We start from the raw sequence: 143,393 nt of genomic DNA, 5'->3' as shown, positions 1-143,393 counted from the left end.
GTCATCCAGGCTGTTGGCTGTCACCACATCTTGTGGCAGAGAATTACATGGGTTAATTATGCACTGTGTGAAAAAGTACTTCTTTTTGTCAGTCCTAAATTTCTTGGCAATCAATTCCATGGGATGACCCCTGGTTCTAGTGTTATGCAAGAGGGAGAAGAAAATTATAACATGATTTTATAGACCTCTACCAAGTTTCCCCTCAGTTGTCTTTTTTCTAAACTAAAAAGCCCCAGGTGTCTTGCCTCAGAAGGAAGGTGCTCTAAGCCTAGGAAGGTCTAGGAAGGCGATCATCTTGGTTGCCCTCTTCTGCCTAGAAATGCAGGTTGGGCCCAAGAAAATGGCACCTCTTCTGAAATCTGTTGCTATTCAGCGACTGCTGCATATCACTTCACAGTAAGGCTGGCCCTGCCATAAGCAATGGTCACTGTGCATTCGAGATGAACTGTAACGACTGCTGTCTTAATGCAATGCCAGCAGCTGGCACAGAGTGCTGCACCAGTGGCAATACATGTTTCTTCCACTGGCAGTGGAAACAGCCACTCGCTCTAGACATGGCAGAGGTGGTGTTTGTTGTGTAGAACAGGATTGGGTGGGAAAGGGTCAGGGCTCACCGAGATGCCATCTTATAGCCATTTCAACCGTCATGAGCAAGCTACATTTGGCACAATTCAACATTCCTAGTTGAGAGAAGGAATGTTTTGCTATAGGATTGCAACTGGCAGGGCATCCTAGCAGGACCCGAGTCTAATCAGCATGGAGCTATTTGGTGTACCGTTATAACCACGTGCCTCCCTGGGACCAGGGTTTGAGGGTGTAATTTGTGTAATTGGCAGGCGTGCCATTTATTGTCTTCTATTTGGTATTTAATGATCAACTCTATAAAATAAATGATCAGCTCTGTAAAATATACAATTTGTCTGAAAGATTAAAAAAAAAATAAGGTCATGAATTACAAATTGCAGAGTCATGAATTAAAGAACAACCTAGGATTCCAGGCCTCTGTGGTGATAAGAATTCAGATTTTAACAGGGACCAAGACTGGGAACCTTGTGAGGCAAGAGGAGATGGGAAGACTAAGAAAATTCTCACACCCACATGTAGGGTTGCTAACACCTCTCCAGTAGAGAAATTTTGTCTTTGTTAATCTGCATGTCTTAATACTAAACTTGATATTAGGCAAACTGTGGTTTAAAGAAATGGAAATAAAATTAATGACTTATTGCACTGATGGGAAATACAAAAATCTGACCCAGAAAACCTAGACCTTGCAGGGCCATTTCAGCACACTGAGGATGTCACTGAACGTACCTGCACAGACCTGAGATCCAGTTCACAGCTCAATCCACCTTCCAAAGTTTGCAAGTATTGCCATAAGTTGGCGGAAGAGTCCGACACCCCAATTTTCACAGCCTAACTGATGTGGCCAGACTTGGGTTGAGCAGATCCAGGTTAATTCTCCATCTGTGATGAGCATAAGAGCTTAGGAACCTAGGAAGCTGCCATATACTGGAGGACCTATACCATAGGTCCATCTAGCTCAGTATCGTCTACCCAGACTTGCAACAGCTTCTCCGAGGTTGCAGGCAGGAGTCTCTCTCAGCCCTATCTTGGAGGTGCCAGGGAGGGAACTTGGAACCTTCTGCATGCAAGTAAGCAGGTGCTCTTCCCAGAGTGGTCCCATCCCCTAAGGGGAATATCTTACAGTGCTCACATGTGGTCTTCCCTTCAAATGCAACCAGGGTGGACAAGCTAAGCTAAGGGGAGAAGTCAAGCAGATCATGCAAATGCTTCACATGTTTGCAAAGATCAAAGTAGGCAGTGGGGAGAGTGGTGGTTGTGTGGGAGCTGGCAGCTTGGTAAGACAGCTTTTTGTCCATCCTTGATAAAATGCTGGGATCAAAATATGGGTTGGCTGCGCCCATCCTACCCAGCTTCCGGCTCCGACACAATCACTCTCTCCCCTCCTTCGACCTTGATCTTTGCAAACACAGAACCACTGATTGGGAGAGGGCATGGCTTCCCTACCCTGGCTAAGTGCTCCTCCGACTCTGTTTGGGGTCACAAGAATAGGCCTATAATGTGGCCATTTGTGGATCTGGGCATGCAGCAAAGTAGTGATCAGTGGGGAAGAAAACAATGTAATACCTGTTCTAATAAGGTACCTCTTCCTGAAGGTACTATTTCTCCCACTTCTGGTTTGGTGTTAAGAAGTTACAATTACCTCACCCATTGCACATCTACGTATATAAAAGCAAGTTCTTTCTGTCTCACTTTTGTGGGACCAAATACAGTGTGGTGAAGACAGGGGCGTAGCAAGGTTGGAGTAGGCCCAGAGACAAGATTTTAAAATGGGCCCCTCGCTGATATATACACACAAACACACTTCACAATATATAGTGCACTCACACTCACATCCCCATTATGAATACGGTGAATATCTAGTTCACATTGAATCTAGTTTTTTTACTCTCTGCTCCTGCCGATCTCCAAGAGACTCAACATAATTCATAGGGGGTGCAACATGGGTGGGTGGGGAGTCATGTGATATGCCTCTGGGGGGCCCCTCAAGGCAGTGGGGCCCCAAGACGACTGCCTCCCCTTGCCTAATGGTAGTTACGCCCCTGGGTGAAGACAAAACATGCCCTCCGCCTCTTGTGACAGGCGCCTCTGAAACTCTCAGCTTTCTGAGGCAGCCCCTTGTGGTGAGGCAACAGGCTGTAGGTTGGAATATCTTTCTGGGCAATCAGGGGTCACAGTTGCTGACTGGCCTGCTCACCCAGGATGGCCACTGGGGCCCCCTGAGCAGGAAGGCTTTTAAAACCCTTCCTGTCTGGGCTAGGAACTGCCAGGGCAACAGCTGTCTCCTGGCTCTGACCTCTGGCTCTCATTGGTCCTCTGGTCCTTGACCACTGACTACAGTTCAGCCCTGACCCACCCCTGGCACTGGGTAGCCAACTCCTCATTGGCAGAGTTCCCACCGGGGAGTGCAAGGTCATGCAATCATGTCCTTTGTAATGTACAAAGCCCTCGCTCCGCTCTCCTCCTTCCCATCATGACAACAGGCATTTGATGAGTGTATAGGTATCAGAAAGCCAGTTCCCAACATGCTGTCCCCCTCCCCTGTGACAAAGAACCCAGGATGGGGCTGTGCAGTCAGAAGCAGGCTTGATTGTTAATGGCTGGGGTTCATCCGGGGCAGGGGAGGAGGTTTAACCCCCATCTCCAATGGTGTGCTTGAGGGCACTGTTTATTTTCTCCTGCATAAGTGAAAGGGCTGTCTAGAGTCCCATTCAGTCTCCTGTAGGGACAAATAAAGCACTGTACTAGAAGCAAAACCTGCCCACCATCCCCAACACTGGGTCACTTGGCCACCACCAACAGGAACATCACAAAAGGGAGCAATGTGTCTTTTTCTGCAAGAGGTGCACTGGAGCCCCCAGGAGGCCTTGCTATATACAAGCGCTCTCTCGCTCTCTCCACACACGCACGCACACAACATCCAGTCTAATGATGGGCATTTTGCTAGTGTCTTTATAAAGGTTATAACCACCCCGAGTTCCCCTTCCACAACAGTGAAGAGAATTTTGATCCAGTCCCCAGTGAGGCTGAGGATTGTTAACATGCACAAAGAGATGATACCAGAGGGCACAGTAGAGGGATATTGGGAGTAGAAATTATTGACATATGAAGCTGTTTCAAGCTGAGTCCGCCAGCTAGCCCAGTACTGTCTATTTAAAAGCCCCATTTAAATGTTATGCTCAGTGCACATACAATCTGTGTACAGTGTATGCACATACAGATCTGTATGCTTGCACATGGATTCAAACATTATGTTAAATGCACGTACAGTAGTACCCTTGTATCTGGAGGCTGCATTTGAGGGAGCCTCTACCCACGTGCACTTTTAAAATGAACACGTACAGCCATTGTACAGTTATTCACACAAAAACATGTACAGGTGTACAGACACCTGTATGCATGTACAATGTAATATACACAGACCATGCACATTGCTCAGAATAGAGTTCATCTTGCAATACCAGTTCAGGGTCTTTCCCAGCTCTGCTATCTTAGACTCTTACTGGAAATGCCAGGGGCTGAAACGGTGTCCTTCCATCTGCGTGAACAGCATGTGCTTGACTGCTGAGCTTGGTTATGATCCCTTTCTTAGACCAATCCTCTATAATAAAAGGCTTGGTGTCTGTCCATGGACGGACACCAAGCGTGTGTCCGTGCCTCCGATGGTTGTTCTGGGCATGCGCTTCGCGCATGCCCAGAACAGGGCAGGGAGACACAACCACCGGCACCCGGCGGCCATGTTGGGCGGCCAAGCGGCCGGCCAGAAGAAGCCGGGAAGGGGCGGCAGAGAAAATTGGCCGAGGCGGCGGCAGAGCCACCGCCACGGCCAGAAGAGACAGAGACTGGGCCGGCGGGGGGCCGGCGGTGGCGGGCGGCCCTGGCCCGGCCGGGGAGACCGGCGGCGGCACGGAGGCCGAAAGCGAAGGGCCCGCGCTGGCCACAGACTCCAAAGACGGCGGCACCCGGCCCAGGGGCCCTTGCCGCGGCATGGAGGCAGGCGGGCATGGAGGCAGGCGGGGGCGGAAGGGATGAAGACAGGCCGCGGCATGGAGGCAGGCGGGGGCGGGAGGGAGAATGGTGGCGGCGGGCCCGGAGCCCAGAACCTCGGCCATGAGCTGCGGCGGAGAGAGAAACTGGACAGGGGAAAAAAAACGAGAAGGGGCAAGGGAGAGGAAAGAGGCAAGGGGGGGGGGAAGGGGGGGAAGGGAAGGGAAGGCTAGCGCCCGTTATTATAATGGGCTAAAAAATACTAGTAATTAAATAATCTAGTGAATCCAATATAAAAAGCAATCACAGGTTTCTCCTTTCCACTACTTTTTCCTCAACAGTGGCTGGAATCTGAATCAGATTGGAATCCGAATCTGAACTAGGGGGGTGGGTGCATTTGTTTCATGGTAAGTGGTCAATTGCTGAATTGGTACCCTGCAATCTTGTCTACATTTACCTTAGAATAAGTGCCTATGGGACCTGAATGGGCCACACAGCACACAGCCACTTGGCCCCTGTTTGTTTCCATGACAAAGAGCGGGGCACAGGGAAGTGCGAGTGGCAGGATTTCTCCCCGTCCCCCTAAAAAAAACCCTTAAGCTGTTCTTAAAGTTCCAAAGGAATGTCAGTGCTCCTCCCTGGTGGCTTGCTTCTGGCAGCCATCATAGGTTCCCCCCGCAAAAAAAAAAAAATGGCTGGATGTTGTGTCGGGGCTCTTCTAGATGCTGCCATGTTTCTACTTCAACACAAATTGCTACCAAAAAATAAAATGGGAACTCCACAATACAAAGAAGGGTATTGTGTAATATTCTTAGCACCACCTGCTGGCAACCTGTGGAAAAAAACAGCTTTTTTTCAAACTCCTTTTATGCTAACTTGAAAAAAGATCATTGTTACAGATTGCCAGCAGCTTGTGCCAAGCATACAGATTGCCACAGATTGCTGGCAGATGGTTCCAAAATTATTACACATCTTTCTTTGTAGTGTGGATATCCCATTTTATTTTTCATAGCAATTTATGCTGAAGTTAGAATATATCAGCATTGGAATATATCAGCCCTGACAACCTCCAGGCATTGTCCGAGGCACTGTGCAGGAAAAATCTGGCTGCTGCAATATCTGAGCATTATAGGGAGGGAAAAGTGGCACCACCTGGAGGAAGCCACCAGAAGGAGCTCTGACACTCCTTTGAACTTTACAAAAAGATGTAAAAACCAAGAAGAAAAGCCTGCTGCTCTGGCCTGCTCTAAAGGTCTTGCCTCTGGCCTTGCCCCTTTTATTACACACACACACACACACACGGAAATGAAAAAAATATGGCAATTTGTGCTGAATGAGCTGAATTTTCCTTGCTACAAATGAACAGCAACACGAGGTTTTCCCAAAATGAATGGAGACATGAAAAGCACATCCCTAATCAAAACTCCTGATAAGCAGATTTTGTGGGACTTGCCAGACACTTTCGTTTTCCTAGCGATAAGATCATGCTCATCTTTCCTTGTACTGTACATGAAATGATCAGGGCCAATCTGTCCACTAGGCAAATCCAAGCAGCTGCCTAGGATGCCAATTCTTGGGAGGTGCATGCTGGGGGGCCACCGCTCCCTGCCTACTTGCTGTACATAGCTGCCCTCTGCATTGTGGCTGGGGCAGTGGTGGCAGATAATACCTTTAAAACCCCCGTGAGCAAATCGCTGCCTCCTGTCCTGCACTGCTGCTGCTGCCGCCCAGCTCCGCGTGGAGTCCGCCCCTGCCATACACTCCACCCCATCACATGCCTGGAGGTTTTCCACTCAGGGCTTTTAGCTCACATCTCCTCCAGAATGGCAGGGGTGCGTTCACATATCGGCCAAATTTACCTCCAAGTCCCAGCGAGCTATCAGGGAGCACTTCACACACGATTCAGGTTTTTCATTGTGCGTTAGAGTGTAGTCCAATTGATATCCGGGGTAAAAATAAATAAATAAATAAATCCACCTTTTGCTTCGTTTTGGGGTGCAACTTCGAACTCGCAGTAAAGCCTCTCAGTAAGCCCGCTGCTGTCTGGGAAAACTCCTGGCCAATGTGCATGTGCGATGGCCATCTGAGGGGTGGTCAGCCCAGTAAATCTTTTGCCAGGCTGACCTCCCAAATGACCGCCACACATGTACATGAGCGGTGGGGGCATGGAGGGCATGGGCTCCCTGTGGCACCAGGCAGCCCCCCAGGGCAAGATCCTTATTACCCATTTCATTCATTCATTCATTCATTTATTGTTAGCTTTCTATACCGCCTTTCGCTAAAAACAACCCCAAGGCGGTTTACAAAAGTTAAAACACATAATAAAAATGAATGAAAAAATATTTAGCTAAAAATATAAAGACAATCCAATATTAAAATATATAATATACAAAAACTACACCTGGATAAAAACACAGAGAAGCAGCAATAAAACAATCACGTAAAGGCCTGGATAAAAAGCCAAGATCTAACCAGCTTTCTAAAAACAGTAATGGAGTCCGAGGAGCGAATGGCCACAGGGAGAGCATAAAGGTATATAACCTGCTTTCCTCTCCACCCCAGCATCCAAGCGTGACTTTGGCGCCCCACCCTCATAATTCACTTAAAATCACATTCTGCACATTTTGTACATCATCTCAGCTGAATTTGGGGGCAGAGCCCCCAAGTCACACTTTGCCGAGGGCGCCCCCAAGCTTAGGGCTGGCCCTGGAAACAATACCCTCACCTCCTTACCATGGAAGACAGCAGTCCTGTCCTTGAGGACAGGGGCTGGATTTGCACCAGGGGGAGCAACCTTTCTTTTTAAAACAAATGCTAGGAGCCATTTTTATATTTTACTAAGGTATCCAGCTTAAAGTGGAGAGGAGAAATGCACCGCCTCAGACAAAAAGGGGGGTTAACACAATTTTTAAAAGGCAGGCCACTCAAACTACAGCAGGCAGACAGGGGAGGATGGTGCCCGATACTTGGCAGTGGAGTCCTCCTCCTGAGCACCCCTCAAGGATGCCTGTGACATCCACGCATGTGCCATCCCCACAGAAGCAATGCCTGCAACAGCTGTTCTTGATGGGGCCAGATTCCCTGCCACTGGCAGTCCAACCGCTGGAAGCGGGAGGTGCCTGAGCAGGCAAGGGGCTCGCTTGCTAGGGAGAGGGGAATCTGGGCAGAGAAATGATGGCTACCTACTAGTCCACCAGGGGAATAAAAAGATAGTGTTCGGAAAGGCCCGGGAGCCAACTCTCATTGCCAAATCAGGCAGTTAAGAAGGTGGGGTGAGACTAGGCTCAAGCGAAGAAAGCAGCCATGCGAGTGCTTTGCTTTTTGCTCAGCTCTCTTTTGCTATGCCACTGGGAAGCTGGGTTGGACCATGATACATTTGGGCTGAATTGTGAACTGGGTGTACAGTGTTTGCAGTAAAGCAATCACATGATTACTTCACTGCATGCCGGACTCTCCACATCTCTTCTCAATGATCCACTTCCCCCCTCAGCTTTGCTGTTACTACCTATGGGCCTGTTGTTCCTTGGAACTCAGTCTCCCAGTCTGTGAAATGGGATTATAGAACACCACTGCTGCTTGCTTTGTAACTCAGCTTTGAGTCCTGGATGTAGACAGGGGAGCCAATAACTGCAGCCCGTGTTTCCTTTACAGAAAGCAAAATTGTTCTCAGGAAAAATCCACCCTCCTTCTCCGCCTCTTTGGTCAGAGGAAAGGACGCTTGTGGGCAACTGAGCAGGCTTTGGCCTTTCCTTTGGGGGCTCTGGGTGCCTGCCATATCCCAATTATCCCTGGGCTCTAATTGCTAATTAACTTGGGTTCCAGAGGCCTCCCCCCTGCATTTCCTTCCCTTTAATTTATTCGCTGTTGCTGCTCATTAGGATCAGCCTGCAGTGTGTGCTTGGGTTGAAGCAACTTTGGTGGCCCCTGGGCTAAGAAGGCAACGGCTCTAGTAGCCAGGCCCCCTTTCCTCCTCCACCATGACTTAAGCTCAGCAGATGAGAGTGGGAAGAGGGGTAACAGCAATAGTCTTTAGCCAAGGTGGAGCTGAAGATCAGAGAATCGATCCTGTGACAATCCCCGAGAATATATTCGGCTCAGTTGTTGTGTGGAGGAAAGGAGGGGGGCAAGTGTAATTTGCTGCACAAACATTGTCGGCTTTTTAAAGAATTGCATTGATCCTGGTGCATAAAGCACCCATAAATCCATCTAATATCCTAGCTTGATTGATTATTGCCCTTTGAAAGGACTCTGGTCCAGGCCTGCAAATTTTAAAATGATACGGATAAATTACACATACTATTGCAAAGATGGGAGGGCCACGGCTGTTCAGGTGGGACAGCAGCGTGAAAACAGAGGCAGGGAGTGCAACCACGCTAACACTCCTATAGAAAACATCGGTGCCCTGAAAGCCAGGGAAACTGAAACACGTGGAGGCAAGAATCTTCCCAGGAAGAGACTAGAGAGATGCAGAAAGTTCATACAACTGAAGTAAAATAAAATCACACACAAAACAAAGAACACCACAGGTAAAAGTATGCTCATGCACACACACACACACACACAAACACACACACACACAGAGTCATATGCATCTATGGGCAAAAGGTGAGGGAAATGCAAGACAGCAATATACACAGATACACATGGATTATAAAAAAGGAATCATACAGGTAATCAAACAGATGATTATTGTACTTTTATGGCGATTGTTGTAAACCACTTCTAATTTATTTTAAAGAAAAGCAGGATATAAGTTTTAATAAATGCATAAATAAATACTCACATATAGACTCAAGCTGCTACCACCCCCAGTTTAATATCAACAAATGCAAATATATGCACAGAAATACATGCCGGGCAACAAACACGTAAGAACCAGTAAAGAAACTAACCCATACATATGGGGGGAAATTCATTCACAGGAAGATCTTTGCATGTGAACACCAAGTCTAAACATTTAAATTTGTACAAAAATAAATATTACATCCTAAGGGTAGCATATATTGACATATGTACAAGACTGGATATACAGACAAAAGATTAGGAGACCTAAGGTAACACAATGAAAACAATATTCGTGGGCTAAAACACAGAGTTCTCACACACACTGAGAGATACACACAATAACTGTACAGAGACAGAAACTAAATCTGGAGATAATGCAAGATGCAGGTCCAGCTGTCATTTCAGTAAACATTCAGAGTGACGGGATATTGCCATTGTGAATATAACTCCCTCCTCCCAAAACAATGTCCCCACTTCTCTGGAAACCAGCCTGTTTATACTGTATGTGAACAACAGTTTTGAGGGGAAGGTTGATGAGGCAGAACCAAGTCTGGGGTTTTTTTTTGTCTGTTTTTTTTTTTTTTAATTGCCCAGAAAATGCAGATTTTAATCCCTTCAGAAAGCAATTCAGGCTCCTGGGAACTCCAAGGGCAAAAGTTACATTTTGCATAAAGGAGCAGTATTTGGTAAAGATTCTTAAATTCAGTAAAGATTGTAAGAGAGCAGCTATAAATCAGATGGTCCCGCTCTTCTGTTAAGAAGAAAGGGGGAGAATCAGTGACAGCTGCTAGGGGCACAGACATGTTGCTATTTCTATTGAGATGTATTGGACTCTCTGTTGTTGTTGCCCTTCTGGGTGAAACTGCAGCAAAGGAGGCTTCTAGGATGACTCCATTTTGTGACACAAAAGGAACAAACCAGTGTTAAAAAGTTATACACAGAGACATACACAGCCGTTAACTGATCCCAATGTACAGACACACACAAAAATGTGTGTGAAGAATATAAATGTGTGTGAAAAAGAATATAAAACTCATAAAGAACTATTAGCATAAAGGTTAACCCACATTTATACAACCAACGTTGCTACCTTTTTGATGATATTATTCAAAGTTGCTACCTTTTTAATGGTATTATTCCTTACTTGCAAAACCTCTAGTACGGGAAGATGAAGTTAGATCAGCACTCTGGTCATTATTAAGTCAGAAGGCTACAGGAATTGATGGAATAGCTACAGAAATATGGCAGGCAACAGAAGAAGAATCAGTCAAAACTCTAACCAATTATGCCAGCAAATTTGGAGAACGACACAATGGCCAACAGATTGGAAGAGGTCAGTCTACATACCCGTACCAAAGAAAGGAGACTTAACAGATTGCGCAAACTACAATATCCTTAATTTCACATACTAGCAAAATAATGTTTAAGATTATCCAATGCAGATTAGAGCCCTACGTGGAAAGGGAAATGCCGGATGTCCAAGCAGGTTTCAGAAAAGGCCGAGGAACAAGAGACACCATTGCTGATTCATGCTGGATAATTGAGAAAGCCAAAGAATACCAAAAATAAGTCCATATGTGCTTTATTGGCTACAGAAAAGCCTTTGATTGCATTGACCATGTCAAGTAGTGGAATATCCTTAGGAAAATGGGTGTCCCAGAACATCTCACTGTTCTCATGAGAAACCTATACTCAGGACAGGAAGCCACAGTCCAGGTGGAACATGGCAAAACAGACTGGTTCCAGATCGGCAAAGGAGTAAGACAAGGCTGTATACTTTCTCCTTATTTATTCAACTTATATGCTGAACATATATACTGAGAGAAGCTGGATTGGAAGAAGAAGAGTGTGGTTTTAAAGTTGGAGGAAGAAACATCAATAACCTGTGCTATGCTGATGATAGCTGAGCTACCACTCTGATAGCTGAGAATGCGGATGATCTGCAAGTCCTAGTAATGAAAGTTAAGGAGCACAGTGAAAAAATGGGACTACAGCTAAATGTAAAGAAGACTAAACTAATCACAACGGGTACAGCAACCAGCCTCAGAACTGATAATGAAGACATTGAAGAGGTGGAAAGCTTCTGCCTTTTAGGTTCAACCATCAACAATAAAGGATCCAGCAGTCAAGAAATACACCACAGACTAGCACTTGGTAGGGTTGCAATGAAGGCCTTGGAAAGGATATATAGATGCTATGATGCGTCTATACCTACAAAGATCAGAATAGTTCGGACAATAGTTTTTCCCGTGACACTCTATGGATATGAAAGCTGGACTGTGAAGAAGCAAGACACACACAAAAAGTATTGATGCTTTTCAACTTTGGTGCTGGAGAAGACCTTTGAGGATACCATGGACAGCCAGGAAAACAAACAAATGGATCACAGAACAAATCAACCCAGAATTTTCACTCAAGGCACAAATGAAATGACCAGGCTCAAACTATCATTCTTTGGATACATTATGTGAAAACCCAGCTCCCTTGAGAAGTCCATAATGCTGGGAAAAGTTGAAGGAAAGAGAAGAAGAGGACGACCAGCAGCAAGGTGGATGGACTCAATAACGAGAGCAAAGAATGCACCACCAAGAGACCTTAAAGGCAAAGTTGAAGACAGATCATCCTGAAGAGAATCTATCTATGTGGCCACCAAGAGTCGACACCTACTTGACGGCACTTAATCAATCAATCATTCAAGACAAGTGCCAATGTTCAAAGCAGTTTTAACAGATGAAATAGATTGTACTTCTTGTTTGTGGCTCTTTCTATATTTTTAACTCACTTGTAATGGTCTATGGCTAAACCAATAAACTGAATTTATACAGCCACAGATCACAGCAAACATAAACTAGGAATACATAAATATCCATATAATACACAAAAACATGCATATGTACACATGTGAAAGTCAATGAGTACCACCACCACATCAGCACTGAAACTCACACAGCACCAGATTGTCTAAGCATTTAAACATACACTACTGGTGGTTAGGAATATGAAGTCTTTCCTGGAGATAATATCAACCTCACCCCCAAACAAATGCAAGACACAAAAACAGAAGACACTGTCACCCACCCACAGGGAAACCCACTAATTCACATACAAGGGCATTGGCTCAGTAGACAGAATGCATCTGTATAGTGCAAGGCACCTCTCAGAGATCAGATGTGCATGAGGCCCTCCAGCCACACAGCGGAACACATCTTGTTCCCATCCCTACCAATCTGCCCTACCAATGATGAAGGACTCTCCCACAGCACAGGCAGTTGAGCCTGCATCTCTTGAGGAACAGCATTCTAACCAAGGTCAGGGCTCCTGCGCAGACATCCTGATGCACAGAGAGATTCTTGCATCTTGTGGAACTGATGTTACAGCTTTCAAAATGCCACAGGTGCATCCACACAAAATCCTGAATTCTTTTTATGCTACGAAAGTCTCTTCCAGATCTGATTAAGCTGAAGAAAAGGAGTCTATTTTTGACTTGGGAAGTGCATTGCCAGGTGGAGAGTAAAGTGACTGGTCCTGGGAAGAGCATGCTGCAAAAATGCCCATTGATGGCAGCCTTTCACATTAGATGCCAAGCAAGAAGCAGATGGCAGCAAGCAAAATCAGAACAGAACAGAACAGAACAGAACCATCCCTACAGAGAGGGATCTCGGCGCACGGGTATCTCAATGCAAAGAAGATGTATATGGGGTGTGAAAATCAGCATACGCATTGCTCTGATCTGCATGACACACACTTCTACACATTCATATTCAAGTATATCCTTGAATATAGCCATGCAAAATTATGTATTCATAATTTACATGCGTTTAGAAATGCATGGAAATATAGTACTTTCTAAGCAGATATATGAAGTGTCAGTCACATAAACCTACATGTTTATGATGATCCATGAATGCACAGAACCAGAGTATAAAAATGTCTATTTTTCTATGCAGTTGGTGTATCGCTACCTGCATAAATACCAAACAAAAATAACGTCTTATATGGAAAAGTCCATGGATGCAAATATGGATGGTCAGACAGACAAGGTGATGTGCATGTAATGTTAACAGCTACAAAGAGAGAAAGCTCTGCATAATATATCCATAACAGCGTAATGATAGTGGTGCTCATTATAGCTCTATAGTGAAAGGTGAAATGGATTGGCCTTTTGTGCAACGTATGTCTGATAAAATATTCCCCTGCTGGAGGAGCCTGATCCAAATCTCTTGCAGTCAGTGATTAACGTGGATTAAGTACAAGTCTTTTCTATTTTCTACATCGGGGTGTGTGCATTTGTCTGTCCATCTATGGGTGCATGTGTGTGTGTGATAGTTGCACCCTTCTCTCTCTCATTTAAAATTGTATTCACTTGTCACCTGTACAACCTGGACATTCCTGCACTTCATATGTCACACAGACACACACCACACACTTAAAACATGTATGCATCTCTCAACTGATAAATATCCCCAAATGCAGCATTCTCTCTCTCACTCACACACACACGCCATCTTCTCCCATTTATATGTGTACCTTCATTACTCACATATCTTTCTTCCCTACACATTGGTGAATGCACACAAATGGAACAAGCAGTTCCACATGTAGAGAGAATAATGCACAGACACTTTCTCTCCGGTATGCATCTGTTTTATTAGTTGGTTTCGCCCCTGCCACTGATATACACCTCTTGGGCTTCAAAATGCCTCTTCCCCCTCCCCGCAACCCTCTTCTCTATATCATCTCACAAGACTGAGTCATTAGAGCATACGGCACCTCTCTTTGTACAGTATGTCCGGGTGTGCGTGTGTGTGTGTGTGTGATGGGTGTTTGGGGAGAGGGGGGAATAATTGATTAATTAATGAATGTGATGGCTTGCAGCCCCTCTAGGAGATTCCTGCTGGATCTGTCAGCTGTTAATCAATCTCTGCTGAGAGAGGCAAAGGAGGCACAAAGGTAAAGCACTTAATTGCGTGGGGGAAATGATACAACCCCAGAATATAAAACACATCCTTAAACATGACACTAGATGCCAGCGGGGCTGGGGGATGGCTGGGACGCAGACAGAGAGTGCCCAGTCCAGGAGAGGGAATGGGTCTGAGGAGTAGGGGCACAGCACACGCCTGTCATTCCCAAGCCAGGCGAGTGCCCAAGCCAGGCAAAGGAAGGTGTGCCCCTCTTTGAGGGTCCTTTTTCCTTGCAGAAAGGTGACAGTGATGCTTGTCCACATGGATCCCCACCAGCAGCACCCGAGGAAGGAGGCCTCCAGCCCCCCACGCGCCTGACAATCTGCCTCTGGCTCATGTAAATGCAAGCAGAAAGCCAAGCAGCTATGGATGGGATGAGACACTTCCAGGCTCCAGGCAGAGAGATCTCTCAGTGACTGAGCCTCGCCTCCTTGGTGAAGCACCAGAGGTCGCTCTGGTTGGCTTAAAGCTACTTTTTGCATCTTGGGCAGCTCAGTCAGAGCTTCTCTTCTTGAGTTTGTGGAAAGGGTTTTGCATGTGGTTGGGAGGGGTGGGGGATGAACTGGTTGTTGGGAAAGCTCTCTCTCTTCCCCTCCGGTTCTCCGTTGATGGCCATATGATCTGGCACAAGGAGCCTGGAGCTGCTACCCGGTCACCAGCTGAGTTCTCGAGTGGAGAAGAGAAAAGAAGGCAAATTACACACACACTCTCTCTCTCTCTCTCTCTCTCTCTAGCCATCTCCACCTCTAACACATCTCTTCTTCCTCCTCCTGCTGCTGCTGCTGCTGTTGGTGCTGCCGCTGCCGCTCCTGCTGCTGTTCTCAGTGAAGTCTGAGCGAGCCAAAGTGTCTACTGTAAGAGGGAGCAAATCTCTTGTGGAGGAAGCAGAGAGAAAGCAGCACAGCCAGGCAACTTGAGGCAGAGTTTGCTTTCCAAGTCAACAAGTGCTTTTCAAGGACAGGCATCGCAGTGGAGCATCCCTCCAAGGGCACAGAAGTTGGGACCTCCATCCGGGTGGTTGTCAACTCCAGAGAAACTTCCACCATTACGTCCAAAAGTGAAGACGATTTCTTAACCCTGGCAGCCTCCAGGCTGAGCCGCAAAAAACGGGTCATCGGGGCCGCCATCGGGGTGGCCATGGTGCTGGTTCTCCTGGTGGCTATCCCTTTGCTGGTGCACAGCTCCAAAACCACTTCCCACTACGAGATGCTGGGCAGCTGTCGGATGGTCTGTGACCCCTACACACCCCAAACCCATGGGGCAGCTTCAGCTGAGGCAAGCCAGGAGTTGGCCGTCATCTCACCGCCTCCTTACGTGTCTGGAGGGAAAGGAGACCAAGGGAGGAAGGGCAAGTCAGGAATCCGTGGGCCACCAGGCCCTCCGGGGCCACCTGGGCCCAGAGGTCCAGCTGGGGAGCCAGGGAGGCCAGGCCCTCCAGGTCCACCTGGGCCAGGACCTGGGGGTTACATCCCATCCTTCTACAGCCCCAAGATTGCCTTTTACGCAGGACTGAGGAAGCCACATGAAGGGTACGAGATCCTGCGCTTTGATGACGTGGTGACCAATGTAGGGAACTACTACGAACCATCAAGCGGCAAGTTCACCTGCCCTCTACCCGGCATCTACTTCTTCACCTACCATGTGCTCATGCGTGGTGGAGATGGCACCAGCATGTGGGCAGACCTGATGAAGAATGGGCAGGTAAGGCAATGCCCCTCCTCTGTCACCTTGCTCCCTTGTCCTCTTGGAACCATCCTTCTCTCTCCCCACCCCCTAGAAATCCAGAGTCCCTTCCCCTTATACCTGCGAGCCATGCCCTCTACCACCCAAACTACATACAAAGTCTGTGGTGTCCGCCCATTCCACCTGCAAACGGAACAGCTACTGCCTCCCTTTCATCTGCATTCCATGCCCACACTCCACCTTGAGCCCCTCTGATTAGTGCACCCCAGTTCACATACAAAGCATACCCACTGACCCACTCCCCTCTTCCTTCTCAAACATCTGGCCCCTCCCACTGCAATAGCCACACCTACCTTCATTAGCCTCCCCCTGTTCATGGACTGACTCCTCCCAATTTACCTCACTAGTTCCACCCCTCACCTTAAAAATCTTTCATCCTGTCTCCCCTACCCCTTGCCCTATGAATACAAAGCATCAGCTCCTTGTTTACTCTCTAGAAACTTCTCCATCAACTACTTGGGGCCCTGCCCATCTCACCTATGGGGACTGTTTCCCCCCAAGGGAATCTCAATTAATAATTTGTCAGTAAAACTTTTTCCCCTAGGGAAAGTAGTAAGAGGGTGATAATGCCTCTAACTGCAGAGAGTACTGTATGTTGTAAGTTGGAAATGGGATGCCTGCCGACAATGTGCATTTCCTGCTTTCCAGGCAAGCTTTCTATTAATTAATTCCAAATAATACAAGCATTTCAATATATATGAAAGCTTTACACATTTTATTAATCAAACAAGCTGCAGAGTATTTTAAAAATCCTTTCCTTTATAAGTGAGCACTGACTCTAGCATTAAGCAATCTTTTTGAAAAAACAGGGAGGAAAAGGCTTAACCACTGAAAAATGCACATCAAGCACAGAATCCTGCTGAAATTCATTTAACATCCCCTTTTCCATTAAAAAAAAATCACTTTGAATTTGCAGTCCAGTACGATTATGAATATTTATATACCACTTTTCAACAAAAGTTCCCAAAGTGGTATACACAGAGAAATAAAAATATATAAGAAAGTTCCCTGTCCCCAAAGGGCTCACAGTCTAAAAAAGAAACATGAGATAAACACCAGCAACAACCACTGGAGGGATGCTGTGCTGGGGATGGATAGGGTCCAATAAAGGGCCCTATCCAGTTGTTCAATAAAGAGAATCGCCACTTTAAAAAGTTGCCTCTTTGCTCAGTTAGTACTGCTGTCAGTCAAGTTTAAAAATGGTCTTAAATTAGGACCTGTCTTGGGATATAACCTGCCTGCTCCTTTGTCTCATGCTTTTTTTGTTTTTTAAAGGAAGGGTTTTTATATTTAGCCTGCATATATAAAGAAGCAACAATATGGAATGCAATTGAATTTGGTCCTTCCTAATTCCATAAAGGAGAACGGTTATGAGTTCCTAAAAGGTACGAAAACAAACTGAGGAGAAAACCACAATTTACATGCTTCCCATATATACATAATATTTTCTCTCGTAGCAGAGGGGAATACTTTCTTTTAAAATAATGCCCACAGGAGTCCAGTGTTAAACTATACTGCAAAAGACTATAACCAAACAAATCTTTCCTGACTGCTTACAGTGAAACAAGAAATCAAAACTTTCTACAAACATTACACCCACCAGCCGCATTCAGACACACATTTGCCTAAATACCATGACTCCAGTTTGTGAACTTTAATAGGATTTGCCTTTATGAGGGACACACAGTGGAGTCTGTGTGATTCTTGCAAATAATGTGACTGGATCTTTTGAGACACACAGAGTCAAAGATGCAAAATCATCTTCTTTCTATTAGAGGAATAGTATAGAAAAGCTAGTTTATTAGAATTGCATATAAATGGTGCAATTGGTTATAAAGTTATGTGTGCCTACAAATATCCCTTGCATGCTCAAGAAAATATACATGTACAATGTATCTGCAGCATGCATGTACGTTGAATCACGTATACCCATTACCTCTGAATACCTCCATGTTTTTTAAAAATGTGAATGATAAACAATATGTGCTTGCCAAGATACTCATGCTATATACGAATACATTGTAATGATACCCATTATGTATTGAACAAAAAAAATCCTATTTTATTACCTAAGACACATGATCAGAATGCATGAGCAGAGCTAAACACATTAAATGGTAAATACAATCACATATGTAGTTGCTGTGCATTAAAATATTAAAGTAAGAACTGTTGCAGAAAGAAAAGTGTTTATCATTTTTTATATTCTATGCATATCTCTCATAATCTAGCCTTAATTCCATTTTTGGCAGTAAATATTGTATATTAATATAAAATTAGCACTAATATACACCTATATCTACATAATATATAACTTGCCAAAGCAACATTCATCATACATCTTATTTGTACACATGCATACATACTATCAAAACTTCCTAAAGAGACTAACTGCAGTTATATGTTGTGTGTGTGTGTGTGTGTGTGTGTGTGTGTGTGTGTGTGTATGGATTAGATGTAAAGAGACTGCATTTAAAATCTTGTTATATCTCTGGATTATGAGTTATTTATAAAAACCCCAACTGAATGCCAAATGCAAACCAATACTGCAATATCTTCTTGTATGTTATAGGACTTCATATCTCTCCATCTAAGCACTTCTGTCCATCAAGAACCATTACTTCTTTGTTGTCTCTTCCTCAGCTAGCTTTCAATAAGCTTATATGATATTGGTCGCATTTTTGTATTTATTACAAAAATGTACTTCCACCAAGTGGGGTGGAAAGTTTTCAAGAAACTCTCATTTTTCCCCCTTACTTAAAAAAGTGTAGAAAGAATGATCACTTATGTCTTGCTTTATTAAATGATCTTGCACATGTCCTAAAAGCAGAATCTCAGCTATTCACCAGGAGGATACTTTTGAATAATACTGGAAAAGTTTTTTTCTAAACCCCGCCTAGGACTAATTAGTAAATGAATGATGTTAAATCAGAGTCTCATCATTGACTCTTTCAATTTATCAGCGATAAATAAGAAATTGATCTGAAATTTAAAATACATTCCCGTTATCCCTCAACAAGCCCCCGGAACTAATGAAAGCAACATCTCAGGAGGAGGCATCTGTCATCTCTCTTCATTGAATCAATATAAATATTTACATGGGCTAGCTGGGAGTTCCAGCAAAATACACTGGGAACTGCTGAAATTATAGCTCTAGACAGATGAGACAGACTGTCTGTGTGCGCGCATGTTTTGTGCATATACACACACATTTTAAAATCAGCAACAGTCTTTTAATAGCCAGATATAATCCTGCTGTTCAAGATTTGGAACAGCCAAACCCAATAAGTCCCTGTTTCTACTGCCCTTTGCCTCATACGGTCATTTTGCAAAAAATTAGACTAGTTTTAACTTTCACACTAGAATGGGAGGCTGCTTCACACATTATGGATTAAGAGTGTACATTATGTGTGTTTGAAGCAGCAATGCAGGTTTCTTGCACTGCATGTACTCACAGTGAAAGAAACTGGTATAGCCACTTCAAACAGGATGTGTACATGCAATATCCGCTCTTAACTCATAACACATCAGGTAGCCCCAGTGACATCTCAAAGTGCAAGGCAGAATCAGACTCAAGGGAGCTGGGTGGATCTGTGCCTGCTTTGGGCCTGCTTTCTAAACCCTTTTAAGACCAATTAGCGTCAATTTCATTTTCCATTGCTCAAATTACAACTCCACTTTCTAACTAAACTAGATTCCTTTGGACAGTTTCTCCACAAAAATGATCAAGATTATCTGTTTTACTTCTGAGAGGAGGACTGTGGAATAGAATGAATCTCTCCTTCCTTTTTCCTGCTACATAAATATTAAGGGGAATTCAGAGTCCCAATAGCTTCTCATTGCGTCCATTGATTTCAGTCACTTTAAAAAAAAAAGGGGGAAACAGTCCATTTCACACAGTCTTTCAGTAATTTCAATGTTAATATCACAGTTCTGCCTCCCTTACAAAAAAAAAATCAATTAATTACAAGCAATATCTGAATATCAGAAGTACTGCTAAGGATAAATTCTTCCTCATTGGTGTAAAACTGGCCTCGTTCTATTGATCTGAATGCCGACTTACATATTACTGAATATCTGTCACCCCCACACGCCACCACCACCGATAGGAGTAAAGCATCCAAGCACCCTAGGTAATGCTTGGCATGATTTATGCTTCATGAGGTTGTGGGGTTTTTTTCTTTGTTTGTTTGTTTAAAGTATATATGCATTTTCTAGGCTAGAATAAAGGTTTCCTTCCTCCTTAAATAGCCCCATAGAGTGTAATGGAAAAAAATGAATGTTGGGAGTGGAAGGGTTAATTTTTTTTCTTCCAGGGAGATTTTAAAATAGATTTCGACACCTTCACAATTTGTGCTTGGCGAACAGGAACAATTGCCTGTTTATTAAATAATAAATAGTGGGAAGGATAGAAACTGACACGGCACCTGGTAATATTGGTTCAGTCAACTCGTCCCCCGAGACCCGTTTGCAGTCAATTTGTCAGCGAGGGCCTTTTTTTTTTTTTAATTCCAGTTTTAATACCAAAATGCCTCCTGTCAATTGAGATCAGAGGTGAGCAATACCCATGTCTTTACCTTTACTCCCTGTCTAATAAAGAGGCCTTCTCTCCCCCCGCCCCCGCCCTGCTTCTCCTACCCTTTCCTTAAATTTATGTAGCTTATTTTACCGGGGAATTAAAAATAGAAAAATCACTGCAGGAATAAATAAATATTATTTGCAACTGCTGCTATAAATCCAGCAGCAATCGGAGCAAGCTTGAGGGTGGTGGGTGTTTTGGGGGGATTTGCTTGGGGGAAGGCATTATAGAGGTAATTCAAAAGTAAACAAGACCCTACAAATACACAACACTCTAAAGCCAAGTCAAGCCATGTTCTGCACCATATTTTTCTGGGTTCCTGAGTTCAGTCAGTTCTTAGCACTAATCTCATTCCTAACAAAATTAACCACGACACATATTCAGGACTTGTTAGCTCCATGACCTGTTTGTTTGTTTGTTTGTTTTATAATGCTATGGCTTAGCCCGGCAGTATGCACAAATGATGGAAGGGTGCCTTTGAACATATGTGAAAGTGGCTGACATCCTAACAAACAAAACAATGGTGCTACAGGAGAAGCAATGGTGCTTCTGAAGGGTTCAGCCAATTCAGCTTCATTAACTAACTCCGCTCTGTCCAGTGGGGTTGGGTGCAAATTTTGATGTCCTACCCCCACCCCAGAAATGCTCTGTGCCACTCAAAAATTTGTCTCGGAGTGTTGTGCAGCCCTCAGAGACATGTTTTCAGGTGAGACAGGGTGCTTCTAGGAAGAAGGGGAGGCTGTCAAAATTCATCACCACCCCCACCCATCAACACACACTCACCCGTGCAGCCTTAATATGGAACTCTTCAGAAGCATTGGTGCTACATCAGTGTTTCCCCTGACACTTTGTTAGTCTAGATGTGAGTCAATGTCTGTTTCTTCTTCCTTCTGCCAAGCTGTAATATCCAGACCCCAATATCTGGAGTAAAGGAGCAAGCTTTCCAAGGGCATGGCCTCTGTTACTTGTTGGAATTAACTACTGAAAATTAGCATTGCTTCTTTCAGTCTCACTTGGCCCATTTCCCCCACTCCCACTCCTCTAGTAGCTTATGCTTCCCAGAGACCAATTATGCTTCCCAGAGACCCATGGCAGCTCAGGAGGGAGAGGGTGCATGGAACAGAGACGAGGAAGTGTTTGGGCAGAACTGAAAGCTGCTTTAAAATGTCTGTCCCTTTGATTGGGGTTAAAAACCAACTGTACCCTCCCCTCACATTTTGGAAGGATTTGAGCTGCTATCCTTTCTTGGTGCTGTTTCATTGGGCTGGGAGAGGTATGGCAGCTCCATTCTCATAGTGAAACCCTGGAGCATTCCCAAGTAGATCAAACTGGCTCTTGCCTTCCTTGGCCAGTCGCTCTCAATATCCATCACTTTGTCAGGCCCAAATCCCACACCCCGGGGACATATTCTTGGCCTCTATCCCTGGGCTTTGCGTGTGTTTAGTAGTTGTTGTTTTGCTGCTTAGATTCCCTTTCAGATTCAACACCCACTTCTAGAATGGATTGAAGTATGAGATTTACCTGGTAATAGGCGATGTCAGCTGGGACTGAAATCTTGCAAGCAAGCCTTGAACTGGGTAAACAGGGCAGTGCTGGTCCTCAGACATGCCTGGAAATCATACCCGTCCCCACACAAGACCTTCCTACTAATCCTAGATATGCAGCAGCTTGCTCCTCTGCACATGCACAGATGTACTCTTTTTGGCTCCAAGGACAAATTGCATTAAGCCTGAATGTCCCTCCCAATCTGGGGGATTCCAAAGCAGATTTATTTGATGAGAGTTAAAGGAACAAAACAGCTTTCCCTTCCAGATGAGGAGCCAGCTTCACTCGGATCTAGGCGCCCACTCCCTCAACATCCCTGGCAGGAGAAAGGTGTTCACAATGACAGAACTAATTAGCAACTTCAGCAAAGGGGAGGTGGGGATTAAACAGGCCATGGAGAATTAGCCCTCCATTGGCCCTTCAGAATAGGTCCCCTGTCATGGGTGTCAGAAGTTTGCACAGCTGTGTCAGTTGTGTGGGTAAACAGAGAGGAGTCAGCTGTCAAACAAACCTCACTTGCAAGCTAGGAACTATTCTTTTTAAGCTCAAAATAGCATAAAATTTATTTCCCCACCCTCACAATTTATCATCGCAACAACCCTGTGATGTAGGTTTGTCTGAAAACCAAACCAAGCCCTGGTTTTCAGACAAACCTTGGGTGGCCTAAGATCACCCAGTGTGAATCTGAATCTAACTCTCTCTGGTTCATGTCTAGTACACAATCCACTACACAACCACACCAGCTCTGAATATCCTAGGTACGATCCTGGTAATATACGCCCCACAATCTTTACTGCTGTTTCTGTGATCAAGCAGTATGGTGCAGCAGACAGAGCCATGGGTTAGAACACAGAATACTCAGACTGGGCTGAATTCTTCCTTTCAGTGAAGTTCATTTGGTCAGCCCATCCCCTCACAGGACTGTTGTCAGGCTAAATGGGGTAGGCATGTTAGGAAGGGTTTTTTCTTTCTTTCTTCTCCAGGAAGTTTTCTAGAAGTGATAAATAAGAAACAGCAAGCACTGCAACAGTTACTAATACAGTGAGAAAGAGAGTGGACAGAGCCAAAGGTGCTCACATACAGGTAGCAGTAAGGGAACATCCCGGGCACAAGCAATTATGGGTGGCATTCTAGCCTCGGTAGTAACTGTTTCCAGGGCTGGTGTATGCGTACCACTTCTGGGCCACCAGAGATCACCTTCTTGTCCAATTTCGAGGCAGATTTTGTTGATCAGGGTTAAGGAGACAGAACATCTTTTCCTTCCAAATGAGTAGCCAGCTGCCCCGTAACTGGGACCTCTGCTAACTGAGTAAAGAGGCACTTTTTAAAGTGGCAGATTCCTCTTCTATTTAGCAGAAGGGGGGCAACTGTCCTTATTCAGCCCAGTTTAGCATCTCTCCCGTGGCTGTTGTGCGAGTGTCTCTGTTGCCTGTCTTTTTCTTTTTGTCTTTCATTGCGAGTCCTTTTGGACAGGGAACTACCCTCTCATTTCTCTGGCTATGTATGTATATGACTGAAAACTTTTGTTATTGTTGAAAAGCAGTACAGTATAGAAATATTCTAAACAAGATTAACCACCACCACTGGCAGGAGCACTGAATTCAAACTCCCCGATTTACTCTTCTGGAACATGACTTCTGATATTTAATTGCATCCAAGAGCCTTAAAATCCTCCACAGAGAAGACAAAAACAGAAAAGTCCAGAAAGAGTCTGTAGGGCCGGATGCTGAAAAGCAGTGCTTAATAATGGCACATTCCCCAGAAATGCCAAGAGCTTCTTCCCCAAAGACCTGAACTTTGCTTAGTGGGCTAAAAAATCACAACGCAGAAACTGAGGCATGGAAAAAGAAGCGGAGGGTGTCCTTGCATTGCAACACTCTGGGGCTATTCACATGACGACAAAGGTGGTGGCGGGGAGACCGGGTCCAGCCTACCTTCCCCCAGGCAAGCACTCTGAGCCCACACGACCAGCACTGTCAGGACCAGCGTGAGTAAACAAAGGCTGGGACTCATTGTCCCAGCCTCCAAACATCCCCCAGTGCATCGCGCACAGAGCTCGGCTAAGAGCTGGGCTTCGGCGCTGGGTTTAGCACCACAACACCGCCAGGATCTGCACAGATCCCAGCAGTTCTCACAGGCAGCCAAGCCCAGGCTTGAATGCTCGTGAGAACAACCCCTCTGTCAGGATTGCAAATACAGCCGTGCGGGCTCCTGACGGCTAGCAGCCACACCACCATCTATTCTCATCACCACTTACAGTTCCAGCTTTGAGACACCAGGCCAGCCTCATCTCACTCCCCACCCCTCAAGGGCTGGAGTGAAAAACACCAGAATCAGGGGCGTAATTACCATTAGGCAAGGGGAGGCGGCTGCCTGGGGGCCCCCATGCCTCGAGGGCCCCCCCAGAGGCAAGTCACATGTGAAGTGAGTGTGTGTGTATCAGCGAGGGGCCCATTTTAAAATTTTGTCTCTGGGCCCACTCCAGCCTCGTTACGCCCCTGACCAGAATGGGGTGTGTGTTGGTAATTCCGAGTCATTTTGCTCTTCCAAGGGGCTAGGATCACTCACACACAGAGACATCTACACCGGCAGGTCTGGGCTCCAAGCACCCCTTCTCTTCTAACGTCATACTCATTTTGTGTACGAAATGTGAGGGGAAGGCACATGCAGGAATCTTGCACTCCACTTTCCCTCCCTCCTTCACCCATGCACCCACCCACTAGGCTGTAGCCCAGCTTAAATGCTAAGCCAGTTTTCAAATCTAGGCATCTTTACCCCAAACCTTATATTCCAAATAGTATTGCCCATCAGGAAATGGTGGATACCAAATGTGCTTCTGTTATGCTCATATTTTATTTTTCCACTCCCCCCTCGCCTTCGGCGCCCCAAAGTGTCCAATTCTAATTGAAATCTCCCCTCAAGAGCATCCCCAAGTCTGCATCCTTCACTCAGCATGTGTGAGAAAAAACGCTACAGGAATTACGGTCAGTTCATCAACAGACAGCAATTCCTTTCGACTTCTCTCCAGAGTCATTTTAAAAACACATATACATTCCTGGGCGCTGGGCTGCTCTCAGACACACTGTCATAAACACCCTCATCGGATGCAGCCCTGCCAGCTCAGGCTGTGATCCTGTCAGCTCATCCAAGCTTAGCAGCCTCACTAGTTGGACAGGAGGCCACTAAGGAGAACTCTGGCAGATCAGCAGGGGGCGCTCTTCTCTGTTGGCAGCCAACAGCCCACACATTCCTGGCTGGCTCAGAGCCCTGAGGTCAGGAGGACTAGTTTCATGGGGATAGATGACAATTGCATGCGCACACAGAGTCTCCTGCTGCTGCTCTAATACCTCTGATTGTTCCAAAGTCAGAGGATCCTTCCATGTGCAGAATATTCTCAGCCAAATCCAGTTCAAAAATTGTGCCAAGGGGGGAAATTGCCCTCCTCCCAACTCTACCAGCCAAGCAAAACCATGCCCACATTTTATTTGTACCATTTATAAATCCCCTCTTCACAAGACTGTGAGCTCTTTAGGACAGGGAGCCATCCTACTTATTTGTTATTTCTCTGTGTAAACCGCTCTGAGCCATTTTTGGAAGGGCGGTATAGAAACCGAATATATAAATATAAATATATAAATATATGGTGCAACATACAACTAAATAGCAATATACTATATTACTTCATATCTGCATCCCATTGGCAGCCTGGTTTGTTTAAAGTGGTAAAATGTGGGGGCCAGCAAGGGCAAGAAAGGGCAGGAGAATGGGAGAGGGTCAGCTGAGTGCAAGTGTTTTGTAAAAATTTCCTCCTCATCATATGGCAGATGCTACTGAGGCATATGCATTCCATAAAGAAATGGGATGAAAATAAATTGAAAGCAAACAAAAATCAAAATTTAAAACAGAAAACAAAGGGAATGCATACACCTAACTGATTACTAGCTCCCAATCAGGAGTGCAGCTAGAACTGAGCCGATGGGTTCAAAGAACCTGGACCTCCGAGCTCCTGAGGGCCCCCCCCCAGCTCTACATCTCCCTATTTTCTTCATTATCTCCCTCACTCTGAGGGGCCACCTGGGAGAAGGGCAAACACAGGCCCCTTCTCCCCTAGCTACGCCCCTGCTCCCATGGTTTATTCCTTTTTTGAAAAAGAATGGTAAAAAAATGTGGCTTAAAATATCCTGCTCCATAAACTCTCATAGTGCAGGCATGAAAGGTTTATTCACAGATGCATATTCATCAGTTGACTACTGCAACATCAAAGTCCGATTCAGACATTATGCTTTACGAGTATACAGACGTCTGTACACTCGTACACATGTTTGTGTGAACGACAGTACCTGTGTTCGTTTTAAGAGAGAACCTGGATACAGCCCTTCAAATGCACATTGCAGATAGGAAGTGTACTTCTGAACCTGCATCCAGCATAACATGTGAAAGACTACACCTGTGTACAGATCTGTATCTGAATACACTGTACACTCAGTGTACGAGTGTTGAACATAACACGTGAATGGGCCTCAGATGTGTGATGACCCATTAAATAATCACTTAACACAGAGCTATCATATAGCTTCACATCCCCTGAAACAGTCATCTGCCGGTCAACAAGTGTACAGTAAATAAGTGTAGAAAATCAAATGATAATCTTGCATTTTGAACCAGGCCTAACTTACAAAAACACTAATGTTTTCACAGGACATACACACTTGGCTTGGGCACCCAGCTCTCCTTACCTATCGCTCCATTTTTTAAAAAAATAGAAAATATAACTTATTTCAAGCTGTTTCTTTTATCTCTTTGATATCTCTCCTGCTCCTTCCCGCTCCTCCTTTTCACATTCCACACTGAAGAAGGAGCAGTTGCAACAGCTGTTTGCCCATCATGCCTGGGTGAGTGGCAGTCACCATGGCATGCCAAGTAAGGTGCCGGGGGTGGCTACGGATAAGGGGTAGGGGTAGCAATTGGCACCTTTCTTCAGGCAGAAGAATTTTTATTTATTTATTTATTGTTACATTTATATACCGCCTTTCATAAAAAACAATCCCAAGGCGGTTTACAAAAGTTAAAAAACATACAATAAAAATGACAATAAAAATATTAAGCTAAAAATACAAAACCAATCTAATTTAAAATCTATAAAATACAAACATAAAAACTATACGTGAGTAAAACACTCAGCAGCAATAAAACAATCATGTCAAGGCCTGGATAAAAAGCCAAGATTTAGCAAGCTTTCTAAAAACTGTGATGGAGTCAGAGGAGCAAATGGCCACTGGGAGAGCATTCCAAAGTCTGGGGGCAGCAACAGAGAAGGCCCTGTCCCAAGTGCACGACAGACGAGCCTCCCTCATTGTTGGCTCCCGGAGCAGAGACCCCTCAGATGACCTTGTCAAGCGGGCAGCGGGCAGACAATCTTGGGGTCTGCCTGAGCCTGCTGTAATACAGTGATCTGCACTAGCTTACAAAAGGCTGATAAGGAAGAGGCCAGGTGGGCCTCCTAGGGGAAGGAGTTTTCAAATCTGGGCCCCAGGACTGAGAAGATCCTGCCCCACCCAGTTTCCCAGTGCTCCTCATAACCTGCCACCTCCAATCTCCAGCATGCCTCTTCTTGTTCCCCATCTACCACCTTCATCAGACTTGAGGCCATATCTTGTGTTTCCACCTGTCTGGCACAGCATTCTCTCCACCCACTCATCAGCAAAGCAGATCTCAGTTGAATACATTGGCATCCAGGCCTTGAGGCATACTCCAGGCTAGTGCTGTATGGAAGTCATTGATCATCAAGCATCTCTGACAATGTGCCTCACTTTATGCACCCCCTAGTTGTTGCTAACAGTCTTCACTGTCCCCTCTTAGCCACCCAAGGAGTTATTCGCACTTGGCTTCAGGCTTTGTGGTAAATGTTGAGCGAAGCCACTTCGAAGTACACTCGCGGCATTGAGGGAAGCGGCCCCTCCCTTCTGCTCTCAGTTTTCTTTTGAAACAAGTCCACATGGCATGCTCCATGTTTTCCTTCTAGTCAATGAGAGGGTGGGGAGAGAGAAAGCTCCTCCAGAGATAGATCTGCACTTCTGAAGAGAGCATGCCTCTTACGTTAATGATTCTACATCAGTGCCTCTCCCATTTGCTCTGGCATTTTCAGAAAAAGTAGCTTAAAACCAGCATTTTACAAACCTGGACATACGTCGAGATGAGCTAGAATTCGCATCACAAAGCCCAGTTTGTGTGTGGAGTGGGTCCAAGAATCTCAAAGGGATTTTGAGGTATATTTGGCTGGTGTGTGAACGCACACACTCTCTTCTGAAGGAGATTCGGGGCAGAAGCCCTGTGTGTAAAGCCTCCTGGTCCATTCTAAAGAAGATACCAACCCTCCCTCCCTCCCTCCCTCTCTCTGAACTCTAGTTGAGGCTGATCAGGTGGCGGTAGTGAGGAAAGAAGAGCCATTCCTCTGAGGAATGAGTTGCCATTCTGGACTAAATGTGCAGAAGTCTTCTGGCTAATATAATTCCAGCAAATAAGGTCTTAGGAGGAAGTAGAACAACTAAAGCCAGGAGGAGCCCTATTCCCAGTGTCTAGAAATCACTCCCCTTCTCATCATATGTCTGTTCAATTTCCCCATTTGGCTCTATGAGAACAATTAAGACAGTGAGTACATCCATTGATGCATCTGGTGGCGCAGTGGTAAAAACTGCTGCCCTGTAACCAGAAGGTTACAAGTTCGATCCTGACCAGGGGCTCAAGGTTGACTCAGCCTTCCATCCTTCCGAGGTTGGTAAAATGAGTACCCAGAATGTTGGGGGCAATATGCTAAATCACTGTAAACCGCTTAGAGAGCTCCGGCTATAAAGCGGTATATAAATGTAAGTGCTATTGCTATTGCTATTGCTATCTGAGCTCTTTTAGAGTTCCTTCCAGTGAGATATTATTATCCGGCACCTAACATTTTCTCAGTGATGCATATATTTAAAACATGACACAGGCCTTGACCACAGACTTACAATCTAGCACACAACAGAAACGGGAAAAAGGGATGGAAAGGGAAGAGAGGTCAAGGGAGACATTTCTGTGCTGTATGGATGTGTGTGTGTTCACAGAAAATGTCTTTTGTTCCAACCGTCCTATATGTGAGCTCGTTTACATGTTATAAGGCAGGGCACACAGGTCTGTGAGTGAGGGTGCAAGAGCTCATCTAGGTTTGATTTCAGCAGTATCAAGTCGTGTGTGTTGCTAGCTTGTTAAATGGACATCACAGGTGTCTTGGGCAAGGCAGCGGGCGCAGTCCTTTTCTGCATGTCAGTGCCAATGGATGTGCTTGCCTTGCATACGCATCATAGGGTCGTGTGGCCTCCGTTTCTGTGTTAGGGTGTGCAAAGATGAGTTTGGAAGTCAGCAGTACAACCTGGTGTGTGAACTCTGTTTGTATGGTGTAAGCACCTGCGTTCCAAACCATTTTGTGTGCCTGCGTTTGAATGGCACTGAATAAAGAAAAGGGGTGGCTGTGGGCCGTAGTGGTTCAGTGGTGGAGGGACACCTGCTCTGCAATCGTTGTTGTTACACTGTACCACTTTTCAACAGATGAGTTGAGTTCTCAGTTTGCATTAAAAAAAGAATAATAAGCAATTGATTGCCTGTCCCCAAAGACTCGCAGTCTAAAAAGTTATCAACTGTGACTGTGCAGGAAATAAGCAACGTATTCTTCCAAGCAGTGAAAGTGCCATGGACAGGACTACCCAGATTCAACTTCCTTTGGAAGAGAGCAGTGAAGACTCATGGCCTGTTTGTCACATGCTTCAGTCTCAAATATACAGGTAACTGTAAGTGGAGGCAAGCCGTATGTGCTCTTCCCAAGCGTGAGGTCCTTGCCCTACATCGGATCCCCAGAGAGGGCCCCCTTGCTCCCAGGGTTGTCAATTATTTATTTATTTGTTTAGCCCATTTTTATACCGCCCAACCCAAGGTCTCAGGGCGGTTCACAACAAACAAAAACAAAACATTAAAATCAATTAAATACTAAAAACCGTTTAAAACCAATCAATAAACAATCCAAAATTTAAAAATTTCAGAAGTTAAAAAGCTAAAAAGCTAGAAGGTCTGGGTAAAAAGATGAGTCTATAGACACTTTTTTAAAGCTGCTAGAGATTAGGGATGTTTACAGAGGACATGCAACTATTCTGGGGACCATGTGACTTTTTTTGCATTAGGAGGAACTAGCTGGGCCCGGTGCACAGCATCTGTGCCTCCGGCTGGCCAACCCACCGCCACCTTCCCCTGCCAGCCTGCAGACCGCCTTTTCCTCCTCCCCCCCCAGCCCGCTGCTTTCTGGCCGGCCAGGCACCGGCTTCTTCACCCCACCCCACCCCGCTTTCTGGTGGGCTGGCTGGCAGGTGGGCTTCTTCTCCCTCCCTCCCACTGCCGCCCCCCCCCTTTTTTGGCCAGCAGGCCCACCCGCCACATTCTGGCCAGCCAGGTGCTGGCTTCTTCTCTCCCCCCTCCCACCGCTTTCTGGCTGGTGGGTAGGCCAGCTTCTTCTCACGCCATCCCCCCCCCCTTTTCTGGCCGGCCGGTGTTTTCTTCACTGGCCACAGCCGCCATTTTCCTCCCTCCCACCCGTCCCTTGGCTCTCCGGCAGCTCTCCAAACTCTTGCAAGAGCGACCACACATGGGATTAGCCACGGCTATGCTTAAGAGAATTAGAATATAGACAGAAACTATTTTGGGCACCAGACAACTTTTTCTGCATGTGTTGTGGTGTCCGAAGTTCTGGGGAGCACCTAGAACATTTTGTTGGCTCAGAACACTTTGCGCTCATGAGCAGCTTCTCTTCTTCTTCCTTCTCCTGCCCCTTCCTACTGACCGACCATCCAATGGGGAAGCCAGCATGGAGGTCCTGCTTCAGTGGCAGGTTGCAGAGCCATGTGATGCAGGAGCAAGGAGAGGTGGGCCCGGCAGGCGCCGCTTCGTGTGGTGATGGTGATGGTGGTGCCAGCAGTGAGAAGTTAGCAGTTAGCTAAGGAACTTTACTGTGAGCCTTTGGGGTCAGGCAATAAATTGCTCATTATTCTTTTTTTATGTAAACTGAGAACTCAGCTCATCTGTTGAAAAGTGGTACAGTACAACAACAATCAGCAGTACTGAGCTAGACGGACCAATGGCCTGACTCAGTAGGAGGCAGCTTCCTACGTTCTTAACCCTGCATTTCTCAAAAGGAGATACTCCAATTCAAAATTGTGTGTACACTATTATTTCCTAGCTGTGTGTTAAAGAATAATTTTTAAAAACCCTCCTCCACCACCACCACCACCCCAAAATCAACACTTTCTTATCCTTTTTCCAACTTATTTTATTTGGAGGGTTCAAGCAGCACTAGCGGCACTCTAATCAACCAGCTCTAGGAAGAAAACGGCTGGTGTTTTTATGTTAGGGTCTTTTTCTAGCACATGTAGGAGAAAGGGAAAACAAACAAAAGATTCCGGGGGGAGGGGCTGTTGGGGATTTTTAGTCAATTTCACAAAGACCAGAGAACAGAAAGCAAATTCCCCAAGCAGAATCTGAACCAGCATCCTGGGGACACGGCAGATTCTCCGTTAAATCCTGTCTCTCACCCAGTGGTGGCTGCCCTATGTTTATAACCCCAGAATAAGCCCCACATGGCAGGTTGATCCCTCTCTTTGTTGGCACAGGCAGCATTTCATCACCCCTGGTGACAGCTTGATCCATGTAAGAGCTCACTCTATTGTCAGAGATTTGTTTGGAGAGGCCTGCTGCTGCTGGCCTCTTTTGATCTGTCTATCTAAGGACTTTATTACCTGGATGCTGTCACTGTCGCCTCTGAATGCCCACATCATTGGCACATCTGTCCTCCACACACACGGTGAAGCAGGGGGCACGATGTCTTTCCCTGAGAGCTGTGCCACTGAAAGGGAAGGTAGGATTAAGGGACTTGCCCAAGGTGAGCACAGGTTTCTGCAACACAGCTGAATATTTAAATTCAAGAGGGGAAGGGTGCAATCCAATACACAATATTAAAGAATGTCATCACTGGGTTACTTCAAGATAAACTCAAATAGGATCAGGTTGCAGGAGCATTTGCAGATATTGCTCCAAGTAGCAATGGTAGCTCCCAATCAGTTATTTGAGTTATCTCAAATAAATAGCAATTCCTGTTGCAGGGGTTTAACATTGTTACTTTGGTGCATCTCTAGCGGTGCCTCCTACACTAATAATCCTCCTAGTTCATGTGGACTAGCACCTATCAGCATGGAGACCAGCACCTTCCCTGGATGTGTGGATTATAGGGGACCAGTACTCTGAGTCTTCAACTTTAAAGGCCAAGTTGAAGACAGATTATCTTGGAGAGAATCTGTCTATGTGGTCGCTAAGGGTCGGCACCGACTTGTCGGCACTCAATCAATCTGAGTCAGAGCACTGATCACCCCTAAAACGCTACCTCTAAAATGGGGCTGCACAACTTCGGCCCTCCTGCAAGGGTTGGGCTACAGCTCCCATAACGGCTATCTATTGGCCACTGTGGCTGAGGATGATGAGAGTTGTAGTCCAAAAACATCTGGAGGAGGGCTAGGGTTAAGAACATAAGAGCAGCTCTGCTGCTGCATCAGGCCCAAGGCCCATCCAGTCCAGCATCCTGTTTCAAACAGTGGCCCACCAGATGCCCCCGAGAAGCCCACATGCAGGAGGTGAGGGCATGCCATACCCTCTTTCTTGCTGTCGCTTCCCTGCTGTTGCAGACCTGCTCTAAAAGGAACCTAACTTCAGCTGGCAATGAGGCATCTGCAGGGGCATAACGATAGGGGGGCAGGCAGGGCACGTGCCCTGGGTGCCACTCTGGTGGGCCATGTGGGGGGGCACCAAAAAGTGGCATGCCCCCCCAACTCCCCCGGATCGCGCGTCAGTGGCGGGCAGCGGCGGGAGTGAGCGTGGCGGTGGCGGGCGGCGGCGGATCGCCGAGGGTGGCGGGCGGCGGCGGATCACCGAGTGCGGCGGCGGCGGGCGGCGGCGGATCACCGAGTGTGGCAGGCAGCGGCGGATCGCTGAGTGCAGCAGAGCGACGCCGAGGCCTGCCGTCTGGCCCGGCGTCGCTTCCCAACTGCGCAGGCGCGCCTCGCAGTTGGGAAGCGAGGCCGGGCCAGACAGCAGACCTCGGCGTCACTCTGCTGCACTCGGCGATCCGCCGCCACCCGCCACCGCCGCACTCGGCGATCCACCGTCGCCCGCCACCGCCGCGCTCACTCCCCCCACCGCCCACCACCGACGCGCGATCTGCCTCCGCCGCGCTCACTCCGGCCAGGGGGGCGCAGGTATGGGGGGGCATGGGGTGGGGGGAGGGTGCAATTTCAGGGGCAGAGCTTGCCCTGGGCGCCGTTTCCCCCCGTTACGCCTCTGGGCATCTGGGCGAAGGGGAAATTGAAGTGAGTGGAAGTGACATCATGGCAGGAAGAAAGCATGTGCATTCTTCAGTATCTTGTAGCATGGCTCACTTGTCTGAGCCATCTGGAGCTCTTTGCCCTGCAGGATGTTTTCTGAAATAAACCTCCTCTATGCTTGTGGCAGGGGTAGGGTGGGTGCAGGAATTTCATGCAGGGAAATGATCCTGACCAAAGCAGGGGGTTAGATGAGTTGGCCTTTTAAGATCTCTTCATATTATTCTACATGTGGTGCCATAGTGTGACATTTTCTCTGCCCAGCCTAACAGTCCCTTGGGCTAAATGGAAGAATGGAGAGTGCTGATCAGCCCTTGCGAAATGCGAGAACAAGGGGGTGGATCTTGGTTACTTCAACGGCTCCCTTGAAGAAAAAGAACTTTGTCCGTTTTCTAAATGATCGTGACCAATTTCCAAAAAACAAGCATGTTCAGAGATGGGTGTAAGCGGTGATCTTCATTATTTTTCAAGGGGGGTGGCGGCACTTTGGAAAAACCCTTCAATGTGAGAACCATTTCCCACTGTACTGACCTCCACATAGTCCTGCATTTTTCTCAGCACTGGGAGGGCCCTTTAAGAGAGATGGAGCCCACTCCTAGGAGGAAAACACTGGGAAGGGCTACACTTCCCAGCAGGCTGTGCATGGTCTTCCAAAAAGGTGCAGGGCTCAAGAGAGCTCTTCTGTTAAGGAACCCCCTCAGTACTGAGCAAAGCTCAACACTGTACAGGGTGAGAGAATGGTAGTCTCTGCATGGTGCCAAAGGGAGCGTGCAGAGTATTCAGCTTTGGCCTAAGCCTCACAGAGGCCCAATTAGTCAGAGAGACACACGTAGGGTTGATGGGGCTGCCACTGGCCCCTTGGACCTTACATACAACCCGCATAGCGGGTTGTAGTAGGGGCAGGCGGGCAGGGTGATTTAAAGTGACATTGCCATCTTCAATCATGAGGGGACCAAACAATTATTTTTCTTCTTATAAACAGAATGGAAGAAAAACAGTGGTTTCCCAAAACAAATTAAACACAATGTTTTACAATATAAATCATATTTTTAACTTGGGGGGGAGTTATATTGTGTCTCTAAAAACAACAACACCTGATTTAACACAAAATACAACTTTAATACAGGTCAACACCTTAACATCTGCACAACTTTGAAGAATTAAATCCATAGCCCTCTATGAAATATATTAAAGTTTACTTTTCTATGTAAGAGGACAAACCATAGGGGGAAATATCTTCTAAGGGTCAAAAAAGACATTACTTTTAAGTATGTACTTTGCAAGTCCATGCTTGTTATTTTAATATTAAATATAGACTGGATTGGACCATGAGGAAGAGGGCTTCAACTGAACCCCCATGGGGTCCCTGCAGCTATTGGCCAAGAAGATGTTCCCATTAATACCAAGGGAAGTTCACCACCACCACCACCACCACCACGGCCAACTATGATAAAGATGGCATTCCTGTGGACACCTGTGCTTGTTCTGTAGCCTTGCATGTGTACAGAGAAAACCAAACAGAAATCCATTAATTTCACAATTGCCCATCTTGTCTCTAAGCAGAGAATTCCGTAGTGCCAAAGGCACATGGATTACACTCCTAGGTGTTGCTTAAAGGTGTTATTTTTTTGTAAGCCAGTATGTTTTAATTGTTATAGTGACTGAGGAGTTTGCATCCCTGTTCAGGATTATGTGGATTATACAATAGAGACATTGATTTAAAATCTGTCTTCTTTTCTAGACAGTTAAATCACTTTGAATTAAATCAGTCTGTCCTGCCCTTGATCTGAATTCAAATGCCTGTGTTCAGTGGCACAGCGGCATCATTCCACCAGTGAGAAGCGGCTGCAATTCTTTTTTCCTCCACCCACATTCTAGGGTCACCGGAGACAGCTCTCACCAGCAATTCATAAGCCCCCTGGATCCCTCTTTCCACCCTTCACAGGTGACTAGTCACTTTCGGTGCCTGTCTATTCCATTCAATTTTTAAACCAGACCCAGCCCAAGGTTGTCGTATTTTTGGATCGGGAACAGTTAGAAGAAACACAACCATAACATCTTCCACCCTGAATTCTGAAAATACTATCAGATTTAGGTCAAGACCAGTATTATTAATTACTCACATGACACTTTTATACAGTACTGCGTGTTTAAAAACATGCACAAAAGCTGTAACAGAGTGGAGCTAATTTTCTCTTTTATTCATATTACAGTTTTCATGGAACAAAAATATGCATTTTACCTTATCCGCACGCACATTTTCAGGGCAGAAATACAAATGGGGCCAGTACTGAACGCTGATGGGAAAGAAGGAGGAGGCAGATGTGCATGTGAATCCCAAGCATGGGTGTACTTGAAGAGAATGAAGATCATACCTCTCTGTGTGCACGTATCTGTTTAGAGAGAGGTGGGAAAGTACAAGAGGCATATGGGCATACTTGTCTCTCTGCACACTTGGATCTTCAGCAGGTTGATCGCCAAAGTTCAGCTGTGTTGTCCGTGTGGAAAAAAAGAGCAAAGCAGCATATCACGCTGTATGACTGCAATGATTAATAACGCAGATGTAATTCCATTACACAGAACTAACACAACATGCATTAATTAAGTTTCATGTAATGAAATAACAAAGGAGGAGGAGAAAAAAATAACTACTCCTGCACAGCATTTCCCAACACCCATCAGGTTAATTCAAGGTTTTTCTTCTTGACATTTCTTTTCAGATTTCATAGGGCTTGTCTCTGTGTGTGAGAGAGCTTGTGAGAGGAAGAGACACAAACAAAACATATAAAGCCAGATAATTCTGAACCAAGTTTCTATCAAAATGCTTAGAGGAACCAAACATTTTGTTGTCTCAGTTACACTACATGTGTAAGCCAATTAACAGTCAAGAGAAGCAAACCCTCAAATTTTCCCATAGTTATGCCATGGTGGTTGCATGCAGTAAAAAATATTTAGATACCTTCTTTAAGCAGCAAAGGTCAGCTGCACCTCCATAAAGGACTCTCATAATATATTCCCACATCTCCAGGATTACCCACACTTTCTTCCTACACCTCCCAGAAGCTCCAGTATTGCAATGTCAGCCTCCCTTCGCCCTCCCAGCCAGGCCCCTCTTCATATGGGGCCATCTTCTCCTCATCTTCCCATCCTGGGAAACCCCCTCTCCTTGTTGTGTAGCTAAATTTCAGATCCAGAAAATATGATGGATGCTTTAACACAGGAGTGTAGTTATAACTGAGTGGAGGGGTTCAAAGAACCTGCCCAGCCCCACTAGCTCCTGAGGGCCCCCTAGCTCCACCCCTCCCTATTTCCTTCATTATATGCCTCACTCCGAGGGGCCACTGGGGAGGGGGTGAAGACAGGCCCTCTCTCCTCTAGCTATGCTCCTGCTTTAACACCTCCTGGTCAGAGATCCCAGTTTGGGACAGTGTCTCCCTCCCATCCCCTGCTACTGCAGTTCCAGCCTACTGACCTACTTTCTTGCAAAGACATGTGTCACCTTAACTCTGCCCTGCTCTCTGATGGAATTATCTAGCTGTGAAACAAAAGCTAGCACAGTGACATGGATCGTGCACATTTTTAAAAAACGGGGCGGGGGGGCGGCTTTTAAAACAAAAGCTTGCACAGAATTTGTGAGCCATGTTATAGAAGAAGTCTCAAAGGGATGTAAATAACCCTAATCACAATTTTTCATTCTTGCTGCCGTTTGTGGAACGTGAGCAAGCGTAACTTGTGCTCAGAGCAAGGTGCTTTTTTATTTCTTTCTGTGAATTTTATAGACTATGATCAAGTCTCCTCTTAATTGCCTTCTCACTTAAGTAAACAGTCCTGGTCATTTTAATCTTTCTTCCGAATGACTCTCCAAGTCCAGGAGAGACTCATAGGAGTTCATAGGAGTTGGGCACACTGCTCACACAATGCATGCATCTGCTGAATGAAGGCTTCCCGTCATTTCTCTAGGAGAAGAAAGAACAGATCACTGTGCATCATTATAAACTTTAAGGCCTCATCAGAGCTTATGGGGAAGAGGCAACCCGGAAATGCTAGCAAGGCACAAACTACCCTCAGGCACCGCAGACTCTTGGGCAAATGTTACCAAATATCCTACCTGCCTCCGAAAGAGATTTCAGAACAGTATTCTCTGTTCAAGAAGGCACAAGTGAAAAGCTTGTCTCCTCTTACAGCCCCAAAGGAGATCCTTTAACAGACCCATAGCCCAGTCCTATGGGTGCTTATTCAGAAGAAAGTCCTACTCAGTTCAGTGGGAACTGAGAGTGCACAGGGTTACAGCAGGAGGACATTTGCACACATGAGGCTTAAAGCAGATTTTTGCTTAGATTCATGTGTTATGTGAACTGCAAACCACATTGGTCAGAATTAAGCAGTTAATCGCTGCCCGAGAAATCTTGTGCCGATGTGTTTGGATGCCAACATTCCATTGTCTGAATAAAGGCCACGAGTGGGGGTGTTAGAGGTTGTTGTTAGATTTTTACCCACAATAGGTAAAACAGCAGAGCACTAAGGAATGAGCACAAACTCCAGTTACAGAGTAGGTAGCAGAGGATGGTTTGGATATTGCAGCTATTTAGAGAAAACACATGGAGATCCTTGTATGACTAAACACTAAACATTTATTGGTTAAATACACTTAGACAGGAAAGACCTATCTCTAATCTAAAGGACTACATAGTGGATACGTAAGGAGAGAGAGAGATGTTTCCATCTGCTCTCTAGGAGGAAAGGAAGGATTGTGACTCAGCACAGGAAGTGCTGCAGAGTCAGTTCAGGGGTCATAGAGCAGGGACAGATAGGGAGACCCTGACTCACTGTCTCTACTCTCAATGCCCCTAGTGGTCATTAGAACAGTTGGTGCAAAAGGTCGATGCACTGGAGGTTCATCTCCAACAGGGGGAGCCTGAGTAGCAGTGCTGTGTCTATTTTAACCACTTTCAATGTAAACTAGTTACAACTTAGATTGCTTCTCCTCTTCTTGTTGATATAACCATGGTTAGCCAAGCTGGATGTGATGTAATTTTGTTTTCTAGAAAGGGAAGCATTGTTATCCACTATCAATTATAGGTTTCACACACGAGCACTGTCTAGTAGTCATCGTTTGCATGGTTTTCATGATCCTGATACCTGGAGAATGCCAAGTTAGCCAGTCATTTATAATGTTAACGTTGTTGTTAATGTCCCCAATATGGGACTACTGGCAGCTCTAGCTGTAGCCCACCAGAACACAGAGTTGTGCCGTCGAGTTGGTGTCGACTCCTGGCAACCACAGAGTCCTGTGGTTTTCATTGGTAGAAGGCAGGAGGGGCTTACCATTGCCATCTCCTGCGCAGTATGAGATGATGCCTTTCAGCATCTTCCTATATCACTGCTGCCTGATATAGATGTTTCCCATAGTTTGGGGAACATACCAGTGGGGATTTGAACCAGCAACCTCTTGCTCCCTAGGCAAGTTATTTCCCTGCTGCACCATTAGGCTTTCAGAACACAGAGTACTCTGGTAGAAAGGGAGAAGGGAAAGGAGTTGAAATGTGTACAGCAGCAGCGGCAGCCTTTAAAGGCACAGACAGAGGGAGAACTTGTAGTAGTAGTGCTGCTGGTGGTGGTAGGTGAATCAGCAGCATGCACTGAATGATAACCTCATCTGACATATGGTAAAAAATAATTTATTTGGATTATATTTTTCTGTGAATATTGAACAGAATCGTCACTTCTATTTTGTTATTAATGAAAATAACTGGTTTGATCCGTGCCAAAGGTTCTTCCCGTTCTCTGAAAATAAGGGACAAATGGGGTCCCATAAGGGAAGATAATTTGGGGCTGAAATAAGGGATGTCAGGCTGGCTTTGGATTTGCAGCCCGTTGTAGACAAAAGGCCTCAGGCGGAAGCCCCAAAGACCAAAGGGACTGGATGTGCTTTGGATACATGGGGTAGAAATAATGGCCATTTAGGATGTGCAAGCAGATGTCTCTGAGCTAGTCCCGGCTTTGTCTGTGAGCCACTGCTTTCCATCATCAATCTACAATTATTCTTCACTTCTCCTTCTTTAATAGCTGCTTGGTATGTTCAGAGCTGATTTTGTTCCATAGGTCTATGATCACACCATACAGCTACAGAACGTTGTACCTGGTACAGAATACCGTATCCTGAGAATTTCAGTTTTAATGTTTTGTGTTGCTAAAATACAATGTCTAGCCCATACGGCAGAGGAGGTAAGCTTGAAAATGCACAATATTTCAGAATGCCATTGAGAAGGAATTCCCATGCTCAGACTTTGCTTCTTGTCTCTCTCTATGGCTAACACAGCAGATTATGTATGTTTGCTGTCTTTGCATAATTTCTCTAGGTTGCAATGTTCTGCTTGCTTAGGTGCAGAGTGCAGACACCACTGGGTGCACAGCTACTCTTACTAGCGCTCCCAATAAGCACATCACCTGCGCTTCCAATAAGCACAGGCTTTGTGCAGGTATTGCTAATCTCGATGGTGCTAATCAGGCTCCAGGATGGTGCTCGCTGGGGTGTGCACTTTGATTTGAGGTCAAATTGATTGGGGCTGGATTGGGGGCAATTCACAGATTCGACCTCAAATCCAATTGTCCTAAAAAGAGAGGGCCCACTTCGGGGTCCAAGCAAATCACCCTTAATTTGACCCAAATAAATATAGGTGATTCAAATACCATTTTGAGGCCCATTTTGCTGGGGAAACAGGCCATACAAATTGTGTGTTTTTCCCCAGGGAGAGGTGATCTATCAATTGGGGTTGGCAAGTAGACCAGTCCTCTGAGGTGGGCAGACGTGCCAAGTTCCAAGCGGAGGGCTGGTCTACACGACAACCCCAATTGGCAGACCAGCTCTCCCCAGAAAAACAAGAGAGCTGGTCTACCAATTGGGGTCGGTAGGTAGACCAGCCCTCCAGCACGTCTACCCACCTCGGAGGACTGGTCTACCCATTGACCCCTATTGGTAAACCAGCTGTCCCCTGGAAAAAGCACAATTTTGAGCTTGTTTTTCCAGGAAAATGGTCCTCAAAATGGTGTTCAAATCACCCGAAATGATTCAGGCGATTCAAGGGTGATTAGTTGAGACAACCAGCCAAGGCAGCTCTTCTTGACGAATCAATTCAATGGTTCTGTAATTCAATTCAACCTTGAATCGAATAGCAGAATTTGATTCGTGCACACCGCTAGTGCTTGCTCCTCAGTTGCTACCACAGACCAAGCATTTAGTTGGCATGGTTCTCTAGAGACTTTTAAAAGGAATTCTGAGCAACATTCACTCATCACAGACCAAAAGGGCCCCAACCATAAATCCAAAATTAATGTCTAAGTAACTGAATACATGTATTCAGACATTTATAGTGCCTACTAGTTTTATTTTGCAGTACAACACAGATAATCACCTGAGCTATGTGACTGGAGATGAACTATGAAACAATTAAAAACTAAAATTGTTTCCACAAGAGCAGGTGTGTACTTTCATTGTGCTCAAAATAGAAGTACTGCACTGATGACTCCTACCTGGAAAATATTTGTGTTGTTTCATGCTTTTTTGAACAGGGGGAAGGCACTCCACCTATTTACTATGCTTTTAAAAAGCAGTGTGGTTCTCGGTGACAGTACCAAAAGGGCAGGGGGGTAGATGAGCAGGCTTCCAGGTTGCAACTGGCAGTGTTCCTAGCAGGATTACCATTCACAGAGCAATCCTTCCTCTCATTTGTGAGTATGTCCTGGCATCAGGGTAGTGGTAGGAGTGCTGAGCTTTGGAAGACGAGTGGAAGAAAGCAGGCCAAAAGAGATGTGCTTCCATCAAAGTCAAGGCCTTGTGTATTCCACAATTCAGCTCAAAAAAACATCGTATAGAAGAACTGAGTGCAGAATTCAACTTCCTGTGAATTTTTAATGAAAGCATCTTCCTAGGTCTTATTGCTAGAAGAGATATAGGTCCGAAAGAAACACCAGACGAAATATCTGCAACCAGAGAGGGCAGCTGAATAAGAGTTTTGTGAGGTCAGGAAAATAGAGTAAAAATGCAAAAGGAGCAAAATCACACATAATTTAGACCAGACACGGAATTCAGCTTTTCTTAAGCTAAATTACACATTGGGCTGGTTCTCACAATCCAATCTAAGATGGAGGAGCATCCAACTAGGATTCTGGAGCTGTGAGCTTTTTCACACAAGGCTTTTAGTTCGCATCTCCTCCAGAATGGAGTGTGTGCATTCATATATTGGCCAAATTTACCCCTAAGTCCCTACCAGCCATTCACACATGATTCGGGTTCTTCGTTGTGCATCAGAGTGTAGCCTGATTTATATCCGGGGCAAAAAAATCCACTTTTTGCATCTGGTTTTTTGGACAACTATAAACTTGCAGGACAGCTTTGCAGTAAACTCGCAGTAAAGCCTGCTGCCTGAAAATTCTCCGTGTGCGCTCCCGATAATGGATTGTGTGGGCAGGGGGAAAGCCAGCTGGAAGTCCCATCAGCATAAATGAAGACATAACATAATTAGGTCATTCACACCATCAAAAACTCCATTCTACCCAGGTTTGGGAGCTGTGTATGCTCCCACTTTTTCATTGTGTGGAAGCAAGGTAGGAAGTGAAGGAAGGAACTGGGTAGAAGTGATTGTGTGGAAGCAAGGGAGGAGGAAAAGCTACCCAGGTTTTCCTCCTACCTTGAGTCCACATAACCAAAAACTGGGGGCACTCACAGCTCTCAAACCAGGGTAGAGTTCATTTTTTGATTGTGTGAATGATCTCAATGTGTAGAAAATGTTAGCTTTGATTCTTGAAAAAGCACAACATACATGGAAACCATGCTCAAAGCCTTTGTCATCCCCAGTGGCGCAAAAGTGTGACTCAGTAGCCACAAGACACAACCAAGAACCTCAAGTGTTGTTCCAGTGCAGATTAAAGAATGTGCTGTCAGTGTAAAAGAAGTTTCTTTCCTACTTCTCTCACTTTTCTCTCTGTACTAGCTGGGGAAATGAAAGTACAGAAGATGGCACCTGGGAACAGCTAGCTTAGGGTACTTCCAGATGAGAAGCATTTACTCTAGAATTGCCATTGTTCATTCACTTATTTATTATTCATCATTATATTAAAAATATCTATATACTGATTTTCCACAGAAATAATCTCAATGCAGTTAACATGGCAAAAGGAATGAGAAGATGGTTCTGCATCCCAAAGGGGCTCAAAATCTAAACAGAAACACAAGGGAGAAATGCTGTGTTGGGATTAATAGGGAGGGTTGCTCTCCCCCACTAAATAAAAGAGAGCCACCGCTTTAAAAGGTGCCTCTGACATCTTGAGCAAATCATTGTACTATGTTTTCCCTGTGCTTCATCCCTCTCAGAAAACCCAGCCTTTGGAGAAAGGATGAAATCAAGTATGATCCCATCATAGATAGATGTCTTAGTGCTGGCTGTTCTGTTCCCACCCCTTCCCCCTCTCAAGAGGCTTGGTTGGTTGGCTGGTTGTGTGTGGGGTTTTTTTAAGAGCATGGCTTTGACTAGTGCAGCAAGTCAAAACTGAATCTGTTACCACACTTCTTCACTTCCTAGGCACATACCATTAAACTATAAGACAACATTTTAACAGCATGTTTTATTTTTAAATTTTTGACAATTAATGTGAGAGAGAACGAGCGAGCGCAATAGTACTAAAGTCTAACTGAACTAATAAAAAACAATATTTAAAGAAAGAATGTTAAAATGGTGGGATGAAGGAAACAAGCAGTTAAAGGGTGGTCGAGGGCACAAAGAAACCATTTCAGGAAATGGTTAATAAAGAATTGTTTCCAATAACTGTTGCAAGGTTGGGATAAGCTGGAGCTGCTCCCAAACTTTGAAACAGACCTCCACTGTTGAAAGCTGCAATTCTGCCATTTTAAGCACACTTTCTCTGCATGCCCAGGAACAAAAACTACTAGGGTGGGGGAATGGAGGGATGAGGTGGAGGCAATATCCCTCAACAGGTTTGGCAGGTTTTCATATTGTTTCAGAAGCCTTCTGGACCTGTTTGACTGGAAGCTCAGAGAAGCATGCAAATACACACAAAACTGCCATTTCTGCACTTTATCCAGGCTATAGAATCTGGCTCACCTTTGCATATGTTTTAGATTACTTTTGAATTTTTTAAGTGGAGTACGCCCACCCCTGCTTATGAACAGTTCAAAGGCCTGGGGACTGCTCCTGGTGAGAGATCCCTATCAATCAGCCCCTAGTGCCTGCTAACCTCCTTTCGTCTCTCCCAGGTCCGTGCCAGCGCCATTGCCCAGGATGCTGACCAGAACTACGATTACGCTAGCAACAGCGTGATCCTACACCTGGATGTGGGTGACGAAGTCTTCATCAAGCTGGATGGAGGGAAGGTGCATGGAGGCAACACCAACAAGTACAGCACCTTCTCCGGGTTCATCATCTACCCAGATTGAGCCTCCCTCCTGGCTCCTACTTCTCCCCTCCCCTTTTATGCCTACCCAATCCTTCCCCTCCGGGTCAGCTTTTATTCTCCTTGGCTTTACCATCTCCCTGGACCCTCAGGTGGTCCCTTTGACAAGTTCCAGGCCAAAGAGTTTGGAACAGAAACTTTGGGGAAGTGGTGACCCTGCCTCCCTGTTGGGTTAATATGCTGCTAGGAGGGTGGGTGAATTAAGGGATTTAGTGCATGAAGAATCCGGGAGGGAGTGAATACAGGGTAGTCTATCATCATGGGTGGGTCCCTGAGCAGTAGAAGCCAAGTCCCTTAGAGAGGCAAAATCCAGGTTTGGAGTACCCCTGCCTTGAAGGGAACAGCAATGAATGCAGGATGGGGTCCTCCAAACTGGCTGCTGCAAATCAGTTGTGGGGTTCTAATTCTGCATCACCCCCTCCCAAGGCAGTTCTAAGGGGCAATGATTTGGAGTGGGACACTTTCACTAATGCTCCCCCAGTCCACTTTCACAGGAAAGATGCCTAATACATACCTATAAATATATACATATATATTCTACAAACCAATCAGGCGATTACTACTTAGAACATCATTTATCCAATAGAAAAAGCCAGTGGGAAAGGCATAGGGCGGGGTCAGGATGGAGGCCTACCCCCCGCACAGGAATTTGTGTCCCACCCTTAGGGGATCATCATAGAGGGGAATATGTGTTTTTGACTCAGGTGCTGCTTATTAGTACACAGAGATCGAACATACTTGTGTATGTGTTGGGGGGGATTTCGCAGTTTGAGTCTGCTCTGTTTAGGCAACTGGAGAGAACCTTTCTTCCCGATTTATCTGCAGCCTCCACTGTATCAAACAGGAGCCCAACTAACCCTTGATGTGCAAATCCGGGTTTTTAACCCCGATTCCCTCTGCCTTTGTACATTTATCCACAGGTTGTTGGGGCTGCTGCCCAAGTGATGATCTTTTGTTCGCTGCATGAAGATATATAGATATCCATATAGACCTTAAGCCAGGACAGAAGTGGCCCGTACCCCAGGGGGGCCGTTGCACCTGTTCATGTAAATATGTCACTGTGGCCACTCTACATTGGGAGCAGTAATGGGAACTGCCCCACTCCATGTCGTAGGTCCTTATACTGCAGCTGGTGATCCCCTACAGCAGAAGCAGTTCCTGTTTCATCACAGCTGCCACCCTGTAGACAGCAGAGGCCATTAAAGACTTGATGGGAGATGAGAGAGCCCCACCATTGGAATATGCATGGGCAGAGAACGACATTTCCCCATTCATGTCAAACTCTTGCACTACATGCCAGATCAACTGCACCCTCCCCAAAACACCACCCAAATATACCCCATCGTCATCAAGTTTCCAGTCCATCTAACTCTCCAATAAAACTTACCACACTCCATTACTGCATCACCAGCAGCAGCGCAGTACAATGCCCAATTCTTTCCACCTGCCCAAAATCCAGACTCTGAGAACATCACAGGCACCTCAAGATGCACCCATACCATTTCAGTTGCTGCCTCAAACATTACCAGATCCATGCACTCCCCAAATGCTAGCTCCAGCAAAACTTTATCGATTAAAAATACATTTCCACCAACCCAAACCAGCACAGCCTCATCCTCTCCTCAAAGCACCGCCAATACAAGTACACTGATATACATATCCCTAATCCCTCAGCTTGCACACCCAATCCCACAAGGCCTCGTCTTTCCACTATATTTGCACCAGAACTCCATGATGCAGGGGGAGGGGGGCAGAGAACACGGCATTCTTTTGTAGGTTTGCCTAGCTACAGCCTTCTTCTTCCCAATGGCAAAAGAAAGGTCTCCCCACTTCACATGTTTACACCAATGTATATTTGCAAGCTTATTTCCTGTATGCATGGACACTTGCACACTGTGCCCATGCTTCCAGATATACATACATGCATTTTCACCTGTTATGTGTACATATATTTGCAGATCTGTACATACTTTAGATTTGCCAGATCATGCTACTGCTAAGCTGCAGTATGCATGAAATATCTGGCAACCCTAACAGAATGGTACATGTGAGTGCTGATCTTAGTGTATAAATTTCTGTCTGGGAGGAATTAAATTCTTCAGAGCCAGAACCTAATTTTAGGCACTAGCCCTGCTCAGGACTGAATTCATGTTTCCATTTCAAATGTCTAAATGCTCAAACAAATTTCACCATGTCTGCTCTAAGATGTTTCCAGCCCAATGACGAGTACACAGAGTGTGTCAAATTGCACTGGCACTCAGAAACACATGTATTTCCACACAGATGTGCATTTGTGTGTGTCCACCTATGAACTTGTGGGTGTACATGTCTGGGGTGAAAGTAGGAAGTAAAACAGATGTGAAATAGAGATCATACCTGAGCACACACAAATTACACATCACAAGAGGTGTGGCTAAACATGTGCACCCATTTACTTGTGCATGACTGTGTATTTTATCATTTATACCCACACTTAGGTGCTATAAATCATGATAGACACACACAGGCAAGTATGTGAGTGCACATATATTACTGCACAAACATACCACGTGGCACACGTGCGAATTATCTGCACATTTATATTGTCTCCATTCATCTCTTTCCCCTTGACTGCTTCCCCCCATCCTGGCCGCTGCTTCCATCTCCCATCTGCCTCTTTCATTCCTCGTCCTTTCAGGGACAGCGGAAGAATCACTCCATTTCAGGTGGCTGCAGTCTGGGTCCCGCTGCAGCCTTGCTCTTTTGCACAGTCCCCACTGCATGCCTGCCCTTGTGTTGGTCGTTTTCAAATCCACTGAGGATCTGGACAGTGCCTAGAATATCATACTAAAGACAGAAACCTGCCAGAGAGGCCCCAGGCCATGGCTGTAGACTCAGCATCAGGATGGCTTTGCTGCCAGGAACATAAACACCGCTGGGACTGCTTGACTCTGTGTCTTTAAATGATCAGAATCTGTGTTTTATCAGTTAATAAAGATACTCCGGTTTTTGACTCATATCCTATCTTTTGCTGGTATCAGTTCAATGAACATCGCATTAGCTGAATGCAAATATTGTCTTTGCTAAACATGCATTGACATGCACACAAGATGGTCCCAGAAGCACTTGCATGCATACAATATGCACCCACATGCGGAAAGCCCTGCATAGAAGCATACTCAGTTTCTGCACACACAAACAAATCCATATTTTCCCACACTACAGGGCACACCTTTATAAAGGAATCTCCTGATGCCACCAGTAGCTGATGCAGGCACAACCAAGATCAGAAAAAGCCCAGCATTTTATGCTTGGTGTCGAATTCAGGCCTTCAAAAAGCTCACCTGTTGTTGCTGGTGTCTACTTGGAGCTTGATTGTTTGCTTACCTGCTTGCGTGCAGCTTGTGAGCCCCTTTGGGACATGGGACAATTTTATTTGCTTTTCTCATTTCTCTTCATGTGTAAACCAATTTGTGAACTTTTTGTTGCAAAGCAGTATATAAATATTCCTAATAGTAATTCTAAAAAGCAAGCTTTAATCCAGCCCTTGTGATTATGCATTTTAAGAAAGTGTTGCACCCGAAAAGAATTGCCTTTGAGCCCTTCTTCCTTTCTCTGTGCATGTGTCCCTGTGCGCACAAATATTTCCTATTACATTCCGCAATAATCCCAGTACATGCATGTACATACACACACACACACACACACACACCCCACCAGGTCAGATCAGAGGCGTATCTAGGGAAAATAGCGCCTAGGGCAAGCACTGAAATTGCACCCCTGTCCAAACAGGAATGATGGGACTTGTAGTCAACAATATCTGGAAATCCCTGTTAAAAGGAACACTGTACCATCTAGACATGGTTGTTGATCAAAACCTGAAAACATGAGCCATCTCTGTAAAAGACTTAGAACAACAGTCAGGAGTATATGCGAGGATTCCAAGTATCATTTTCTCTGTCTCATCTCATTCTTTTTAAAAAACATGACTTTGTCCTAGAGGATCACCTGCCCAAATAGCCACTAGCAAAATAGGGGAAGAAGAAGGTGGCGGGGTGGAGGGAGTCTATAAACCAGTGAATGATTCCTGCCAGCCTTTGTCTTATGATGACTGTTGGCTCATGATGGGGTATATGTGCATTCACCACACTAGTGCTTACTTTGGCACCAGGAGGGAGGAGGATACATTAGTTTGCCACACTAGACAGAGGAATTTGCAACAGGAGCAGACAGCCAAGTTCTGCCAGGGCCAAAACCAGCTCTTGCCAGACTAAGAAATCATTGTGATTTGCCCCTTCCTGTCACAAGCAGCGTGCTGTTCTTTTATTATTGACTCTAACTCTCAGATATCCCAGTCATGGATGGAAAATTCAGGGTCAATTTACAAGAGACACATTTTCTACATGGAAGTTTCTCCTGTGCAGGTGTTGTGCAGAAACCCATGTGTAGTGACCGCCAGGGGCATAGCAAGGTTGGAATGGGCCAAGATGAAATTTTAAAATGGGCCCCCAGCCCCTCAAAGTCCAGGGCCTCCACACATCCCAGGCCCCCAAGGATTTAAGTCTGATATTTCAAAATAAGTATGCTGCCTGGAAATACATTTTACTGAATACACACACGCACACTTCACAATATATAGTGATATACATTGAGTACTATATATTTGTGCTACTTTTAATGCCTGAACACACTAGCAATGCTAATTTTTAAAATGGCCCCCTCGCTGCAGATTAGCAAAGGAGACTTTCAACCATGCAGGGTGAGCCTATGTTTGTTTTCTCTGAATTCTGAACAAATTCAGTAAAGTTTTATTCCAGGAGGTTTTGCACACGAGGCTTTTAAAGCCCTTTAACACACATCTCTGGAATGGAGGTGCTGCATTCACATGTTGGCCAGATTTACCCTGAAGTCCCTGCAAGTTATTGGAGAGCAGTTCACACACAAGAAAAATAAAATAAAATAAAAGCACAGCACATGCTTCACAGTTCTCACTCAGACCTTCTGGGTTGCAAAACAACTTGAACATAAGTGCATTTATAAATGAATGAATAAATGAATAAACAAATATTTGTTCAAGAAGTTTTTGTAATTTTCTGCCATGAAACAAGCTGCTTATAGGCCTTTTTAGATAATTTTTGTTTTTAAAGCCAGCAAATTTTTCAATCTGTTTTAAATTAAATATACAGAGACTTCTCAGTCTCTCCCCCCCTCCATATCAAAGCCCTATGGCAAGCAGATCCCTATATACCCAAGGTGGAGGGGGGTGGGGTTTAAACCACAAAAAGGAATTCACAGTATACCTGGCAAAAGCTGTGCTGGATGGTGTGGGCTGAGGGTCTTCTGCTGCAGAGAACTCTGCCTGCCTCCTTCCTGGCTTGCTTGGGGCCCTGCTGAGTTCAGGCTTCAGGGAAACCTACTGGAGGCCTCTCTGGAACCCCTGCCCACCCGCCGATCAGCTGAGAGGCAGGGAGAGAAGAACTCTGCAGTTTGCAGGCCGCTCAGATCCTAGGCCTCGCGGATCCTAGAGCCAGCTCTGAGATCCTAGAGCCGAGAGGCAAGGCAAGCAGGATGGCAAGTGGCTGAGGGGCCCTGGGGCTGGGCAGGTGGGCAATGAGGTGGGGGTGGCAGGAACTGGTGTGGCACCCCCTCTTCAGTGGCGCCTAGGGCATGTGCCCTGGCTGCCCCCCACCCCGTTCCACCTATGGGTCAGATCTACACACAGAAGTGCACCTAGGTGATTTTGGAGCCTGGCCCTTAAGGCCTTTGGAGGACTTCCCTCCCCTGCATATAAAGTATTATCATGCTCCGCCAGGTGACCACACCACCCAGAACAGACTAAAGAGGATTTGGGGCTCACGGGGGCTGTGGAGGCCCTAGACTTCGGCCCCAAAGTCCAGGGGTAAGAATGCCTCTGTCTACACACACAGCAGAATGGGGTGGCAGCATTTTGAGGTGATAGAGGAGAATGTACCACTTTAGGCTGTGGGAGGGAGGAATGTCGTTCTGAATGCTGCCTTAAGAAACACATTGCAAGTATGTTTTTTTGTGGGTTTTTTTAGTTCTAAACAGCTGGAAGAAGACTCTCCACTTTTAGCATGGTGACTCTTACCTGGGACCTTCTCCCCTCTGCTGTGAATTTGGTTGGTCTGTCTCCACACAGTCCACACATGGGACGGGTGGGAGCGGGATCCCTGTCTGGATTCTCTAGGGCTGTCTTCCATGTGCTGTAAATTTGGTTTGCATTGGACTGTAAACACAAAAGTTAGTAAGGCAGGACAGGACAGTTCAGCCCAGCCCCACTCCAATCTCGCTGGCTCAGGCACAACTCCTCTTCCCGGCCAGTCTCAGCTGCTGGGCTGGGCTGCCACTTCTAGCTGTTTATATGCACAAGGCAGTGTGGAGTGCGCTGGCCTCCTCTCCTCTGCGCTTGTGTGTCAACACCAGCTCTCTCCCTCTCACTCCCTTACTCTCTCTTCCCTCCAGCGCCAACCCTGTCTCCAGACAAGTTTGGTGCTGGAGGAAACTCACAGTGGGAGAGAGAGACCCAACACAAGAGAGCTGGTGTTGGCAAAGCCGTGCAGGGGAGAGGCCAGCCGGCACTAGCCGAGCGAGGCCCACTCCACACTGCCACTGTGCAGCAAACAGCCTGCAGCAGTGGCACACCCCAACAGTTGAGGCCAACAAGGAGGGGCAAGAGGGTTGGCACCTGAGCCAGTGAAGCAGGAGTGGGGCTAGCAAAGAGTGCCAGCATCCCCTGGCTCCACCCTCTTCCACAGAAACCAGACAAAGCAGTGCCCTTCACACTGCAAGCCTCACATGGCCACTTAACACCCGTAAACAGAAAGCGCACCAATGATTGGCACCTGCTGCATGATACATCTTCCTTGCAACTTATATATCGTGTCCATGCTGGGATTCCGTCACCCACACAAGCCAAGGGAGAGCAGAGCTGAGGCAGGGGTGGAGATAGCAGGCAAGTGAGGTGACACCCAGGGGTGTCGTTAGGGGGTGGCCCATGGAGAACGGACCCCAAAGGCATTGCTCAGAGGCCCAAATCTCATCACTTCCCTCCCTCCTCCATGATCTCTTCTGGAAAGAACATGTTCATGGGAGAACGCTCCTAGCCCCACTCCTAGCCTTCTTCCTCCCCCACCCTGGGCTTTTTTGCCCCATTCCACCGCCTAAATTCTTCACCCCCTGCCCCTGAAGATGTATATATAGTTGGATGTTATGTACAACTGTGTGCACATTATGTATAATCGTACTGCAGGGGAACCCCTGAGGTGGGGCCGATCGCTACAGGTAAATGCAGCGAGCTTCATGTTGGGGACTCTATCAGGCGGGGGAAGAAGTAGCCTTCAATACGACCGCCTGGAAGCGTTCATGCTGGCCCCAGCAGGGAGATGTTGCCTCCCTATCAACAGACGGTGTAGCTTTGCAGGATCGGGAGCAGCTCTCACGAGATTCTCAAGGCAAGATCTCACGAGACTTGCCCCAGCTGTCAGGAGCTAATAAGGGAGGACTGGCCAGTGATGAGGGGCCAGTCCAGGATAGGGTTGCCAACTGTCCCTCATTATGCAGGATGTCCCTCCTTTCAAGGATGAAATGCTGGTCCCTATAGGGACAGCATTTGCCCCTCAGTTGTCCCTCATTTATTCAATAGCATATAATTCAATTGCATATACATCAATGATACTCAGGCTCTTGATTACCACTGCATACACACACCCCTAGCCAGCCCCCACAAACTTGTGTCCCTCATTCTGGCAGTGAAATGTTGGCAACCCTAGTCCAGGAGGAGGGCTTGGTGCAGAAGGAGGACTCTGACTGAGCCTTCAACAGGAGGTGTAAGGGGATGAGACAGCCCACCCCACCCCTTCTCAGACTCCATCCTGACTCATGCCATCATGTCACCCCACCCCACATGCTTCTATGGTTGTAGGTTGGGTCCTCCTGGCAATCAGGAACCCTGCCCGCCCAGTCAGCATTGAAACCTGAGAGCATGCAGAGGTGAGAGGCGGGCACAATCCTGCTCCCCTCTTCAGTATATTCCGGAGAGGTGTGGAGGAGAGGTGTGAAAGGAGCTCTCCGGCATAAACTTGCAAGGAGCCTGTTTTAGCAGATGCATGAAGTCATCGGCTAAGTAGGCAGGGGGCATCCATCCTAATCATGGCTATGAAATAAAGTATGCCATTTGCAGACAAAGGATGGGAAAGCCCACCCTTCCCTCACCTCACCCAGACGCCCTCCTGGCTCATGCCACATCACCCCACCCCATAATAATGAGTGCCTCTGGGGACTCCTAGCATTTTGAGCTGACAACTCTTCTCCCCTCCCCAGTTTCCATATTCTCACTTTCGCTCCTAGTGACTCGACTCTCCTGTTCCCGAAAGGAACCCTCAATGTTGGCCGAGGGAATTCAGCACAACTGTGCATCTCTTCACCCCCATCTCTTCAGTCGAGGAGGCACAATGTATTCACCTGCATCGCCCTCAGTGCCCACCATGATGGGTTCATTTTAGTATGACCCACTGGACCATCTATGATGTTCAACAAGTCAATGCGCCTGCAGGACAGAGGCAGCCTCTGCTTCCACACACGGCATATCAGAGTGGTGCAAGTGGGCGGCACGGCCTGAAATGGCCTAGTGAGGATGAACCCCGTTTGTGCATGGACACAATCAGTCAGGGCTGCCAGAGACGTACCTGCCACTCTTATGGCTGTACGGCTTCCTCAGCGTGGAGAGCCATGCGTGGTGGTGGAAGGGCATACATGCCCAGTGGATGCTGCTCTTCCCTGGGCACATCTGTGCAGCATCCCCCCACCCCCCCACCCCCACTCCGCTGCAACCAATGGCTCTTTGGGGCTGTGTGCTGGCCCCTGTCACTGTACTGACAGCTGATGAGAGGCACTTTTGCCGTAATGAGCTCCCCAGCCCTGCTGAGGTGGGAAGCTGGGGATTTAAGCTTCCTGACTGATCAGGCTGGAGAAGCAGCGAGGAGAAGGAGCCAAGGGCCAGAGAGTCACGTGGTGCCTGTTGGGAGGCATAACTCAGCCGAACTCATCAAGGCGGAGGGGGGGAGGGAGGGGGAGGCTGGGCAGAGAACTCCCTCCAGTCCTGACCTATCCCCCCTCCCGCTCCTCCTCCCCCCACTTACTATTTCATGGCCAGAATTTGCATTAGGCAAACGTATGCTGGGGGAGGGGAGGGCTATGACAGCCGGCGAAGAGAGGGGGCAGAAGTGAGACACAGACCTGGAAGGACGTTTGTGTGCTGGAGCTCTTTCAAGCAGAACCAGGACAGGATAAGGAGGACCACAGACGCACAGAGGGCTGTGTGGGTCTGTGACGATGCGTGCGCGAGTGACACACTCCGTGGCCATATATGCGTATGCCTGTTTGAGGCTATTTGGTGATGAATTCATCCACCACCAAACGAACTGGGTTAGAGGGTCTCTGGGATTTTTAGTGATGAAAATCAGTTTCTTTTTTCCCCCAGGAGTCTCCGAAGTCAGGGCTTCCAAGTGATTAGAAAAAGACTGACTACCCAGGAGAGGACCTTTTCCACTTCTGTATATAGAAGAACACTCTCCCCCCCATGCAGCTCAACTCGGAGGCATGGCTTAGACCTTCCATTTCTGCCTTCAGGCAAATTGCAAAAAACTACGCTTTTTCCGCTGGGCCTACGGCCTGGCTCAAGTCTCTTCCGGACCCAATTTGATGGGGCTGTTGAATCTTTAAGTCTCACTTTTGATTGCTGTTCTGTGCTTCGCTTGCTGTAGGTGGCTTTGTGAGGCTGGTTTACATTTTAATCTGTTTTGCTGCACACTGTCTTGAGTACATCAGTGTGAAAAGGACCCAGCTCCCACCTTGGACCCTTCACACTGAACGCAGCCCATGAAGAACTCAACAAACCTCCTGGTTTTGTTGCCTGCAGAGGGCCTGAGTTCACCCCTTCCCCAGAGGAGTGAGGGAGCTGGGGTGTCTGGCTGGGTGCTTTGAACCCAGCCAATTATAGCTACACCCTCTGAGCAATAGAGACATATCAGGCATCTAGAAGGTCAGGGGCGTAGCTATAATTGAACAAAAGGGTTCAAAGAACATGGGCCCCCAGCTCCTGAGGGGCCTCCAGCTCCATCCCTCCCTATTTACTTCATTGTCTCCCTCACTCTGGGGGGCCGCCCAAGAGAACATAAGAACAGCCCTGCTGGATCAGGCCCACGGCCCATCTAGTCCAGCATCCAGTCCAGCATCCTGTTTCACACAGTGGCCCACCAGGTGTCGCTGGAAGCCACAGACAGGAGTTGAGGGCCATGGCTCCCCTAGCTACGAGGCTCTCTCCTGCCATGGCTCCCCTAGCTACGAGGCTAGCTAGAGGGATGAACACGGGCCCCCTCTCCCCTAGCTATGCCCCTGACTGGAGGAATGGGCTGCATTCAGCTTGGGAGGTCACCGGTTGTGCATGACGAGCATCCATGCCCACAAGAGTGGTTTCCCTCCACCAAGGTTAGACTGCGTACCTGCCTTATTTCAGCATGGAACAGACAACTGGGATTTACCACACCTCTAAACAGCAGCCAAGCCAAAACTGCACTTGTGCAGTCAGATTTCAACAGGGTCAACCCAATGTTAGTCTAGGGTCTCACTGCCACACACATTCCCTCTTGCTTTCTACCATGTCTAGGGACCCTGCATTGCAGACAGGGAGAAAGTCCCCAATTCCCTTGTCAACTGAAACCAGAAAAAAACCCGATCACCAAAGATAAAGAGTAAAAAGATGCCTTGCTGGATTAGAGCTATCCAAGGCTCCATCTAGCCCAGTGCTCTGTTGCTGAGAGTGGCCAGCCAGATCCATCTGCAAGCTTCCAAGCAAGGCATGAATGTAATGGCCTTTCCCTGGTTGTCCCAAACAAACAATATTCAGATATATATCACCAGGTTTTATGATGCATTCTGACTGTATGAACATAGGAAGCTGCCTTCTATGGAGTCAGACTATTGGTCCGTCTAACCCAATATTGCCTAATCTTGACTGGCAGTGGTTCTTCAGGGTTTCAGCAAGAGTATTTCCCAGCCCTACCTTGGAGAAGCCAGGGATTGAATCTGGGACCTTCTGCATGCAGAGCAGATGCTCTGCCCCTGAACTATGGCCCCTCATAAGTAGACTGCAAAGAAAAAAGCACCCAGTGCTGCTCCTGCCCAGGGACCTTAGGTCCCCCTGCATACAACAGAGTGTAACCCGAACCTCTCCAGTACAAGAAAAGTGGCATAGATGTTCCCTATCTCCCCTTCACCTGTTCAGCATTCCCAAACTTCACACCCAGGGGTGTAGCTATAATTGAATGAAAGGGTTCAAAGAACATGGGCCCCCAGTTCCTGAGGGCCCTCCAGCTCCATCCCTCCCTATTTCCTTCATTATCTCCCTCATTCTGGGGGGCCGCCAGAGAGAGGGATGAACATGGGCCCCCTCTCCCCTAGCTATGCCCCTGTTCACACCTATGCACACCACCTACCTGAGAGGAAGTCCCATTGAGACCACTGAGGCATCCAGTTGTGCTGGGCATCCATAAACACCCAGGACACTGTTTATGGACAGGCTTGGAGGCTCTTGCTTGGAAACTTCAGGAATGTCATTTAGCCATGTGTGACAGACTCACAAAACCCGTTTCTAAGGAGCGGGGGGGAGCGTTCATGCTATGGCCACCCATGCCCAGTTCATACCACCTCCAGCTATCTGAAAAAACTGACCACCTGAATCCTCTTTATACCAGGTCAGATCAGTGGCCCACCAGTGCTACAGTATGTATCCTGCCAGTGGCTCTCTCAGATCCTAGTGAGGGCCCTTTCCCAGCCCTGTTCCCTCAATTTGCATTTTGTAACTGGACATACTAGGAATCACACCCGAGACCTTCTGCACCACTAAACCACAGTCCCTCCCAGTCGCCTGCCGTTTCCAGCCTAATAACCCACAAATAATAGTGTGTACAGATAACAGGGGTTTATAACGCATGCAGATGCTATACACAATACCACGTGCTTACAACGGACAGGAGCATATACCACAACTAATAAAAAAAAATACCTGTTACCTTTTTTTCTCTCCCCCCACCCTTTTATAATGCCAATTGCCAAGGTCAGGAAATATATTACCGATTCTCTTAAACTGGAAAAGATGAGTTCACTTCACACTAACATGTCTGTGCTGAGAAGCACATTATATTAGTCATAAAAGTAGTCACTTTAAAAAGGTAAAATGGAGCTCTGTCTCTTAAGGCAATCTTCCTGTGCCTACAAAAAGGACACTTTTAAATGAACACCATCGAGGACAAATTCACAATCCAGTTCAGCATGATAGTGAATAGAGTTGCAGTCTCTGTGCTGACTGCAAAGCAACTCTGTGATGTTTTCCGTCTTAAAGGAAAGCGGTCAAGAGCAGAAGCCTATGCATATTTACTCTGAAGCAAGCCCCACCATGTCCAATGGGTCTTACACCCAGGTAAAATGCACTTAGTAAGCCCCAATGGGTACCATGGCGCTTACTTCAGAATAAACATGCATAGCACATACCTCATGTTCTGCCTAAATAGCCTTGAGTTAAATGTGATCTGTACCTAAGTATGTGCAAATAAAATATACACTGCCAAAGGGCTCTCTTTGTATTTGCATTTCGTCTGTGGGGCAGGGAATGAGGGAGAAACAAAAACTCTTGTTAGCAGCTTCTACCCTATTCTATTCACTTTTATTAGCAGCTTTATTGCTGCCAGAGGTCCATTTCTTTTCAGCAAGTTCCAGAAAAGCTCCAAATAAAACCAGACCTCTGAAGAAGTAATGCTCACTGAGAAACATCAACGTTCAATGCAAGTTCAGTACACATCCACAACCTATATCCACCCAGTGAGAAAGTATAACAACAGCTCAGCTGAAGGGTAAATTGTTCCATTAATTGTCTGCTGCTTATTTTTTGAAACACAGAAGTCATCATATCACTGAATTCCTCGTTTATATTCAGTGCTCATTTCTTCACACCCACAATCAGTCTCTCCCCAGATTTTGTGTATGCTCAGCATTTGAACTATTTTCCTCTACAATATGCATCTCTCTGCCAACCCCCCAAATTTCATATTATTTTATACCCAGTCCCGTATTCTTACTTTCTCCCCACTCCTGTTATTCCTCAATATCGGCTTCACATTTCATTAGTTAAAACTAAATAAAAGGGAGCTGGAACATTTTCCAGTTTTGCTACTTTCTTCTTCATCCAAACTTCAACAAAGGATCAGACAGCCTAGGTATTTATTTATTTCCTTCTTTTTAAATAATAATTAAAAAAACAATCTAAAGACATATGAAGCAATTAAAAGCGGGGGTTGGGGGGGAGCCAGATAAATGACTCCAAGACACAGTTATAAGTACAGTGGCTGAAATCCAGACATTACTCAACATTACTACTCAAGAGTTGACATAGTATACTTGGTTGACATAGTCTACTTGGACTTCCAAAATGCTTTTGATAAAGTTCCCCACCAAAGGCTCTTGAGTAAACTTAGCAGTCATGGAATAAGGGGACAGGTTCATGTGTGGATGGCTGAAGGGCAGGAAACAGAGAGTAGGAATAAACGGTTAGTTTTCACAGTGGAGGGAGGTAGGAAGTGGGGTCCCCCAGGGATCGGTACTGGAACCAGTGCTCTTTAACTTGTTCATAAACAATCTTGAAGTTGGAGTGACCAGCAAAGTGGCCAGATTTGCAGATGACACTAAATTATTTAAGGTAATGAAATCCACAATGGATTGTGAGGAACTCCAAAAAGATCTCTCCAAACTGGGTGAGTGGGCGACAAAATAGCAAATATGGTTCAATGTAAGCAAGTGTAAAGTGATGCACATTGGGACAAAAAACACCAACTTCACATACACGCTGATGGGATCCTAGCTGTCAGTGACTGACCAGGAGAGAGATTTTGGGTTCGTGGTCGACAGTTCATTGAAAGTGTTGTCTCAGGGCACGGCAGCTGTTAAAAAAGGTAATTCCATGCTAGGAATCATCAGGAGGGGGATTGAAAATAAAAATGCTAATATTAGAATGCCCTTGTACAAATCTATGGTGAGGCCACATCTGGAGTACTGCGTACAGCTTTGGTCACCCTATCTTAAGAAGGATATTGTAGAACTGGAAAAGGTGTGGAAGAGGACAACCAAGATGATCAGGGGCCTGGAGCACCTTCCTCATGAGGCTGGCTACAGCATCTGGGACACTTTACCTTGGAAAAGAGGCGACTAAGGGGAGACATGATCGAAGTGTATAAAATTATGCATGGAGTGGAGAGGGTAGACAGAGAGAAATTTTTCTCCCTCTCTCACAACACTAGAGCCAGGGGTCACCCATGAAACTGAAGGTTGGTAAATTTAGGACCGACAAGCGGAAGTACTTTTTCACACAGCACATAATTAATCTATGGAATTCTTTGCCATGGGATGCAGGGATGGCCATCAGCTTGGATGGCTTTAAAAGGGGTTTAGACAGATTCATGGAGGACAGGTCTATCAATGGCTACTAGTCTGGTGGCTGTGGGCCATCTCCAGCTTCAGAGGCATGATGCCTCTCAATACCAGTTGCAGGGGAGCAACAGCAGGAGAGAGGGCATGCACATACCTCTTGCCTGTGGGCTCCCCAGAGACATCTGGTGGGTCACTGTGGGAAACAGGATGCTGGAATATGAATATTCTTGCTAAGGCCATCAACAAACAAGCCAGCTGAATCAAGCAGATATCTCTTAAACATGAAATGCCTAAGCACATTCCAACATATAAAAAGTCACCCTGTAAACCAATGAAATAGTCAGACTCTATGCATATTTACTCAGACACATTCCCTTTATTAATGCTAAGCCTAAAATGTCAATCCTATACTTACCTGGGAGTAAGTTCCACTGACATCAGAGGGTCTTCTGAGTAAACAGGTTTAGGACTGTACTGCACATGAAGCCATGCACAACTTGTACAGTATTTGTGGGTGATCTCTGACATTATTTCTAAATAAGCTTTGATCAGTCAGTTGGAGATTATTTCCTTAGACCAACATTACAACATGGGCACAGGACTGCCTATATATTATGGGCGGAGAGATAAAACAGGATTTTATCATGTTATTTCACTTGACTCTGCAACCTTTGGTGGCTTCTCAAAGCTTTCTGTTTTCACTATTTGTGCTAGAAGGGGCATTTTTACACTCAGAATCGCCCGCTCAACAAGTTTTTATTGACTCCATGGAGAAATGGTTATGTTATATGAGGAGCAAAAGTTGAAAAGCAGCAGAAATGAAACCTCAAGACCACAGGTGGGTCTCTTCCCCTGCCCCAGCTATCTTTTTAATGGGATTGTATGCATTCCAACAGGGAAGCACAGATTGACTCAATTTCTTCAAGAGAGGTCTCTTCCACACGAGGCTCTTTGATGGCTTGTTGGATAAAATAGGTGTTGAGTGTCTACAAATTAAGAAAAGAGAAGGTATCATAACCTCAAATTCTGACATGCTGGAATGTCCATGAGCAAAAAAGAGGAGGGGGAAGGGAGTGAGCGGGCAGAGAAGTGGGGGGAGTTTCCGCCCTTGTTGTCTTTAGCCCTGGAAACAGCAGTGAAGGGCCCCTGCCAAGGATGGCTAGTGGAACCTTTCACCCCTCTCAGAGAAGGAGAAGTGTCACAAAAGGATGAACTGAACCATTACAGTTCAATGGTTTAACATGTCTCTGAGGTAAATAAGAGAACAGGCCCAATCACTAGGCCTCACCTCTTAGCTCTGCCTGTTTCCGTTTCACTTCATTTAACCTAAAAACTATTAGGGTCTAATTGCTCCTGTACGGCTTCTACCATAGTGTTGCTGCTGCTCACATAAATGACTGCCACACATGTGCAGCGGCCAGGTGAGTACCACAGGTGGGACAGCCGCTGCTGCACAGCATGCTGGGTGGGGTAGTACTGCTCCCCGTGGTGTCCAGGCGCCAGAGCTATCGGCCGGTCAGACTTTGAAAGGTATCTCTCACCACCACCACCACCACCACCACCACCCTCATGGGCTGCCACTGTATTCTGCCTGTACTTCACTTATTGACAGCCAGAAGCAAGTAATAGCAATAGCAATAGCACTTACATTTATATACCGCTCTATAGCCGGAGCTCTCTAAGCGGTTTACAATGATTTAGCATATTGCCCCCCAACATTCTGGGTACTCATTTTACCGACCTCGGAAGGATGAGTCAACCTTGAGCCCCTGGTCAGGATCGAACTTGTAACCTTCTGGTTACAGGGCGGCAGTTTTACCACTGCGCCACGAGGGGCTCTGGTAATGCCTCAACTATAAAAATTACCGTGTTTCCACCATGCCTGCTATATTTCCCATTTTTGTTAAATAAAGTTATGGCTTCTTTTAAACCCAAGCACTGATGTTTGCCTCTTTATTATGCCTGGGAATGCTAAAGTAGTGTTTTTCAAAGTTCTTGTTCTGAACACACGTATATTCAGGGGCGTAACTACCTTTAGGCAAGGGGAGGCGGCTGCCTGGGGGCCCCCACGCCTTGAGGGGGCCCCCCAGAGGCAATCACATGTGAAGTGAGTGTGTGTGTATCAGCGAGGGGCCCATTTTAAAATTTTGTCTCTGGGCCCACTCCAGCCTCGTTACGCCCCTGCGTATATTGTGGTATATATGGCACCCTCTATTTTAAAAAGCAAGGAAATGCAATTAAATGGGGGGGGGGCCTTTGGTTTACAGGGATAGTTATGGGTGTGGCAGTTTCAACTAAGCTCCAAAAACCGAGGAAATCTGATGGCCCATGGTGTTGGCCCATGAGGGTATGAGATCTGATATCCAGTCTGAGATATAGTACTAGTCTACAAAATAACTATGGAAACACAATTTGGCTAGGTTCGCCATGCTCCGTTGCACTATCTGTGTGGGCTAGTGGCAACAGCAAAAGCTAGGCATTAGTGTTACAGCAGTGCTTAAGAAGAATTTAGTAATGTGCCTCTGAGCATATGGTAAGTGTTATTACACAGAGCCTCTGGACATGAGAAAAGCTAGTAATGCTTCAACCATAAAAATTAGTGTGCTTCTGTAACCCCCCCCCCCCCTCTCTCTTTGTGTAGCCCTCTTCTGGATGGGGAGTGGATTAAATTATTGTTTCACCCTTGAGCATTGCTGTAGGAGACAGACTGTGGAACACGCATTTTGAGAGGAGACTTTGAGAGAGAAGTTTTTGAAGCTAGCTTTCTAGAGAAGGGGAGATTATCGAGTGTTTGAGACAGAAAGATCAGAGAAGGAACAGAGACTAGGAGACTGAAAGTAGAAGTGAGGGGCAGCTTTCTGCTACCAAGGTCAGCACTTGGAGACTGAGGCCTGAAACTGCAGACAAGCCTAGGATCTGCGTTATTATCCATCTTGTGGAATACAAATCTTTATGAGACTCCTTCTTTGAAACTGGTTTGCTTCACCCTTGCAAATAACCACCAGAGGGAATTAAGATTGAGTGGTTTATGTATGTGGTGATGGGGGGTGGGGGTGTTATTAAGAAATGTGAATAATTTGTTCAAATTGATTTATAAATATTGTTGTTTAACAGTATATGATTTCTTTTAATCGCCTCTGAATTTGTTTCTGTGTTGGAGTGTGTGCTCTCGGAATAATTGTGCCGATTGTAGTTGGTGCCTGCTAGGGTAACAGCAGCACTCACCATATGCTCAGAGGCACATGTTCCCAAAGTATACTTAAACATTGCTGTAACACTAATCCCCAGCTTTTGCTGTTGCTACCAGCCTATGAAGGTAGTGCATTGGACCATAGTGGCCTGTGAGCGCCGCTCCAGGGGTGACAGTGAGGTCAAGAAAAATCACCTTAACATGGCAGTAACCTGCTGACGGGCTGCCGCCAGTACCAGGAAGGCTGTGTGAGGTGGAGGAGTCTGACCCTGAGTTTGCATCAAAGGAGTCTTCTGGCTGCTTCAGCACATGCACCAGTTCCCAAATAACACATGGCAAACCCAGTCCATTTTTACCATTTTAAGCTGGCAACCTGGGCACGGCAGCCCCTGCCCCCTTATCCAGCACAGATTTAATGGTCACAACTTACCCAGCAATCCCACATTCATTAAAGAGAATATACTGCATGTACCTGAATCCAAGACTAGTTTCCCTCACACACACACACACACATACACACACACACAAGTTCTTTGACATTAGAAATGAGGGGATTGTCTTAAATTCAGAGCCCTCTTCCTTTTGGATAAATACAGATATTATAACCAGTATGTAACCCTGTATTTTTAAAGGGTCATCTCACAAGCAGAGTCATCTTTGATTCGGGTAAACCCATAGCTGTGATAGTCTGGCCCAGTTACACTTCTGATATCTTGAAGAGACTGTCTCCTTGACACCCAAATGGCTTTGGGTACCATCAGAACCACCTCGACAAGCAGACACGAGTGCACCTTGCACTCCAAGCTTTTGCCTCCTGCTATAATGTTGAAAGAGGAACTTCTATGGGAAGGTGTACAAGTCGAATTAGTGTTTGTAGACTAACTGCTCCTGCATGAATTCCTCTCTGGACATTACAACAGCAGCACACACAAAACCCCAGAAGCATGAGGCATTCACACATCCACCTCTCAGTGTTTAATCTAATGTCCAAAGCCACTCTTGTGAATTAGGCTTACTATACAGGCCCATGGTCTTGCATGGAGACAGCCAAAACATTTTAAAATAATGCTAGATGAGAGAGCCATTCTTGTCCATACATTTCTTTGGCTTCACTATCTGCTCTGTTTGACCTGTGCTACAAAAACCTGTTGAACTGAAGAAGAAAGTGGGACAATATACATACCATGTGCATATCTTGGGTGCTGACAACTCTCTCAAACTACCACCAATTCTTTTAATGACTGTTGACTGTCTCCACCAAACTAATCCTGTCACAGAGTTAGGAGTCCGGAATCTTTCCTTTCCTTCTCCCACAATCTATCTTAAGACAATTAAGATAGGTTTTATGTTAACTGCCCAAAGATGAAAGTTTGGGCGATATATAAATGTGATGGGTAAATAAATAAATAAGCCATTTGATCACAGAATCCCATGGTCCCCCAATGCATTCCTTCATGTTCTTGGCCACCTTATGCCACCCTTTTGCCTGTGGCTAACACAGCCATTGTCTGCACTGGAACTTCCTACACTCCCTTTCTGGTAAAAAAAATCAGAAAGGGCAGAAACAGCCCCTGCAAAAACTGCAGTAGGAATAATGCAGCAGAGAGACATTGCTCCTTTCTGCTGTGAGATCCATGCTGACCAACCTGCAGAAGGCAAAGTAGAGGTCCTGTGGAACATGGGATTAAAGAGCGCTGAATGAGCACAATAAATTCCACACACACACACAAATATACAGCTTTGATGTAAGTACATCAAAAAATAATTCATCACTGCTGGCCAATAATGACCTTTTTAAAAAACCTGGAAAACAACTAAAGAAAAAGAGAGGCAATGCAAGTGCAGCAGGACCACCCTTCCCCCTGGCCTGTTTTTGAGTAATATGCCACAATTCTTGTGTATTTGTTTGTTCCTCCCACTGAGCGCTCTCAAGCAAGACTTTGAGACAGAACTTCCAGACACTGCAAAAAAGCTATTCGAAGCTGTTGTCACTAGGAGCTTCTTGGTCTTGGCTGCCATCTGGTGGCCAGTAAGCTGTATGGCCCTTCTATTTCAAGCAACAAAACAATACCTTCTCTTGTGCCGACAGAAGGTAGTCCGCGGGGCGGCCGGGGGGGTTAAGTTACGCACGTTGTATTGGGCGCTATGGAAAGGTGGCTGGCTTTCAGCAGTATACGAGATACGTATAATAAGTTGAAACATGTACATAATTCAGGTTTTATAGCTTGCTGTACTGTAAAAGCTTAGGCAATGCAGATTCTATTTTCTCCTTCACACGCACGCACAAAATACGGAGTTTGATCTCTTCTTCAAGTAGGCAGTACCTTAACTGCAGAACTTTAGCACATCATCAGACAAGGACTTACGAAAGAGCCTGAGCCTGCACAACACGCCGCCCCACAGCCATGAGCAATCACCCCACAACGGTAGTGCTGCGCTCACTGCCTCGTCCTCTCATGATAGGCTCTCTCCTCACGCTCTTTTCCGACAGCCTTGGTTGCCACGGGCAGATCTGCTCTGATGTCACAATGGCCCCGGGTTCAAGGAGAGCCTTTCATTTACTGTCTGGCTGAGCCCCTCTGATTGGTGAATTAGACTTAAGTAAAGTCCCCCGCTCCCCACCAATCGTCACCCTAGAAGCTCAGGATGGTAACAGTAGGCTAATCACACTATTGTATCTGCCCTTTCCACAACTTGTAAAATGAAGGGAGAAAAAATTCAAATTGGCTATGAGCCCAGGATTGGTGTGCAATCTTCCTCTTTCTCTGCATATGGCTTGACCCCCTTGCTTGGAGGCAGCTGAACTTTGCAAGGAAGGAAGTACCTTGTTCTTTCTAGGCGGACCCACCAGTGGTTGGGTTGCATAGGTTTTTCTGGGGAAATGCAGGTCATGTGTAGAATAGCCTCCAGGAACACTGACAGATATTTAAAGGACCCAGGCCCACAGCCCCCCTTCTGATAATTAAACTCAATCATACCCCCCTCAACAAAATTTTTTCAAGTATTTAATATTATAATACAGCACCTATGAAGGTGGAAGCAGCAGAGAGCGAGGTGAGGCTAGGAGTTTGATCTCGCTCTGAGGGGGCCTCCACTCCTGCCCTTCCTTTCTGAAATCGGTCATCATGGAGGAAGGCAGAGGCGGATTAATGTAGTAGCAAATGTAGCATTTGCTATGGGCCCCGCGTTTTTGAGGGCCCCACACGCCTGGCTTCCAACTGAGAATTAAAGTTAAAACTTTACCTGTTTTATTTGGTCCATGTTAGATAAAATGTCCCTTTTCTACTAAATGTGCCTTTTAAGAGAAGGCCCAGCACAGCATCTGTCCAGTGGCTGTTGCTGGTGCCTACCGCATTTTTCTTTTTAGAGTGTGAGCCCTTTGGGGACAGAGAATCATCTATCCACTCTTTATTTTTCTATGGAAACCACTTTGAGAATTTTGATTGGAAAACGGTATATAAATGTATGTTCACTGTTGTTGTTGTGTGAGTTTGTGGCTTGGTCTCCCCTACTCCAAAATATAGCAAATGAAAAAACTGAATTACTTTACTATGCAAGTAAATAATTTATGTTTTAATATTTATGTGCATTTTAAAAAAAATTTAGGGCCCCTTTATAACATATGCTACAGGCCCCACACTAGCTTAATCTGGCCCTGGAGGGAGGAGGTGGCTGCCTGATGAGATTCAGAGTTCTTAGCAATGTATTGGAGGCCCATGCCCCATAGGCCACCACCTAATGATACCCCTGGTAGCCTCTAAGGGGAGAGGATGAGAGAGCGCCAGATAACATTGCTTCTTCCCCTTTTCAGCTCTTTGAAAGAGTGGTCGAGACAGGTAGTCAGTGGCCTCCAGCGCAAAATTTCCAGCTTCCATGTGCCTATGGAGAAAGGGGTGCCACTGGTGGGTATCTCAGGTTACAGCAGCCTGGCTGCAGTTAGATTAATTTCAGCTTCCCACCAAAGTAATGATCTCCTTCATAGCCAGCACATGGAGACCTGGTGCTTTAGGGATCCATAAATATTCCATCCTCTATAACAAATATAGAGAGCACAACAATTTGATTCCAGCTTGTAGGCTACAGCATCACTATAGGATGGTATGTTAATACTGACCCATGTGACACCTATAGAACAGGAAAGGGGGTAGGTGTGTTTCCTGTCATTTTGAAAAGTGAGACAGCCAGAATCAGCCCCACAGACTCTCGGATGTGAACTTCCTTTTGGCACAAGGTCCTCCGTGTTCAGTGGATTCTTCATGGAGGTCATTCTGCACATGGCAGAAGACAGCATCCCTACAAGGGGACGGTTGTACTGCTTCCTATTTCCTTTCTTTCTGTTTTGCCACACTGCTGGCTAATTGGTCCTTTTTGGACCTCTGTTGGTCCTTTTGGACCTCTTTGCAGCTTCTGATACTATCAACCATAGTATCCTTCTGGAGCATCTGAGGGGGTTGGGAGTGGGAGGCACAGTTTTGCAGTGGTTCTGCTCCTACCTTTTGGGCAGGTTCCAGATGGTGTCCCTTGGAGACTGTTGTTCTTCAAAATCTGAACTTTTGTATGGTGTTCCCCAGGGCTCCATATTGTCCCCAATGTTGTTTAACACCTACATGAAACCGCTGGGAGAGATCATCAGGGGATTTGGTGCAGGGTGTTACCAGTATGCTGATGACACCCAAATCTATTTCTCCATGTCAACTTCATCGGGAGAGGGCATAACCTCCCTGCCTGCTTGGAGGCAGTGATGGGCTGGATGAGTGATAACACAGACTGAATCTAGATAAGACAGAGGCACTCATTGTGCAGGATTGAAACTCGGGAGAAGAGTTTGATCTGCCTGGTCTGGATGAGGTCATGCTTCCCCAGAAGGAACAGGTACACAGTTTGGGGGAGCTTCTGGATCCAAGCCTCTCCCTGGTGTCCCAGGTTGAGGTGGTGGCCAGAGGTGCTTTCTATCAGCTTCAGCTAATAGAGATAAACCACCTCAGAACAGTAGCTAAAATGGCAGCCGATACATTTCTGGGCAAAGTACAAGGTGGTGGTTATAACCTAAAAAGCCCTAAATGGCTTGGGCCCTGGGTATTTAAAAGAATGTCTTCTTCGTCATGAACCCCACTGCCCATTGAGATAATCAGGAGAGGTCCGTCTGCAGTTGGCACCGGCTCATTTGGTGGCTACTCGAGGACAGGTCTTCTCCGCTGCTGCGCTGAAACACTCTCCCTGCTGAAATAAGAGCCTCCCCATCTCTGACAATTTTAAAAATATCTTTAAAGACCCATCTGTTCATCCAAGCTTTTAATTAAATACCATTTTAATAGTTTTAACCTGTTGTAATGTTAACTTTTTACCGTCATTTATTTTAACCAATGTTTTAATTTCTCTGTTATTATTTGCTTTAACTAATATTTTAACTTCCCACGCTAACTTGGCAAAGAGGCACCTTTTAACGTGGTGATTCTCTTTATTTAGCAGGGGGAGAGTAACTGTCCCTATCCACCCCCAGCACAGTACCTCCAGTGACTGTTGTTGGTGTCTATCTTATGTTTCTTTTCAGATTGTGAGCCCTTTGGGGACAGGGATCCATCTTATTTGTATATTATTTCTCTGTGTAAACTACCCTGAGCCATTTTTGGAAGGGCGGTATAGAAATCGAATTAATAATAATCATCACTTTTCTATTATTTTTTGTTGTAAACCACCCCGAGACACAAGTTTGGGGTGGTATAAAAATATGTTAAATAATAATTCAAAGAACAGTAGGCCCCCAGCCCTGCAGACTTAATGCACAAAGCTGCAACTGGCCATTTTGTCCCAGGCTGGCTGTGGTGACCCGTGACCTTCTGCAGCAAGAGATGCATCACCTTGCCAACCGAAAAAGGTATAGCAGACAGCCTTTTGACTAAGAGCTGAAAGCCTGAGTGGGAAGGCCATCGTTAAAGCTTGATCCCTTTGCATTGCCCACAGGGAGAAGTAATAGCATCATTCGTTCTCATTTAGCTCAGATGAAGCCAGGTGGGTGCAGCTGAATGGAACAAGGTCTGCTGTACCATCCATCACTACCCACTGGGCATGACAGTTGCAGCTGAAGAGAATCAGACATCACCCTCACCAATGGTCTCTAGAAGACAGCCAGTCCCTCTGCCCTGACGACAACACAGGGTCTCATCTCACACATTTAATACAGTTCTGCAGACTACAGTCACACACAGGAGCATTAGGAACATTTCATCTGACCGAGAAAGGTCTACCCAAAAGGAACTTTCGTGTAAGAATTTACATGATTTATACGTGGCTTTTCCACCCACAAGTTATATAGGATATGGCCAGTTGTGGCTTCCTAGCTCATGTGGAAAGAAACCTGCATGAAAAGTAGTTGGATGTGACAGTTTACATGAAAGGTATATATAGGGTTGCCATATTCTGGCTTTCCAAATCCGGGTGCCTAATTTGCATATGTAAATTGGCTTGAAAATAATTTTTGAGCAGAATAGTGACTGCATGTTTTGTTCCATAACTCTGCTTCTACAAGGGCTAGAACTTAGCTTTTTTAAAAAAATAAAAGCTGAAATCTGGGCAAATCTGGGTGGGCTAAGCAATCTGGGTGAGATGCTTAAAATCCAGTTGAAACCCAAAATTCTGGGGAGCATGGCAACTCTAGGGATATACCAATTCTTCCACAGAGTGCTTTGTGTCAGTATTTAGAACATGTGAACTCAGATTTATCAGAGTTCCTCACTCTTGACCAATGAAAGACTCCGAAAACAAACACCGCCCAAAGCCAATTAAAGTCAGAACACTTTCTGGAAACAGGTGTTTTGTTTTTTACATGGATACCTCCCACCTATTATTCAAGGAACTCAAGGGAGCATACATACATGATTCCTATACACACCCACTTAGTCCTCACAACACCTGTCGGGTAACCAGCTTTGGCCAAGAGAGACTAGCTAGCCCAAGGTCATTCAGGGAATTTCATGGCCGAGTGAGGATTTGAATCTGGATCCTAGTTAAACAATACACTGGCCCTCAAGAAGCTCTTCCTGTTGAGACAGGATTTCAGTCACGGGGGCAAATTTTAGGTTGTGTTTTTGGTTCAGCATCTCACCCTGTGTCCTCCAGACAGAGCAGACTAAGAGACTATTCTCAGGAGCAGCCAAGTCCATGAGAACCAGCGAGATCTGCAGAGATCCTGATGGTGCTGCGGCACCAAGCCCAGCACCACTGCCTGGCTCTTAGCTGAGATTAAGGGCACAAATGCACCCTTAACTCCAGCTCCAAGATCATGTGTCAGCGAAAGTCACTTGGCACTTTCATGGAGGCCAGGAGAACGAGTCCTGGCCTCTGTTTACCAGTGCTACTCCTGGCAGTGCTAGTCATGTGGGCACACAGCTTGTGTGCGGCCCGGGATGCAAAGAGTCACCTGGGGTAAGGTAGGTTGAACCCTGTCTTCCTCCCTGCTCGGGTGTGTGAAGAGCCCCTAAGAAAAATCACATGGAGTCTTGACTGCATCAGCAATAGTGATGGCCATTATTTTGGTCACCAGACTCTAAAGCCCTTTTCAGACAGCCAGCCCTCCTAGCATGTTCAGTGAATGCAAGACAGGAAGCATAATTGCACCTGCTCACCACACACACCCTTGTCATCAACAGCACCCTGCTGCTCACACCTCAGAGTCACAAAGGCTGGCTTGAGACTCCTCTCTATTATCTTGCCCTAACGGTCCATCTGTAGCTTGAAACTTCTGTTCACATACCTAGAGGCATTTTTTGCATCTAGAGCAACTATAAACAAAGGTAGATGGAGGATACTGATTAGCCTTCCAGCCATTAGGCACAAGTTGTCTTCTTGCTTGCAAGCAACCTTTAAAATAAAATAAAATAAGGTCTTTTAAAAATTTATTTTTTAAAAAGGTGGCAGAGTTACAGTAAACATAGCATTAGTGTACAGTCTTTTGTAGCAATCCCTTGTGGCACAGTCCCTCTCCCCAAGGCCAGGCTTCACCTTTCAGAACCGCCAACTGATCTTCCTGTGAGGCACTAAGTACCACCAGGCAAGGAGGAATTTCAGCTCCTAGTTCTCCCCGTCAACAGAGTCCCAGTGAGATCTGCTGGGGCCAGAGATGAAGCTCCAAAAAGGTAGCAGCTGCAGCAGGTGGGTCTTCCGGGCCACTACACCAGCAATGAGCAACATCACAGAAGAGTTTCACCATCTCTTTGTGGTAGATCCCAGAGCCACGCCATGCCCAGACCCTCACAATGGTGAAGACCTCTGTGCTTCTGTGAGTGCAGCTGGAGTTGCAGAGATGGGGATAAAGTGCTGGTGGACAAAGAAGGACATGGTGTGAATTTGACCAGTTAACATCTGGAGCAGTGCTAGCCTAGAACAGATTGAAGCAGAAGGCCCAACCTTTCAAGGGCCACCTCTAAAGGGAAAGCCAGGCACTGGCTCTCAACCCTCCCATGTCCAGCCTATGGCTTTTCATCTCTGGGTCAAGCTCAAGGACACACCTCAAGCCCTGACCCTCCCACTGGCCCAACATGTCAGCAGCCAGTATTTAGGTCTAGGACAGACCACGGCGACAGTGCTCACAGGCTTATTGCCGCAGAAGGAGAGAAGAACAGGCATTTCTTGGTGGATCCCATTAGGACTCAGTTGAAGCATGGTCCTGGCTTCAAGAAGGGCACGAGGTGGCTTTTTGGTGTCACAGGGGGCAGCTTCGGACATGCCCTTACCAGACCAAAGGTGGGCAGGTGGGTTCAGTGTGCATTTGCTCTCTGCCACACATAGATGTGTACATTTGAAAAGCCCAGTTCTAGTAAAAGACAGGATGCTGCCCATTATTTCTTTACCCCAGAACGCAGGCTCTTCAAAATGTACCCTTGTATGTGTGGCAAGGAAGCGGACACACCAAACCCCATGGACTCCGGGCAGCTTTAACACTCCTGTGTCAAAGGCTACTGGGCTTTTTTGTGGTTACTAAAAATCAAATGTCTATCTTATTTTCCTCCACAGAGTCCAGGGCAGAAGGCATAGTTCTCTCCCCTCCATTTTGTTCTCCCAAAACCCTGTGAGATAGGTTGGGCTGAGAGAAAATGACTGGTCCAAGGTCATTCAGTGGCTCTTGCTGGTGTCTCCCTTGTGTTTCTTCTTAGACTGTATGAGCCCTTTGGGGACAGGGAACTACTATCTTCTATTATTATTAGTAGTAGTAAACAGCTTTCTTTCCTCCAGAGTTCCCTGCCAGAAGGAGAGAGAAGAAAGCCCGGAATGTTTCCAAATGAGCCTCTGCACAGAGCCCAGTGGTGTGAGGAATTTTTTTTGCTGAAAAGCAATATATAAATAGTCATTGTCATCAAATAGGGATTTGGACTTGGGTTTTCTCTCCAGTCCTAATAATTCAAAACACACAAACCACTACACCACAGTGGATCTGTTAAAAAGAGTTTCCCACGACCGACTGCTGAACTTATGTACCGTAATCCTGGCAGATCACTGATTTTATCTGTGATTCCTGCTGCTGCTTTTATTGTAGAACTGTGCTTCTCTTGTTATAAGTTGCTTGGAAACAGTGTTGTACATGACTTTGGGTGTTTTTAGCAGGAAAGTAGAACGTTTAACAAATGAATATAAATAATAGGCACAGATCCTCTTTATGGAGCACCCTTGAAGGTTCAGCACCAGAGACTTGTTAACACAATCCTCTGTCCAAATTGACAAGAGGCCAGTCAAGATACAGAGATGACTCCCTGCCTAGCAAGATATGCAGGATGAAGGTCACTGGTTGTTGCTGTCAGTTGAGCAGCTAGAAATACAGCCGGGAAGAGACAGCCACCATTTGAGCTGTGGTCCACTTTTGGAAACTCGGCCCAGATCCTTTGCCTCAATATATCCACCGAGTTCCATAGGAGGTCCTCCGTTTGTTGAGTTTGTCCCTTTACCAAGCCGCCCACATGGAGGCAGCATGGTAAAGGAGGGAGGACCGTGTGTGCTTGGGATATGGGCTGCGCCGGGGTGGGGGCGGGGGCAGTGGCAGTGGCAGCACTGGCAGGCAGTAAGAAGACCTTTTAACCCTCTCTCACCCCCCCCCCTTTACTTGTCAAGGGGAATCCTAACTGGATCCCGCTTTACCATAATTCACCACCAAACCAATTTGGTCCAACGGAGGGGCCGGCTGGCCAGTTCGACTAAATGGGTTTGGCAGCACACGGTTTGGCTCGAATTAGACTCAGGTTCAAGCCAAAACCACGACTTGGGGTTTGTGCCCACCCCAGCTGCCTGGAGATGCCAGGGATTGACTTTCTGCATGCAAAGCAGACACAGCTCTGCCAGGGAGCCACGGCCTTTCAGCCAGCATGTTTAGTGTGCTCATGCTCTTCAGGCTACTGACCATTCAGATCCCAGAAATGGAACCTGGGGCTCTGGCCAAATATAGATGGCAATTTTGTTGCATGCCAACTTCCTCTGCCAAGGCACACAACCACTTGGGAAGTCAGTCTTCCAAAAGATGCTGTTAGACAGCAAGGAGAGTTTCACCACACCTCCACAGCAAGCAGACAAGCTGGGATATTCTCCCCGACAGTCTTCCTACCTGACAGAATATCAGACTGACTGACCAACCACCAAGCACATCACGGAGCTGGGTGGCACAGGATGATACGTTACCACTTGGGGGGAAAGGTTGTCTTTATCCCAGTCTGGGGAGGGGACAGTAGCTCAGGGGAGCAGCACCTGCTCGGCATGCAGAAGGTCCCTGGTTCAATCCCTGGCAGCATCTCCAGGTAAGGCTGGAAGAGACCCGGGTTGTCCATACAGACCTAGATGGACCAAGGTTCTGACTCAGAGTAAGGCAGCTTGTTAGGTACTTCTGCTTGGAGTTGCCCTCCGTCTCAGGAAGAGGACTGAAGTGAAGCCCAGCCACAGGGCCTGAACACCAAGTGTCCAATATCTCACCACAGCATCGTGAGCCTCCAGCATTCTCGCCACAGGCTCCTCACACCGTGGCACTGAGGGCTGGGCAACCGAAGGGAGCCGGGCAGCGTAGAAGGCACACTCGTCATTCAGGCTGGCCTCGTGGAAGCGGTTCGGTGCATGGGCGAGGTCCTCCAGCCGCTGCTTGACCTGGCCTATAGGGACAAGGACAGCAGAACCTCCTAGAAGCACAACGGGAGAAGACATGAGCCAGCTACAGCACATTCATGGCACAAAGCTGAAGGGTTAGCCTCAGTGTCCTTTGAGAGGGGCTGTGGAATTCCCTCCACGGGGAAATGACCTGACTAGCAACCCAGAGGTTGCCAGTTTGAATCCCCGCTGGTATGTTTCCCAAACACCGATTTCAGGCAGCAGCGATATAGGAAGATGTTGAAAGGCATTGTCTCATACTGCATGGGAGGCAATGGTAAACCCCTCCTGTATTCTACCAAAAGAAAACCACAGGGCTCTGTGGGCGCCAGGAGTCGACACCGACTCAACGGCACACTCTACCTTTACCAGGCTGATTTACCTGTGCCATCATTACTACCCACTAGGCACAATTCACCCACTCTTAATTCACTTTCATTGCTGACAGTTGTGGGGCTTAACAGCAGTAATAAGAGTTTTTATACATGGCTGCATTTTAATTTGTATCACTACAAATCTTTGAATTTACAGACTGTTTTATCTTTTCAGGCACTCTGAAAACTTTAAGCAGAGAGGGAGGATATGAATTCAAATAGAGAGATGCCCTCACCGCACCAGTTAGCACCCTATCCATACCGTATTTAGAGTAAATGTGCCACATACGCTATTAGAAGTCTTAGCCACCTGCAAGGAAGGCCAGTAGGATGCCCGTATGTTACAAATAGAGGTGAGATGCTGAAAGCTAGAGGCTTGTCTAAAAACATGTTTAGCAAGGTCATAACTGAGCCACAACTGGGACCAAGGAGTTCAGTGCACTAAACCATTAAGACACACCAGTTCAAATCCCACCTGCACCAGACTTCGTAGGTCCAAGTATCCAATATGCTGCTCTGGCCAAGTGTACGTTTCAGAGCCAGAGCTTGACCAAGGCAACAGGTGAAACAGGCAACGGTGAAAGAACCAAGACACAGAGTTCTAGAATGACAGCCGGCATTTGTGCCCACAACTCAGAACAGAGGGAGGCACATTTTTAAGCCTGCCCAGGGCAAAGTATTGTCTAGCTAGGTTTCTGGTGTATTCCTCAATCTTAAGGTATGCACTATCCCAATTACAATTGAGTATAGTGGCAGGAATATTTTCTACAGGCACTGGTCTGGAAGTGAGCAAATGATGGTATAAGGGTTTGGCCAAGAAAGCCCCCAAATGGGCAAGACTATGAACATTTGCAGAACTTGAAAGGATACAAGAGACTTTATGGTTATTCCCTCAGCCACTGCAAGAGGCATGTCAGGATGAGTTAACCTCTGCTAACCAAGCACAGAGTTGGTTCTCTCTTATTTAGCAGGGGGAGAACCACCATCCCTGTTCATCCCAGCACAGCATACCCCCAGTGGCTGTTGCTGGTGTCTCCCTCTTTAGATCAGGCCTGCTCAACTTTGGCCCCCCAGATGTTTTTGGACTACAACTCCCATAAACCCCACCACAGTGGCCAACAGCCAGAGATTATGGGAGTTGTAGGCCAATATCTGCAAAAGGGCTGAAGTTGAGCAGGCCTGCTTTAGACTGTGAGCTCTTTTGGGACAGGGAACCATCTTCTCATTCCTTTTGCTATCTAAGCCATCCTGGGGACTTTTTTTGTTGAAACACAATATACAAGATATTCCAAACAAGCAGCATTCAGTTCTGCTCTGCAACCATGATCACCAAGATTCTCAAGGAGGAAAGACCCAGGCAACATCCCACACAGTAGGTGAACTGAGCATTCAGTCCTCCCCACAAACAACATTCAAATCCCTCCAGGGGATGAGAATTGGAGGCATATCGCATCTTACCTGTGCTGCTTGTCCTGGAGGAAGAGGATTGGACTGAATGGAAGGCAGGCTTGCGGGTGGAGGAGACAAGCTCTGTCGTGGGTTCAGGTGCTGCAGCATCAGTAAACACAAACACACACATGCACAAGATAGCAGCGAAATGGAAGAAAATGGGAAGGAGAACGTGCAGGGGTTGTTTTTGTTATTGTTTAAGGCAAAGCCAGGCAAAGAAGTCATGAGGAAAGCTCCAACACATGCAGAGGGGCATGCAGTGGAGATCTGGAAAGACTTGAGGTCACGCTCTGAAGAGTTCCAATTCATGGACTCTGTGTAGGCACAAGACCCCAGATACGGGATGCACAGAGACCATAAAGAACACTCAGTTGTTCCCACACAGAACATGCAAACCCCTCCAGGGGATGGGAATTGGAGGCCACTGCACCTTACCTGCGCTGCTTGTCCTGGAGGAAGGGGATCTGATCAAGTGAACTGCAGAGTTGGGAAAGGCAGGTTGTTGGGTCGAGATAGTGAACTCTGCGATGGGTTCTGGTGCAGCAGCAACCACAGATGCTGGTGGCTGCTCACAGAGGTTTGGTGGAGGATCCTGCAGAGGTGTGGCAGAGTGACCAGGCTTGGGAAACTCCAGAGCAGGCGAGCAGTGTGCCGACAACAGTTTGTGCAGCTCCTCCAGTGAGGGGACAACTTCATAATCAGCAACACTGCCTTTCATTTCTTGCTGCAGAAGCTGGACAAGGCACTTGATCCGCTGGAGGGCACAAGGACCAGGACCGTCACAGGGTAGCCAGCCATAACCCAGACATACATTAGGCTTAGTGTTGTCTACTGCGGAATAGGTTTCAGTGCCAAAGAGGATCTCTGCCCAGCCCCACTCTATTTCCCTTCTATCCTGCACCCCCCACCAGCCCCCAAGCATTTGAAATCAGGCAACCTTCTGCAAATATGAAGATTCTACAGTCTGCACAATATATTTCACTTCCACCATGGTGTTCAGATCTGAAGGATGGGGAAGGATTGGAGCAAAGAGAGAGAGGCTTCAAGCTTCTCTCTGCAATTGTGAAGGCTAGATTGAAACCATTAGCATAAAAACGGGCTTTTCTTCAAGCTGCTAGATGTTCCAAACAGCAAGTGTGCGCAACCAAGCTGCAGATGCTTGGAATGCTCACCGAGCCGGGTCTAGTTCCAGGTGGGGTCCAGCACTTCTTTTCAGCCATTCATTCTGTGCCAGCCAGTTTTCAGCTTCACTATGTGCACTAATGTTAGGCTTTAGCTAAACTCAGAATAAAGGCCTTTGCCAACCTGCCTCATTAACTTAACAGTGGCTCCTCTTCCTGCACACAAGATTTAAAACGTGCCCCATGAACTTGCTGGGAGAGGTTCATACCTCAAATTCAGGGGTTCCAAACCTTTGGTCCCTAGTTGGCTTTGGACTACAACTCCCATAATCCCTGGCCATTGTGGCCAAGGACAATGGGAATTGTAGTCCCACAACATCTGGGGACCGAAGGCTGGGAACCCCTGTTCTAAGCGTTCAGACTCAGGATTTGCAAGCAGGACAGGTTACAAGTCTGCACTTGAGTTTTTTTCAACTAGAAGAGACTAATTCCCTCCCACGCAACCCAAGCCTTCATTTCTTACCTGGAGCTTTCCCATGCCCTGGGTGATCACTGGAGCAGCTGGCACTTCCTCTGCCAATGCCCCCACTTCGTCACTGAAGAGGCGCACAGCAATCTTCTCCTGTCGGGGAGGAGAGCAATGCATGAGGCCCTTGGTTACATCCCACCCCGTACCCGCCCAAACCCACCCACCCCTCACACACACACACACCCCTCTACCTGGAACAGGACTGTGTCAAGAAGGTAGGAGAAAAAGATATGAGGCCTACTCTTCTCTCTGCCCAGCAACTGCTTGCCAATTCCAACATGGCTGCGTGAATGGACACTACAGTCTGGGAGTGCCCGTTCCAAACATGAGGGACCAACCCATCTTTATTGTTTAGAAAGAGCCCATAAACAAAAGTCTTACAAAGATCAAATACACAGCATCCAGAAGCCAACGCTATGTTGGTCTGCTGCAGCACCTTAAAAAAGGCAAACAGATTTATTTTGGCATACACTTTTGTGGATCAGAGCCCACTTCATTAGTGGGGTGTAATCTGGAAGCCAAGATGATCTAACACAGTAAAAGGGTCACCATAACCAACTGCATTTGAGTCAACAAAATTGAAGTGAGCAACTGAAGTGTATTGAGCAGCTTTAGAGATTACAAACTTGCATTTATTTATTTTTTTTAGATGACACAATTAAACATGAGGACCCTTCTCCAGCAATGTTCAAGTAGATGTTCCCTAGGACTTGCATAAAGAGGGCAGAAAAGAGAATTGTAGAAGAAGGTGGTGTCCCACAGCAGATTAGCCATGGTCTTACTACATTTTATTTATTTATTTAATATATTTATATACTATCCAAAATGCAAGTCTCTGGGCAGTTTACAACAAAACAATAAAAAAAATTACAACACATGTAATGTGTTGTTAACACATTACAACAATTTAGAATTTAAGATATTAAAATTATTAAGCCATCGAACTATTAAAACATTGACATTCGAAGACCACTGCTTGCATAGCCTGTAAGCATAATTTATCATATTTATATCTTGCCTGATATATGGTGTGTACATAAAACAGAATAAAAACGTGTAACAGAGGAGAACTGGTCTTGTGATAGCAAGCATGACTTGTCCCCTTAGCTAAGCAGGGTCTGCCCTGGTTGCATATGAATGGGAGACTTGATGTGTGAGCACTGCAAGATATTCCCCTCAGGGGATGGAGCCACTCTGGGAAGAGCAGAAGGTTTCAAGTTCCCTCTCTGGCTTCTTCAAGATAGGGCTGAGAGAGATTCCTGCCTGCAACCTTGGAGAAGCCGCTGCCAGTCTGTGAAGACCATACTGAGCTAGATAGACCCATGGTCTGACTCAGTATATGGCAGCTTCCTATGTTCCTAATACAATTTAAAATTAATGTTAGCTAAAAGCCTGAAACACAGATGTGTCTTAAGGGTCTTTTTAAAAACAGAGATGAAGAAGCTCTTATTTTGACAGGGAGTGTATTACAGAACCCTGGGGCCACAGATAAGGTCTGGTCCTGAACTGCCAAAGCAGCCAGTGGCAACTGTAACTGGACCTCAAATGGTCACCAGCTGCCCCAGGCAGTGTCATCTCTGGCCCCTGGAAATCCCACAATGCACCACGTAAGTGCATGGTGCATTGTAGGAATCCCCACAGTGACGGGTGGGTGCCCATCAGTGTTACAGCACCAGCTAAGAGCAGCTGGCACTGCACACAGTCAGGGAAACGGGCTCGCTCCCTTGACTTCTATTTAAGAGGCAGGCTCCCTAAGCACCCCCGGAAGCCAGCCTGCTTCCATGAGTTCCCACAGGCAGCCAAGCCCGGGCTTAGCTGCCCGAGCATGGTCTTGGCTACTCGTGGGAACAGCCTCAAGGTATTCTTGAATAGGAGTTCAGACACCACATTACATGAGTCAAGCAAACTACTATAGGCCCTTTCTTCCAACAGTACACACACTCCCTTCTCCCCAACTAAACACTTACCCAAGGCACAGCACCACCATCCTCTTTGGAGCCAACAACAACTGTCTGTGGCCCACCCTGAAAAGGACAAAATGGACATTCATTGTTGGTCCCAAATATACGAGTGACACATTATACTCACAAGCAAACCTTCTGATCAAATAAACATACCGCCCAAAGGACAGCAAGCGGGCATTCTTCACACACGTATCATGTTAAGGAACGTATTGTCACATGGTATTGTGATCATGCTTAGATATACAGTATTTTAATTTTTCAGAAGAGAAAGTGAAGGATGTGGCAGATATGTTTACTGGCAATTACTCTAATGATGGCAAAGATATAGCCTCCATTTACACAAGTTGTTACTGCTCCAATCACAAGGAGTAAGAGAGAGATGGACATCATATAACCATCTTTGGTTATATCTGGTAGGTTCTTTAGTTTTTATTATATTATTATTTATTTATTTACACAGTCAGACAGGTGTTATTGACTGGTTTGTTTTATCCAGACATCGAGTCCTTCCCAAGGACCTGGGATGCCAGAATTTTATTGTCAATGTTGTTGCTGTTATAGATATCGTCGCAGAATATAGGCTGTTCCCAGTAAAGCTGCTTTTTGTAATTGGCTGATGGTGATTTCTGTGGCCCCTATGGTATTGAGGTGCTCTTCAAGGTCTTTTGGAACTGCACCCAGGGCGCCAATGACCACTGGGATTATTTTGGTCTTTTTCTGCCACAGCCTTTCAATTTCAATTTGTAGATCTTTGTATTTGGTGATTTTTTCTATTTCTTTTTCTTCTATTTTGCTATCCCCTGGTATTGCTATATCAATTATTTTGACTTGTTTTTCTTTCTTCTCGACTACAGTTATATCTGGTGTATTGTGTGGCAGATGTTTGTCTGTCTGTAGTCGGAAGTCCCATAATATTTTTACATCTTCATTTTCTACCACTTTTTCAATTTTATGGTCCCACCAATTTTTGGCTACAGGTAGCTTGTATTTTTTGCAGATGTTCCAGTGTATCATCCCTGCTACCTTGTCATGCCTTTGTTTGTAGTCAGTCTGTGCGATCTTTTTACAACAGCTGATTAGGTGGTCCACAGTTTCATCTGCTTCTTTACAAAGGCGGCACTTGCTGTTTGTGGTTGATTTTTCTACTTTTCCTCTTATTGCATTTGTTCTTAGTGCCTGTTCTTGTGCAGCCAGTATTAAACCCTCTGTTTCTTTCTTCAAGTTGCCATTCTTAAGCCATTGCCAGGTCTTGGTGATGTCTGATTTTCCACTTATATTGTGCAAATATTGACCATGCAGGGGCTTATTTTTCCATTTTTCTGCTCGGTTCTTGACTTGTTCTTTCTTGTAGGCCTGCTTTGTTTCATTGGTGTTGAATAGTTTCGCGTTATTGACCATTTGAAGTGCATCTTCTTCACTGTCCTTGATATATTCTTCAAGGCCTCTTTTCTCCTCCTCTACTGTTTGATGGACTTGCAGCATTCCTCTTCCACCTGAGCTGCGAGGGAGGTAGAGCCTATCGACATCACTGCGGGGCTGCAGAGCATGATTGATGGTCATGATTTTCCTGGTCTTACGATCCAGCGTCTCTAGCTCTGCCTGGGTCCCATCTATTATTCCTGCAGTGTATCTGATAACAGGTATAGCCCAGGTGTTTATGGCTTGTAAGGTGTTCCCGCCATTAAGTTTGGACTTGAGGATTTTTCTAACTCTCCTGATGTATTCACTTCCTATTTTTCTTTTAACTTCAGTGTGTGCAGTGTTATCAGCCTGGAGAATGCCCAAGTATTTGTAATGTTCTTTCTCTTCCAGGTTCTTGATCTTGCTTCCATTGGGCAGTTCTATGCCTTCTGTTTTTCTTATTTTTCCTCTGTTCATTATTAATGCAGCACACTTGTCTAGTCCAAACTCCATTGCTATATCGCTACTGAATATACGGACAGTGTTTAGCAGTGATTCAATTTCTGACTGGGACTTTCCATACAACTTCAGATCGTCCATGTACAGCAGATGGTTGATTTTACTTGATGTTTTAGATGTTTGGTATCTGAGGCCTGTTTGGTTTAGTATTTGTGAAAGTGGAGTCATGGCGATTACAAACAACAGAGGGCATAGTGAGTCCCCTTGGAAAATGCCTCTTCTAATGCTAACCTGTCCAAGTGTCTCGCCATTGATTGTTAACTGTGTACTCCACATGCTCATTGCTTTTTTTTTTTTTATAAATATCTGAATGTCTTTGCTGACACCAGTTGTTTCTAAACATTTTAGTATCCATGTGTGAGGCAATGAATCAAAGGTTTTCTTGTAGTCAATCCATGCAACACAGATTGGTTTTTCTTCTCTTGCAATTTTCTAAAATCATTGTGTCAATCAGCAGCTGGTCTTTTGTGCCTCTGGTGTTCGGGCAATTTCCTTTCTGTTCAACTGGAAGCTGTTTGTTAGTTAATAAGTGTTGCATCACTTCATCTGCTATTATTCCAGTTAATAATTTGAACATGGTTGGCAGACAGGTTATCGGTCTATAATTACTTGGAACTGTACCTTTTGCTGGGTCTTTCATGATGAGATGAGTTTTCCCAATTGTTAGCTATTGTTCAATATCACCTCCTTGCAAAATGTGATTGAACTGTTTTGATAGTTGTTTATGAAGGCTTGTTAGGTGTTTAAGCCAAAAGCCATGTAGTTCATCGTCGCCTGGCGCAGTCCAATTTTTAATTTTCTTTGCTCTTTCACTTATTTATTCTGGTGGTATTTTTAGATCTTGCATTTGTTGGTTACATTTTTCAACTTCTTTCATCCAGTCTGCTTTTTTATTATAATCTATAGGATTGTCCCATAATTTCCCCCAGAATTGCACTGTGTCTTCTTTATTTGGTGTTTCCACGTTTCTTGCAGTTTCTCCTTCTATGCTTTGGTAGAAATGTCTCTGATTCGACTGGAACTGGAGATTCTGCCTGTGTTGTGTAATTCTGGCTTCATATCTGCTAATCTTCTTTGACACTCCTGTTATTTGCTGCTTTATTATTTCCAGGACTTCTCTAATTTTCCTTGAATCTAGGTGGTATTTTTGGATCAGATATTGTTTGGTGTTTTCATTCTTCAGCTTCTTATCTTTCAATTTACTAGCATCTGATCTAAGCCTGGAGATTTTATTTTCTAATCTTCCATTTAGGTGATGTACTGCTTTCTTTTTTTACAGGTCCACTGATCTTATATCCGAGCTCTTGTGTTGTTATTGTTGCTGCACTGTACATTAGTTGGTTTGTTTCTTGCAAATTCTTGGTTGTTATCTCTGCAAGTGCAGCATTGACATCTTTTAATGCCTGAGCAAGTTGTTTTTTGGCAACTGTTTTTAGAGCTGGAAGTCGAACCCTGGTGGTTGTTTGGTTCATGTGCTCAGTTATTTTTTGCTTTAGTTCTTGTTGCTTTTCTGTTAAACGGCATTTGGGTTTTTGAGGTGAAGGCAAAGGGGAGGTTGCCTGGTTTTGATTTTGAAACAGTTCAGCAACAGTGGCATCCTCTATTTCCAACACCTCCTCCACCTGCGCCTGAGCAACTGCTTCAGTTGGTGGTAATTCTTCTTCCATATCTTGAGCCTGTGTTGCTCTTTGCAGTTCTTCCAGCTCAACTTCTGTGAATACTTTATTTCTTATTATGAATCTTCTCTGGTCTGCTAGCCTTTGTTCTGTTATTTCTGTATCTGGATGCTTCTCTTTCCAAATTTGGTACCTTCTTTTAAAATAAGCTCTTCTAGTTGGACTAGACTTGTAATAGCAGATCATTATTTCCTTGTTGGCATTTTTTGTAAAAAATTTTCGGTTAAGTGACATTTCTTCCAGTAACCTTGCAGTCTCCAGCCCTGGTTGCTCAACTGAAGATCCTGAGTCCTGTTGCCCACTTGCCACCAGATGTCCAGGGACTATAGCACCTGGCGCGGTCCTTGTTGACCCGGGAGACAACCGATCCGGTATAGATTTATTTAAGTTATGTCTCACCATATTGTTGGTGGGAGAGGCACACTTTGTCTGGCTCCTCTGGTGAGACCTGTCCAGTATGGTTGGACCTCTGGCATAGCTCTCATCTTCCTCAGAGCACACAAGCCCCACAACCACGCCAAGGTAGTGCCTCACTGGGGGTTGTTATTATTAATTTTATTTCTATACCACCCTTCCAAAAATGGCTCAGGGTGGTTTAGTCAGAGAAATAATAAATAAATAAGATGGCTCCCTGTCCCTGAAGGGCTCACAATCTAAAAAGAAACATAAGGTAGACACCAGCAACAGCCACTGGAGGAACTGTGCTGTGGTTGGATAGTTACTCTCCCCCTGCTAAATAAAGAGAATCGCCATATTAAAAAGGTGCCTCTTTGCCAAGTTAGCAGAGATGCATGCCTTTTAGTCATGCACCCCTGTTAACTACAGGGCTAAAGACTTTTAGTCTTTAAAAGCTAAAAATTGAGAATTATAAACTTTTAATTTGAAACTGAATACTGATTGTGGTCTTTAACCTGACTTAACTTGTTTACTTAATTTGGTTAATTTTATTGTATATTGTACCAATTTTATTGTTGTGAGCCGCCCCGAGCAGTAGTGTACTGAAGGGGTGGGGTATAGATATTTTAAATAAATAAATGTGTTAGATACTGTAATGCTTGTGAACTACCTGAGGATTCTGCCTGGCAATGATAAAATGCCAAGCTAACACAGATAATCAGTCTGACCCACCACAGCAATTCTTTATCCCCTGAACTACATCCCCTTTACCTAGGATTTGGCATAATCAATCAGAACCAAGGACTTATAAGCCAAGTTGTACATCCCAATAGCCACTCCTTCCAGTGACAGAAGATTCTAGAAGAGGTGGCAGGTTATGTCAAAGTTGGCTTCTTAGGCATATAGTCCATCACCTGAACTGTTTAGAATCCTAAACTCCACTCACCTGTGGTGTTTTCATTGAGTATTGGGCACCTGCTCCCTTGTCCTTTGTACAGGAAGAAAGAGGCACAAGTTTGCATCTCCCGGGAGTGCGACGCTGATCCAAAATGAGAGAGAAAGTATCAGAGCATAACCTGGTGGAGTCACTGTAAGCTGCAAAGCACAGTACTTAACAAAAAAACGCAGTGTACCCCACTGGACCGGAATCTTTAAAAGAAAGATTTATGTGCCTGCCTTTCAAAATTCAAGAATTCTCAGGGCTGCTTCCAACAATAAACTCAAAAGGAAAGCACCAAAGTACAGAAAAAAGCAATGGCAGCAGTAGAGAACGGAAGCATCTGTAGAGTAGCTATTCCATCACTTGCTCATGGCCACATAAAACAGCATCGTTCTCAGCTGCCTGTCCCCCAGGGGACACAGAGGAGGGCTTTGGAAGATGAGCTTATCAACAAGACAGGTTCACACGAGAGCAAGTACTCCCTCAGAGACCCCAGCCCCAAGCCCTATACAGCTTTAGGACTCCCAAACTAGCACTTTTGAGTTGCGCCCAGAAATATATACAAAGTCAGGGAAGCTGCTTGCCTCAGACCTAATACCAGTGAGATATGCATTTCCGCTGCTACTCTTCTAGTAGCAGAAGAGATCTACTACTGCTGGGCTATTGAGTCCAGGGCAAATAAACTCTCAGCCTCAGCCTACCAGAGCTCCATTATCCTATCCCTACAACCCAGAAAACTGGATTGTGTCAGCCTTGCCAGTATCTAGCTAGCTAGGAGTACTGGCAGCCAGACCCCCCATCTTGGGCACAAACCAGGGATCGGGGGCATGTCACAGGAACCCTCCTGGCAAGTCCAAAGGGCGAATAGTCAAGGACGGAATCTCTTCTGCCAGGTGTGTTGGCCAGACGAGCTTCGGAAGCCTCCAACTTCTCCAGACCTGCAAAGCAGGATGGAGAGAGGTTAGAAGCCAACTCTTTCGAGCCAAGAGAGTGGCAGCACTGTACAGCCAGAGGGGACAAGCCTTCCAGCCTAAGCCACCCCTCAGCTGTTCTCCTAACTGTACCTTTAAGGCCCTGCATCGAACGGCAGGAGACACGGCCAAACATCTCCGTTGGGGGAGCACTCACGCGGGATTCCAGCAGAGCAGCATTTTTGTCCTTGAGAGGAGAAGACCACAGAGACATCAGGGTCTTTGACAAGAGGATGAAGTCCTGTCCCAGGAAGGTCCCCAAATCATCTCTCGGAGGGGGCTCCCCAAGACCAGTCTTAGCATGAGGCACCCACTGCGGCACCAGCTCTCAAACGTGGGTCCCCAGATGTGGTTGGACGACAACTCCCATTATCCCCAGCCACTGTCCAGTATCCTGTCCATTCATGGAGGAGGGGGTCTATCAGTGGCTACTAGTCGGAGGGCTATAGGCCACCTCCAGCCTCAGAGGCAGGATGCCTCTGAATACCAGTTGCAGGGGAGCAACAGCAGGAGAGAGGACATGCCCTCACCTCTTGCCTGTGGGCTTCTCAGAGGCATCTGGGGGGCCACTGTGTGAAACAGGATGCTGGACTCGATGGGCTTCCTTGGGCTGTTCTTATCCCCAGTCCAACAACATCTGGGGACTCAAGTAGCTGAATTCTTGGCATGCCAGCTGCATGATCTCCTTACAGAGTGCCTTCCTGGGCAGCTGGAGATGGGCTGAGAGTCTACAGCTCCAGACCGCCAGTGCAGTCCTCTGCTCACCCTGTCACTTCCACAGGCAGCAAGTGGCTTCCTAGGGTCTTTCACTGGCACCCTCTGGGCCAGGCTCAGCTTGCCATTGGCCCCAAAGGCTGAATGGCTCAGCCCCGTGTTCGACAGGATGCTGGCTTTGGCAGCTGGGTCTGGTATAAAGTCTTCATCTGAAACACACAGAAAGGAGGCAGGGAGGCTCTGCATTAGCCAAACTGTTCCTGCTCAGAGCCGAGGAAGATTTAAGAGCTGCATTCAAGGTCCAATGTTAATGAAGTTGGTTCTACTGAGTGGTGTTGAATTTTCATGTGCTGAAACAAGCAATTTTGAGTTTTTCCAGGAGTAGCAATTTGATGGCAATACATTAATGAAGAGAAAAATCGGGTTTTAAAGTTCTCTTATTAAAATGCACACATGCGCTGCCATTCTGTACCAGACTCTTCTGAAAACAGATATTACATTTATGTACGCAGCCACAGGTGAAAAGATGCAAGTCAGATTGTGTTATACTCCCTCCCCCCACGTGCGCGCACACACACACACAAACACACACACACACACACACACACAGACTGGGCACCCAGCAAGTCTCCTTGGCTACACATCTAGATAGAAGAGAAATGTGTCTTCACTCACCTTTCCATAATGTTCCTGTGGTTTCCTTCCTCCCCATTGAGTTACTGTTTAAAAACAGACAACACAGTGCAGTTACAAGCCAGTCATGTGTTTGCGGAGGGGTTTGTGTCTCCCCTCCTAGGATGCAACAACTAGAGCCCATTGATTACTGGGGGTTAGAGGTATGGTTTTTATTGAGTCCTTCAGTTTGTATACAGCCCCTTCCTAAAGTGGCTCAGGGCAGATTACATTAAAATCAAAATACATTTAAACCGGATTAAAATTAAAACTAGATCATCATTAAAAGCCAGACTAAAAAGATGGGTCTTTAAGGCTCTCCTGAAGGCTTCCAAGGAAGATAATCCTCTAATATCCATGGGGAGCATGTCCAAAACCCAGGGGTGACAACTGAGAAGGCCTGATCCCAGGTTGCCACCATATGAACTGGTCTTGTGGCAGCAAGCATGACTTGTCCCCTTTGCTAAGCAGGATCTGTCCTGGTTGCATATGAATGGGAGACTAGAAATGTGAGCACTGTAAGATATTCCCCTCTGGGGAAGGAGCCGCTCTGGGAAGAGCAGAAGGTTCCAAGTCCCTCCATGGCAGCATCTCCAAGATAGGGCTGAGAGAGAGTCCTGCCTGCAACCTTGGAGCAGCCGCTGCCAATCTGTGAAGACCATACTGAGCTAGATAGACCAATGGTCTGACTCAGTATATGGCAGCTTCCTATGTTCCCTCCTGATGATTGGTGGGGATCTTGCAGAGAAAGGAGCTCTCAGGTAACCTGGACCCTAGCCCACTTTTGGAGTGGGGGCAGGGAGAAGATGGTGCACATCCCCAAGTCCTCTCCTCCTGCTGAAGTACGGCACTTGGTGCCTCCACTAGCTGGCACACCCATCTGGGGAGCCATCTTAAGTGTCCAGAGCCGGGAAGCCACCCGTGGAAGGAAGGGAAAGGGCAGAAGAGGTTGGCCCACCACGAAGAAGCTGGCTATGGAAGCTAGAAATGAGATGGGGTTCCCACCCCTACCCCACCAGAAAGACTAGAAAACCCAAGCAAGCAGAACATGTCAGTTTCCAGGCCTGCTCAACCTAGGTACCGCCCCCTCAGCTGTTTTTGGACCACAACTCCCATAATCCCCAGCCACAGCAGCCAATAGCCTGGGATTATGGGAGTTGTGGGCCAACATCTGCAGGAGGGCTGAAGTTGAGCAGCCCCAGTTTAGACAATGTGCATTGTGGCCTCACTAGAATCACCTTGCAGGTCCCAAGGAGTGCAAGCCTCGCCCCCACCCCCAGTTGAGCGATCTGTCATTTTCTCACCTTTGTGTTGCACCATCAGCCCCCACGGCACTGCTCCGACCTCCCTCCTGGAGCCTGGCTGATGGGTCTCCACACTCGCCACCTTCCAGGTCCTCTGCCGGTTTGCCAGGCTTTGCCTTCACCTGATGTGGATGTGAAACAGGGGACACAAGGCACTGCAGCTCCCAAGCCTTGTTCTGGTGAGAAGAGGCACATGGCCAGGTGGGAGGCGGCAGCATACCGGCTTGGGCAGGAGACCCCCGCTAGGTACAGACGCCGGCCTCACCATCATGACTGATGGAGGTGAGGCCGAGGGTGGTCCTTTACGGACGGTCACGTACAGGACCGGAGAGGGCTTGCAAAATGCACAAAGACAAGCCTCCATTTCCATCTAGCTAGCACCAGAGGTTGAGGCGCTAGCCACCAGGACTGGATGCCTAAGGCAGGGCCCATCCACTACAGCCGTCTGCCCAGGGGACACGCCAACCTACTCTTCTGGGGTGGAAGAAGAAGAGCCACTGCTCCAAGACACATGCATGGGCACCATGCCAGCAAGGACTCCTTCCAAGCAATACTGTATTTACCCGACTCCAAGGCTGCATTTTTCTCCCCAAGTTCCTCGATGATAAAAACCTGGGTGTCTTAAATTCAGTGTCTTCCTTTCAGGTAAATATAGTGTAACCTTATTTAACCTGTGTTTTTAAGGGAGTCATCTATTCGGGTAAATATGGTACTATGTGTGATGCCATTATAGTGGGAGACTCCAATACCTGCCATATGGTGGCATTTTTAGGGGCAACATTTGCCACCCATAGAAGCTCTTCTCACGTTCAGTGAGAAGAGCTTCTGGCGGGTCTGCGGGAAGAGCGGACTAAGCCCACTCTCCTCACAGACGATCAAATGTGTAGCCCTGGGCAGCCAGATTGGCCACCCACGACTGCTGGCTCCATCACAGAGCCAGTGGGGCTGTGGGGATCAGGGGCTGCGTGGCCCCCGAGAATTCCAGGAGGCCCCATTCTGGGGGGACCTCCGATACCGGGAGGCTGCTTGTAGCCTCCTGGTCGGGGGTCTACTCATGTGTAACCACGTACCACAGCAGCAGGAAGAGGAGGTTAACGGAGCGCCCATTTAAGGGGAAGGTGTTTTAGGCAGGCTAGCCACCTTGGAAGCATTCCCACGATCACTGGAAAGCGGGCTAAACTCCCTTAGCCTGCTTTTCAGGGATGGTGGGAATAGCCTCACTACATGCAATCTAATCTGCCACAGCAGCTTCGTCCCGTCTCACAGTAGGAGCTTGAAATATCTTGCCCCAGGGTCAGATTTCCAGGAGCTCAAGAGATCCATCCCCAGGACTCTCCCAGGCCCCTTCACAAGTATTTACACGAAGGGGAGAGCAGCTCCGAAGCAAGCCTCTTCAGAGGTGTTCTTCACTACTTCAACCTTCCCAAACCCACCTCAGTGCTAGCATGTCTTGCCAATGCTGCCATCTGCTGGCCAGATGACAACCAACAGCATCAGCTACTCACCCCAGGTCTAAGGTTCTCTAGTGTCGTTGACAGAGCTTTAAGCTGCTGCTTGTTCAGGGCCAGGCTACAGGACTGCGGCTGAGCCATATCTGTAGCAGGGGGGGAGATAAAGGAATAGGAGAAGGAAGCATTAGCAATTCCCCCGTGCCTTAAAGCAGGGGTCCTCAGATGATGTTGGACTACAACTCCCATCATCCTCAGTCACAATGGTCAAAGGGAGTTGTAGTCCAACACCATCTGGGGACCCAAGTTTGAAAAACCCCTGCCTTAAGGCATTATATATAATCTTTATTACGGTCGTTGACCAGTACAAGTTGTAAAACAGTAATACTATACAATAAATGCAATATAAAGAAAGTGTTGCAGTATTACGGAGATTAAAATTGATGTAGCAATAAGACTGAGGGGGAGGGAATCTAAAAAATACAAAATTTTAAAGCATGATATAAAGCACAAACAGAATAGGTAGAATGCATGTAAGCTAAAAAGGACTCAGCCAAACACTTTGTTTCAGTCAAAAAGCAGTATAAAGTCAGAACAAATTTTAAAGAGAGGATAACCAGCATTCTATGGGGTCCTTAAGGCATTATGAAATTGCTTTTGTTTCAATGTCCAGCCACACTGCGACACAGAAGTAGCACATACAAGCTTAGGACACACTGCAACTTGATCCTGTCCCCAGGCATCAAGTAGAAAACTCAGATCCAGTACCTTTTGATGCTAGTCTGGAGATACAGGACATGCGGACAGGATTCACCGTAGGAGCTCCCATGTATAGAGAACCTCGCCCAACCTACAGGTAGAAGATAACACACTGGAAAGAAATCCTGTTAAAAGGGTGGTGGGGAGGTATGCCCAGATTCAGGGTGCCCCCAGTAGCTGCATACCTGGGTGTACTTTCCCGTAATTCTAGCCATAAGGACCCCATGCCCCAATGACAAACACAAGCACATAACCAAAACCAAAACCACTTATCCAGTCCACCGGGGCATGCAAAACCCTCATGCATCATGACATTAAGTTCATACTTATGGAGTGGATCTTTCGAAGCAAGACTGAATGTTTTCCCGATGCACAGAGGGATGCTGTTCACATGCATGTGTCAAAATACAAATGCATGCACATCCCATTCATGCAAATGCACAACTATTCAATGTTGAAGTGGGACTGAAAATGCAACTTTTGTTTTAAAAGGCAGGATTAAATCCAGGTAAGTAAACTGAATTCATATTAGGATAGAGCCTTAGATGATGATGTTCTGTATTTTATTTTTTAACCCTCTCTCTTGAGCTATAGAAGCAACTAAGGGCCTCCCAAAGCTCTGAACTACTGCCTAGATGTACAATACATGTGTGGCTGGAAGCTTGCTTACACCATGCCAAGCCAGTGACCCACAGAATACAGATGGTTGCACAGCTGCAAAAAGACTTACCCCAACGATGGCCGAGCATGCTCTGCTCCCTCTCAGAGGGACTCGTCGGGCCAGGCTGACCTTCTGGCTTGCACTCACCATTTGGCTAGTCAGCCCTGTATTAGACAGGATGCTGGCGAGGGCTGCTGCATCAGGCACAAACTCAACTGTGTTGGCTTCTACAAGAGAAACCAAGGGCTCAGAGGATTATGGAAGCACAACCGAGGTGGGGGGGGGAGAGAGGGGGGGGACACACACACAGATATTTCAGTGCTGGTGTGTAGGGATCTGAAGTATTTTCTCAACCCTGCCTGGAAATGCCCTCAGAACTAGAACAGGAAAGTTCTGCTAGTTCAACTATTCCCTGAACCAAACCTCTTATCCCTAAAGACCTCCCAAGAGAGCTCACATCATCCAGAGTGTGGCCTGCAACAGGCAGAATGCGCGCAGGGAGGTGGGGGGGCAAAACACCGGAATTCTTGCAAGACATGAACAGGATTTTAATACAAGTCCAGGTGGCTCAAGGAAGTCACATGAGAGACACAGCAGCGATAACCAGAGTTTGTTTCCAACATCCGGTTTGATGACCAGTCAGATTCCGCCTGCCCAACAGAACAGCCAAAATCATCCTCTTTTAGAGACTTCCATTCGTCCACTAACTGAGACCTCCCCTCACCAGCTGTGACAACTTCTAATGCCCTTCCTTCAACATCATCCAGTCTTTCATAACCAAGAGCAAGTTTTCTTGACCTCAACTAGTCACCACTTCATTCCAATACTAGATCTGTAGGTTTTGCAGATTGAGGTCACCTTTGTAAAGAACCAAGATAAGTGGCATAATCTTCATTACAGTAAAAAAAATGCTTATACAGGATGGACTTATAACCCCCAATTCAGTCTCCCCTCACTGCCTCAATATTTGTATCCTATCCTAGAGGGAGATTAGGTTGATGGAGTGTCCTGGTTTGAATTTAAGTTTAATGTGGATTACTGACATTAGTGTGATTGGGTGAACCCATGCCAAGATTATTTATGGCACAAGATGGATCTCACCCACCTTGGCGTGGGTTCACACAATCACGTTACTGTCAGTAACCAACATTAAACCTAGATTCAGACAATTGTGTCAACCAGGCCAGTGACTTGTTCATGCCCATCTACCATCATGCCAAGCTTTGGGCTTGGTGTGCCTATTTCAACCTAAGCTTCCTACATCCAGCCTTACATCCCAGTAACCGCACCACCACTGAAGTAAATCGACATCCCCAATTTATTAATGAGTTGTCAGTATATCCCAAACAGTAGCAAAACCAAGATCCATCCGTGCCGACAACTCATCCCATCCAGTTAAGGCTAATCACAAAATACGGTTCACAAGGAGCCATCTATGCCTAAAAAGCTACTAAGACTGCCATTGTAATCCATACTTTTGGCACTAGGCAGGCCATGTCCCACCACATTCCGACGGCCAGATGTGCCCAGCTGCATCTCCCCCAGGGGCTCTCTGGAACTGCTCTTGGGCAGCAGCCCAGCTGCTGTTTCCAAAGATGCAGCACCAGGGACTGGACCAGCACGAGTCATCTTAGGAGTCTTGATCCCTTCGCTCTTCACACTGGAGGGGCATGCCTGCAGACAGAAGGGTTAATCTCAGGACAGTGCTCTGTTCCAAGAAGAAGTTTGTACTCAGTCAATAAGTGTCAATGGGAGAGGAAGAGCCTACCTGAAGCACATACACTTGGGTGCTCAGAACGTGTGCCAATTTGACAAAGAGCGGGCTTTTAAAGGGCACATGGACAGGTGAGGATTGGCTTGATGGGAAAAGCAAGGACAGGGTCTAGAACCCACAGAAATGGGAGATCAATGAAGATACACAACTCGTGCCCACCAAGTGCTGAAAGCCCTATCTAAGGCTCTCTTTTTGAACTTTCCACAGGCACCACCCAGATATACATCAGGCTTTCCCCAGGAGCTACACAGGGAGCTGCCTTATGTCAGACTACTGACAGCTGTAAAGCCACTGGTCCATTTAGTTCAGTATTGTCTGCCCTGGCTGGCAGCAGCTCTCCAAGGTTGAGCCTCTCCCAGCCCTACCTGGAGATGCTGCTAGGGAGTGAATCTGGGACCTTCGGCATGCAAGCAGATGCTCTACCACTGAGCTAGAGCCCATCCCCTAAGGGGAATATCTTACAGCAGACAGCACTCACATGTAGCCACCCACCCAAATGCAAATCATGGCAGAGCCTGCTTAGCAAAGGGGACAATTTATGCTTGCTAGTGCAAGACCAGTTCTCCTCCCCTACCAAGGGCTAGAAACTCTCTTTAAAAGTGAATGCTGAAACAAACAGCACCAGATGCTGCAGTGAGGGTGCAACTCAGTGACAGTCACAGAGAGAGAGAGAGAGAGACAGACAGACAGAGAGAGAAACTGGCCTAAGCCCCAAACAGCCCCACCACACTCACCAGTGGAAGCTGACTCTGCCGCTGTGGTTCCTTCCACTCTGGTGGGAGTCTGCTTTTGGACAGCACCGGGATCTTGCTTGCTGAGAGTGCCCTGAGCGGTATCCCTCCTGGCTCTGCAAAAGTCCCTGGAAAGTGCAGGGTTCCTTGCAGGTTCTCCTTTTCTGCTTGGGCCATTGAGAAGAGCAGTCCAGATGGCACAGCCAAATCTTATTTGCCAGTATCTGTGAAATGTGGTTTTGTTGTCAGACGTTCACCTGCACACAAAGCCACCAACGATGAAAGAGGAGCTGAGATAGGACAACTTGCTCTCCACAGTCTCTGTTCTCTTCCTAGCCGGGGGTGGCCCAGCAGGTGTAAAGCTAAATGGATTGCCTGCCCCACACTCAGTACTGTCAAACTCTTGCCCCAAGTGAGAGCAGAGAGTCTTAATGCAACCCTGTACCTCGAACATCAAAGAATTTCCAAGCCATCAGTTCATAGTGCAAGAGGGACACAGCTACACCAGCAAAAGGAAAGCTGGCAGAAGGCTGCTCCTCTTGTGGGAGAGAAAAGAACCAGGTGCCTCTGAAGACCTCCGTGCACCTGAGGCAGGGCAACAAATGCCACCAACCCTTGCACAATCCTTCTCTGCCTTTTGCCTTTTTTTGGGGGGGGGGCTGCCTCACTTGCACCCCAATAACCTGCTGGCCAGAGGCAACCATCTCATCTCAGGGAAGGGCTGCCCCTGGCTAGAACAGTTTATCCAGCCTTTAAAATGGGGTGGGAGGCAGGAAGACACCACCTGCCCTCTCACTTGAACAGCAGAATGTCCCCTTTGAAGCTGAGCTTACAAGACTATTTGAGAAATGCACCTCTGCTCCTCATCACTTCTTAGGCATCATCGCTTCCCAGGGTTTCCAAACTCAGAACCTGAGAGGAATTCCGCATTTGCAATGTTTCACAGAACGAAGCATCTCACTAGGTGGGGCTTTACCACAGAGTCACTACAATAGTGGAGCTGCTATAGCTAGCAGCAAGCTTTCTGGGTTGTTGTTTTTTAATTCTCTACATGGAACCATTAACACACTTGGCACATTACAGAAGAGAGCCTCCTCAGTTTTGAAATGGGTAGCCCTAAGCCTCTCTGGCCCATGGGTCTCTAGCTTCTGGGCTTTGTGGCCTCAGAACCGCCACCTTGTCTGGAATTGTCATCTCTCTCTCTCTCACACACACACACACACACACACACACACACACACACACACGGGAGCCATTTATTCATCCCAGAAGCTTGGTGTGCCTCCCAGAATAAACATTTAGCACCCTGTGAGGCTAGTCTCGTCAAGTCTGCATAAGTCCCCCTACACTCCTTCTTAGGACTGCTAAAATGGGCTTCTACAGCATGCCCACTTCCCTTACCCCAGCCCCTTTTTGCTTTAACATCCAGCCAAGGAAGAGTTCTGGAGAACCTGAAAGCGTTTTAAAGGCAGTGTGTCATTTGAGCTAATCCTGATAGAACTAGTACTTGATTGTGGTGTTGAAAGTATTCTTTTAACAGCAACTCAGCATGAAGAAAACAGATGACCCCATTGCTTCATCTCCCCGCTAGAGGGATCTCCACCAGCTTGCCTTCTTTGTGTGGGGTTCCTGTTAAAGACACAGGAACAGGGCCAAGAAAAGTGGCCCGTCTACACATCCATCCACAGTCCCAACTGTCCCTAGGCCCTGTGAACAGTTGTCACCTTTTCTCCCCCAGGTAAGGATGCTATGCTTTCAAAAAGCTGCATCACAGGCAGAAGTGTAGAGGCTGCAGCTTTTCCCAACACAGAGATAAAGTGCCAGGTAAAGCTCAGTGACTCAGTTCACCAGCCAGGCAAGTTATTTTACTCGTCAGATGGTTCCTCGAGATATGTTGTACATTACTCTTCAGGACTTTTTCACCCATCAGGCATCATTTTTCACTCAGCACAGACTAGTGGATTTCCTGAGCCCTGCCAATCATGAAGCTTTTTTAAGCACAGGAGACCAACCAGGAAAGGGTAGCAAGCCTGGGTGAAGTTTGCCTCCAACTCCACATTTTTCTCATCCCTTCAACTCTATACACATTTCTTTCCTCAAGAACCTCCTGGTGAATTTTCCTCCCACTATGGATACTTTCAGACACCCCAGATATAAACCAGCATTTGTTACCTACATTTCTCCCACCCCTCAGTCTATATATGAACTGAGAGAAACCAAACATATGTGGTTGTACAAACCCTGTGGGCTTCTTTTTAATAAGCAGCACAGTATGCACCATCCTTGGACTCAAGACTGTATCTGAGCGGGAATCATGAGATTTTTAATGGGACACAATTTTATTCTTGTACCCAGGAGCTGTACATTTGTCACCTCACCCTAGGCTTGTAGTCTACAGAGAATATGTAAAATATTCACCCTCTTTTGAAAGTTCACCTCAACTCTTATATGAAAATTAAGGACATCCAGAATGCTAACAGTCCTCTATAAGTCTGCCAACCTTGCAGGATTGGCAAAGACTTCAGGGATCTGCATCAATCTCTCCCAGGTGACTATTTAAAGCTGTCCTGGAGAGATTAGCGACTTGTCAGCATGAACAATATTAGTGGAAAAGATTACCCAGGAATACCTCAGCCTGGTCAGAGCTGGCAATCCTAGCCCAGAGTTGGAGCATTTTTCTCTGTCACACCCAAACCTCTCGGGGACCTCCTCAATACCACCAAGTAAAATTTCAAGCGACAAAAAACCTAATCACACTACAGCCAATCCAACTTTAATTTCTTATCACGAACCACTTGCAGCATTATTATTTTTTAAAACAAAGCGGCCCGGGGATCTTTCTCATCATCACACACCCTCCCTCCCTCCCTCTCCTTCCACCATTCAGAGTCCATACTAGGGACTGAGCCGAGCCTGACCAGCCCACCTCCCCACTGCAAACCCCAGCCCCTTCTCACGTAGGCAGGCTCCGCGACGCCTCGCCCTGCCGCTCTTCCCCCACCTGTTTGGAGTCAGCTCTTTCCCATCCCCTCCTCCACCAAGGCAGTTGGATTCACAGCCATCCGGCACAGCCGTCTCAAGCAGTTCATAAAGCAGCAAAGGGCGCTGATTGGCCTCTCCGTGCTCTCACGTGCTCGGCAAGCTGGAGTGAGGGGGCGGGACTAGAACGTAGAGAGAAGTTGTGAAGACCGTGGAAGCCGGAAGGGCTGGTTGGAGCGTGGAAGGCAGGCAGGCAGGCGCCCAATACAGCTGGCTGGGCGGGATGGAGGCAAAGGGAAGCCCCGGTGGCGTTTGCCTTCCTTCCCCACTCAGTCTCAGGTGCCAGCCCTGGGACGCTGGTACTCTAATGTCGACGAGAGTGTTTGCGAGCGTGTGCAAACTGTCTTCGCCTCACTGCTGAAAAATTCATAATCCAAAACTTCCAAAGGTGGATTGGATATCCCTGTAGCTAAAGTTATTTGCTGTTAAATCATTGGCCCACCTTTTGTATGGCACACAGCTGGGCACCTACCCTAACTATAGGCTGCTGGAGATAATCCAATCCAAGTTTATTAGAGCAGTATTCAAGGCCCCTCCATGTATCTCCAGTGCAGCATTGAGGTTGGAAATGGGCCTCCAGAGGGTGGAAACAAAAGCATGGGTTTTAATCCTCAGTTATTGGCTGAGGATACATTTCTCTTCACTGGGATTGATCCCTCTTATGTTGGTTGATAGGTTTCGGTCCACCTGGACACGAGCACTGGTGGGTAAATTGTCATCACTCGGCCTCTCTGCTGAACATTTGTCATTATTATAGTCAAGTCAAGGAGATCCTCAAACATAGGGTCTTGGACACTGAACATCAGAACGATTTAAGCTCTATCCCGGAGACCGTAAGAGAGCACCTTGGTGACTTTAACCAGGAATCTGCTAGCTATCGATTGTCCCTCTCTTTACTGAGCCGTCACAGGGTTTTCCTCAGAGCAAGAGATGATGCTTTACCATCAGCGGTTTTATCTGGAAGGTCGGTTATGCCCCTGTGGCTCAGGTGAGGTCGAATCTGTCCGCCATGTGCTGCTGTTTGGTCCTTTTTATAATGATAGTTGGTGCTGTCAGAGTCTTTAGTGGGGGTATCCAGTAACTCCTCTTGTGCGATTAAATTGGATCAGTTTCAGTTTGTGACTCCTGAGGAAGTGAACAAGCTGCTTTGAACTGTGTGTCCTCCCACCTACTCTCTTGACCCTTTTCCAACATGGCTTATATTATCAAGCAGGGAGATTGTTGGAGAGGGCCTGGTTGAGATCATAAATGCTTCTCTGAGGGAAAGTAGGATGCCTCCTTGTTTAAAGGAGGCTATTAGACCTCTTTTAAAGAAGCCTACACTTGATCCCTCAGAACTAGGCAATTATAGGCCTGTTTCCAGTCTCCTGTGGCTGGCCAAGGTGATTGAGAAGGTGGTGGCTTCTCAACTCCAGGCAGCAGGGGCGTAACAAGGCTGGAGTGGGCCCAGAGACAAAATTTTAAAATGGGCCCCTCACTGATACACACACACACACTTTACAATATATAGCCATGTGACTTGCCTCTGGGGGGGCACTCAAGGCATGGGGGCCCCCAGGCAGCCACCTCCCCTTGCCTAATAGTAGTGACGCCCCTGCCAGGCAGTCTTGAATGAAACAGATTATCTAGATCCATTTCAAACTGGTTTTTGGGCAGGCTTTGGGGTGGAGACTTCTGTGGTCAGCCTGATGGATGATCGATCTCCAAAGGGGAATTGACAGAGGGAGTGTGACTCTGTTGGTCCTTCTGGATCTCTCAGTGGCTTTCAGTACTATTGGCCATGGTATCCTTCTGGATTGCCTGGGGGGACTGGGCATGGGGTGCATTGCTTTTCAGTGGTTCCACTCAAACTTCTTGGGCAGATTCCAGAAGGTGTTACTTGGAGACTGTTGCTCTATGAAGAGAAAGATTTTGTTTGGTGTCCCTCAGGGCTCCATTCTGTCTCCAATGCTTTTTAACATCTATATGAAACCACTGGAAGAGATCATCAGGGGATTTGGTGCTGAGCAATGTTCCCTCTATGGCGTGTGCATGCGCATGCGCTCACAGGTCTTTTGATGTCCGCTCAATTAATTTTAGATCCCACTCAGTTTGAACAGGGAAGGTCCCACTCTGAATGCACATGTGCATACACTGCCTTGATACTGCCACCCAGAACAAAACTTATTCCGCACAGAGATGAAAAAAAAAAATTAGAGGGACCACTGGTGCAGGGTGTTATCAGTATGCTGATGGTACCCAAATCTATTTCCCCTTGTCAGCTTCATCAGACAATGGCATAACTTCCTAAATGCTTGCCGTAATGGTCTGGATGAGGGATAACAAACTGAGACTCAATCCAAACAAGATGGAAGTGCTCATTGTAGGAAGCCACAGTTCGGGAAATTGGATAGATCTGCTGGTTCTGGATGGGGTTACACTACCCTGGAAGGAACAGATCCGCAGTTTGGGAGTACTTCTGGACCCAACCCTCTCTCTGATACCTGAGGTGGAGGTGGTGGCCAGGAGTGCTTTCTATCAGCTTCATCTGATTCACCAGTTGCGCTCTTTCCTGGAAGTGAGTGAACTTAAGACAGTGGTGTGCATGCTGTTATCCTCCAGGTTTGACTACTGCAATGCATCCTACATTGAGCTGTCTTTTTACGTAGTCCAGAAACTGCAATTGGTGCAGAATGCTGCTGCCAGGTTGGTCTCTGGGACATCCCAAAGACACCATATTACTCTAGTTTTAAAAGAACTACACTAGCTACCAATAGGTTTCTGGGCAAAATATAAAGTGTTGGTTATTACCTATAAAGCCCTTAATGGCTTGGGCCCAGGGTATTTAAGAGAACACCTTCTTTGTTATGAACCCTGACACCCATAAAGATTTTCAGGGGAGGTTCTCAGAGGTGAGCCTTCTCTGTAGTTGCCCCCAGGCTGTGGAATGCACTTCCTGCTGAGATTAGAGCTGCTCCATCCCTGTTGACCTTTAGGAAACAGCTGAAGACACTTCTCTTCAGCCAAGTGTTTTAGCTATTTATTATTATTATTTTATTTTATTATTTTTACATTTATATCCCACTCTTCCTCCAAGGAGCCCAGTTTTTATGGGTAGCTACTTTAATTTTAAAACTTTTTAATGTTTTAAATTTTAAAAATTTGTGCTTTGTTTTAATGTTGTAAGACCACCAGGAGACTTCAGTAGAAGGAAGTATAAAAATATGCTAAATAAATAAAATTTGAATTCTTAATGTTTGCTTGGAACAAAAATTACCAAGCTTCAATAAAATGCACTCCATCTAGGGGCCCTTGGGTTACTCTCTTCACCTTGTGTGTGCTCTTTGAGCTTGCCTTGAAATGCCAATAAACACTAACAAAAGAGCACAATATACCTGTGGCAAAATGTATTCCAGTAAGCTCAGCCTCCATGTAACTCAGATTTTTTCCTTTCTGTTTTCTAACTTTTTGGTTTATACTCTGTCTGTGCTCTGGAGCTAGTTCCCAGTGCTAGTTCAAATTTAGGATTAGATTATTCAGATTCAGGTGACCTCATCTCTGCCAGGAACACAGATAGGAAAATCTCTTGGATGCAAATGTCTTGACCATTGCCTTTATAAAGTGCTCCCTGAGTGGGGACATGTGAGCAGTGGGGACATGTGAGCAATGGAGACCCCAGCCAGAAATCCCTGGAGGGAATGGATTTTCCAGAACTTGTGGTGGGACTGGGATGTATTGCTGGCTAGTAAAAAATAATGGCTGACTACCAACTCTAGCATAATTTGTTGACTTATGGTACTTTCATTTTAGTACAGTTAAAATCAAACAAGCAGATTCCCCAGTTTTACTTTTATCAGTGCATCCATGCAATGAGTAAAATGAGCAGTATGGTACTAGCTAACTGTATTTGCTTTTTTTTATTTAGGAGGATCTGTCCTCAACATACAGGATTCTGTTGGCTATGCACTTGCACCAATCTCATCATCACTCCACGTACTACCATTTCAGAATTCTCTGATGGCAGTGTTCCAGCTACATCATGCATGTCAGAAAGAGCTGCCTGCAAATCCCCCCCCCAAAAAAAACCTGTAGCTGCAAAAAGAACCCCAAAACAGCATAATCTAGAAATAGACATAAATACGTTTGTGGTAAAAACCAGTAGATTACAGCAACAACAACAACACAACAAATATTTATATACCGCTTTTCAACAAAGGTTTACAAAGTGGTTTACATAAACAACAAATAAATAAATAAGATTGATCCCTGTCCCTGAAGAGCTCACAATCTAAAAAGAAACGTAAGATAGACACCAGCAACAGTCACTGGAGGTACTGCGCTGGGGGTGGATAGGGCCAGTTACTCTCCCCCTGCCAAATAAAGAGAATCACCACCAGTGGCGGAGCCTGACCGCCAGTGGCCTGTGTGCGGCCGCGGCGGCAGCCATGCTCACCCTGCCCCCTGCGTCTGATGTCAGACGTGGGGGGCATGGCCTGGATCCCGAACAGAGCCCAGCAGCTCCATTCGGGAGGGAGCGAGTCAGGCCGGCGCAGGGCTGGCCGTTTAACTCTCGAAGGGGCTGCATGGCCCCTTCAGGAGCTAGACTTGGGCAGGAGCTGCGTTCACGGCACGGCGCGTTCCAGAGTGGCTCTTCCCTGCAGGGAGGAGCCGTTCCGGGCTGCACCGCGAATGCAGCACTGGCCATTTAACTCCCGAAGGGGCCGCGTGGACCCTTCAGGAGTTAAACTTCTGCTGGCACTGCATTCGCAGCGCAGCCAGGAGCAAGTCTTCCCTGCAGGGAAGAGCTGCTCCTGGCCACGCCACGAACACAGCGGCCATTTAACTCCCGAACGGGGGTCATGTGGCCCCCATTCAAGAGCTAAACCAGCACCCCCGCATCTGATGTCAGATGCGGGGGGCGTGTCAGGGCCGCAATGCGCAGCCCCTGATTGGGCACGGCCTGGGTTCTTTGAACCCATTGGCCCAATGGTGGCTCCGCCCCTGATCACCATGTTAAAAGGGTGCCTCTTTGCCCAGTTAGCAGGGGTTGGCAAGAAGTAATTGATGAAAAAATTTCTTGGTTCACTTATGCAACAAACTCTCCATGTGGCTGAGAATACACACTTCATTGACATTGTACAGTCATTTTGACCAAGATATAGTCCACCTATTGCAGGCAAATTGTTGGTTAAAGTGTATAAGAAAGAAATTGAAAAATGTGCAAATAATCTAGAGAGGGGAATTGTTAACCTGAGCCTGGGTGAGTGGAGCAAGATCCATAATGATCCAATAATATGTGCTCATGTAACAACAGAAGAAAGAAGTGTATTCTTTACTGAAACAGTGGATACATGAGGAAATGCATTCTGCCAAATACTTATAAGAAGTAGCAGTAAAAGCAATAACAAGCTGTGAAAAGAATTTCAATTCAAATGCCTAGTATGCAGCTTTGTCACAGATAATGCTACAAATGTGTCCAAGATTAGAAGAAAGCCGTAAACTAATAACATATGGCAGCCGTCTCGTTTGATGCGCTTCCTAGCAAAAGACTTCAGTGCTCCAGAAATAAAGGCTATGTTGTTGAAATTGCAAAATATTTCTACAAAACCACTTTGCATCAGCTGCTCTGAAGAAAGCAGGAGGAACCAGATTAACTCTCCCACAAGATGTCCAATGGAACAATCCAATGGACTATTTTGAGAACTGTATCAAGAACTGGTCTACTCTGATGGCAATTTGTGAACAAAATCATGAAAAAATAGATAGAACTGCCACAGCCAAAGTTCTCAACATTCAGCTAAAGAAAAATGTTGAACAAATGGTGACAATCCTGAAGCCTATATCCATAGCCTTGAACAAAGTGCAGAAAAATAAGTGTTTTATTTCTGATGCTGTTGAACTTTGACAAGAGAAATATGTAGTGACAGAGTTAGATTACAGACATTTTAAAAATGAATGGAACAAGCACTATCTCCTGCTAATTTTCTTGCCAGTATTTGCAGTCCTTGATACCAGGATCAATGTTTAACTGCTGTAGAAGAGTTGGCTATGACATGGGCATCCAGCAATTATCCCTCCATAATACCAACTATAATAAATGTCAGGGCTAAGGGTGGTCAGTTCAAGAAACACATGTTTGCTGATGAAGTGTTAAAGGAAGTCACATCAGTGAGTTGGTAAAATTAGTTTGAACATTTGGATTTGGAGACCACTTACTGAAGAGGTAATCCAGTTCTTGACAGCAGTAGCCTCTTCTGCAGGTGTAGAGAGAATTTTTTATTTCATTGGATTGAGAATTAAGTTGGGAAGTAAAAAAGCAGGAAAGCTTGTATTTCTTTTCCAGACAATGAACAACAGGGAAGACAAGGTTGAAGAAGACTGAGTTAATTATACCACCCAATATTTTAATTTGAGTTTATTTGGTTGAAATTGCCTATTTAATTTTTTTAAAGTTTTATATTTATAACTAAAATAATTAACCATTAAAAAATTCATGTGCTTGGGGTATGTGTGTTTGTGTTTGAAGAAAACTAACCAGAATAAACAAGCTTATAAGTACAATTTAAAAATCTGTGTAGTGGTAGTGGTTCTTCTGGCCCATCATGACCAAAAAATCATGAATAACTGAAGCTGGTTCTTCTCCTAATGACTTTGCAAGTATGTATCTGCTTTGGTACTACTAAAATGACCACGACCACATCATCATCATCATCATCATCATCATCCAGTTTTTTGATGAAAATTAATCTGAAAAAATTCAGAAAAATTCACCTTCCAGTAGGTGGCGTTTGTGGGACCTCACGGTCCTGGTACGCCATTACCTTCTACAAGAAGAAGAATTGCTTTATAATGTATAGTGTGCACCTACCTTCTAAAAGTGAAACCTACATCTGTCTCTGAATATTCATTAAGGTTATATTAGACAACAAGAATATCCTTTTACTAGAAAATGATGATTAAATAAAATCTTCCTAACTAGTGATTTAAATCATTAAAATTGAGTCTTTCTAGGAAGCAATTTAAATCATGATTTAAATGGTTTGATTTAATTTGAATCAACACTGACGAAAAATGGAGTTTAGAAGGTTTTATGCAAACTTGGATCAGCCTCTGAAAAGTGCGAAACTGTTTCAGTACAAACCAAGGGTTGCTGTTTTATTAAGATTTTATTCTTTTTCTTGGCCTTCCTTGTGAGAACCCCTGAACTAGTTCCATACTGTCTATACACTGGCAGGCAGTGGTTCTCAAGGGTTTCAAACAGGTCTATTGCAGGCCTACCTGGAGATCAAACCCAGGACTTTCTGCAGGAAAAGGATCTTCTCTACCACTAAGCTGCAGTCTCTTTCCACGCAAAATTGCATAATCCTAACTCATGTCAAAGACATCACCTTTTTTTTTAATTGGCCCACTTCCTGAACTATTTACAGCAGCAGTCAGAAATTTGGGGATGAAGGTGCCACTGGTTCATCTGGTGGTGATTTGGGATTGGGCTTTCTCTGTTGTTGCCCCTAGGCTGTGGAACAAGCTCCCCATAGATGAGAGGAATATCTTCCTTGCAGGACTTCAGGAGAGGCCCATAGCCTGGCTTTTAATTTATATATAGCTGATAGATAGATTTATATATATAAATAGATATATAAATTTTAATCTGCTTTTAAATGGTTTTTTATTCTAATTATGTGTTTTTTATTTTAGTGTAAACCACCCTGAGCCTCTTTAGGAAGGGTGGCATATAAATCAAATAAATAAAGTACATGGGGAGGGTGAATCAGCATAGAACTGCCAGAACCCAAATACAAGTAACCTAATATGTATGAAATTATTTAATTGTAATACATTTTTAAATGGGTTTCTCAGTTATCCCAGTGCCTTTTGCTGGCCAGAGCACTGGGAGGCAGAATCAGATTGACTTTTTTTTGGTAACTGGGTAGAAATGCTGCCTGTACCCTCCCCAGCCCTCACCCTTCTATCTTTGCAAGTAAAAAAGATACAGGCTTCTTGTCCTATCCCTGCCTGTACCACTCCATGGAAGTTGAGAATTCAAGGAAGGGGCATAGAAAATCCTAGAGCAGGGGTAGGCAACCTTAGCTCTCCACCTACTGTTGAGCTACAATTCCCATCATCCACAGACACAATTTTGTTGTGGCTGGGGATGATGGAAGTTGTAATTCAACAAGTGGAGAGCTAATGTTGCCCACCCCTGTCCTAGAGAGGGACTAAGGCAGGCACACCTCTGACCAGGTAACGGCCCTAAAATATTTCACCTGTTTAATTTCTAAGGTGGAAATGGAGGAGAAATCCTCACAAGCTCAATTTCCCCATGTCAGGCTGCTGTTAAAGGGTCAGGAACACAACCAGGATGAGATCACAACTTTACAGCATGTATGAAAGTAGTTGAACCAAGCAACAAACTGCATGAAGGACAAGCAGTGTGTAGGAGAGTACTGAGCACCAGGGAGCAAAAACAAACAAACCCATTTAACACAGAAGACTCTTCAGGATGTTGTTTATTGGCTGGTTGGAAGCAAACCATGGCCCATTCCACACAATGGCCAAATGTCATCAGGGAACTGTCACTATTATGGGGAGATCAGGAAGCACCAGAAAGTTTTACAGTTGTTCCGAGTTTCTTCCAAATCTCCCTGTACCCTGTTTCTTCATGGGGGTGTGGGATAGAGTGGTCACCTGGGCATATGCCATCTTTCCCCAAGCTAGACGTGGGGTATAGGCAAGCCAAATTGTAAGGAAGGCTACTCTGGAGAGCCAGGATGCGTGGACATGCTGGGACAAAGCACACAGTGGGATCAATGGGGAATTAGCATAATACAGTGGCAGGAAACACAGAATCCAGTCTTGGGTGTCATTAACACAGAGGGAAGAATTAGCACCAGGAATTCTTAGGTCTGACTAGGAGTATGGGAAATTGGCAACATGGCTATCAAAATTAGGGGAAGTCAGCATCAAAGCCCAGGAAGGAGGCCCATTTTTCAAAAGCTATTATCCAAGAGGGAGAAGCGACCTACTTCAGCCTCAGCAGTGGGACTCCACAAAATGCCAGCACCATCCTACAATGAGCTCTTCTCAGGACATACTTGAGCAGCCTGATCCCATGCAGAATTGGGCATGCCTAGCAGAATACAATTGCAGCCTTAGGCTGCCATTCTTGGCATACTTCCCTGGGGACTGAGCTCCAATGATCACAATGGGACTTACTTCTGAGTAAACATGCTTAGGATTGCATTGTTAGAGGGCAGAAAGTATTAATGTGGCTGCAGCTGCTCTTCCCAAGGGAGGACTTTACAAACATTGCCTTATATTCATACCTCTAAACATATTGAACCCAAATCATGCCAAAAGGTGTGTGGGGTGGGATAAGATTAAGTATTAATGGGGAGCTCTCTTCTCTTCACCTTGAACACCAACACTGTTATGCAGATAAACAAAGCAGCTCAAGATTATCTTCTTGTGAGTTAGATGCTCACCCAAACCAAAGTGCCTCCATCCTAAACCACCAGTGGCCCAACATTATGGTCTGCCTTGAAAAGCAAAAGAAGTGGATATGTTCATGTGCAGTAGCCCCTGCACCAGTTTAATCAGGATAGCCAGACAGGATTACATAATGCAGCAGATTGCACTGTCCCTGTGTCTCCTGCCCACCCCTTCTATTGATCCTGCTCTCCCCACCTGTTATAGCAAGTGGGACTTGGGTATCACCTCAGGGCAATTTGGGAGAGGAGAGTAAGCAGAAAGACCAGAAAGGGACAGGCAGGAGAAACAGCTTACACAACACAAGGTTTAGTTGCGACAGCCTCAGCAGCCCCTTCAAGAACCCCCAAAGTCGGGCAACGACTTTGAAACCAACACCCTTGAAATCAGTCCAAGTTTGGCTTCCAAGTAAACATGCTTAGAACTGGGGTGCCATGTGAAGTTTTGGTTATAACAGCAGCAGGTGACAAAATCTGAGTGCAAAGGGTGGGGGGACTGCAAAAGGATTTTGAGTGAAAGACAAACTCAGTAGTAAGATGCCAAAAGTGAGCCTAAGCTTGCAAGCATTTAGATTATAAACCATTATCTCAGTAACACACTTTTAAGTGAAGACCAAAACTTTGAGAGCCTCCCAAAGTGTGGGGAAGGAGGACACGGCAGAGACTTTCTCTGCAACCCAGAGGAGAACATGCAAGGGAAAAATGAAGATGTAGCTGCCCTGAAGAATTCTATTACTAAAGCAGCAATGATCAATGGTGCATAGCTGATGTTTAAAAGAAGACTAGACAAACTCGCAGAAAACAGAAAACATAGCTTTGAGATGGATGATCACAGTGTACTTGCATCCTAAAGTTTATCTAGAAAGAAAGAGAGTATGAACGAGCACACTGTTATTAGACCTTCTAAGCAATTTTAATATCAATTTCATATAGTGCTTTTGGTGTTCAGAGTATTTCATATGCATTAGCTCAGTCACCCTTGCAATATACCTGTAAAGTAGGCCACTGTTTTTAACCCCATGTTGGGAATGGGGGGCTGAGGCTGTGAGACAGCTTGTCCACGGTCACCTTTGGCAGATGTGAGATTTGTACTTGGGGATTTCCCAGTTCAGTCTCATGCAGCATAATCCCAAGAACATTCACTCAGAAGCAAGTTCCACCAAGCTCAGTGGAATGTGCTCCCTAGTATATGTGCTGAAGACGGCAGCCTTATCCACTTTAAATCATGGATAATTGATTGATGGATTAAGTGCCATCAAGTCGGTGTCGACTCTTGGCGACCACGTATGGATACACCATTTAAATTGTAGGATTGTATACCAAAATGTAAGCCACTTTGAAAGGCTTTGAAGTTGAGAGTTGCCAGCTTTTTTAACAGCCCTGCTCAATCTCAATGCCAGGAAACCTCCATCTGCTTGAAGCTGGCATGCCAGACTACTCTAAAGGGCCCAGAAGCATGGCCAGTAGCAACTCTCAGAGATATTCGTTTCACATCAAATGCTGGGAAGTAATTTTGAGCCAGCAGATGCTTTTGAGAAATCAACATGTCAGCTTTCAGGTTGTATCCATAGCATCCTCTAGCAATGTCAATGAATTAGCTGAAGCAGGAAGAATATAAGTGCAAGTGAAAGGAATAATTCAACTGAAAATGACATCAAGGGAAAGCTTGTGCCATCCTTGGTATGGTTTGGTATGCTTGGACTGCAGTGAGATGGCGAGGGATTGATAAATTACATTACAGGCAGTTGTGTTGTGTTCCTATATACATAAACAAGCATCCTTTATGTCAGTTCCATGTGGGTAGGGATTATGAATGACAGGATGCTCAGGTGACAGGATCCCAGTTTGTGTACATAAGCCAAGTCTAAATGCTCAGGACAAGCCTTATGCTATGAATCTCTTCAGTAACTCACAAAGTATTTTGGCCTTAGCTTCCCTGGTTTCTCCATAAGGGAAAGGGGCTACTGTTTTCATTAACCATATGAACCAAGTCTAAGGAGTTGTTCTGTATCAAGGCAAAATAATGTCACTTTAAGGCCACTAAAGCAGAAACAAATTTACCTGGGAGCAAGTGCAACTGGATTCAGTGGGACATACTTCCCAGTAAGAAATAGTTGGTTCAGACTGTAAGATTGTCATTAGGATGCTTAAATATGGATAAAACGCCACATGAATCAAGTGGAGAAAAGTTTCCCTCAGGTAGACTGGCTTATTTTGTTTTGAGGAAGGGATTACTCTAAAGTATGTTTAAAAAACTAAATAAATGCAGCTAATGATCTGTGTGGTTTACATTTCTCTTGGGTACACTTGAAGACTTAAGTGGTTACAAACTTGATTTAGGAAATTCTCAGCCCGAGAACTCTTGGGAATCCCTGTAAGCAGCATTTGGTCTCAGCAGTCAGCAAAAGAAACTGGCCTCAAGGTCACCATGAGCAGTAAACAGATTGTGAGCAAGCTGTTGGTCCTCTTTGGTATGACTATGTTGGTGTGCCTATTCAGACTTCCTAGATGTCACGCGTTTACTAACTACAGTGCATGAACATCTGCAGACCAGATCATTGTGGTCTGAATCCAAACACATCTGAAATATCTGTGCCCAGCCTTGGGCTAGCTCACATCAATGCCCAATGCTTTGCTGAAAGACAGCTCTTTCCCTCTTTCAAGACAAGACTGGCTGAAACTGGACCTTATAGGGCAAAATGAGAGACAGTAGAAGAGCCAAGAGGCAGTGGAAGAAGGCAGGATGGAGAAATCCCCACTCCCCAGCACATGTGTGGTTATTGCTGGGATCACAACCAGGCTGCCCCCAAGAAGGCTAGAGGTGCACATAAGGAGAGAGCTGGCTTAGGAAGCCTGATACAGTGTGGAAAGGCTGCTGGAGGTCAAGAGGTATCGTCATCATTGTAAGTAAGGCCAGTGCGGCTTTGTGGTGGGGGACACAGGGTGCTGTGGCTGGGAATTCTACACATGGGTTAGCTTGAGTGCCCATCTCCCTGGCTTGGGGCAGGTGCCTGGTGCTGCCGACATCACTTCTCTATCTCAGCTCTCTGCTCTTTCCTTGATTCAGTCACCACCTGCAGGGGACACAGAGACAGGGTCAAAGCCCACTGAAAGGGACAGACGTGTCGGACCAATACTTAGCTGAGAACAGAATGAGCCCGACCAGTCCATTCACAGAACCATAGACAAGGCTGGGTGTGTCCCACAGGTCTGGGCAAGTGGCACACAGGCACTGGATTTGGTAAAGGCATGCAAAACTCAACGTCCTGAGAACCTCTCGAAAAAGGAACGTTTCTACACCTGAGCGCTGCACATACGGATTTGACCTGTGTGAACAACACCTTGAGAAATCTCTGGAGCTAATGGTGCTTCGGTCCATTGCAAATGTTCTTGCCCTTCCCCATGACTGACATATGCAGAAAAAATATGCAAAACAAGCTCCTATATGCAAACTTGCACGGCATACATAATTTCTATCGAATCTAGAGGGGCTAGGGCTGTAGCTCAGGGGAAGAGCATCTGCTTTGCATGCAGAAGGTCCCAGGTTCCATCCCTGGCAGCATCTCCAGGCAGGGACTAGGAAAGACTCCAGTACTGAAGACAATACTGAGTTAGATGGACCAAGCGTCCAACTCAGAAGTATAAGGCAGCTTCCTGTGTTCCTGTGAACCAAATTATTTTGTTAGACTTGTGTTTTTCTTTAGTGAGGCAAGTACACACAAGAGGCAATCCAGTCCCAACTCTCCACAGCAAGCCAGAGACCACCCACCTATTGCCCTCCCACAGATAAAGCCCAATGTGCTGCAGAAAAAGGGGCAACAATATGCACTGGGATACGGTTCTTTGGAGCAAATATGAATGTCGGATGCTGCCTTATACTGAGTTAGACCATTGGCTCATCTAACTCAATATTGTCCACACTGACTGGCAGCAGCTCTCCAGGGCTTCGACACCGGTCTTTCCCTCCCCGATCTGGACTAGGCAGGGATTGCACCTGGGATTTTCTGCATGCAAAGCAGATGCTCTGCCACTGAACTATGGCCCCTAATGGTAGAGGCCCAATACCTTTGGATGACATCAGCCTCATGGAGAAAGATGAAGCCCTAGTGGACCCCTGCTTCCAACCAGAGCCTACCCTTCCAGTTAGCTCTAGGCCTGGACTTGATTGTCAAGATGCCTTCTACTTAAGACCACAAGCATTGAGCCCTGCGCTCCTCTCTCCCATTGGGAAGAGAAAGCAAACTCACCTCTCCATCTCGGGTCTCAATGGTTTTGATCAGAACGGTCTTCCTAGTGTGGGACTCTACAGCTGGCTCCGGCTCTGAAACTAAAAGGAAGAGAGACTATTGGGAGGAAGGACAAGCAGCTCTGAGATAATCCGCTCCCCAGGTAAAAGACTCCAGGCAGAGACTGGGTGAGATTAGAACCACCTAGAAGTGAAAGAATCTCTTTGCTCATCCCTAGGGAAAGCAGCAACAGCAAAGACTAAGCTCAGACTCCCTGTTTTGAAAAGGGAAGGGTGGGCAGGCAGGATTCTCCACAGCAGAGTTCAACATAAAGCAGTTTTGGGTGGGATACAGATAAACAATACAGAAGACCACACATGCTCACATTCTCTCTCTCTCTCTCTCTCTCTCTCTCTCTCTCACACACACACACACACACACACGGCCACATATATGTGCCAATGCCACAAAGATTTTTTTGTGTACGCTCTTCAAAAACCCACATAATGCACACCCAAAAGCTTGCACAAACACACAACATGTATTTGATACATCCCACAGGGAGCCACAGCTTACCTGTGGTTGTTTTGATATTGAAGGACGCCATGGATTGGACAGGCATTGTGATCCTGCAGGGAACACAGGGTCGTGAGCATAAAAATAACCCCTAGCAACCCAGTCCCTCAACACTCTACAAGCGCAGAGACTGTCTCTGCCCTCAATAAAGAGATACACCATGCAAAGCTGGGGGGCAGGCGGAGAAAAGTCCCTGCTGGCTGCCCCACCCCCATACCCACCTGCTCTCCTCTCCCTCTAGCAGCTTGCGGTAGGTGGCGATCTCAATGTCGAGGGCCATCTTGACATTCAGCAGGTCCTGGTACTCGCGCAGGTGCCGAGCCATCTCTTCCTTCATGTGCTGGATCTCCTGCTCCAGCCGTGCCACCGTGTCCTGATACGAGCCCATCTCGGCCCCATATTGCTCCTCTACATCCCGCATCTGCCTCAGCAAGGCTTCATTCTGGGGAGGAAAATCACCCAGAACCAGGGCCTCAGTCTCTAAGCCACAGCCCGCTCACCTTGACTGAAACCCACCACTTCAGACCCTGAACTTCTGCTCCCAAATTCCCAAATAAGTGAACATAAGAACAGCCCTGCTGGAGGCCCATCCAGTCCAGCATCCTGTTTCACACAGTGGCCCACCAGGTGTCGCTGGGAAGCCCAGAGGCAAAAACTGAGGGCATGCCCTCTCTCCTGCTGTTACTCCTCTGCAACTGATATTCAAAGGCATTCTGCCTCAGAGACTGGAGGTGGCCTCTGAATACCAAGTGAGAAGTGATGAGCCTGCAAACATTGAACTAATGCAAGCACTGGCCTTCTGAAAAGAGGTCTGACACCAACCATCCCAAAACTGTAGCTGTGCTAGAGTTGCCTCTGATTTCCAGCTGCAAAAGGGACACAGTCCCATAATCAGAACAGTGTACATTCCACAACCAACCTTCAACATTTGGCTTTGGACATGGAATTCAACATTCTGATTGCCCCAACATTCAATATTTTAAGAAGCAGGTTGATCTTCCCCACTCTGGCCACCACCACCACCACCACCGGCCCGGTTTGGGCCATTGTAGTCCTTTCTCTGCCTGTTCTGGGCCACTTTGTGCTTGTGGCTGCCACCACCATTTTGGAGGCTGCCATGCATGCCCACTGGGCATAGGGGGGTGTATTCATTCATAGTTAGAACCCCGGACCGGCTCAAATTTGAGCCAAACCAGGGGGGCATGTTCAGGGGTGCAAAACTGAACATGCCCAGTTTTGTTCAAGTCCGGTCTGGACTTGAACCAAGCATACTGGTTTCATGCACACCCCTAGCACCTAGAGCTCCTGTCTGATGGGGAAATCCCCCAAGGCACAGCGCTTATCACATGGTGCCTTGTGGGGTACACGGAGGCCAGGAAAACGAGTCCTGGCCTCATGCTGGCAGGAGCAGTGCAGATAGTCAGCTGTGCTGCTCCTGGCAGCACAGGTCATGTAGGCTTGCACGTCGCAGAGGCACAGTGGGATCATCTGGGAGAAGGTAGGTTGAACCCCACCTTCCCCCCTGCCCACACGGTCGTGTGAACAGCCCCAGTATTGCCTCTTGCAGACAAAAACTATACATGCATTTATACACTTTGTCACTGAAAATTCCTGGACCGAGCATTGAAAACAGGTTCCGGAGCCCAGGCTCAGGCAGAGAAATAGGCCTCCTGCAGGTTGAAAAAGAGCCTATTCCATCCACGCATAAGCTCTGGCATACTCCTATGGTCCAAAGTGGCAGCACCTCACGTCGCAAAGCAGAAAGCTCAGCAAAGATGGGATGCTATCAGGGGCATAAGACGACTGGTGGTGGCCCCTCCTGCCACCTGCCGCAGTGGAGGCCCCGCACCAACCATGCCCCCCGCATCAACATCAGGAAGACACTGACCAAGGGGCGTGGGAGCCATTGGGCCCAAGAGGGTTAGTCTCTTCCAGCTGGCAAAGCGAGCATTTGTTAGTCCATTGGGTGCGCTTCTCTCCCCTTCCAGGCCCAATGCCACCCACACCCCCTATATCAGGGGTGGGGAACCTTGGCACTCCAGCTGTTTTTGGACTACAACTCCCATAATCCCCAGCCACAGAGGCCAATAGCTAGGGATTATGGGAATTGTAGGCCAATATCTGCAGGAGTGCCAAGGTTCCCCATCCCTGCCCTATATCATCATACTTCTGACGTTCCCTCAGGAGGCATGGCCAGCCAGCGTGGTATAGTGGTTAGAGTGCTGGACTAGGACCGGGGAGACCCGAGTTCAAATCCCCATTCAGCCATGAGACTTGCTGGGTGACTCTGGGCCAGTCACTTCTCTCTCAGCCTAACCTACTTCACAGGGTTGTTGTGAAAGAGAAACCTAAGTATGTAGTACACTGCTCTGGGCTCCTGGGAGGAAGAGCAGGATATCTAAAAATGTTTTGTTTTTTTAAATTTGGACCCTGCAGCCAGGGAGCACTTTGTTCCCTGGCTGGATGTCACTGCGGGGGTACCTGGGGGGAGCAAGAGAATGCAACCCCTGAGACCCACCCCCACCCCTTGCTCCATGGTGGCTAGGCCACTGGATGCCACGCAGCCGATTCCTCGGGGCTCAGGCGGGAGCTTTGCCTACTCACGGTTCCTTTGAGTCCATCCACCTCGCAAGTAAGACTCTGGATCTGGCGGCGAGATTCATTCATCTCCTGCTTGGCCTGGCGAAGGGCCTCGTGGTTCCGGTTGGCGGCATCCGACAAGTCAGCAAACTACAAGAAATGGGGGGGGGGGCATCACGAGAAGGGAAGGAGCCTCCAGCTCATCTCCTGCCCTGACTCACTCAAGAGTGTGTGTATGGGCAAACACAGGACCCGGCAGGTGGGATTCACAGCCCAAGCCAAAACAGTTGTTTTAAAAAATGAGAAAGCCGCCTCGGGATGCTGTTGCAATCTTGAGCAGAGGCGAGGCAGCCTAGATGGGAGGGAGAAACCATCTGCCCCCCTGCCATTTCCCCACTCAACACACAGCCTCATCCTTCTATGCACCCTGTGGAGTGTCAGGAATAGAACTCTCCCTCTGAATAGCCTAGTCCAGGTGCCACGGTTACATTTCTAGGCATCATGGCTCCCGGGCACCCGAGATCTGTCAAGCCTCGAAGCAGGCAACAGCATCCCAGGATCACTGCCTGCGGCTCTGCTATTATTCCACATCCCAGGCTGCCCGCCTTCCCCAAGAGCCCAAATGGAAAGAGGAACCCACCCTATCTGGAAAGCAAGATGGTGGGAATATATTGAGTGCAGCTGAGAGCAGTATCTGGCTTCCCAGGAGAGAAGTTAAGGCTCTGCTGCTGCTGCTGCTCAGGATAGCAGTTCTCTGTTTTGCTGGCTCATCCCTCTCAGCCCTTCCCTACGGTGCCCTCCCCTGCCTGCCCCTCCAGTCTGCTTAGGTCCGGTACAGGAATGCACAGCAAGCATAGGGAACTGCAGCCAATCCTGGCTCCCTGATACGCATCTCTATCTGATACACGAGTTTGCAAAGACACAGTGTGCTGCAATCACACATCTCGTGTTCAGGTGTCCCTATGAAACCCCTTATGTGTACTCCAAAAAACACAATCATGTGCAATGGCCCTTAGAGATCAGCATGCCAGCATTGGCAGGGCAGGAGCTTCTGAATACTTCTGTTCAGAGGTACCAGTATTCAGCATGAGGCAGGAGCTCTGGGGGGCCAGAGCAGAACCCTAACCCTGAGCTTCTGAGATGGGGTTCAAGTAAAACTTCTCCCAGCTTCTGCTGCCATGTCCACAACTGCACCACGTGCCTGTCAATCGACCTATCTATACTTGTATTCTGGCCATCCTCCAAGGAACTTAGGGCAGTACACACGGGTTTTTCCATTATGACGCCCTGGGCTGGTCAAGGCATGCCATGCTCTGCCCCACCCTTCCCTGCTCTCACAACCCTCCAGCTACACCCAATTGAAGGACCTTGGATTTGTACCACTCTTCGGACTCCTGCAGGTTCTTGGCAGCGATGCTCTCGTACTGGGTGCGGATGTCTCGCAGAGCGGCTGTCAGGTCTGGCTTGGCTTGCTCCACCTCCACTTGCATCTGCTGTTGGCTGTGCATGCTCACCTGCATGTCATTCAGCTCCTGCAGGCATCAGACAGACATGGAGACGTGTCAGAGTCAGACATATGCAGTGGCAATCATACACACAAGGCCAGGCCACATCATGAGGCGCACCAAGAAGTACATCCACTAGTAGATGCACGCCCGTTATACAGAGTGGCCATCACATTACACATAAGGACAGTCCATACAGTCAACATTAGGATAGGATGATTTTCTCACTTACCTTGTTCAGAAGCTGGGGATGGAATCTGAGTAGGGCGCGCAAGTCCTGCCCAGCTGGAGCTTGAAGGATGATCAAGCTCCCCGTCTCCAACCTTGTTTTTATCTAACACCCAACCGAAAACCGAGAGCTCGCCCAGCTCCCGAATTAGGGTAGGTGGCATCTCCACTCCTAATGTTGATCATGTGAACTGCCCTATAGTGATGTACGCAGCACAGAGAGGGCAGGCCACAAATACAACGCAAGACCTGTGAATCCACCATACACCATAGCACCTATACAACAGGGCATCATGCCCACCAACAGAGAACGCATCAAACAAGCTGAAGAGAAAGCAAAAGGTTTGGGAAAGAAAGTCTGCTATAATGGAAGGGTTTATCAGCTGGATCAGTCCTGCAAACCGATGTCCATAATCCTGGATGCATGTTCTCCTGCTCCCAAAACCAAAGATGGGGCTGGGGATATATGTAACTGCGGTTCTGCTGTTCACCATTAGATGGAGCACAAGCAAAAAGTTATCTTACAATTCTGGAGACTGACCACAGAAGTACTTTCAGCGGGATTCAGCTCTGCAACCACTCCCTCCCTACCAGGTAACTCCCCAGGTGGGTCATTTTCCATGACCTATGAAGAATTCTACTGCCTCCCCTACAGCCCTGACCACTTTCCCAAAGCTGCCCCTGTTCCCAGCAAAGTTCCACCACTATGGCTAGCCATTTGGTTGGGGGATCCCATTACTCTTGCCAGGTGAGTCCAGGATGCAATCCCCAGCCCTATGCTATAAGGGAAGGTAACCAGCCCTATGCTATCAAGATGAATTTCCCACCCACCCAATGGGATGAGACATCTTTAGAAGGTTCTGCGGGATTCCTGAAACCCTCAAAACCAACCAACTAAGGGAGGCTTTCTGAGGCCAGGCACCGGGAAGGCAAACATCTCCCCCAACCCAGATGCCAGTGCCTTTATTCCTCCTACCTCCTCATGCAGTTTCTTGAGGAACTCAATTTCATCCATGAGGGATTCAATCTTGCGCTCCAGCTCCAGGCGTGAGAGGGTAGCGTCATCCACATCCTACCATGTCAGGGGAGGAGAAACAGAAGAAGATTCAGAGCCACCACAAGAAGGCTGTGCGTTCCATGTGTACTTAAAATGCATAAGCGACAGAGAAGGGCAAGGCAAAGCAAGCCATAGGTTCCTAGTCCCATGCACTAGGCTAGCAAGGGTGGAGGCAGGTGGAATAGGATTCTTTGGTTTAGCACTACGGACAGCATCCAGATTCCAGAACTGGCATTCAAGAACTAGGCTTAAGCCTTGACAACTTAACTGACACAGGTGAAAAATGCTGAAGCATGCATGGAACAAGGGTGGTGGGGGGGTGGGGGAGAGGTGACACCAGAAAGTGCATCCATGCATGAGTGCGAGAGAAAGGGTAAGAAACTGAAAATGCTAGAGCAGGGGTGGCCAGTCTTAGACTCTCCAGAGGCCGGGCTACAACTGCCATCACTCTAAGTATTGGCCATTGTGGCTGGGAATGACGGGAACTGTAGTCCAGCAATATCTGGAGAGCCTTCAGTTGGCTACCCCTGTGCTAGAGTCTTTGACAAGCCTGGCAACAAACAGGAGCGTGCCACTCCCCCTTGCTCTGTTCCAATCCACAGGTTTACTCACCTTGCGGAACAGAACCAAGTTATTCTCGGCATCTTCACGCTTATGCAGCTCTTCGTCCAGCCTGCAGGGGGCAGAGAGCAACATGGAGCTAGAAACAGGGCTCACTGTAAAGCTAGTTATACCAGTGATCTTCACTTTTTCTCAAGTAAGGTCCACCTTGGTAAAAGGCCTTCCGTGTGAGAGCCATTTCCCACTGTGCTGATCTCCGCACAGTGCTGTGTGGTTGTTTTTTTTCCCCAGTGCTGGGACAGCCCTTTAAGAGAGATGGAGCCCTCCCTGAAGGAGCTCTAGGAGGAAAACACTGGGGAGGGCTACACCTCCCAGCAGCCTGTGCACACCTTCCAAGATGATGCAGGGGCTCAAGAAGGCTCTTTTCCCCTTCAAGGGCATAGTGTGCCAGTGGTCCTCTGTGAGCATGGTCATCTCTGCATGGCGCCAGGGGAACAGTGCAGAGTATTCAGTGCAGAGTTAACACTATGGCACTGAAGCCTTACAATGAAGATCACTGAGTTATACGTTGCCATCTTCATTTTGGCTGCACTGCCCAACTGCAACCCCACTACACCCACATTATGCCCTCTGCACTACCCCACACACTCCATTGCCCTTTTTTCTATGCCTGAAATTGTTTGTATCCCCTTCCTGCCCTTTGGACTCTGCTTTCCGAGGCCAGGCTGGAAAGCGGGGAAATAAGCAACACAATATATAATAGCTTCTGACCATATTCTTCCTTGCTCGCCTCCATCATTCCTACTTTGTTGCCTATGGTCTCAGTAGGAGTATGTCAAGCAAACATTTCCAGTTGCCCAACACTTATTTATTACTATGGGCTTCATGCTGCATAAACTGGGGGGAGGGCCTGCCCAAGGGCTTATTTGCATGAGATGGTCAATACAGCATTAGGGGGAGGTGGCAATAAATTGACATGCAGCAGGAATGGGGAGTTTTGGCTGGTAGAGGAGATGCAGGTAAAGTGAACTTAAGGCGATTCTTCTAGAAGGGCTTTGTTGAAGCTATATATGTAGACTTTGGCTGCAATTCCATGTTTTCAGGTCCTCTGGATGGATAGTGCACCCTCATCCATATTTGGAGAAATGAGAAGATTCTTCAAGATGCAGGCCACACCCTTTTCTTCTGATGCATCTTCTCAGATGCATCTTCCAGCCCCACCCTCCACTCTTGGGCTGGCTGACTCAGAAGGTGGCAGGCAGGAGGAGGCGAGGCAGCTCACTTTGCAGGCATAAAAGGACCACACCCAGTCGCTCTTCCAGGCTCCAGCTCCTTCTGTGTTTCTGTCCCCTTCCCTTCCTCCACTGCCACCTCCATCTGTCACAGCATGAGCTATGCTAGGATGCAGAAACTCCAACCCCAGCCCACAGTGCCTTGGGGAATGCAGTCCTATGACTTTCATCCTATGAAATCTACCCTCTCCCCTTGGAAGTTTCATAGGGCTATGATTTCCAACAAGAGGGGGGTAGCTTTCAAGCAAACCACACCAGTATATTTTCTAAAAGGGAACAAAACCATGGAATAGAGGAACTGTGGGATTGGGGATGGATCTCACACCCCCTGACCTCAAAATGTGCTGCAGCTACAGCACTGCAGAGCCATCCATATGGAATCCATTTCACACATTTCCATGCCCACTTGCACAAATGCCACCAAATCACTGCAACATCACCTCATACTCAGAGTTCAGCCACTAAATGGATTCTTCTTGTAGTCCCTTACTACATTTCAGTGCTTTCATAGGAAGCTGCTATCTTCTGAGTCAGACCGTTAGTCATTGTAGCAACTGGCAGGAATTTTTGTCAGCCGTACATATCTGAAGATGCTGGGGATTGAACCTGGGACGTTCTGCATGCTAAGCAGATGCTCTACCCCTGACCTACAGTCTCATCCCCATCTCTCTGTCAAATTTCAGAAATAGTTATCTCCTTCTCCCTGCTCCATCCAGACAAGATATGGATGCCACAAAGCCAAAGGAGGGGGATCCAAACTTTGCCAGAAGTCCATCCCTCTCACCACTCTCTGCCTGTTCCCTGCAGGCAAGGTTCTCCATTGCCCCCCACGCCCACATGCACCACACCCTTGTCACTCCACTCTCTTGCCTCAAGGACCAATCAAGACTTCTTTTCTGTGCATAATAACCCTCCTGGAATCTCATTTCTCCAGCCATCTTCTTTTACCGAGCAGCCATATTCCAAACTCTCTATGGTAGATTTCATATTCTGAACAAGAGACGCCCCTTCCAAGAGTTATGGATAGAGCACCACTTCCTGATCACTCTTTAACTATAGTCTATCTACAATCTCCACCTAGAGCTAGAACATAAACGGAGGGGGGGGATTGCTAATTACCCTCCGCTCTGGGGAACAGAAATCCTGGCTCACACACAGCTGCTCCCTCCCTAAGCCACTTGCCTTCTCATTCTTGTCCCAAAGTTAAAGTTAAATGCCTAGAACTCTAGTCCTACCCTGCTTTAATTATTTGTCCTTTGCAAACCTTTTCACATCACCACTGCGGATAGAGCCTGGTTTTTAGCCCTGGATACCAGGGCTACTGTTCTGCAAGCATCAAAACCTTTTCTTCTCAGAACTGAGGACAGACCTGGGCTCCCAGTCCACTGAAGTCCTATGTCATCAGAATTCCCCTCTCCCATCACCATTAAAGTTTAAAAAAAAAAAAAAAAAAACACCAACCCAGAACACAAACAAAACACTTCTGATTATTAGGCAGCAATTTGCCATTTGTACTATACTCAGTTGAAACATTCACTCTGTGTGTTCAACAAAGGATTACATAAATAATAGGATTTTTATGCATTCTATTTGCTTTAAGTGTTTTATTTTTCCGTGTTTTGTTTATGGAGGAAGTTGCAAATTAAGGAAATAAAGAGACCAAGGGGGGCCCGACTCTCCTCTGTACCCTCCTGAAACCATCCATCACTAGACTCTGCCAAGTTCTGCTCTTAGTTAGAGGCATGGTTCAACTATCCCCCTGCTGTAATGATCAAGACACCACCACCCCCAACTATCTCCTCTTTGGAATCCAGTCCCAGGCTTTTAAGTGCTAATTCCCAACTTTAGCCTGCTGCAACTCACTAGATCCCCTCCCCCTTCTATTTGCAAGAAGTCCGAGAGCCCCGAGTACTGGGATGGGGCTGTCATTCAGAAGCAGAGCAGCTGCTTTGCATATAGAAGGTCCCTCCCAGGTCCAAGCCCTGGCAGCATCTCCAGGTAGGGCTTGGGAAGATTTTTGCCTGCTGCCAGACAGTGCAGAGAGACAGTACTGAGCAAGGACCAAGGCTCTGACTTAGGAGAAGGCAGCTTCCCTGTGTTCTTAGAATTCTCTGCTGAACTCAGTTCAGTCTGAGAACAGCAGAGGTGAGAGAATTGTAGCCGGTTTCCGAAGAGAAAAGTCTAGAACTCGAGCCCACCTGAAGCTCCTCCTTCCCATGGCGGAGGGAGAGGAGCGGAGAGGAGAGAGAGAGACTTCTCAGAGACCTCCTCCTCGAGACCTGCTTCAGAACGGAGCTTTGGCCTTCAAAATTGATACTAGGGCCCGAGTCCGGCCTCAAATTAAGCCCTAATAAAGGAGGAGCTGGCGGCGGCATTGGCTCTCCATTCTAACCCCCTCAGACCCTTTGCTCCTACTACTAAAAGGAGGGCTTGAGGACTCCGCCCTCCTCCGGCCCCACCACCTATTGCTTAAAACCTGTTACTACCCGAAGCCTCAAGTTTCCATCCGATCCAATCCCCGAAGCAAGCCCGGTCCTTGCGGCTTCCCATGATCCCATCCCAGAGGAAACCCGGGCATCCTAGCGGGCGCCGCCCCGTCCCGTCAGCCCTGCTCACCTCTGCTTGAGGGCGGCCAAGTCTTCGGCCAGGTTGTCCTTCTCGACCTGCAGGCGGTCGCGGTCCCTGCCCAGCGCGTCCACCTGCCTGCGCAGCTCGCGGAGCTCGTCCTGGAAGAGGTCGCCGGCGCGGGTGGGCTCCTTGGCGCGGGCCTGGCCCAGCTCCGCCAGTAGGGCGGCGTTCTGCGTCTCCAAGTAGCGCACTTTCTCGATGAAGCTGGCGAAGCGGTCGTTGAGCTCCTGCAGCTCTTGCTTCTCGTTGCTCCGCGTGGCCAGGAACTCCTGGTTCAGGGCATCGGCCACCGAGAAGTCCAGCTTCTCCGTGCTGTAGATGAGGCGGGGCGCCACCGGCGTGCTGGAGCGCAGGATCAAGGCGCCGCCGCCCCCGCGGTACGAGCGCAGACCGGGCGAAGGCGTGTTCAGCAGCCTCGTGGTGGAAGAGGACGAGGCCAGGCGGGACGAGGCGTACGACACCGGCGACAGCATCGGGGGCGGCCCGAAAGTGCGGCGGTACGAAGTGGCGCGGATGCTGCTGCTGCTCATGATGGCGGCGGCGAGAGGCAGGTGGGCTGGGCTGGTACTCGGGAGCAGGCGGCGACCCTCGAAGTTTCTGGCGGGGAGAAGAGGGCGCCGGCTGTGGGGATGCGGCTTTAAAGGCGCCCGGGTCGCGAAAGGCGGGGAGCAGCAGGCTCCTCCTCTCTTGGATGCGGCCCAGAGCCCCGCATTGCAGCCCTGTCGGCGGGGAAGGGGAGCCTCCCAACCCAACCCAACGCGCCCTGGAAAAGATGCTCCGCCGGGGCGTGGGGGAGGAGCGAGCCCAACCCGGGCGACCACCCTCCATTTTGCTGGAGGGATGATCCGGTCGTATGCAGCTCAGAAGTCAGTCCCCACCCAATTCAAGGGGGCTGCTGCTGCTTGCTGCCAAGGGAGTGCGCATAAGTAGTACTGCAGCCCTGTGGACAGCGAACTTGGGCGTCGCTTCAGGGCTGGGCTGCTCCCGGACTCCCGCTCTGAGAAAGAAAGAAAGAGCGGAGAGTTGCACCTTTCTTGAGGGTCTGTCTCCATGGCGGAGGCAGCGGAACTAAGCACAACGCAAGACAGCCGCCGGTTGGTTCTCTGCTCAGCTCTGGGGGAAGCAAGCAAGTAGAAAGGTCTGTCTTTGTGGGACTCTGGAGACCTCTCCCATTTGAGCCCTAGCCCGGAAAAGGAGCGTCTCTGTGCAAGCCTGCGTGGGGAAAGTGTTGCCTTATCTTTTAAATTTAGGGCATATTAATCTCCTTTAGGCTTTTTCCCTACACACCAACTAGGGAGTAAGCTCCATTGAACACTGTGGGGCTTACTCCTGAGTAAACATGTTGTGTTGTTTATAACATGAGGGCAGGGGCATACCGTAGCTAGGGGAGGGGGCCGCGTTCGCCCCTCTCCCCAGCGGCCCCTCGGAGTGAGGGAGATAATGAAGACAATAGGGAGGGGTGGAGCTGGGGGCCCTTAGGAGCCGGCTCCATTATAGCCACGACACCCCTGCATAAGGGGCAAAACATGGTGTGTGCATTTTTCCCTCAGTAACTTTCTACTCATTGGGAAGTTGTTCCCCATATCAGATAGGAGGATTTCCCCCCCCCCCACCTTGGGATGCAAAATGGCATTTCACCTTCCAGGGAATAAAACTAAGGTGCCAAGGGGAGGAGAGGACTTAGCACTACATAATCCATTGGGAAAGAGAGAGAACCCAGGCACTCTGCCTTTCCATCCTTTGCTTTAACCACTGTTACCCACTCTGCTGAAACGAGGGGGTTCACCAGGGATTCAGGGGGCAAACCCTCTTCTCGGCACAGACTCTTCCAACCTGTGCCCTTTGGCACATGGGATCCTGACGACCAAACAGCCTGTACAGTAGTGACCCCATCTTCCAACAAGGCACTCCTCATGGATTTGTTCCCATCTGTAGTAGGAGAGAGGAATATTCACAATGCCACCATGACCACCATTGCATACTATGTCACATTTTGAAAGGTGCTTGCCTATTCAGCAAGCATGAAATGGTGGACGTGCATGCACTCACACACGCAATATGCAAGTCATAGGTAATGCAACCAGTCGAATTCACTCCTGCGTGCACACACCAATACACAGGCTTGCATACTTATTCTGCAAGCTTTCCTGACACTCCATCCCACCCACCAATCTTGGTGGCTACAGCCTTTTTTAAAACAGAAACCTTCTCAGTTACAAAGACTTGCAGATTGTCACACCATGCCACCTATTCTGACACTTTTCCCCATCTCCTGTTCACAGGCGTATGTTATCGCATTGTGATTGGCCCTGCATTCTGATGGGATATATCCCCACCATTCCATCTCTGTTAGGCATGGCTAGTGTTTCTGAGCTGAAGAACTGCATACTGAATTATTTGGCTGGTGGCCCTTGGTGCTCCTCCCTGCCCAGCCATCTCATCACAGCCCGTGCTTACTCAGATAACAACTGTTTCTTCCACCCAGCAGCCACCCTCACCCTCCATGGCAATGCTTTATGTCCCCTCCCCTTGTTTCCTGCAGCCCTCCCACTTCTGTTTGTCCCCCCCGCCAGTCCCCAGCCAACCCTGTTGCTTCCATAGAACCTGAAAGTTGGAAGGGATCTTGGCAGTCTTCTAGTCCAACCCCCCTGCTCCGTGCAGGTACCCGGGGAGAGCTCCGTGCACCAGCTCTCTTCCACCTCACCATGCCTTTGGATCTCTCTGGGGGCCATGCTTCAGTCACCAACACTGGTCTTTTTTTTCTTCCCAGGCTCCCTTTTTATCAAACTGAACATCACTGTGGGATGTGACTGAGGTTAGGGTGCTTGGTCGTTGTTTTTGTTTTAATTCTGTAAATAGAAGCTGGATTAGGATCACAGTGTGGTGGGGAGGGGGTGCCTCTACCACAGGAATCCAGATTACCTCCCCCACAGCTATAATTTACCATGGCAAAAATCTCCAGTAAACAAGGGCAACCTGACTTTTCTCTTTTCTTCCTCAAGAGCCGCATGTTGCTCTTAGATGACAGTGTGCTCACACCTGCTCTGTCAGTATCCTGTGGTCCCTCACCCCACCTTTGTACCTCTCTACCTTTACTGTAGTTCCCTTCTGTCTGTCGTCCATGGCGTACTCTTCCCTCCTCCTCCCCAAGAGCCTACCACTGCCTACTTGGTTACTTATCTTGAAGCCACTTCATGCATTAAGATTTCCCTTTTCATTGTAGGGAAAATGTGTACATCCCATTTGAGGATCAACCTGTGTGACAAGGAAATTTGCTGCAAGCGCCCCTGTGATTATTTGCCCAAAGCTTTCAGGCATTATCCTGTTACCAGACCTTTCCATACAGAAAGATCTAGTGTGTGAAGCACTCCTTAGGCAGCAGGATTGGAAAGTGTGGCTCAGCTAAACAGCTCGCCCTTGCTTGGGCACTCACAGAACCATACAGGATTCTGCCGCAGCTCTGTCTCAGTGATTTGAAATCTGCAATGAGCTTTTTCACACAAACATACACAAAAAGTATCATCTGCCTGGCTGACAGCTGTTCTTGTAAACTGGTTCCACTGAGAAGTATTATGTTTGGGGGGATGTGAGGTGGTAGGAAAGGTCTGTCTATGAAATTTGTTGAAGCTGTGCTGGCCATTTTGCACATACAAGCCATCCCTTTGTAGTCATTGTGATGGAAGATGTATGAACTTGCCCAGATGGAAGCATTCTCAGTCCAGTGAAAAATGGGCCAGGTTGGGGCATGGAACAGCTGCTGCGGTTGCACAATGCAGCTGTATCTCTGTCTTCTAATACCTCTTTGCTTGCACAAAAATGGAAGGCATAGAAATCTCCTAGCCTGTGGCAGAGGAGAGCCCACACTCCCAACAGCCTACCAGAGCGCCACTTCCAACAGTAAGAGGACCATGGAGCAGTTTGTCCAGTCCTTGGGCCCCTACTGAGGCTGCCAATATCTAGATGTATTAATGCCAGCCACAGTTAATAGGTTTGGAAAATGCTGGCGCCTGTTTTCATTAGTTTAGGAGGAAGATGAGGCAGGCTTGGAGCAGTGGGGACTTTTGCACATTTAATGAGGCGTGTGTGATGCGGTGGGCAAAGTGCTGGGTGTGGATTTGCAAGACTGGCACTTGGAATCTGTCCATCCATGCGGCATGCAGCTGTCTGCACACCTGTGCCAAGAAAATTCAGAATTCTATACTATGAAAGGCTGAACTGTGTGACCTCTGTACACTGAGATATTAAGCAAGTTTGCATGTATTTATTTAAAATGTTTATAACATGCCCCTCCAGGAGAACTACTGTTTGTGGTGGCTCACAACACCTCTTGCTTAACTTTATTTTTACGTTTATATCCTGCTCTTCCTTCAAGGAGCCCAGAACGGTTTATATGGTTGTGTTGATCCTCACTGCAACCGTGTGAGATAGATTAGACTGAGAGGTAAGTGACTGGCAGACCATTGAAGTTCTGCCTACTGGAAATTCTTGGTTAATCCTTGCAGCTTCTGAAATGTCAGCAAGCGTTGACTGCACACCTTTGAGCTTATCTTCCACAGCCCTAAAGGTTAGAAACGTGCTTTTTAAAGAAAAAAGAAAGCTGAGATTCTCAGGATATTTAATTCTGAATCCAATACCAAATCCTGTGCTTGTGTGGCACTTGGACATCATTCCCAAATATACACAGCCTTGGCCACGAAGCTTACTGTGTGACCTCTAGAGCAAGTTGCTATATTTTCGGCCAAACCTACATCACAGGGTCATTGTGAAGAGAAGCCAGTTAAGAAGTATAAACACTTGTTAACTGAGGAGGGCTAGAGAGATGATGAAACTTTCATTTGTGCTTTCTAACTGCTATTGCAATCTCATCATCAAATACTTGCAATGTCAGCAAGATCTTGTCCCAGTTCTGAAATGTGTTCAGGCTAGAGCTCTGAAAAGCCTCCATAGATATTGAACAGGAACCAAAAAAAAACCACCTGTGTCCCCTAGGGCTCCATATTGTAACATCTACATGAAACCACTGGGAGAGATCATTAGGAGATTTGGTGCAGAGTGTTATCAGTATGTTGATGATACCCAAATCTATTTCTCCATGTCAACATCATCAGGAGAAGGTAATGCCTGCCTAGAGGCAGTGACGGGCTGGATGTGGGATAAGAGACTGAATCCAGATAAGATGGTGGTACTTTGACACTTGATCTGCCAGTTCTGGATGGAGTCACGCTTCCCCAAAAGGAACAGGTATGCAGTCTGGGAGTGCTTCCAGATGCAAACCTTTCCCTGGTGTTTCAGGTTGAGGTAGTGGCCAGCCAGAGGTGCTTTCTATCAGCTTTGGCTGATATGCCAGCTGTGTCTATTTCTTGAGATAAACAACCTCAGAACAGTGGTACATTTGCTGGTAATCTCCAGATTTTCTACTGCAGTGCGCTCTGTGTGGGGCTGCCTTTGTACATAGTCTGGAAATTGCAGTTGGTACAGAATGCAGCAGTCAGGTTGGTCTCCAGGTCATCTCGAAGAGAGCACATTACTCCTATATTAAAAGAACTACACTGGCTGCCAATAAATTTCTGGGCAAAATACAAGGTGCTGGTTATCTATATAATTAATTCTCTTAGCTGGCATGTGTGTCCTGAATTTGGCGGCGGAACTCTCACAACATATTGCGAGAGTTCCGCCCCCAAAGGGCAAGTGTTGCAGGCAAGAAAAAATGGCAGTGGGCGGTAGCAGCAGGCCACAAAATGGCCTGAGGAGGCCGGCTTGGCTGGCCGCTGGGAGGCGGCGGGATGACCTGGCTAGGTCAGGCCGTCCCAGGTAAGGACAAGGAGGCGGCGGCGGTGGCCTGGCCTGGCCGCCAGGAGTGGGAGCGGAAGGCGGTGGCCGCAGGACAGCCAGAGTAGACACCGGTAAGAGGGGTGAGTAGGAAACAAGAGGCGGTGCAAAGCCCCGGCTCCTGTTGGAGGCCGGAGTAGGAGGGAAACGGGCTGAGATTCCCTGTTCGCCACCCGCTGAGGTAAGAGGCACAGTGCAGGGCGGTGGGAGCAGAGGAATGGAAGGGGAGGGAGGACAAGAGAGAAGGGAGCAGGAGGGAGGGGGCAGGGGAGGGCAGGGAGCAAGAGAGAGGGGAGCAGGGGGGGAGGGCAAGAGAGTGTGGGGGAGGGGACAAAAGGGGGCAGGAGGGAGGGGCAGGAGGCAAGAGGGGAGCAGGAGGAAGGGGCTAGGGGGAGGGCAAGAGTGGGGGAGGGGGCAAGAGAGTGGGGAACAGGAGGGAGGGGGGGTGGGCAGGGGGCAAGAGAGGGGAGCAGGAGGGAGGGCAAAAGAGTGTGGGGCAGGAGGGAGGGCAAGAGAGGGGAGCAGGAGGGTGGGCAAAAGAGTGTGGGGCGGGAGGGAGGGCAAGAGAGGGGGCAGGAGAGAGCAGCCGGCCCGAAAGAGTGCACAGATGCTCTGTGCAGATAGGCTAGTAACGTATAAAGCCCTAAGCAGCTTAGACCCAGGGTATTTAAGAAAACGTCTTCTTCACTATGAGCTCCACCCCCCATTGAGATCTTCTGGAGAAGTTCCTCTGCAGTTGCCACCAGATCCTCTGATGGCTACACAGGGATTGGCCCCCTCTCTTGCAGCCCCGAGACTCTGGAGTGTGCTCTCTGCTGAAATCAGAACCTCCCCATCTCTGACAACTTGTAAAAAGTCACTAAAAACACACTTATTCACCCAAGCTTTTTAACTAGCTGTGTGGTTTAAAATTTTTAGGGTTTTAATTTTTTAAAATGTGTTTTATGTTGATGTAAACCACTCAGACTGAAGTTTGAGGAGGTGTACAAATAAAATAAAAAATAAATAAAACATGTGCCTTTGTTGTTCAGACTTGTAACGTCATGTGAAATGGGGACGGTGGGCGGGCGGGGGTGGTTCTAAACTATGGCCGTAACTCACAATTTGTGATGGCAGGCTCTTTTGAAAATAGCAGCTGGGTCAGGACCATAGTGGGACTTTGCCCTGTGCCATGGTCCCTGTCTGGATTGGACCCCCACCCCACAACTGCTGTTTGCCAAAAGGGAAAAAAGCTTCCCTTGGCACTGAAATTCTGTTTCCTATTACTCAGCCAATTGACAAGACTGTAAGGGGACCTTAATTTCCCGATTGATTGTCTCTCCCTTTTTATCCCCCTCCGGTAATTGATATTAGGAATATGAATTGCTGGTTATCAAGAGGTTTATGAGCACAAATGAGACAAAGCATTGTAAAGCACTCTGCACGCTGAAAGTGTTGCAGAGATTACAGATCATTTCTGGTAGTCGTAATGTGCCCTTTCAGAGCAAATATAGAACAGAAGCTGCATAATCAGATTGGTGAGCCCTTTTTGCAAGCCCTGAGGGCTCTTAGCAACTAATGGAGCTTAGCAAAACAAAAACCTGAGAGGCCCGATCCATCATCGGCAGGAAGTGCTGAGGCCAGAGAGCCAGCCAGCCAGCCAACCATCGATTAAAAGACAAGCAAAAAATTAAACCCTGCCCTTGCTATTATTACAGTGCTTATTCCCCTGCTGCTTGAGACACACACCCAGAAACACACAAATCCCAAACTTTAACTAAAGCCAACCACCAGAAGCAGCTCATGCCATCAGCGGAGGAGGAATACCCTTGTGATAAGCTTGTCACTTGGGAGAGTTGTTTTCCATTATGGCTGTTATCACATGGCAACAAAAAGTCTGTTTGCCATGTGGTTGGGGTGGCTTTCTCCATGCCAGAACTAACCTGTTATTTTTTTATATTTGTGCTAGCATGGAGGAAACTGTCTCAGCACATCACTACAATGGCTCCTCTTGCTATGATGGCCTCCTCTTGGAACAGGGGTTCAAAACCCTTTTTGCACTTATAGAAGTATTTGTACCTCAAGTATTACCCATGGGCCACCATCCCATGTGTATAATATATCTTCCTAAGGCTCCAGTAAAAGTTAGAGGAGGGAAATAACTACTCAGGTTAGTTATTTTCAAGAACTTTATTCTGACTCACCAAGAAGCGAATCTAATTCAGTGCAGCAAAGATTTTCCACAGACCACCTGGACCTGCCTCATGGATAGCCAGACGGTCTATGTACCTCTGGTTAAGAATCCCTGTCTGGGAATAATAGAATTTAGAAGGAATCTTAGATGTCATCTTAATCCAGTCCTCTGCTTAGTGCAGGAAACTGCTACAGCATCAGATGTGAAGTAGCCCTAGAATAAAGAACACTTCATAACGTTTAAACAAAATAAATGCAGGGTCCCAGGGCATGATGTGAGCAAGGGTAGGCTCAGGGCAGTGTATGTGGTTCTGTGCCACCTTGACCCCCATTATATACTCACAACACTCAGCCTAGGCACATTAGGCTGAGAGAGAGTTATTGGCCCAAGATCTCCCAGTGAGCTTCATGGCTGATTGGGGATTTGAACCTGGGTCTTCCCACTTTGAACTCTAACCCCCGGACTATATGACTCAGACTCTCCAGGGAGGCTGGATTTTGTTTCTAAGGTGGGTGGGGGGAGTAGTGAGCATGAATAGAAGGGAACTGGTGAGGGTTGGAGCAGCTGGGGAGACGGATTCAAATTCCTGTTCAGCAGTGACAGTGTTACATGAGCAAGTTGTTGTTGCTTTCTCCTTCAGCCGCCTCTTTAGAAGAGGCAATTTAAATGTCCTTATGCGAAGATAAGAGAGACAATTACTGTAAGGCACTTGGTGCCTTAGAAAATGCTATAGAGAGGTAATAAAAGGGCAATGGCTATGGTGGCCAGCTTAGGTCCAAAAAGCTTGCCCAATCCCACCCCCTCAAAAAGTGGTTTGAGATTCTATCCCAGTTTTCCCTAAGGGAACAATTGCAGATTATTCTTTGTTAAGCATCCCTGCTTTCAGGAGCTTGCAATCTACATTTTGACAGGACAGGAGTGGGGAGGGATGGGGGGGGGGCAGAAGCAAAGGCAATAGTGGAAGAATATTTACAAATACTACACTTATTTATTTATTTTATTACATTTTATATTCTGCTCTTCCTCCAAGGAGCCCAGAGCGGTGTAGTACATACTTAAGTTTCTCCTCACAACAACCCTGTGACATAGGTTAGGCTGAGAGAGAAGTGACTGGCCCAGAGTCACCCAGCAAGTCTCATGGCTGAATGGGGATTTGAACTCTGGTCTCCCCGGTCCTAGTCCAGCACTCTAGCCACTACACCACGCTGGCTCTCGACTTAGAGCACTGCAAGATATTCCCCTCAGGGGATGAAGCTGCTCTGGGAAGAGCATCTAGGTTTCAAGTTCCCTCCCTGGCAGGATCTCCAAGATAGGGCTGAGAGAGATTCCTGCCTGCAACCTTGGAGAAGCCGCTGCCAGTCTGTGAAGACAATACTGAGCTAGACCAATGGTCTGACTCAGTATATGGCAGTTTCCTATGTTCCTATCTTAGGACTGGTTTCTATAGTAGGTGAGGAGTCGGACCAAGGGATAAGCCAAGCAGGGAGAGATGACTTTTGAAGAAGGATTTGAAAACAGAAGGGTGGCACCATGCAGATGTTTGCAGAGTGGGAGTTCCAGGCAGAAGGTGGCAATGTGAGGGAGAATGGGTGGAGTCATTTAAGAAAGGATGTGGTCTTCTGAGGGTGGCAGAATCCAAGGAAGGAAAGAGGAAGAGGCCACAGCCAGGGAGATGAGTGAGGACAGAAAGATAACGGTGGAAGCAAAGTCACGGAGGGTTTTCAAGGTAAGATAGTACAGATCATGGATTTAATTGAGCAAGGGTTGAGCCTCATTCTCTACTCTTTCTGCAGCCTTCCAGCAGTCTTAGGAACATAGGGAGCTGCCCTATACTGAGTCAGACCATTGGTTCATCTAGCTCAGTATTGTCTTCACAGACTGGCAGCGGCTTCTCCAAGGTTGCAGGCAGGAGTCTCAGCCCTATCATGGAGATGCCAGGGAGGGAACTTGGAACCTAGATGCTCTTCAGGGGCGTAACTACTATCAGGCAAGGGGAGGCAGCTGCCTGGGGCCCCCCCAGAGGCAAGTCACATGACTATATATTGTGATGTGTGTGTGTATCAGCGAGGGGCCCATTTTAGAATTTTGTCTCTGGGCCCACTCCAGCCTTGTTACGCCCCTGATGCTCTTCCCAGAGCGGCTCCGTCCCCTGAGGGGAATATCTTACAGTGCTCACACATCAAGTTTTATCTGGATGCTTCAGTCAAATATATTAACCATTCTGTCCTGGGCAGCATGTCTGAGCTCAAAATAAGTAAAGCAGGACAGGAGCCAGAGTCTTTATGCTAAAACCCTGAACACTAGCAATGCAAGCCCTATATTCTGTTCAACACACACCTACAATGTATGTACAATCTATGCATGTAAGGCTGTCCCGAGAGAGGTGCAGGGATTCTCAGGGCCAATCAGAGTGTGTGTGCGGGGGGGGGGACGTAATCTTTCAGTATAGTTCAAAACATATACACATATAATTTTTAAAAACTCACTGATTACGATCTTTTTGTAAGCCATTTTTGGTATTTTTGAAAGAAAATGGTCTCTGTGATAGCTTGGTACTGTGATCTGTTCAGGGCAAGCCTCACAAATGAGGTCAACATAAGGATGCAGAGAAGAGGCAATGCTGATCTGACAAATAAATCATTCCTAGAATAAAGCTTGGAGAAGGAGGGCAGACATCCAGACACAAGCATTTATCGGATCAGTCATTCTCTGTGAGCTCCCTCCATCCTCTCTATGCCTCTCCCCTTCCCTCATGTCTGAGAATCATGCCAGCTACTTACGGGAAAACCAGGCAACTGAATATATTTGCTGAGGGACTTGAAATGTGCCCAAAGCACAGCTAGCAGGTGAGGGTTGGAGCGGGAGAAAGAGATAGAGACAGAACAATTGAAACGTCAGTGAAATGGCAACTGTATTGGATTTTCAGCCTTAATGGAGCATCTATAGCCAGAGCAGCCAGAGGAAAGGTCTTCGCTAGAGACTGGATGCTGAATCAAGATAATTAGAGAAATCACACACACACACAAACACACACTGCCCACCTGGAAAGTGGAAAGGGAAAAGTTTGCATATCCTAGCAGTCTCTTCAAAATTAAAAATCAAAGCGGGGGTCATATTCTTCCCTCTCAGGCACAACACACTGACACCCCCCAAGTTATTGGCACCTTGTTTCTGGAAGTGGCATTTCGTCACACTCAAAACAACCAAGGAGGAAAATCCTACTCTCTTGTTCCCATCAGTCATGAGCCCTATTCAGACATCATGTTGTAGGTGTGTACAGACACGTGTGCCCATGTTCATGTTTTTGTGTAAATGACTCTGTAGTGATCTACCTCCCCTCCCTCTAAAGAGTTAACCAGAAGTGAACCCTGTCTTGACAGGCTGGTGAACTCCAGGGCTCAGCCAATCAGCACACCAGGTGGTTGGGACCTAGAGAGCTGTTGCCAAGGAGAAGGGAGTTCTTTGGTGAAAAGGCTTGGCTGAAGGTGCACAGGAGGACACATGGCCATAGAGGTTGGCTGCAGGAGAATAATTCTGCAGATCCTTGAAAGACAGGAGGGTAGGAAGCTTGAATTCTCACCAGGGGTTTGGTGAGTTCAAGGCAAGGAGCCAGGGCTTATGGCTTCGGAAAGATTAATTTGGAGGAAAGTTTGTTTTGTCAGACTAAATCTTATATTTATTTTTTGTGTGCTCTGCATATTCTGGATACTGTTCTATTATAGTTTACCTGTAACATAATTAAAATAAGAAACACTAGCCTACACTCAATACAACTAGGGTGTTGCAAAACCCTCTGTAAACGTTTAAGCATGCATTAAGACAACCTATCTTTGTATTCCTACTAAGTATTCTTAACTGTACCTAAAAGCTGAGAAAGCCTCAGATGGAAGTAGTCTGTAGTAATTGAATAAAACTGGTTTTTAAAATTCATTTCTTTTTACGAGCCTCTCAGAGTTGGTTTTTAACTCACAAAAATGGGGAGCTGAAGGGGGAGTTCTCTAGTGCAAACACATCCTCTGCAGCTATCGGTTTTCTCACGTGTAGGCTTGGGATGTGCATGGAACCGGCTGGCCTGGTTCGGTTTGAGTCTAGACTCAAACCCAACCAGGCCAGTTCAGTCCAGCACCCCCTTGAACAACCACCTGGTCAATTCAGTCCGGGGGTGGGGGTTCGTGGACCTTTTTATGTTAAAGAATTTTTTTAACCTTATCCCCATCGGGGGAATTCCTGGAGGTGGCGGGGAGATCTGCAGAGATCACCCCCCCACACACCAGCTCTTCTTATTGCCTACTCCAGCCGGTTCGGCCAGCTCTTTAGCCTTCTCCCCTTGGCATGGTGGCCATTTTGGAGGCTGTGTGCCTCAACTCTTGCTGTAGCCTTCCTGTGGCATCTGGTGGGTCACTGTGTAAAACAGGATGCTGGACTAGATCAGCCTTGGGACCGATCGAGCAAGGCTGTTCTTATGTTCTTATCTCCCATCATCCCCAACTAGAGGCCACTGGGGCTGGGGATTATTTATTTATTATTCAATTTCTATACCGCCCTTCCAAAAATGGCTCAGGGTGGTTTACACAGAGAAATAACAAATAAATAAGATGGATCCCTGCCCCCAAAGGGCTCACAATCGAAAAAGAAACACAAGATAGACACCAGCAACAGTCACTGGAGGTACTGTGCTGAGGGGTGGATAGGGCCAGTTACTCTCCCCCTGCTAAATAAAGAGAATCACCACATTAAAAGGTGCCTCTTTGCCAAGTTAGCAGGGGATTATGGGAGTCCAATAACATCTGGTGACCCAACGTTGAGAATCCCTGGTGTAGACAATACTGAGCTAGATGGACCAATGGTCTGACTTGATATATGGCAGCTTCCTATATTCCTATGTAACCTCAGATGCTCTTCCCAGAGTGACCCCATCCCCTAAGGCAGGGCTGCACAACTTCGGCCCTCCTGCAGATGTTGGCCTACAACTCCTATAATCCCTGCTTATTGACCACAGTGGCTGGGGACTGTGGGAGTTGTAGTCCAAAAACAGCTTGGGGGGGCCTAAGTTGAGCAGGCCTGCTCTAATGGGACTATCTTACAGTGCTCACATGTACTCTCCCATTCAAATGCAAACAAGGGCAGACCCTGCATAGCAAAAGGAACAATTAATGCTTGCTACTACAAGACCAGCTCTCCTCCTCCTCCTCACACGTGATTTAAATATTGCATTGAAGTCGTATTTAGGTTGTGTGCAAGGGGGCAGTTTGTCCCCACAGTCTTAGGCAAAACAAAATGGCACACCAGAAGGGCGAGTGAGATGAACATGCTTGTGTAACTTCACACATGTCGGCAGGGACACTTTGGACATTCCTAAATGGCCTGCTGATTCCATGTAGTAGTTGTGGGAAGGAAAATTGTAGAACTACTTTGGTGAAGGTAGGGCTTGTGAAACCTATCACCCTAGGGCCCTCCATTCTCTGAAATTTATTCTCACCTGCACTAGGACTTATTCTCACCTGCACTAGGACTAGGACTGCACTAGGAGTAACTCCAAAAGTGTTCTTAAGCATATTACTAAAATTGCATCAGTTTTTTCACCCCCATCATCAGATGGGATTGGGGAAGCTTGACAAAATTGTTTCTGTGCTAAGAAGCGTCTGGGAAGACTGGAGCCTGTCTTGTGATCTTTTAGCCCTTATGTTTTTGTAGCCGAGACTGAGTTCCAGAACACACTTTGAATGATGGGACTTAGCCCTAGAATAAAGGAAACAAAAAGAGAATGATTCTGAGCATGAGCAGAGTGCCTTCCCTTTCATTTACTAGTCAGCCACTACATATCTAGGATCAATGACATTGGCGCTTGTATAGCGCTTCTGAGTGTTCAGAAAGCTTCGCATAAATTATCTTGTTAGCTTACAACAAGCCTTTTAGGTAGGACAGTATTATCCCCATATTGCAGGTAAGGGTCAGAGGCTAACAAAGTAGCTTGCCTAAAGCTCCTAGCAAAGGCAAAATGCAAATAGGAGGGCTGCCAGATTATAAGAGTTGACTTTTAAGGCAGAGTCCTTGGCACTTAACCCACTAGCCCTGTTCACGTGTTATGTTCAACACTTGTACAAGTGCACAGTCTACACAGGTCCTGCAGTGCACTTCCTGGCTGTCTTTTGCACCACACATTTGAGGGGCCATGTATGAGTGTGCATACATCTGTACACTCGAAAAGCGTAATGTCTGAATAGCACGGGTACGCGGGCGGGCGGCCACGCACACGCACTCACACACACACACTCCCCCCGCCCCATGAACGCTCCTGCTTGCTCAGTCGCAGCTCGCGATCTGTGCTGCTTCTGGCGCCAGCCCCGGAACCGCAAACGACCCGCCCACCTTCTTCTCGCCAGATCGATGTCTGCTGGCGGAGATCCTCCTCCCAGTGGCAAGGCAGCTTGTTCTAGGAGCCAAGCCAGTCGGCATGATGGGGCGGGGGAAGCGGACTGGGCGAACCACGCCACCTCCTTATTGACGCTGCTGACCGAGAGAGTTCTCGCCTGCATTCAACAAAGACTGCAATGCGGGGAGGGGCCTTGGGGAGGAGTCGTTTCCAACTGCGACGGTCACCGTTAGGCGGGCACTAGAGGGCGCTGTGGTGTACCGAACGCATGGGCGGCGGAGTGGTTCGCTCTGGCTCCAGTGAAGCAACGCTACCTACGCTTCTGTTGATGGAGAAGGATCCCATTCCCTTGCGGTGCTGGAAGGGAGGGCAGCATGACCTTCAGCCTGCTCAGGAAGAATATGTCATCTTGCAAAGGGACAGGCAGCATTAAACTGTCGCCTTTCAAAACCAGTCAGTCACCTGCTCCTTTCTCCTGCAGGAGGGTGACGTTTTCGCCGGCTGCAGCAGGAAGCGTCTGTATAAAGACGTACCTAACACACTTCATTGCACTCGGCCATATGACCATAGTAGCTGCAAGAATGACTGAAAATCTAGTTTTATTGTAACGACCTATACATGTTATACCTCGCGTCTTCTATACAAAGAAGTTGCACCAGCTTCAGTGATATCCTAAGTAATTCGAATCGGATCTCTTTCTGGGTATAGCAAAGCAAATCAAACGGGGATTAAGGGGATGCTCTGCTTAAAAGAGGAGGCTTGCAATATGAATTTGACTGCCAACTCCTCCCAAGTCGGAAAGGCGCGTTGGCTTATTGCAGCGCGTTCGAGTTTTCAGCCCTTAGTTATGCTAAGTACGTATAGCATCTTGGTTGTTAAAAGGGCAAACGCAGAAAAACGCATCACGAATACACCGAATGACGTTTTGCTGCCACCACCTGGACACGGTGCGGCATAGCACAGTGGCTTCTCATGCCGTGGGGCCCTTACACTCTGCATCCCTTTCCTCTCTAGGCAATAAGTCTAGGGATAGCTCACTCTCTCTGGACGTTTTAGAAGGAATATACCTCTGCTAACTGGGTGAAAAGTCAGCTTTTAAAGTGTTAGCTCTCTTATGGAGAGCAACTGTTCCTATTCAAACTCAGCACAGCATCCCCATTTCTTTTTAGATTCTGAACTCTTTGTGATGATTTAAGTGTTACCTGTTCACATGTTATATTCAACACTTGTACAATGAACGTATGATGTACACAGATAAAGAGATTCACACACTATGATGAGCACAGGTACAGCAGCCCACTTCCATAGGCATATCTAGGGGAAATAGCGCCTAGGGCAAGCACTGAAATTGCGCCCCCTGTCCAAACATATGACACCCATCTTTCAGATAACTTTATTATAATATCAGCTCAAAAATACAAGTCAAGCTTGCTAATGTTTTAAAATTTCAAAAACTATTTAGCAGTGGACGTAGCCAGAGCAAAAAATGCTGGAAAACTACACATTTTCAGTATGCTGGGGCTCATGAAATACCCAAATACTATGTGGAGGTGTACATGGAAAACTAAACAGAAGTGCCTGTCTAATTCTCTACTATGCATTGTAGCATCACTATTACTAAGTTTTAAAAATAAATGGAGAATTCGGCTTTTCCCAGATACTCTGAAAATAATTAAAGGATATGCAGAGTAAACTGTGTCACTGCTTGGAATATATTGTAGTCTTTCAGAAAGACAGTTAAAATGAGAGAAAGAGAGCAGCAATAAAATCCCAGTGGGCCTTAATACTAAGGATTTTACACTGATTCAAATACAAACTCACCATTAAGTCATATTATCACATTTAACTCACTTATCACAAGCTGTTGTTGTTGTTGTTGTTTCCCTTCTTTTTCTTGTATTTATGCTGGCCTTGGGCCAAAATAAACAAATACATACATACATACATACACATACACATACACATACACATACACATACACATACACATACACACACACACACACACACTTATCACAAGAAGCAAAGTAAGAACAAATGAATACAATCCTAGATCATAAGCTTCAACTACTCAGAACCCTGATTCTCTGTACATAGTGCCAAACTGAATATGTGTACAGTGACTAATATTATATTAAACTAGTATTTTTAAGCCTATTAAAATAACGGGCGCTAGCACCTTTTCTTTTTTCTTTTTTTTTTGTTTCCTTTATTCCTTCTCCCTCTCTCTTTTACCCTCCTTTCCTTTTTTCTTTCTCTCTCTCTCTCTTTCACTCCTTCCTTTTCTCTCCATCTTCCTCTGTTTCCTTTTTTCCTTTCTCATCTCTCTGTCTCTCCTTTCCTTCCTTTCTTCCACCTCTTCTCACTCCCATCTTTCTGTTTTATTTCTCTTTTCTTCTTTTCTTTCTTTAACGGGCTCACTCTTTGGGGCTGGCTGCTCCTCCCTCCCTCCCTTTTTTTTTTTTTTGGTCCTTGTCCCTCACTCCTTTCTCCTTTTTCTTTCTTCTTCCTTCCTTCCTTACTTCTCTCTTTCCTATTTTCCCTCCCTCCCTCCTTGTTTCTTTTGTCCTTTTCCTTCCCTTTTCTCTCTTTTCTCTCCTTTCTTCTTTCCTTCTTTCCATTTTTCTATTGTCCTGTCTCCCTCCCTCACTCCTTCCTTCCTCTCTCTCTCTCCTTCTATCTCTCTCTGTCTTTGCCTTCCTCCCTCAGTCCCTGGCCCATGGTAGGTAGTAGACCTTTGGTGCCACCTATTTCCGCCTCCTCTAGCTGCACCGTGTCCTCCTCCTTTTGGCTGGGCCCAGTGTCTTCTCTGGTCTGGAGTGGGGTCGGCACACTTGATCCCTCGCGCTGGGTGGCACGTGGGGAAGCAGCAGCGGCGAGCGGGTGGCGGGGCTGCGCCGGGCAGGACACACCCGGGGGCGGCACCGGGGCGAGCAACAGCTGCAAGAGGGCCAGCAGCAGCAGCAACGCCCGCCGCACCGGACCACGGCGCGTGAGTAGCCCCTCCTCGCGTTCCCTCAGTTGGGCGACCAAGGCGCTAGTCCTCATGTCCGTGAGGCAGGTTTTCTTCTCGGGAGCCCCCCCCCGTTGCCTGGGCAGGGGGGCGGTCGGGCGCCAGCTCGGGGGTCTTCGCCTCTCTTTCTCTCTCTCTCTCTCTCACACACCCACCCACCCGCCCCCCAGTCCAGGCCCTCCGTCCTGCTCCCCCCCCCCACTCAGGGTTGCCAACGTCTCCTCAGCGCCGTAGCGACTCGTCAGAGCCAGGCTTGGCTCAGCGGCCGGGGGGGTCCCTGCCATTCTTCCGCTGCTGCCGTCTCTTCCCTCCCCATTCCCCTCTTCTCCTCCTCCCGGTCCCAATGTGTGTGTCAACGGCAGGGCTCCTTCCGCTGCCGCCGCCTCTTCCCTCCTGCTTCTCCTCCGTCTGGCTGGCCCCAACATGGCCGCCGTGTCCCTGCGGCCGTATCTTTCTCGGGTGCTCTGAGCATGCGCTCCACGCATGCCCAGAACGCCTGAGAAAGACACGGGCGCAGAGACACAGTCGCACACTTTAGCTCTTTATTATAGAGGATTTAAAAAATATTTTTAACCTGTATCCCCTTCGGGGTGCTTCCTATAGCCCATAGGGGGGAGGGGTATGCAAAGGTTGCCCTTCCCTCCGCAGGCCTCTGGGGCCTCACAGGGACCATTTGAGCATGTACAGTGGCCATTTTAAAAAATAATTGTTTTTTTTTAATGGCCTCTGAAAACAAAATGGCCACCCCTCAAGCTCAAATGGCCTCTGCAAGGCCTGGCATCGCCCGCCCACCCTCCCCTCCACACCTCACTCGCCAGCCCGCCCACCCCACCCGCATCCCTCCCCCCACCCTCCTCACCCACAGCCCGCCCGCCCCCCACCCATCCCCCCACCCGGCCACCTGCCGCAGCCCACCCCCCGCAGCCCACCCACCCACCCTCCCCCTTGCAGCCCACCCCCCTGCCCTCCCCCACAGCCCTCCCCCCCACAGCCCACCCACCCCCACCCTCCCCCCGCCACCCCACCCTCCCCCCACAGCCCAACCACCAGCCCTCCCCACCCACATTCCATCCCCCACCCTCCCCACCCACAGCCCGCCCGGCCACCAGCCCGCCCCCTGCCCTTCCCCCGCTGCCCGCCCCCTGCCCTCCCCCCACAGCCCTCTCCCCACAGCCAGCCAGCCCTCCCCCCACAGCCCACCCACCCCTCCCCCCCCACAGCCCACCTGCCCACCCTCCCACCCCGCAGCCCACCCGCCCTCCAGGAGCCTGCCCACCCTCACCCGAGCCCCGCTTCTTCCTCCAGGAGCAGCAGCAGTGGTTGACCGGGTAGTTCCTCGCTGCTGCCACCACCATGGCTGCTCATTCCCCTCAGGCCGCTGACAGGCCCAGGCCCAGGCCCATCCTTTGCCTGCCTCTGACAATGGCCTCGGTAGCCCCAAACAGCAGCAGTGGTTGCCTGGACCCTTCCTTGCTGCCAATGTCGCCATAGCCACTCATTCCCCTCAAGCTACTGACAGGCTCAGGCCCGTCCCTTGTCCTTCCTTCTGTCTCTCTTCATCCTCCCTTCTTTTTCTCTTTCTCTCTCCTCCACTCTTTCTTCCCCCTCCCTTCATGTTTTTTCTCCCTCCCTCCTTCCCTGAGTCAACAGATTTTGTTCATTTACACAACGGCATCCTCCTTCTCCTGAAGGGGCTCTTTCCTCCCCCACGACCTGTCTTTTTGCAGACCCCTGCCTGCTATCCTATATATATATATATATATATATATATATATATATATATATATATATATATCCAGAACATCTTCCGACCAGTAACAGCTGCATTCCAACTGACCTTAACCATCACAGGCCCCTCCTCCTTATCTGCATAGGGGATCCCCACTGCCCAATCACCATGGTGCTTCTGCTCTCACAGGCTCCTTCTCCCTATCTGCATATGGAATCCCCACTGCCCAATCAGGTGCTTCTGCTTGAAAACTCAGCCAATCGCCTCCTTCCTACCACATCACCACACATGGCCCGCCCATCTTGGAAAAACAATAATATAGATAAGCAATAATTCCATATCCAGCCCCTGTTCAAGCTGACCATGGAAACCAAACTGTGTAACTGTGCACCATCTCCTACAATCCAGACTCCCTGCCTCTTTTCATCCCTTTGACTAGAACTTGATTTAAAAATATCATCAAGGAGCTATATAAAACTGTAAATAAGCCAATTAAGATACCAACACTGTGTGGGGTCTGAATTCAATACTGAGGGATCAAAGGACCACACACCATCTCCACCATAAGTCACTACACAATATTTAATTTTTATTATAACCATTTGAAACCTTCCTTTCCATGAAACAAATGTCCAAGGCAGCCAACATCATAATAAAGTCTTGCTATAACCAGAAGTGCTCTTACCCCTGGACTTCAGGGCTGAAGTCTAGGGCCTCCACACCCCCTGGGGGCCCCCAAATCCTCTTTAGCCTGTCCTGGGTGGTGGTGTTTGTGCCTTTAAGTATCTATACTTTTAAAAAAATGATGCTTAACTTACAGTAGTGGTGGTGGGGCGGGGGGTTGTCCAAAGGCCTTTAGGTCCAAGCTCCACAATTACCTAGGTGTACCTCTGGCTATAACCACAACACACCATCAAGATAAGCAGACAACAGCAATTACAATAAGCAAGCCACTGAACCCCAGAAGACTACTGGGACAGGAAACCTGTAACAAGATGGGCCATTTGATTATCCTCAAATGGCCCCCAAGAATATAAAGGGGGCACACAAAAAGCATGCCTGACCTGATGTCCTCCCATCATGCTCCTTTATTACATGTGGGAAGGATGTCTGATTTGGCAATCCACATATAACCCAAATACTAATACTTGGGTCACATGTAGAGAGCAGTGATTCAGATGAATTGAAATGCATCAGGAGAATGTCAGGATGTCTGTGAAAGACATCAGGATAGGTACACTCTTGACATATCCCCCTTTTAATCATGTGAACAAAAAAACCCTCAAAACCAGTCTGAACTGGCCGTGTGTGTGTGTGTGTGTGTGTGTGTGTGTGTGTGTGTGTGTGAGAGAGAGAAAGAGAGAGAGAATGTTGGTGAAATGTGGAGCTGTGGAGCAGATCTGAAAACCCAAGTAGGTTTCTATGGGAAGATAGTCCAGATACCTACCTGTGACCCAAATGTTTAAAGGCTGTCAAAGATCAAAACCAGAACTTTCTGGCTGCAGCATTCTGGACCAGCTTCTGTTTCCAAGCATATTTAAAGGCAGCCTCGTGGAGAGTGTGTTGCAACCACCCTGAGCCATTTTTGGAAGGGTGGTATAGAAATCGAACAAACAAACCATCTAGATGGGGTGTGGCAAGGGCATATGTCACTATAGCCATGGCTGACCTCCTTAGGAATGGGCACAGTTGGCAGACTCCCTGCAACTGGGCAAATGCATCTCTGGGCACAGCCATCACATGAGCACCCAGGTTGGGCCCAGAAGCATCCTCAAAGTGCAAACCTGCATCTTCAAAGCAGGGGCGTTGCCGCCCCCCCACCCCACCCCCCACACAGGCGGAACAATTGATCACAAGTTCTAATGACCAGGGGCATCTCTGCCTTGTCTGGATTAAGCTTCAGTTTGTCTGGTCTAATTCAGTCCATTGCCCACTGCAGACATCAGTTCAGAACTTCCAGTTTCCCTGTCCTGAGATGGAAAGAGAGCTGGGTTTCATCCACATATCGGTGGTACCAAGCTCCAGATCAGGGAGCAACTTCTGTCAGCAGTTGTGTTGTTAAGCAGCAAAGAGCCTTGTGGAATACACCATAGGCCAGTGAGTCAGAGAGTCCCTCAGCATCAACTTACATGCTCAGCTCTCCAGGGAACACCACAGTGCCACAGGTTTCATTCTAGTCCAGAAGGATACCACAGTCAGTCATTTCAAAGCTACTGAGTGCTCCATGAGAACCAACAGGGGCACACCCTCCTTTGCCCAAACTCCCAGCAGCACAGGACCAAAGCTGTCCTTGCTCCATATTTGGGTCTGAAGCCAGCTTAAGATGGACCAAGCCATGAAACTGGAGCAGCCAGAGGCTAGGCCACTATAAATCCCAGACACTACTCAGACATTCCTTTCCCTCAGGAATGGCTCAATGCTCTCAGCCCAATATTGGTTTATATCTAGGCAGGGATGACTGCAGCACAGATAAAGGCAGCCATTATTAGCGAGAGCCATTCCAAGTCACCCTCCCTTAATTATTCTGCCACCCAGACAGCATTTGGCCGGCACCTTTTTTCTCATGCATCAGGGGTTGAATTCCAAGTTGCAGTCATAGCAACAGGCACCCAGCCACGTAGTCCTCTGTTGGTTTGTCTATATTGTGCACAGCCGGATTAGACCAAGAGCTTGGAGGGACAGGACAAAACACCCATCTCAGAGAGCAGGAACAGGAGAGCTCGAGCCTTTCAAGTATAATCTACAGCACACACTTTTTATGATGCCCTTACAGCAGTATTTTTAAAAATATATGATTGTGGCAGCTTATGCAAAAGGCAAAGAACTGCACAGGTTGCTCTGGAAACTCATATTTTGAGCTTCATTACTTTATCATTTGGAATTCATGGGCAATGAGCAGAGACTTTCCAGCTCTATTAATATGCAACTTTTGTAGTTTTCCAGCTCACTGGTTTCCATCACATAGACTTTGGCATCGAACCAAGTTGTTCCAATAGTCCTTTTTGATATAGCTATGCCTCCTTGTTGCCCTACAAGTATTTAGCTCACCTTGCCAGAGCAACTAAAGTGTAGAGACAGTGCATAGTTGTGAGTTAACAAGGTTTTCCCCTCTTCATTTAAGTCAAAATGCTAGACAAGCATTAGTCATGGCTTTTCTATAAGCAACAGCCTAAGGGCAATATCTTTCAATCACGCAAGCACATTAAGGATACAGGTACTACCTTATAGGAAGTTGAGATGAAAAGTGATGGCCCTATGTTCCATAGAGACTTCCAGGAATGTGCATTTTCCAGAATATTTCTGCAGGAAAGTTCCTCATCTGCATAAGAACTTATTTATCTTCCTATGCAAGCTTTCCCAACACCCTAAATAGATTTGGCATGTTATTTGCACCAATGTGAAGCAGGAAGGTGCAAGCATTAGCACCAAGGATCAATGATCTGCAGATGAAAATCCAACTCCCTGGAGTGCTGGCAAAGCACCCACTATATGTGCCAACTATGTAGCTCCCCATCTGCTCCCTCAAGGGCTCCACAGCAGCCTTCAAGTATGAGTTACTAAAATTCGGGACCAGAGCAATTTCTTCCTTCCGTTGTCAGGAGCAGCTCAGACTTTCTCTCTGAAAAACCCCTCCGTCTGCAGATTTGGTCATATGAGCAGCTTGTCTTGTCCATCACCTTCTCCACTCACTTCTAGTCCATCCAAGTGTACAAAAGGTATAAATGGCCATCATGAGCCTCACCATCTCATGCTAGGAGACCAATCACTAGTATAATATCACCCCCATTTGCCCTCCCAAGATATGGGATCTCCCTCCCTGTTTAGTTATATGGGCCATTGTAACCAAGGCCAAGGAACTCTCTCATGCCTGTAGTACAAAGACATTGCTTGTGGTTCCTAGAAGCCACAGAAAGTTTAGGCAATTATGTCTGTGGGGCTTGCTGCACCAGGAATGTTTCACCCAAGTAATTCTTGACTATTCAGAGGCTAGATATTAAGGCAGCATAAGCAACTGCTAGATTCTCTTTCTACAAGGCAATCTTACAAGAGTTTGTGTGATGTGTTTTTATTCCATTGTGTTTTCTTTTGGGAATCTTAGCATACCCATAAGCCATTGGAAAGAAGCCTGAAAGTAGTACCCAACTCCAAAGCCCTTGGGAAGTGAATCAGGCACCCAAATAAGCAGAGATCCCCTCTTCTGCCACAGAATTGCTGAAGTGCTGCAAATTTCTAGGTCACTGCTCTTGCATGCTTCATTGGATTGCAAATGCTCATGAGCCATTCAAACTTTGCCAAGTTTCCTGCCTAGCTAGTCCCATTCAGTCATCCAGCAAGCATGTTCCCAGCTGACACCAGGCCATAGCAGGTACCAGGCCTGCAGGTCCTTTCACAGAGCTCAATAGGACAGGGCAGAGTTTGTTCTGTACCAAAGAAAGAAACAAGACTGCTTTTAACTGAAGAGCACTTTTAATGAGCATTGACACAATGGACAGTAACAGGGATCAAGAAAGAGACTGGAGGAGGAAAAAGCAGAAACACAAACCAATACAGAGTTAGTATTCTTCGCCCTCATCCTCCCCATCAGCACTGTCTGCCCCAACCTCTTCATAATCCTTCTCTAGGGCAGCCATGTCCTCCCGAGCCTCCGAGAACTCCCCTTCCTCCATCCCCTCCCCAACGTACCAGTGGACAAAGGCACGCTTGGCATACATCAGGTCAAACTTGTGGTCCAGGCGGGCCCAGGCCTCAGCAATGGCTGTGGTGTTGCTCAGCATGCAGACAGCACGCTGCACTTTGGCCAGGTCACCCCCGGGGACCACGGTGGGGGGCTGGTAATTGATGCCAACC

General features: G+C 47.0%; 4 protein-coding genes and 1 long non-coding RNA gene across 8 annotated transcripts in view; 2 read left to right on the top strand and 3 right to left on the bottom strand.

Annotated features, from left to right (window-relative positions):
* The first annotated feature begins 14,716 nt into the window (after window positions 1-14,716).
* On the top strand, window positions 14,717-49,052 carry C1QL4 (complement C1q like 4). The gene is made up of 3 exons (XM_053288842.1): window positions 14,717-14,763; window positions 15,050-16,016; window positions 43,894-49,052. The coding sequence occupies exons 2-3, from the start codon at window positions 15,453-15,455 to the stop codon at window positions 44,071-44,073; spliced, it is 744 nt and encodes a 247-aa protein (XP_053144817.1). The 5' UTR covers window positions 14,717-14,763; window positions 15,050-15,452; the 3' UTR covers window positions 44,074-49,052.
* A 20,582-nt stretch (window positions 49,053-69,634) lies between these two features.
* Window positions 69,635-95,428, bottom strand: TROAP (trophinin associated protein). 4 transcript variants are annotated; one of them, XM_053293773.1, is made up of 18 exons: window positions 95,275-95,428; window positions 92,277-92,530; window positions 91,244-91,442; window positions 89,838-89,995; window positions 89,117-89,198; window positions 88,406-88,494; window positions 86,901-87,022; window positions 85,600-85,643; window positions 84,976-85,133; window positions 84,304-84,397; window positions 84,053-84,177; window positions 83,246-83,338; window positions 78,311-78,367; window positions 76,338-76,436; window positions 75,129-75,447; window positions 74,703-74,792; window positions 72,703-72,902; window positions 69,635-70,068 (listed from the first exon to the last, which is right to left on the bottom strand). In XM_053293773.1, the coding sequence occupies exons 2-18, from the start codon at window positions 92,448-92,450 to the stop codon at window positions 70,003-70,005; spliced, it is 2,169 nt and encodes a 722-aa protein (XP_053149748.1). In that variant the 5' UTR covers window positions 92,451-92,530; window positions 95,275-95,428; the 3' UTR covers window positions 69,635-70,002. The 4 variants fall into 4 exon arrangements, with proteins under 4 accessions (XP_053149748.1, XP_053149750.1, XP_053149749.1 ...); XM_053293775.1 differs by having other exon boundaries at window positions 92,277-92,497; window positions 95,275-95,403; XM_053293774.1 differs by having other exon boundaries at window positions 95,231-95,379.
* Window positions 95,429-103,768: 8,340 nt separating this feature from the next.
* Window positions 103,769-120,108, bottom strand: PRPH (peripherin). Its single transcript, XM_053293778.1, has 9 exons — window positions 119,418-120,108; window positions 115,561-115,621; window positions 114,868-114,963; window positions 113,526-113,690; window positions 112,183-112,308; window positions 109,800-110,020; window positions 109,579-109,631; window positions 109,024-109,103; window positions 103,769-107,850 (listed from the first exon to the last, which is right to left on the bottom strand). Exons 1-9 carry the CDS (start codon window positions 119,957-119,959, stop codon window positions 107,803-107,805), a joined length of 1,392 nt encoding a protein of 463 aa, XP_053149753.1. The 5' UTR covers window positions 119,960-120,108; the 3' UTR covers window positions 103,769-107,802.
* Window positions 120,109-120,226: 118 nt separating this feature from the next.
* On the top strand, window positions 120,227-131,371 carry LOC128344170 (uncharacterized). The gene is made up of 2 exons (XR_008315702.1): window positions 120,227-123,870; window positions 130,812-131,371. It is a non-coding gene; the product is annotated as an uncharacterized LOC128344170 (long non-coding RNA).
* An 11,622-nt stretch (window positions 131,372-142,993) lies between these two features.
* LOC128345274 (tubulin alpha-1C chain) overlaps window positions 142,994-143,393 on the bottom strand; it is a 12,808-nt gene continuing 12,408 nt past the window's right edge. The window contains exon 4 of the mRNA XM_053297018.1: window positions 142,994-143,393. This exon is cut by the window's right edge and continues 680 nt beyond it. Within this exon, the coding sequence (XP_053152993.1) occupies window positions 143,099-143,393 (295 nt within the window). The 3' untranslated portion in view covers window positions 142,994-143,098.

Source organism: Hemicordylus capensis, chromosome 2 (assembly GCF_027244095.1).
Source record: "Hemicordylus capensis ecotype Gifberg chromosome 2, rHemCap1.1.pri, whole genome shotgun sequence".
NCBI lineage: Eukaryota > Metazoa > Chordata > Lepidosauria > Squamata > Cordylidae > Hemicordylus > Hemicordylus capensis.
Note: the sequence above shows the minus strand (reverse complement) of the source record. Positions and strands in the feature narration are given on the sequence as shown.

What these genes read in the sequence shown, in the direction of transcription:
- PRPH (XM_053293778.1), bottom strand. Translation starts at nt 119,959, where the DNA reads ATGAGCAGCAGCAGCATCCGCGCCACTTCGTACCGCCGCACTTTCGGG. An exon ending in AAGAGTGGTACAAATCCAAG is followed by an intron (nt 112,309 to 113,525) that starts GTCCTTCAATTG and finishes CATTTCTTGTAG; the next exon opens with TTTGCTGACTTGTCGGATGC. An exon ending in TTGAGACCCGAGATGGAGAG is followed by an intron (nt 107,851 to 109,023) that starts GTGAGTTTGCTT and finishes TGTCCCCTGCAG; the next exon opens with GTGGTGACTGAATCAAGGAA.
- C1QL4 (XM_053288842.1), top strand. Translation starts at nt 15,453, where the DNA reads ATGGTGCTGGTTCTCCTGGTGGCTATCCCTTTGCTGGTGCACAGCTCC. An exon ending in ACCTGATGAAGAATGGGCAG is followed by an intron (nt 16,017 to 43,893) that starts GTAAGGCAATGC and finishes CGTCTCTCCCAG; the next exon opens with GTCCGTGCCAGCGCCATTGC.
- TROAP (XM_053293773.1), bottom strand. Translation starts at nt 92,450, where the DNA reads ATGGCCCAAGCAGAAAAGGAGAACCTGCAAGGAACCCTGCACTTTCCA. An exon ending in CTGCCTGTGGAAGTGACAGG is followed by an intron (nt 84,398 to 84,975) that starts GTGAGCAGAGGA and finishes TCTCCTCTCAAG; the next exon opens with GACAAAAATGCTGCTCTGCT. An exon ending in ACTCAATGAAAACACCACAG is followed by an intron (nt 78,368 to 83,245) that starts GTGAGTGGAGTT and finishes TGTCCTTTTCAG; the next exon opens with GGTGGGCCACAGACAGTTGT.